General features: G+C 48.0%; 6 protein-coding genes across 10 annotated transcripts; 1 reads left to right on the top strand and 5 right to left on the bottom strand.

The window, feature by feature from the left end:
* Positions 1-641: 641 nt before the first annotated feature.
* On the bottom strand, positions 642-3864 carry NGRN (neugrin, neurite outgrowth associated). The gene is made up of 3 exons (XM_075575464.1): positions 3683-3864; positions 2947-3057; positions 642-1597 (listed from the first exon to the last, which is right to left on the bottom strand). Exons 1-3 carry the CDS (start codon positions 3829-3831, stop codon positions 802-804), a joined length of 1056 nt encoding a protein of 351 aa, XP_075431579.1. The 5' UTR covers positions 3832-3864; the 3' UTR covers positions 642-801.
* Positions 3865-4474: 610 nt separating this feature from the next.
* Positions 4475-24321, bottom strand: TTLL13 (tubulin tyrosine ligase like 13). Of its 2 annotated transcripts, XM_075575463.1 has the most exons (17): positions 24273-24295; positions 22336-22470; positions 20981-21316; positions 19814-19854; positions 19162-19280; positions 18863-18993; positions 17490-17646; positions 16406-16549; positions 15494-15579; positions 13534-13759; positions 12234-12415; positions 11442-11630; positions 10610-10796; positions 8954-9166; positions 6758-7115; positions 5088-5331; positions 4475-4968 (listed from the first exon to the last, which is right to left on the bottom strand). In XM_075575463.1, the coding sequence occupies exons 3-17, from the start codon at positions 21292-21294 to the stop codon at positions 4956-4958; spliced, it is 2604 nt and encodes an 867-aa protein (XP_075431578.1). In that variant the 5' UTR covers positions 21295-21316; positions 22336-22470; positions 24273-24295; the 3' UTR covers positions 4475-4955. The 2 variants fall into 2 exon arrangements, with proteins under 2 accessions (XP_075431578.1, XP_075431577.1); XM_075575462.1 differs by lacking the exon at positions 22336-22470 and having other exon boundaries at positions 24273-24321.
* A 3382-nt stretch (positions 24322-27703) lies between these two features.
* FAH (fumarylacetoacetate hydrolase) lies at positions 27704-62890 on the bottom strand. Its single transcript, XM_075575441.1, has 14 exons — positions 62695-62890; positions 58874-58984; positions 57422-57543; positions 39733-39782; positions 36066-36156; positions 35418-35515; positions 35284-35336; positions 33658-33757; positions 32677-32807; positions 31639-31714; positions 30620-30666; positions 30351-30452; positions 28832-28949; positions 27704-28208 (listed from the first exon to the last, which is right to left on the bottom strand). Exons 1-14 carry the CDS (start codon positions 62773-62775, stop codon positions 28129-28131), a joined length of 1260 nt encoding a protein of 419 aa, XP_075431556.1. The 5' UTR covers positions 62776-62890; the 3' UTR covers positions 27704-28128.
* Positions 62891-68972: 6082 nt separating this feature from the next.
* On the bottom strand, positions 68973-77192 carry ZFAND6 (zinc finger AN1-type containing 6). 3 transcript variants are annotated; one of them, XM_075575452.1, is made up of 8 exons: positions 76919-77189; positions 74919-75044; positions 74586-74756; positions 74245-74350; positions 74055-74137; positions 73328-73477; positions 73099-73215; positions 68973-72678 (listed from the first exon to the last, which is right to left on the bottom strand). In XM_075575452.1, the coding sequence occupies exons 3-8, from the start codon at positions 74743-74745 to the stop codon at positions 72530-72532; spliced, it is 765 nt and encodes a 254-aa protein (XP_075431567.1). In that variant the 5' UTR covers positions 74746-74756; positions 74919-75044; positions 76919-77189; the 3' UTR covers positions 68973-72529. The 3 variants fall into 3 exon arrangements, with proteins under 3 accessions (XP_075431567.1, XP_075431568.1, XP_075431569.1); XM_075575453.1 differs by lacking the exon at positions 74919-75044 and having other exon boundaries at positions 76919-77192; XM_075575454.1 differs by lacking the exon at positions 73328-73477 and having other exon boundaries at positions 76919-77132.
* A 926-nt stretch (positions 77193-78118) lies between these two features.
* MTHFS (methenyltetrahydrofolate synthetase) lies at positions 78119-80189 on the top strand. 2 transcript variants are annotated; one of them, XM_075575455.1, is made up of 3 exons: positions 78119-78473; positions 79413-79674; positions 79833-80189. In XM_075575455.1, the coding sequence occupies exons 1-3, from the start codon at positions 78282-78284 to the stop codon at positions 80072-80074; spliced, it is 696 nt and encodes a 231-aa protein (XP_075431570.1). In that variant the 5' UTR covers positions 78119-78281; the 3' UTR covers positions 80075-80189. The 2 variants fall into 2 exon arrangements, with proteins under 2 accessions (XP_075431570.1, XP_075431571.1); XM_075575456.1 differs by lacking the exon at positions 78119-78473 and adding an exon at positions 78493-78714.
* A 3116-nt stretch (positions 80190-83305) lies between these two features.
* On the bottom strand, positions 83306-103155 carry MINAR1 (membrane integral NOTCH2 associated receptor 1). The gene is made up of 4 exons (XM_075575403.1): positions 102036-103155; positions 93073-95229; positions 90576-90830; positions 83306-87127 (listed from the first exon to the last, which is right to left on the bottom strand). Exons 2-4 carry the CDS (start codon positions 95206-95208, stop codon positions 86930-86932), a joined length of 2589 nt encoding a protein of 862 aa, XP_075431518.1. The 5' UTR covers positions 95209-95229; positions 102036-103155; the 3' UTR covers positions 83306-86929.
* Positions 103156-121896: the final 18741 nt, after the last annotated feature.

The raw sequence follows: 121896 nt of genomic DNA, 5'->3' as shown, positions 1-121896 counted from the left end.
CCGACCAACGATGAGACAATATAAGCTGGGTAATACTGAAAGACAATCTCCCACATTCCCACACTAATGGGGGAACCCAGCAAAATGGGAGAAAGGGGACACAGCCACAAAGGAAACACAAGAACTGATCTAAAGCCAGGGCTACACAATTAACCAAAGCAGCTAAAGATAGCGACTGAGAAACAGCGTCCAAGTATAAGGGATCAGTTAGATCAGTGCTTGTGTTTTCTTTGTGGCTGTGTCCCCCCTCTCTCCCATGTTGCTGGGTTCCCCCATTAGTGTGGGAATGTGGGCCAGTGTCTTTTAGCATTACCCTGTATACATCGTCTCATCGTCGGTTGGCGAGTGCTTCCCATTAAAATGAGAGGATTCTCTTTGTACATCACTTATGTGAATATCAGTTCTTTGAGTGCTGTGGGTATTACCTCCATGTGTGTACTTTGTGAGGATTTGGGAAATGCTCTTACCCGCGTGCACCATTTCAAAACATTTCAGGCTTCAGGTGGTGCAGACTGACTTCCTATTTTTGTATTTATCGATGCAGTGTAACCACGTAGATCAAAGCATTTTGTGTATACAAAGCACAATACATTAATAACCCTGTCACAGCTGTGTAGGAGTACATAAATAAAAGTGTCTGCTTTTTGATATTTATACTTGTTGCCAAGTGGACAGATTTTCTTTTATTATATACATCATCCAAAAATGAATTGCTAAAAAAATACACGTACCATATTGTTTACATAGTCAATGTTAGTGGAGGAGACGGATTTACCTGCATTCAAAAGTCCAATATTATGGTCAAATCCTATAAAGAAAATCACCATCAGTGTCAAAAAATTCCCTCCCTTTTTGAACTACTTTCATGCTATTTTTACTCCCACTTGTTGAGAATTCCTCCAGTTCACTGTCACTAATGACTTCTCCATCCCATTCCTCCGGGTCACTGTCACCAACGACTTCTCCATCCCATTCTTCATCAGGTATAATCTGCTCCTCTTTAACAGAGGACGTGTGGTCTTCATCCGTGGTCAGAGTCACGGCAGGGACAATACCGTTCTTTTTTTGGTGTGACAGTTGGGTGGAGAGTTTTAGGTTTTCCTTATTTCGATGTGCAAGTGCCTTCTCTGCTCTCACTACTAAAGATGCAGGGTTTCCTGTAAGGTGCTGTTTTTCAGAAGGCTGCATGAGATGGGCTGTTTGGGTCCTTTGAAGCTTCTTCTCATTTCTCCCTGGTGGCAGAAGCAGATGTGCTGGGTCATTGGCAACAACAGGGTTTCCTGTAAGGTGTAGTTTTTCGGGAGGCTGCATGAGATGGGCGGTTTGAGTCCTTTGAAGCTTCTTCTCATTTCTCCCTGGTGGCAAAAGCTGATGTGCTGGGTCATTGGCAGAGGGTGTGAGCTGTAATAAATCCCTTGTGGAGCCTTGCGGAATTTTTACTAACTGCTGGGAAACTTTAGCATCCTGTTTAATCCTCCGTTTCTCAGGTGGAGAAAATGTCGTCCTCAAAACTCTGCTAATGACATTGGTGCTGACACTAAACCCTTCAGCCAATCGAGGCACTGTCCACTCTTCAGGTAACTCCTGGTTTAAATATCTGCATACAAAAAAAACAGAGGAACCAATATCAACCCAAGAACATACTGAATGTCTTTAGATTGGGATGTTACTTTGTAAAACATACTTTCAACAATAAAGCAAAGAAGGGCGGGTCGCCGAGTTGGTCCTTTCTTCCATGTCAGGGGGGCGCAAACTTTTTTCCCTGCGCCCCCCTGCCAACAGTCTCCTCACTCCCCCTCACCCCCACTTACCTCCGCTCCGGCGTCATGACGTCACGTTGCCATAACATGACCTTGCGGCGTCATTTGACGCCGCGTTGCTATGGCGATGTGGGAAGAAAGCCGCCGGAGCCAAGGTAAGTAAAGGCTTACTGAGGCCCTGCAGCTCCCCCGGCACTTAATTTAAGTGCCTTCGGGAAGCGCGCGAGGCCTCTGTAAACCCCGCGCCCCTCCGCAGGCAGTCGCGCTCCCCAGTTTGCGCACCGCTGTTCCATGTAGTAACAAAACGAGGGAGAGGGAGTAGGGGGTATGATGCCTTTTATTGGACCAACAAGTAATTGATATGTTACATGCTTTCCAACCTCTCAGGGTCATTCACTGATACCCGATGGACCGTGAGAGGTTGGAAAGCTTGTAACAAATCAACTACTTGTTGGTCCAATAAAAAATATCATACCCCCTACTCCCTCTCTTGTTACTATACTTTCAATATTAAATGCAGATTTAAAGCTGCAGTTCAATCTGCCGTTTAAAAAAAAAATCCATTCAATATGTGCATCAATACAATCTGCACACTGATTAGCCAAGTTGCAAATCGATCCGTTCTCCTGTAATCGATTGCTTTGCTCGGGGTTATTTAATTCAGTTAATCCTGCAAAGTTGTGTGTGGAAGATCATGTGACAAGACAGTTACTAGATACAATTGGTGCACTGCTAGAGAGAGGGCGGGGCTCAAGAGCCAGAGCCAGTTTCAGAAGAGGAAGGGGGTGTGACTTTGTAAATGATTTCTATAGAAACAAAAAATGCTTGCTACATTAGAATACATTAAAAAAAGTCTTTAAAAATTGTTTTAAAAAAACAAAAATAATACAAGTATTTTCTCATAGTACAGAACTGATTTATTAAAAAAAAACATGTAGGATATTGCTTGAACTGCAGCTTTAAAGCACATTAATGCATACAGAACCACTGACAACGTTTAACATACATAGGGTTGTAGTTGAGTTTTCTTCTTCAGATGTGAAAATATTGTCATGTTCTAGAAGCCCAAGTAAACTTTCATGTACATCCCATACAGAAGGAATTGCAACTTGTCAAAACTTGTTTTCAAGACACACAATTATGGGATGCTGCAAAAGACCCATCTTAAGAAAGGGGTTCCTTTTACCTGATCTGTTCCATCGCCGCCCAAGTCAGGCTTCTCTCCGGGGGCCCACGAGGTTCCATTTGTCTTTTAATTTGTTGGAATAGAATTGCTTTCTTCTGTCGTTTCAGTGCACTGAGTAAAATCAAGGCAAACCGGAAGAAGCACAGATTATGCCGTTCACCAGGATTTACATGTACAATAGATTACTTCTACTTTGTGATAAAATGCAACATCTCACAGATCTATTGCATGATTGGGACTTCACATAACCCAATGGAATTGTACATTTAGGCCCATATTTACTCAACTGTGCTAAGTCTTAGCACACCCTCCAACTTCACCTATTTGGCCATATTCGTGCCCTATACTTGTTGGTTGTCAGGTATATCTATTTCTGCTAGTGTGTAAGAATGTGCCTCAACCAGGTTGCCGGAAAACCCTCTGCCAGGGGGCGCCGCAGATGATACTCTGCTGTCTGGAAACCTTCATGGGAGGTGGCCACTTGCTTGGAAAGTCTGGTATTAACGGAGGAACTAAAATGTACCCAAATGTCATTGCTCAAGGTTGGAGGGTCTGCTAAAGCCCCATTCAAAAAAAAAAAACACACACACACTCCCCCCTGCACTGTTATGTACACACACCTGCACACATACATATATATATACACACATATATATATATACACACACACACCTGCACAGTATGCACACACACACTGATATATATATATATATTTATATACACACACACTTCATACCTCTTTATATCCCGCAGTTCATCGTCCTCCGATTCTATGTCCGTCTCATACCCCGGGCCCGTCACCCTTATTCCCCGGGACCGGAGAAGCGAGGCCGGGGAGCTGCAGAAAGCGCGGAGCCGACACAGGGACACCCACATGGCGGCCATCACTGACAGCAACTCATCTGAACAGCGACTGATCGGGTCTAGACCTAGTGTTCGATATGCTCTGCGATCTGCTAATAGCCCTGAGTGATCATGTGTACTAAAGCTAGTCGCTAGTCACTCTCTCACTCTCTCACTCTCTCACTCTCTCACTCTCTCACTCTCTCACTCTCTCACTCTCTCACTCTCTCACTCTCTCACTCTCTCACTCTCTCACTCTCTCACTCTCTCACTCTCTCACTCTCTCACTCTCTCACTCTCTCACTCTCTCACTCTCTCACCTATTGCCTTGTTAAGAAAATGTACGTTTATATAAAGAGGGCAAACATTAAACATGGTGACGTCTCTGGGGCTGCGGCTAAGGCTGCTTTAACTGTATTCATTTTTCTCACGCTTTAAAAAATAATCCAACGTTACAGCCTAAAAGACGCACATAGAATCACCTCTGTATGAGAAGTGTATTGCTGTTATATTCTGGTATTTTATGTCACTTTCATGGTGTTCACTAAAGAGACATTTCTTGAAGAAACAACACAGAAAAATGACCACTTCATTATATTTTCACTTTCCCATTGCAGCTAATTTCTGGCAGTATAGGAGTCAAACTAATCAGTAGGCGAACATTACACATAAGTAAACATCCACGTAGCTAGTAAATATTAAACCTTTTATTTAAGACTCTCCCGGTGCAACAATGCTTTATAAACTATTCACAGTGTAAGAAATAATTAGCCACCCAACCCTGTCAAACCCAGCAGTAGTAGTTGTTTGTAATGTCATATTGCGTGGGGTGACCCCATTAGTGCTTGCAGCACGCAGAAGGGGTTAAGAAATCTCATTAGTGAGAGTGGATATAAAACCTTAGTTCATTTTGGCCGCGTATCAAATGTGTAGTACACTAAATCATTGAAATCTCTCCGTGAGATCCCATTCCTTCCCCTCTGTGGCAGAGGTTGGGTGTCAGTGCTCAGATACACGAGTTGTTCTTCTTCTCCTTGCTCTTTGTTTCACCTATTGTTACATTTACACAGTTTTTGACACGTGCTTCTGGTCTCTTCTGTAAATACGTAGAACCATCCCAAATCAGGCTTCTCTAAGGCCTCTGTATAATGGTTGTTGGCACATGCTCAGGTCCATCTCCTAAAGTAGAAACAGAATCTGTGGCACTCTGCATGAAATATATGTGTCGTTTTTAAACTGCTACAATGTAGGCAGTCATACATTAGTTAATTAGTTGGCCAGAAGTAGCCGCATCTTACCAGTTGATATTCAAGTTAAAGTTGCCAAGAGGGTTTAGTCTTTGTAAGTGATCCGTGCGCTGAGCACTGGGAGAAGAGGATGAGGCCATGGATAAAGGTTGCTCCCTAGGTGAGGTCCCACTGACAGCAGGTAGAGTGCAGCCTGTAGAGGGTGCATATGGAACTCTCCCCACGGGAGGTAAATTGTTCAAAGATCCAGAGACAACGCCATTAAAGCGGATTGGCTTCTTGTTGGTTGAGCCCCCTGGGAAGAAGAACAGATTTTATAAGGGATGCAATAAGACCGGGGTTGGCCAACTCCAGTCCTGAACGGCCACCAACAGATCAGGATTTCAGGATATCCCTGCTTCAGCACAGGTGGCTGAGCCATGAGCCATTTGTGGTGCAGCTGGAACTGATTGAGCCACCTGTGCTGAAGCAGGGATAGCCTTAAAACCTGACCTGTTGGTGGCCCTTCAGGCCTGTTGTTAGCCCCCCCCCCCCCCAACCCCCACTCTCCCCTGGATTAAGATAATGAATTAAAGTGACGCAACGACTTGTTGAGAATGAATTCTGGAATTTGTTAGAATTGTTTATCTACAATGGAGATGTAGGTATAACCACTCCTGGTTTATTCTGTGTGAAGATGGATAAGCAAACCTATATCTGGAAAGAGTTAATGCTCTTCAACTCTTGCACCAATCAAACAAATGCTTAGCCAAGGTTTCAATAGTGTGCATCGCTGGGGGAGAGAAACATCACCATTTCAATCAATACAAAAGCCAATTATGTCCCTTGTTTACTAAATGGTGCTAAGTTTTAGTGCAGCTTATAGCCAATTTACTTAAATAAGTGTTAACCAAGGGGCATTTAAAAAAACATTTTTTTTCTTTGTTTTAATATATGCTGCCTTTGATTACCTTTATTGAAAATAAATTATCTAAGATACTGATCGATTTGTTCTCACGCGATCTATCAGCAAAGATTTAGGGTTCACTAAATGGCTGCCTATCAGTTTCAATCAATCCTTCAGTTAGTGTAACTCAGCAGCTACAAGGTATCCTTATATTACTAAGGTAACATTATCTATTTTTACAGTTTGCAGCTCAAACTGCTGGGAATATTGGCAACAAATGATCACAAACAGGAAAGCGTTACAAAGATCTTGCACTGCTGGGGAGATGGGCTAAACCTGCTATAGAAATCACAGGATGCTCGGTATATCGCATTAAAAATGGCATTAAGTGTGGTGAAATCCCTCTCCCCCCTCTCCTCTCCCCCCTATCCCCCCTCTCCTCTCCCCCCTATCCCCCCTCTCCCCCCTCTCTCCCCCCTCTCCTCTCTGTTTGTTTTTTGTTTTCATGGTGTTTCCACCTATCGTAATTTTGACTGTCAATTTTATTAGTCTGTGTTAAAAGTTATTTAAAGCTGAAAATGTATTCTGTTAAAATGGAAAAACATATGAAAATACAAATAAAGGGATATTTAAAAAATGGCACTACGAGCTAAATAATAAAAACAAAAATGCAGAATTATCTAATACTACAGAACTGATTTATTTGAAGAAAAAAAAACACGTAGGATATTGCTTGGATTGCCTCTTTAAAATGTGTGTAGGATTAGCACCATGTTTCACTGCATGTTAGTGCATTGGGTACTAAAACCAGACCCGATGGAAAATATTTGCTTACTTGGCTCGATCTTGCTTTTGGCACTGGAGTACCTAATCTGGGTCCCACCTTTCATGGGCTTGGAAAATGGCATGGGCTCGTTGACCGTTGCAGTTGTCCGTACGTTTTGGACCTCGCTCCAGGTGAGAGTTTTTCGGTGCGGGTATCTCTTCCCTGCGCACTGTGTTGAAGGAGGGATTCGTCCTGCGCACATGTAACCAGGAATGTATCCTGGGTTCCCGAAAGGTTGGCTGCTTGTGACATGTGCAGTTGCCTGCAAGCCTGCATGGGTGGTTGGTCTTCCCAAGTAGGACATGGGAACGAGGGACATGATACCTTCTGAGTCCGGGTACATGAACAATGCTTGGGTAAGCCGAGTCTGTAGCAGGGAAGAAAGATACAATTGCCACTCATACTGCATCAATGTGTCTTTTCTGTCTTACAATAATTCAATGAGTAACTAAAAGCAAGGGGCTAACCAAATTGATCGGCAACATTGAAAACCCCCGAAATTCTGTCACTCCGGCATCTTAATTCAAATCTTTCATTATTTTACATATGGAATTATAAACACTGATTCGCAATGATCAAATTCAAACAGTTTTACAAATCTACATCCATATCTCACTTCAATCTATCCCCAGGCGGTATATGTAGATTGAATAATAAACTGAAACAATTGAAGTATAATTCATAATATGAAATGTCAAATAAAATCCTGAATCTTAAGTAAAATCAAGACTTCCTAATATTGCATATTACGTTATTAAGTAAAGTTTTCTAGCCCTGTACAGCTTTGATTCCCAACCTTTCATACACTGGACGCCCCCGCCCCCTGCTAGAAAATATTTATTCTGCGAACCCCTAATTAATCTCATTGCCAATTTATCAGACATCATTTGTATTACTAACAGAACTGTGTGCCCGATCCCAAGCAGTATAGTGTCCCGAGCTTGTGGGGGGAATAGATGCTTAATAAGGCACCAAACTGCCCCTCAGTGTGTGCAGACAGCATGGGTGGTAAAGCTGTCACTCACTGCGGAGCTTCCAAAGTCACGTCCCACCATGCCTTGCCGCTGTGGATGCAAAGCATTGTGGGTAGCAAACTTTGAAAGCTGCTGCTATAATTGACAGATATATCACCCATTCTAAGGTGCAGTTTGGGGCCTTACTAAGTGTGCAGTCCACACACGGGCTCAGGAACCCCGCTATACTTCCTGGGATCTGCCATAGCATCTTTTTTTGGCGAACCCCAGAGACACATCACGAACAGGGCCACAAACAGGGGGGGAACGGGGAGCCGAGCCCGGTGGAGGAGGGGGGCCCAGCCAGCTGGCCGACTGAACACGGAAGTCAGGGCCCCCTTCCTTCTCTTGGCACCCCAATAGCTGCTGTCGACAAGCCCACTACTCCAATCCTCAGGTCAGCCTACAGAAGTCTCCCCCCCTCATTGGTTAAGACCGCGGCAGATAGGGAGGAGCATGTGACATCAGCACGCGCCGGAATTTCCATCATTGAGCGTCAAATGAATGCAGAGAAGGACAGAAGGTAGTGTTGGGGGCAGCAGATGAGGTACTGGCTCTGCTCCCGCTCAAGGCAAGCCCTTCAGCCCCCCCCCCCCCCAACTGTCTCACTAGCCACCCCCTCCCTGCAACAAATAGCATCTTCCGCTCCCTCTCCATATAGACCTCCACAAAGTCCTGCTCTTAGGGCTCTGCACCATCTCCCTGCTGCTCCCTCAGGCAGGTCACCAGCTGTCTTCCCAGCACCAGGCAACATCCACACCCCAGCTGGCCATGGGGCCCAGTTTCTCAATTGCTCAGGCCCCTATTCCCTTAAACCACCTTATAAGCCTTCTCCCATGCTCATCAACCGCCTGGTACGACCTTTCCCTGTTCCTTAACCGCCGGCTCCGACCTTCACCCCCACCCCCCCCCCCTTGCCCTCGGAATCTCAGCCGCCCAAGGAACTAGTATGAGATTAGCAGGAGCAAAATGCAATTTTTCACACTAAAACTCACTTGTAAGTTAATGTAAATATATATGGTGCAGATGTTATACATGCTGGCAAAATGTTAAAATATTATCATTTTCAAAAAAAATGTTTTACTGATCTAAAATTAGCTGATAATAAGCTCTTGGCCATTCTACCCTTAAATTTATCTTCTTCTTTTTATTCCCATGTGAAAACATTATTACGTCAGTATTTATTGCATACTTGTTTTTTTGTTTGGGCTTCAAAGGGGTAGTATTGAGATCCCCGGATTTCAGAAGCTCTGTGCTCCACCGTGCGTAGCAGCTGGTAAAGCTGCTCCACGACCCCAAGCCCGCGGATGAGTTTCTCACGCTGCTGGAGTCCGTGCAATCTCTCCACTTCCTCCTTCTCGTCAATGTCCAACGGTTTCATCGAATCAATTTTCACTTCCTGCAACTTTCAAGGCGAACCAACAAAAATGAAGGACAGATCGGGATCTAAGAGGAGTCACGGTTTATTTTAGGACTAATCTAATAAAAACGGGGGGAATAGTTGGGCGTTCAAAACATAATAAAGCTTTATACTGTGTCGATCAGTATCACTTCCCGTAACGATACCTTTTACTATGACCTACGTGAGGTCTTCATAAATGTAACATGTACATGAGCTTTCAAGATCTCACAAGAAAATGAAATGGGTGGGGTATTAAAAGGATATTACCACCTGCGAGAGAGTCCCGTTTTCCTGAGGATCAGTAAAGGCGCTACACATCAGTCCTAAATATGTATATCAACACATTATAGAAAAAATAGGCTAAAGCGCTCCAATGCAGGTATATAAGAATAAGGTAAGCCAAACCACTAATCCAAAGTCTAAGGAATGAGTAATGATATTAGTACTTAATATCCAATAGTATGGGTACTATCCTCCTGAACACAGGTGGTAGATGGTACATGCCCACCCACCATCAGTCTCATTGGCAGGTTCCCCTGAACATAAATAATAATAACAGATCCTTGGAGTGGTAGGCAGGCTGTGCAGCTTCCAATGTATAGCAGAACAGGAGTAAATAGAGGATAAAGCGCACAAGCAAAAACGGAGCAGGAAGGACCTAAAATCAATTTTGCTTGTGCGCTTTATCCTCTATTTACTCCTATCAACACATTATAAATACATTTCTTTAGAGCAGTAAAGTCAGAAACCCATCAGGAAAATGCCGCATCCCCCTGTTTGTTATTTCCTCGCACCGCTTCATCCTTGCAGAATTCTGGAATGAATGAATCTCCCTGGAAGCCGGTTAGACCAGATCGGTGAAGTTCGGCCAAATCCAACATATGTAATGGGAGAACTCCAAGTGAATTGCAATACCTAAACTTCATAACACCCTTTTAATTGAGCCGATTTAATTGGTGCATCTGTTCAAAGATCGAACCCCTTCACTGGCAGCAGGGTAAGCAAAGCACACTTTAAAAAACAACGTGACAAATACTCGTTGCCCTGTATATATAGGGTGATCATACTTTTCCAGAGACAAACCAGGACAAATTTTTCACATGCGCGACTAGTAAGCACCCATTGCACATGCACACGAGTGGCTGCTCATGCGGGATTGGTGCTTGCCAGCCGTGCATGTGTGCGATCGCCGCTTGCCAGCTGCGCATGCGCGGCTGGCAAGTAATTCAAATCCGGAACATTTACAAAAAAATACAGGATGTCTAGCCATCCTATGTATAAGTGTCAGATGATTTCACTGGGTTTTGTGTTCGCCTTCCTCAAAATACTGTAAATACAAATATAGGATAAGGATCTGTCGTCTAAATTTAGCATAGGTCGAACTCGATGGACATACAGTATGTATTTTTCCAACCCCATGTAACTATGTAACTATGATCCTGGTACCTTCTGCTCTGGATTCCTGTCTCTGCTGGAAGCGGCATGAGCTGAAGGTCTCTTTGTCACCTTGTGCTTCACAACCTTTTCACCCGCTGACTCTCCTTGCCCATCATCCTTTCTGTCCTTCTTCTTCTTTCCACTGGGTATAATATCCCTTAGTTCTTGCTTCAGACGCAGCTCCTCCAACTGCTGCCTGTCAGGATAACAAATATATTATTTCAATCCCCCGAATCACATGCAGTTATTACCGCTCACTGCACCAAAACGTCTTTTTTTTTTTTTTTTTACAGTGAAAGTTTATATCGAAGAGAAAAGTGCAACTTTTTCCAAAAAGGGCACAAAAAGTTCTCAAGGCATTAAAAGCCGGGGTGCAAACTTCAGCACAGACGCCAATTACATCAGGTCATATACTTTTATATACTGCCATTTCTGCGGTAATCTGGTGAAAATGTTGTCTTGAATTTTCCTGCATTCCCAAGTAAAATGTTGTGAACATTTTGCAACAACGTAAAATGTCAGAGAAAACCACCACAAATCTTTGCAGCAGTGCCTTCTTAACGCACGCGCACGCTGGGCAGCTGCCCGGGGGCCCCACGAGCATAGGGGCCCCATGCTAATCTATGCACAGACCAGAATTTAACACTAATTTTTCCATCACCCGCCTCAACATTCAAATCTCCCGCTAACTCGGTAGAAGGAGAAAAATGACGACTTGTAGCGGCGAGTTGGCGGGGCCCAGTGCACGGCTTTGCCCGGGGGCCTGTAACGCTGTTAAGACGGCCCTGCTTTGCAGAGCTCATTTTGAACACATTGCGCACGGCTCTGATACGGGACATACTTGGCGCACTCCTCTCTGGCTCTCGAAGCCGCCGTCTCCTGGAACAGAGAGCCGCTGTGTTTGAAGAACTTTTCGTACTTCTCTGCGTTGGCTCGTGGGTAGATACGGCGATAACCTCCCAGGTGGCTGTCTTCATATTTTTCTACATGTTCCAGCCACGCGGCCTGGCTGCTTTCCAACTGCTCGCGCCTGCGTTCAGAAAACAATGTGTCAGGATGTGACATAGCGGAGGCGCTTTGTTTCCCAACTTCCACGTGGATAACTGATACATATTTAGCAGAAACAAAAATTGCACCGTGATATTATGAAACTTCATAAAAAGTATCATTTTGGCGCTGTCTTTAACACTAACAGCGCTGATGTGTATATTTGCACAATTTCTATACGTTTCTCACTTATTCAAATAGTAGCTGAAAACACCCAGCGTTGACTGGAAATTCTAAGAAACCAACCTCATTCCTCCCCACCTCCGCTCACCCCCCTTACCCCTTCTTCCTCTCACCCCCCCCCCCCATTCCCCCTTCTCTGTCCCCCTCTTCTCTATCTCCTTCCCCTCATCTCTCTCCCTCCCTCCCTCCTGCAAAATGTGGTTACGATATCTTATGAGGTGTCCAAATGCACATATGTCGCTTTTTCGCTTGTCTTTAGTAAGTACAGTGACATTTTTAATTGTGGGCCCAGCTAATTTTCTTTGTGACATGCAGCAGTATCATCATACAGTTGCCATTTCCGGGTGTTTTGTTTGGTGCTTTTTGTGATCCGTATACTTTGTCGGGGGAGACATTTGGTCACCTAGCTTCCCGGGGCGGGTGTCTCTGGAACAGGCGCTCTTTCACTCGTCGTTTATCTTCCTCGAGTACCTTCCTTTTGTCACAAGCCCGGAGGTTGATCAAGTTAAGGGTGTCGTACAGAAGCGCGTCCTTGACTTCTCGGTCCAAGCAAGAGTCTGTGGTAAAACTTGGGGAATGATTCACCTACCCAAGCAGAGAAACAAACGAAAAGCCTGAAAGAGAGCAGGGAGTCTGTTCTTATCAGAGGAGTCTAGCATAGGAGAGGAATCCCCCAACAAAGAATGAACCAACATCACCAGTTTAAAGGGGCAGTCCCTCCTACAACCAAAGTGTTATGACATGTCTAATTTGTCTCATCTGGGTGATTAATACCTCTTTTTTTAACCTAAATCTGATGCCTATAACTATATTTCATTTATTGTTTAAAAGGAGACTTGGGAGGGGTTTGATTCCCTCTGGCTGCTCCCTTTTGTGTGATGTCACTGTGTGATGTCACTGTGTGATCAGCCAGTGCTTGTACAGCCAGAGTCCCCCCCCCCCCCCTTATCTTTATTGGGTCTCTGATAGGAACAGGGTGAAAAAGGTTGGCATTAACAAACACTTCCCTATTCAGAGACCCCTAAGAAATTCAACTGGATGACCATGTGGAATTGCACATTCTATAGTAGTACTGCTCTGTACATATTCCCATCATTTCTAAGGCTATGGCCCCAGTCACTGCATGCACGCGTACGTCAGGGCGCCTGGTGGCGCGTGCACCAGTTTCAGCCGCGATCTGTGGTCGCGATGGGACGCGTGTCCAGGGAAGAGCAGGGGGAGCAAAGACAAGATTTTTGGCAGGGGCCAGAAGTCAACTTCTTGACTTCTCAAAATGCTGTCGCGCATCGCGCTTTCTGCAGGCGCGCGCAGGTAGTGACTGGGGCCGGCCCCATAGAGGGCCGTATCTTTTTCGCGCCATGCACGCAGTAGCGCGTCCAGCCGCGAGCACTGGGACTGAGGCCTAAGATACCAAACCATTACGCAAACTACCAACAGCAAAACAGACCGCTGTCAATGTATTCCTTGGACCCCTTATTGTCCTAGTGCAGTGGTGGCCAACTCCAGTCTATAAGGGCCACCAACAGGTCCGTTTTTAAGGATATCCATGTCGTTGACTGAGCCACGGATTGAGTCACCTATGCTGAAGCAGGGATATCCTTAAAACCTGACCTGCTGGTGGCCCTTGAGGATGGACGTTGGCCACCCATTGTCCTAGAGCCTTATTCTTTGTATCTACAGTAGCTGGAAACATTGAATGTTACCTCAAGTATCCACGGCTTTAATTTTTTGTCCAGGAGAATGTCAAACCCTAGAATCTCGAAGCAGGCACTGCCGGCAATGTGGTTTGGGAAACACGTGCGGTAGTTATGCTTCAGGATAGGGTGGGCTGAAATGAGAGTCTTGATGATAACATCTTCAATATCTTCCCACAGTTTCAATGCATCATACTTGTTGTTTTCCATCCAAGTGTTTAGTGTTGACAGCTTCCTGTTTGAGAAACAAAATAACAAACAATGTGTCATACCCACCCCATAAATATATTAACTCCTTCATCGGGGGGAAGAGTTAAACTCCCCCCTGCTATATTTTCATGCGTTGGTAAAATGTGTGCTTGTAAATGTAATGTGATCTATACACTGATCATTAGTTGGGAACTTCTGCGATAAGTATACAGCAGGGCCCCGCTTCTCGGCACTTCACTTTTCGGCGATCCGCCGATACGGCGACACCGAGAAGGGGGCCGCCATCTTTGATTTTCAGTCATGCGTGCGCAGAACGGGCGGTTGCGCCCGGCGCGCATGTGCAGACCGGTGTCTGCGCGCGCATACCGTAGTTTGCGCACGCAGACCATAGGCCGCGCATGCGCAGAACGGCGAAAACGCCGTTCTGTGCATGCACAGAACTGAAAAATCGCTGGATCCGCTTTCCGGCGATTTTCACTATACGGCGGGCCCCTGGAACGGAACCCGCCGTATACCCAGGGCCCCTGGAACGGAACCCGCCGTATACCCGGGGCCCTGCTGTATATATTTTGAATAAAACTACAATGTAATAGTTATAGAAAAAAGTGTAAATCAATTTTTTTTTTTACTAACTACAGCTTTTTTTTGTCTGGTTTCCATCATGTTTAGTTTAGAGCTCAACAATAAAAAGGGCTGATATCAGTGACTACTAAGGAGCCCTTGTTGATGACATCTAGAGTGGAGGACAACATTAATCAGCCCAGTACCTGCTGTGACTGCCGTGGAGCGGATGCTGTTGCTGTGAATATCTTGTCTGACCCTATGACCCAGAGTGGTCTAAATGCTCACAAACAAAGGCACTTATGTAAGTGAAATACCTTGTGTTTTTAACATTAAAAACAGTACTACACTATTTTGCTTTCCCCTTTTTTTATATGGATTTCCCCCCCCCCCCCCTTTGTATGGATCTGGAGTACCTGTCTGGAGATATAAGTTGGTAACTTTGAACAACCACAACGCTTTCATTTAACGTTAAACACGTGAGTGCAAATTTTATAGAAGTTCCATCACTAAAGTTAACTGTTGGAATAGACAATATTGCACTATTTTGTGTTTTTACTTTCTTTACATGTCCTGATGTGATTTGCGCACCTGTTTCTCCTTCGTTTGATTAACATGAAGATGTTATTCTCTGCGGATGAAAAAGTACAAGTCCCCGAGGCTGGGACTTAGCGAAGACTCCCTTCTTTCCACCGGTTTGCTGTATTTGGAGTTTCTTTTTTTACATAGCTACTATACAGGTGTAGCAAAATGCAACCGCTCCGAAAAAGATCAAAGCCTCAGCGCCCTGGGGGGGGGGGGGGGGTGGTCCCTACTTCAATATCGGACCTCCCATTGTGTTAATCCTTACTGCCTCCCTACTGCAGGGGGATGCCGCTGTTGCATTCCCGTGGCTGTGATCGGCAGTGCGGACGGTATGCCTGGCTACATCTACATGTGAGGGCTTGCCATTTCCTTCTCGTCGATGACATTCAGGTTTGTTTGATTGTCCTTCCTGTTGCAGCCCTGCACCAAACATTGCTTATTGCACTAATCTTTAGTCCTGTTTGTTACAGGCACAGATCCCTGCCCTGTAGAGCTTATAATCTATGTTTTTGGTGCCTGAGGCACAGGGAGATAAAGTGACTTGCCCAAGGTCACAAGGAGCCGACACCGGGAATTGAACCAGGTTCCCCCTGCTTCAATTCAAACTACATACCTTTTACTTCCAGTCGTCTCATCTCGGATAAAGTTTTCGTTGTGTTTGTTGATAGCGTAGTTGGTTAGGTGCATACAGACATCATCCTGGCAAAATGGTAGGAAATTATTACGTTTTCATTTCTCATAACAATGCCAGCTTTCATTCAAAGCCTATACGCATAAATTGCCTGTTACATAGTTACATAGTTACATAGTAGATGAGGTTGAAAAAAGACATACGTCCATCAAGTTCAACCTACTGTATGCTAAATTTAGACGACAGATACTTATCCTATATTTGTATTTACAGTTTTTTGATCCAGAAGAAGGCAAACAAAAACCCCAGTGTAATATCATCCAATGATATCTCATAAGGGGAAAATAAATTCCTTCCCGACTCCAAGAATTGGCAATCAGATTACTCCCTGGATCAACATCCTTCTCATGTTTTTTATTTGGTATATCCCTGTGTACCTTCCTTTCTACAAATATATACAACCTTTTTTTCTGAACATATCTATTGTATCTGCCATCACAGTCTCCATGGGTAATGAATTCCACACTGTAACTGCCCTTACTGTAAAGAACCCTTTCCTTTGTTGCTGGTGAAATCTCCTTTCCTCCAACCTTAATGGGTGACCCCATGTCATTTGTACTGCCCTTGGGATGACTAGTTCTTTTGAATTTGTTATGTAATGACACTTGTAATTAAAATACTCCTCAGATAGTTACAACAAAGAATGCAGGTGACTAAATTGAAATGGAGTAGGCACTTCATAACAAAACACAAGCTTGTCATGATAATAAGAGTGATATTACAAACTCTGCCTGGGGTGCAAGCTTCCCCTGAAATACTCATTTCTGCTAAAAGTTGATTTCTAGACAATTATTTAGTAGCATTTATTTTGGGATTCCAACTATGGTTCTTTACCAGGTTATTGTGGCTGGGCTCAATGTAATTCATGGTCGCAAAACGCGCCAGTCCTTCCCTGTAGATAAAAATGCGTAGGGGTTCGCAAGATGTGACGAGGACGTATATCCGCAGATCGAATTTAAATCCGTCGATGAGGAATGGCTGTGTAATGAAACCAAATATAAAATGAGTGCAACGTAACCAATACACCCGAAAAGCACATGTTCCCCGCCAGCATGGGATAGCGGTCAAGCTGCGAGCCTCATTCGGCAGCAAAGATGACAAAGGGAATATTTATGGCACATTCAAAATCTCAATGTATGCTAGTTCTGAACTTAATAATACACGTTAGCTTCACTCTTCAAATGTATCAAAGCCAGTCAGACACCCCCATAGTTCTTGAATAATGCTCCGTGACTTCCAATTCCCAGGGACGAGGGCGCCTTGCTTTTAAGCACTCCATGCGACTTCAGGTAAGTCATTTTAATCTTTCTGGGTATCCGTGCCAGCAAAAATAAACCTTGCAATTGGTAGGGGAGAGGTTTATTGGGCTTACTATGTGAATTAAGAGAGTAGTGGACTATTGCATTTTTTTTATATAGCCTAATAAAATGATATGACTGATTTTCTTAGAGGCTTATAACCCGTCGTGAACAGATGCCAATTTACATATGATAGTCACAGACATCGCTGAACTCTTTACTGTAGGACGGCACTTCAGGTGATCATGCTTTAGGAGGATGTGTACTGTTAAGCCAGGGGTGCTCAACTCCAGTCCTCCAGGGCCCCCCAACAGGTCAGATGTTAAGGATATCCCAGCTTCAGCACAGGTGGCTCAATCAGTGGCTCAGTCGTAGACTGAGCCACTGATTGAGCCACCTGTGCTGAAGCAGGGAGCCACTGATTGAGCCACCTGTGCTGAAGCTGGGATATCCTGAAAACCTAGCCCGTTGGGGTGTCTTGAGGACTGGAGTTGAGAACCCCTGTGTTAAGCCACCGTGGATGTTGCAATTCTACTGTTAAATGAGTTCAAATATCTTGAATGCCAGCGGTGCCTCTGTGGACAATGATTAAACCAAACGTTCTCCCCACACTCTGCTACCTTAGAAACATATTGCTGGCAGATCATGTGATCACCGTGCTTTATATCCTTCAGGCTCCGGGACAGAAAGATGCCTCTGCCTTGGCAGCCGCTGTCAGGCTTGCAGATGTACGTTTTGTTTTTCTTGGTGCGACAGTAGGCCTGGAAGTCGCCATAGCTGTGGAAAGAGCAGCGTCATGGATGTTAGTGGGGGGGGAATAGAGGGGCAACGCAGAAACAGCGGCAGAAGTGGGACGTGGGCATTCTGTAGCAGGAGAAGCTGGTCAGTTCTTGTGACCTCGGGGGAAGTCACTTTATTCCCCTGTGTCCCAAGCATGAAAGTTATAGTACGTTTTAAGCTTTTTGGGACAGGGATGTATTGTGCCTGAAAAATTCTGCAGTATGTACAGTGCTGCTTACACTGTGAGCACTATATAAATATATATATATTATGCATGTGTGACATTTTTACATTATTTTGTATTGTATTGTATGTCTTTATTTATATAGCGCCATTAATGTACATAGCGCTTCACATTAGTAATACATGGGGTAATCAAATAAATAACAGATAATATAAATAACAGATCATGGGAATAAGTGCTTTAGACATAAAAGTAACATTTCGGAAGAGGAGTCCCTGCCCCGAGGAGCTTACAGTCTAATTTTTAAAATAATAAATTATTTTACAAATCCTTTCCCTTCTATTTTGCGGCAGCAGTACCTACATAGTAAAGGGGCCTCTAATTACATCTCATACTGTAGTTTTTCTATTAAAACAAACGTTCCTTTCAACGGTATTTTACTCAATTTATTATAAAGTGATATTTCATCAATACATTGCTTTAAATGAATAGAACATGTGTTGCCTATTATTAATTGGGAGAAGGAGCGGCTCAGTGAGGAAAGACACTGACTGGCTTGATCCCCCTGTGCCTCGAGCACCAGAAACATAGATTGTAAGCTCCACGGGCAGGGACTGTGCCTGCAAAATGCCTCTGTAAAGCGCTACGTAAAACTAGCAGCGCTATACAAGAACAGGCTATTATTATTATTAATTGCTTAAAGGCTGCGTTGTATGAGATTCTAATAAATGGAATAAAACCAGGAATTTTTTTTTTGTTCTATAATAACAGATAATCAATTATATTAAATTGTTTATTGCACATGGCAGGGCTGCAGTGAATTAGGTAAATCACTGAAGTGTTTTAGCTCCGGAGTAGCTTGTCAAACATTGCAGACTGGCTGAAAAATATAAGTATTCAATAATATGCTCTAGAAAAATAAAGAAAAATAGTATACAAAAAATAATAATAATATGCTCTTAGACTCCTGAGCTGCAGGTTAAGAAAAAGTAGGTGACCACAAGGTGACCTTGTCCAGAGGGCACTCACGCCGCAGGCAGGCACCATGTCCGGGGAAAGATGTTGTACTCTTTGGGAAAGAGTTTCAGTAGGCGGTTCATATTCCTTGCAAGTAAATCCTTCCTGCATATCTCGATCATTCCTGGAAAGTGGTTGATTTTCTGTTAATGAGAATACACCGGAGTTACGGGCCATGTTAGAAGGGACCTTCCCCGGCCCTCTTGCTCGTAGGAGTCAGCAATGTTTGTTAGCTCCATGCAGATAATCCAAGTGATTACATGTACTCACTGTCCACCCAGGGGAAGTGGGGTGTTGCACAAAGGCTGTACCTGAAATCTCTTCATGTCCATGATACGTTCTAGTGAAACCGAGGAGTCGGTCCAGTAAACTGTCCACTCATCCTCATCTCCTACCTCCGTCAGCCCAGACACACGTGCAGCCCGACGCACTAGAACCGAAAGTAACAGTGACGCTTACAGATAAGCTTGTTTTTCCATCCTAGCAATGGCACCAATGATTAAAAGGACAACTTGTGCATAATAGCAACTTGGTTAATGACATTACAATATTGGGACAGACATTTGTCCTACCGCTCAACCTATTGATCAGTGGTGTAGAGAAACTGAGGTGCAAAGGGGATAAGGATAAGCATCAAACATATAAATATTTCCCTAATCAGGGAGACACAAAAGATTCCCTTCTGGATGCACTTTCAGATAAGTTACAGCTAGGTGTTGAGAACAAATGGAATCTCTGAGCTATAGCTACTGTACAGTAGGAGTTTGAGTGAAGTTAGTTTTTGATTTAGAGTGTTTTCTGTTCATATTATAGCAGTACAATTGAAGTAATATTCTCAATCAACAAAACTATTAACATTAGAGCAGATATCTCTCTCCCTCTCCTCTCTCCCCCCTCCCTCTCTCCCTCTACCTATCTATCTATCATAGGTACAATATACTGCATAGTTAGGGGTTTGCTTACCACTCTCATACTTGCAGCCGGTTAAACTTATACCAATTAACCTGAAAAAAAGGGTGAAAAGTAAGAATGTAATCTATCAGGGTTTGTTTGAAGATCACATTAGAAATATTTGTAATGTAATATTGTATTAGGATCTTGAGATCGACATCCACAAATAAGATTATCCAGAATTGTTATATGTTGCTTTCCAATAACGGAAGCGACCCAAGAGGTCTTAGTCAAAACAATACCCCTAAATTCCATTCCAGCTCATTTGGAAAAAGGCTGCAGGGGAACTAGTTATTATATCAATGTTTGTTATACTTAATATCCTATCTCTGAACAGAATAACGATTTCTGCCATTACATGTGTATCATTTCAGCGTGTTGAAATATGACGTGCTGCTGAAGTCTTTTTATTGGCTTCTGCAAAGCGGGTCATTCTCAGCAGGAAAACATCATTTTATCCAAGGGAGGGGAAGGGGGGGAGGGGAAAGGGGGAAGGGGGGGAGGGGAAAGGGGGGAGGGGAAAGGGGGGAGGGGAAAGAGGGGGGGAAGGGGGGAGCAGGGGGAAGGGGGGGGGAAGGGGGGAGCAGGGGGAAGGGGGGAGGAAGGGGGGAGCAGGGGGGAAGGAGGGGGAAGAGGGGGGGAAGGAGTGGGAAGAGGGGGGGAAGGGGGGGCAGGGGGGAAGGAGGGGGCAGGAGGGAGAAGAGGGGAGAAGAGGGGGAGAGGAGGGGGGAGAGGAGGGGGCGAGAGGGGGGAGAGGATGGGAAAAGAGGGGGGAGAGGGGAGAAGAGGGGGAGAGGGGAGAAGAGGGGGGGAGAAGAGGGGGGGGCAGGGGGGAAGGAGGGGAAGGGGGGGGGAAGAGGGGGGGAAGGAGGGGAAGGGGGGGCAGGAGGGAGAAGAGGGAGGAGAAGAGGGGGGAAGAGGGGAGAAGAGGGGAGAGGAGGGGGCGAGAGGGGGGAGAGGATGGGAAAAGAGGGGGGAGAGGGGAGAGGAGGGGGAGAGGGGAGAGGAGGGGAGAAGAGGGGGGGAGAGAGGGGGGGAGAGGAGGGGAAAAGAGGGGGGGAGAGAGGGGGGTGGAGACCCGTGCGCAGCCTGGCTTCATGACTCCAGAGTACTGCAACCAGTGTGAAGCCAGATACTTTAGCTAGTATTAAAATAGTATTACAGGAAAATGTTAAACACCTGCGTTTTTTCTTCCTTTTCTTTTTGGACATGTCTATTACTGTTGTGCTACAACAACTCTGCATTGTTTTTTCCAGCTGATGGTCTGATGTGTCCACCTGTGAGCTAAATTGACTGTTGCTTTTCCCATGAGGACTTCCCTCGCTGAGCTCTTTGCTCTCTGTTTGTGCCCGAGGAGCCTCCAGCGGAAACCTGGAACATTTTCTTTCTACACTTTCATTCTCAGAGTCTTTTGTCTCAGCTTCTTCCTCTTCATCTTCCTCCTCCCCAGAATCCTCATCTGATTCACTACAAACGTCCGATTCAACCTTCATTTTGCCAGGTCACACCCAAGGGCTGAAAGTTCAGAATAAAGAATTAGAACTTTCAAAATTATGTAGGGGTGTTCTGGTTTCCCCTCTGTACCTCCGCTGCAGGGCGCAATCACGGGGGGTGCTGTGTAGGGAGCGTCCGGAGGTTCCGCGGCGGCCCGATAGCACAGGGCACCGCCATGTTGTAATTGGCATTGCGCAATACTCATGCGCGACCGGAGGCACGGAGAGAGTTCGCGCATGCGCAGTGTAAGCGCACGAACGGCTGGCCAATAACCAGGAGGCTCTGAAGTAAAACTACAATGCCCATGAGCCTCAGCAGAGCCACATGATGTCAGGGAGCGAATAGGAGTGAAGGATTGGCTGGCAGGCAGGAAAGGGAAGCGTGGGGGAGAGACCACGCTAGGAGAGGGTGACGGAGGAGCAAGGGGAGAGGTTGTGTGTGTGCAGGGGGTCAGTGACCCACCTGCGTAGGCCAGATTTCCCCTCAGGCCCCAGTGCAGACCCTGAGTCACCATTAGCTTGTGGTACTGCAGGGAACAGCCCTAGAGAGAGACATCCTATTCCCTTACTGTATTAGCAGACAGGGACACAGTATTCTTCCTGAGCTGCTGTGTACGAACAGTGGTTTGGGCTCAAGCTGCTGGACATTACCAAACTCGTGAGAGACTACGCTGGATCGGCGGATCCTTTTCGAAGTCTGTTACCGGCTGCTGGAGTGGCCAGAAGGTATTTAATAAGTGCACCAACACCGGTACCTTCAGGCGCTGATCCCGCCTTGGGGGAGGGTTCTTTGGGGACACTGGGTTGAGTGACCAAGGGACTGAGTCTATACATTGGACACGGTGTGGGGTACACGCAGTGGTGGGAAGTGACATTACTCAACGTGGAGAGTGGCCAGGCCACTGGTGTATAATTACTGAGTGTGAGCTATTCATGTACTGTGATTATATGTGTTTTATCCCTAATAGGTGTAAGCTAAGGTTTTGCAGTCACTTATTAGTAAAAGGTTACAACGTTGTGGCTTGTTATCATTATTCTTACCTAGGGGAATCTTACTTATTGGGGATCCTGGGTAAGTGGAGGCGCTGCCAAGAACATATTGTTACCCCAGGCTCCCAGTTAGCGGAGGCCCAGATCTCGCTGAGCCAGCAGGTACACACAGCACTAGTAGTCTCTCTATATCAGCAGGAAAGAGGGCTACAATTAAATTGCCTTTCATGCAAGAAAAAAGAGAGGGTAGGTGCACTCACAATTGCGGCGAAGAGCAGCCGCGGGCGCTAATGTATACCCTGTTCATTTATGTAACTGTACTTGTAACCATGTATTATTTGTTTTACTCTGTGCCCAGGACATACTTGAAAACGAGAGGTAACTCTCAATGTATTACCTCCTGGTAAAATATTTTATAAATAAATAGTGAGTTGGGGCATAGCAGATACTGGGAAGAAAGAAGACAGCACGCCATTGGTCTTGGCAAAAAATGTTTTAATAGTGCAAAAGTAAAAGTATCAACGTTCTGGTCATAGCGTGGACATTTGTCACTAGGACGGAAATGTTGATCCTTGTACTTTAGCATTACTAAAACATTTTTTTACCAATTCCATTTGAGTGCTGTCTTTTTTTCTTCCCGGGATATTCTTAATGCAAGAAACCAGACCAGACCAGAGCAGACCCAGGAACTCAGCACATTATCATGATAAATTTGGAAGACTTTTTAATAACCAGCTCAGTAGCAGGTCATGTAGATTAAGTCATTTTGATAGTTTTTAAGGGCTTTATTTACTAAAGTCTACCGGCTAAAAAACAGGGGCAAACCAGTGCAAAAAAAAAAAAAAAGCACCAAAGCGATCCTTTCCCCCTGTTTTTTGTGCCAGTTTTGCAGCAGGGAGACCTTCTTAAGAAGACCCCTAGTAATTTTATCTATTGGTTCCTTAGGTTCCCAACAAGCAATGGTAGAAGGCAGACTCCGGGTTGGAATACACCTTAAGCTTTAATAATACTATGTAACAACCTCATGTATAGCACACAAGTATAGCAATTAGATAGCAAGCTCTTGAGGGTAGGGGCTCCCTTTGCCTTATGTTGTAATTTACCTGTTGCACTTATCCCAATTGTTTGTACTTTATTTCCCTTGCATTGTAATTTTGCGGTGCGCTGCGCACAATGTTGGCGCTATATAAATAAAATGATACATTTCCACGCAAGCCTCCTTCCACTGGCACGGCTGTGCAAAAAGACGTGTATAACAATTGACTCAATATGGTCACTTTTTTCATAAAATGTGCGCAAATGCACCCACATTTCTGTCCCCCAGACCTAGAAAGTATTTAACTGCGCATGCTACGCACATAATGCGCAGACCACCTTGCATTTGAGACATTTTTTTTCCCCAGTGGAAAGAGAGACCACACATTAATTTAATTATCACGGGGGGGTGAATTATCAGGGGGGATTTAATTAATTATATGGGGGAATTAATTAATTATCAGGGGGGTTTAATTAATTATCAGGGGGGTTTAATTAATTATCAGGTTTTTTTTATTAATTATATGGGGGGATTTAATTAATTATCAGGGGGAATTAATTAGCAGGGGGTTTAATTAATTATCAGGGGGGATTTAATTAATTATGTGGGGGGATTTTATTAATTATCAGGGGGGGGGTGGCTCATCATTTCCCCCCAAACATCCCTAAAGCAGTGCTACATCCTCAGGTCACGTGACACTGGTCCCATCCCCAGACCTGTATCACTTCATGCTATTGCAGCTGTTGCTAGTGGGTGGGGCGTTGCTAAGGACGCGTAACCCCGGTTCCGGGTCCCCAGGCTGCTGCTCTCTGGCCCCACAGCTGTATAATTACCCTCCTTCTTGTCCTATTTGGGGGGCTAACAGACTTCCCGCCCCTTTCCTCACCCCCTATTGCCCGGCTGGTAGCCCCGGGACCTCCCCTCCACCCCTCACTCCCGGGTCCGTACTCACCGGCTCTCCAGCCACACCACAACTGAGCCGTCACCATGGAAACCAGGGTGGGTCCAGCGCAGCGCGGCCGTGACGTCATCGCCCTCTTAACCCTGATTGGGCAGGTGAGGGCAAGGCGGGATGTCCATCAGCTGTTCTTGCACTGATACATGTTGCGGCTGCAGTCCCACTGCGGTTACTTTGTATCCTCCCTCCCTAGCCAGGGCGGTGATAACGCCAGACAGGGTCATAATGTGAACTATAGTGCATACATGATAAATCCAGTATACTGTACGCCTGAAGTCATATACAATGATGTATAATGTATTATATATATATATATATATATATATATATTATAATGTATAATATATGTTTATTAGTACACCTTTATATAGATAGTTCTCAAGCTATTACCGAGGGAGATTTTAGGTGAACCAGTGTACTTTAGAGCTGCCAAATGATGTGTGCAAGAGGTAGTTCCTGAATTTTACACGCACACACACACACTATTTTTCTCTCTGTCACTTCATAGACTGTATTAAATGTAATGTGACTTATTACCTTATTACACCCACAGTCACTCCTACCAACCATTGTGACCAACAGTGGTGGATTTTTCATTAGGTCCCATAGGCCTAATTTGGGGACGGAAATTTGGCCGCGCAATCCGGCCTGATGGGAAGTTCCTTAGCTGCTGCTGCCTCTGCCTTCTTTCTGCTGCATCAAATGATGCTGCAACGTCGCACGTCTCGCTGCCATGGCAACGAGACGCCATGTGACGTCGCGCTGGTGACGTCCGCAGCGTCATTTGACACTGCGATTTCGAAGACCGAGGGCGGCAGCACGGGGGAGGCACCATCAGGTTAGTGCCTATGGGCGGTGGATCTGGAAATCCGCAGCTGATGGCCAAGCACTGCACTTATTCCCTCACCTGCTGTCTCTGTAACTCTCCCAAAATACCACTTAGATTGTAAGCTCTCCGGGGCAGGGATTTCCTTTCCTATTGTCTGACTTGCTGCGCTAGTTGTATTATAATAATTCCCTGAACTGTATTGTCTTTGTGAAGCACTGAGTACACTGTCGGCACTATAGAAATAAAGACAGACAAATACATACATACATACAGCAGTTATAACATTTAGTGCTTACGGTTTTATTATAGTGCACGCCACCTGCAGGTAAAATGCATGTATTGCAGGCACAATGTCATATACAGTTGGTGCTGGGTATCCGACACTGTTTTCGATCGAATGGCTTATCCGACGTCGCATAATAGAGTCCGCTGGACGCATTATCCAACGCTCAGCGCCGCGGATTAACATGGACCCCGCAATGAATATTATACTATAAGGCGCGCCATCTGGTGGTAGATGCAGACACTGCATATAACCCATGAAATATTAAATTAATATATTCTCATTTACTTTTTTGTCTTTTAAATGTACTTATTCTTTACTTTCTTTTAATACCCAATAGTATTTAATACCCTATAATACTCTACCCCTTTAATACCAATTAAGTTAAATTGATATTCCACTATAATACTCTTACTTTTCTAAAAATGCTCTGCATTCTTGCTTAATTACCTATTTTTCCATGTTTACGGCTCAGATTCTGCACGTTAAGTACAGACAGCTGCGTTTCTATAGTGGCTGGCAAGTCCCATTGTACATATAATATTACTGACTAATATCTTTCGCATAGTGCTATGAAACTGCTTATTTCTATCCTAAACCCACTGTATGATGACATTCACCATAGATTTTATTTTGTTATTGCACATATAAATATACATTAACGCAGTCGTGGAACAAGTCCAGTCATCAAAGGCCACCAACTGTTCATTTAATGTAACCATGTATTGTTATCATAACTGTGCCCAGGGCATACTTGAAAACGAAAGGTAACTCTCAATGTATTATTTCCTGGTAAAAAAAAATTTGATAAATAATTATATCCCTGCAAATCGATAATGCCGGAGTGGCCAACGCCAGTCCTCAAAGGCCACCAACAGGTCAGGTTTTAAGAATATCCCTGCTTCAGCACAGGTGGATATCATTGATGGAGCCACCAGTGCTGAAGCAGGGATATCCTTAAAACCTGACCTGTTGGTGGCCCTTGAGAACTAGCCACTCCTGCATTAAAGCAGCAGTTCAAGCAATATCCTACATGTTTTTTTTTGTTGTTTTTTTTAATAAATCAGTTCTATAATATGTGAGAATACTTGTAGCATTTAAAAAAAAATGTTTTAAAGACATTTTTAATGTTTCTAATGTAGGAAGCATTTCCAAAGTCACATCCCCTTCCCCTTCAAACAGGCTCTGGCTCAAGAGCCCCGCCCTCTCTCTAGCAGCGCACCAATTGTATCTACTAACTGCCCAGTCAATCATATTCCAGGACTACATTGCCCACAATGCTGTGTAAGAACTGAATTAAATAACCCTGAGCAAGCGATCGATTACAGGAGAACGGATCGATCTGCAGCTTAGCTAATCATTTGTCAGTGTGCAGATTGTATTGATGCATATATTGAACGGGAAAAAAAATATATTGAAAGGGAAAAAAAAAATATATATATTTTTTAAAACGGCAGCTCGGACTGCAGCTTTTAATCAATTTGCTGTATCAGTTCAGATCAGTATACAGGTGTGTACAGGCATACCCCTCATTAACGTACGCAATGGGACCGGAGCATGTATGTAAAGCGAAAATGTACTTAAAGTGAAGCACCACCTTTTCCCCACTTATCGATGCATGTACTGTACTGCAATCGTTATGTACGTGCATAACTGATGTAAATAACGAATTTGTAACAGGCTCTATAGTCTCCCCGCTTGCGCACAGCTTCGGTACAGGTAGGGAGCCGGTATTGCTGTTCAGGACGTGCTGACAGGCGCATGCGCGAGCTGCCGTTTGCCTATTGGGCGATATGTACTTACTCGCGAGTGTACTTAAAGTGAGTGTACTTAAAGCGGGGTATGCCTGTATAGACTTCTGTATTTCGATACATAGATGCATACACGTGTCTCTGAATGTATAGCACTGTATATACAAATAGGAGGTGAGGGTATTATTTATATATCATTGTGACGGCCATGTCACGTGATCTCTCTCAGCAGCAGCTCTGCCGATGGAACCTAGAAGCGGCTCCAAAATCGGACACATGGGAATTTGTGACCGGAGCTCCAAACAGCCACTTCTGGGTTTGCAGAAGATACGCCGTCGTGCCCACTTAAAGCAGCCTCTAGATATGAACGCACAGTATCAAGGAATGACTTCCAAGCAGTTAATACGTTATGGAGTGGCCATATTTGGGGTGAAGGTATGATTAGGGTTTGCCTACAGAGAGATTTATTCTCACGCCCAATGCCAAAATCGGGGGGACGTGGCAGACTTATTTTGGAGACCTTTCCGAGTCTGTTTTAGGGAACACAATGAGGGGACAAAGATATCTTTATTTTAATTTTATTTTTTTAAAGGATAGCACTAGACAAGGGGTGGCCAACTCGAGTCCTCAAGGGCCACCAACAGGTCCTGTTTTCAGGATATCCCTGCTTCAGCACAGGTGGCTCAATCGGTCCCAGCTTCATGACAGATGGCTCAATCAGTCCCAGCTTTAGCACAGGCGTCTCAGTCTTCGATGTGTCTTGACTGGGCCATTGCTTGAGCCACCTGTGCTGAAGCAGGGATATCATTCAAATCTGACCTGTTGGTGGTCCTTGAGGACTGGAGTTGGCCACCCCATCACTAGACCATTCCATTCACCGTCGTAAGAACAATAGTAGGGCTGGCAGTCCAGGATTCATTTCTCCGTTCTCTGTATATTCTTCCGTCAGACCCTTGCGCACACAATCCCCGCGTGCTGTAGGGTCGTCTATTCAGCGGGAAGAGCAGGGAGAGCCGTCCCCGAGCAATTTCCAAATCCAACGCGGTAACCTTCTCCCTGACAGTAACCTGTAACGACAGAGCAAACAGGTATCACAGGAAGGCTGAGACAGGAGACTGGAGCTTTGCAGGAAGGGAATAGGGAAATATGAGGAGAGGGGGACACACAACTGAGCAAATACTGGGGGAAAATGGTGCTGATATCGGCTGTGTTAAAGGGGCAATCCAAGCTGGCCATTTTTTTTCCATATACTGTAGGATTGAAGCAGGGGGTCTCGGGATCTGAACCCCATTCATTTCAGCCCCAGGGACCCCCTGCTTTCAGAGATATTTACCTCTGTAGGGGGGGGGTAGCAGCTCAGGCTCGCTACCGGGGGTTTACGTAATGGCTGCTTTTCAAAGCGCCCGCGTCCTATGGGCCAATAGAAAGCTGTGATGTCATCCAGTGTGGCTTCCTATTGGCCCATGTCACATGGCAGCTTTAAGCTTGCAGGAGGTACCGGCGCCCCCTCCGGAGGTCTGTATCTCGGGAAGCAGGGGGTCCCTGGAGCTGTAATTAATGGGGTTCAGCTCCAGAGACCCCCCTGCTGCAATCCTGTAATAAAAATAAATAAAACCGCGTGTGATGTGAAAGTGCAGTGCTTCTGATAACGGTTTGTCACAGGGCCAAAGGTAAAGGAATAGGCCTGTACCTGTTATAGTCACATTGTCCCCATCCTTCAAGAACCTTCGCACCTGACCATTTCCAAGGTCTATCGGCTTCGTTCCTTTCCAGGAAAGCTCCAGCATTGATCCAAAGCTTCCTGGGTCCTGCCAGGCATTAAAGTTGTGTGAGATCCGGGAAGTGGAACTACGACTTGATACTTTTCTACCCCTCGAAGTTACATAGTAGACGAGGTTGAAAAGGGGACATGTTCATCAAGTTACAGCTACAGTATGTTCAGTTTAGATTAACCGATACTTATCCAAGATTTCTCTTCCCTACAATTAGAATCCATTCAGACAACACATTTGCCTTCAAACTAATGTTCTCTCGCTAATCCTCCCACGTGATTCTGTGTCAAATGACGCCGCGGGGTCAAACGGCAACGCATTGCCATGCCGACGTGACGTCATGACGTCGCGAAGCTCCGAGCCGGTAAGGGAAGGGGGCCGTGACCAGAGGGGAGAGGTGACAGGGGGGCGCAAACAGAAAAGTTTGCGCACCCCTGTCCTAGCGCTTCCACTGCAGACAGGGATTCTGGGTAATGACATGCACATGAGCACGCAGTGTCACCTTTTGCTTCATGTCTATTTTAACATGGGACCCCTGTAAGCTTATGCCTGCCGCATTACACCGCTTTTCAGCACAGCATGGGTTAAAGAAATGCAGAGCCAGGCAAGTATACTGTAGTACTGCACGTTACTTTAAGAAAAGGTTGCACATCTTATTAGAAATGAAAGATATACAGAAATATGCCAAAGAAGTTAACTGATACATATATATATACAACGTGTGACATTGTTCCCACACGTAACAATATATTCTATTATAACTCAGAATATCACAGCGTTTCCATAAGGTTTAATGGCAATGTTGGCTCAGTATCTGACATTATATTCCAACATACATCAGAAAGAACAATAAAGCCTGCTCCATCTGCCTTATAGATTCAGATCTGATTGCCCCTTACTGTAATGAGAAGGACATTTCTCCCTCGTTGGGAGACATCATTAGCACATGTTCTACGGTTTTGTCTTTAAGACTTTATTTTGAATTTTCCAAATTTTTTACAAAAAGATGTGGAATTATAAGATCATAGGCAAATAATTCTGGGAGGAGGGGGGCGCGATACAACAAAAGAGAGAGAAGCTACAACACTATAGGATGGGAAAGGAAGATATACAGGGGTAGCTTCTCTGGATCACCAAAATAATGGTCACCGTATGAGAATCGCACCTACTCGGCAACCGTTAAACTCAACATAAATATGTATTTTTCCAACCAACCATGTCCCAAACATGTCCTTTTTTCCACCTTATCTATCCAATACTGCACCAACCTTTTCAGGTAATTCACCCACTGTCTTCTAGATTCCCCAAGCCTTTTCCGCCTCCGTGTCCCATATCCAGATCTCCGAAAAACCCTGCCTTTAATTAGCCTGTGCAGTGCCATGCAGGACGAATAAATCAATGACTGTAAGAGGAAAAGATAAATGTGCTTATTCTTACCGGTCCGCTTATAGTTCCAGAGGCGAGGAGGTCTCCAGGCCGGACGTTGCATCCATTAACTGTGTGATGAGCAAGTTGCTGCTTCATGGTCCAGTACATGTACTGGAAGAAAACAAGCGTATGAATATAGCAATGGGAGGGCCCATGGGCGTACAAAGGAAGAAAGGGGTAAGGGTTAAATTAAAGGGGAAAGTACACAATGTAGATACCAGGTTGATACAGTACAAGGAGAACAAAAAGGTGAGACTGCTAATGAATGCAAGGTATACCTTGAAGTTAGATCTGCAGATTGGAGCAGGTTCCTTCATTCCGTCTCCTGTTCAACAATGATTAAATTAGCAACGAGAAATAATTATAAAACATCAAACACATGACACAGCGATACCTGTGCAGGTAACATGCTTATTTATGTGGATCCCCAGAGCCAGCTACCAGATCTAAATGGGTTTCCAAGTAAGCGGGCACGTTGGGGAGCAATGTACATGTAACAATGTAACAATGTAACAATGTAACAATGTACCAATGTAACATCTATAATAAACAAAATGATTTCTTTTTACATTAATATGTTTGTCAATAGAGAGAGTGGGGATTGATCCCCCTCGCCCCCCAAAAAATAGTTACATAATAGATGAGGTTGAAAAGACATACCGTATGCCCATCAAGTTCAATTAAATGTAGACAAATACTTATACTGTATTTGTATTTACAAATATACAGTTGAGTTTCATTGTGCCAGTTTTGACTCTCAATTTACCTTTGAACTCTCTAAGGCTACGTCCATAGCAGGGAAAGCCGCGCTGAGCCACGCGGAATCTCCGCGCTGAGCCGTGCGGACGCTCCGCGCTGAGCCCCTGCATCCTCAATGAGGATGTCTTTAGAGGGGGCTCACGAGAGCGTCCGCAGGCGTCCTGAGGCGTTGGAATTTTCAGCCGACAGCAGAGCCTGTTTCTCGGCGCGCTGTCGGCTGAAACCTCCAATCACAGCAAAGCAGCGTCAACGTCACGGCGCCGTGACGTTGACGTCGGTGCATCGCGGACTATTGGCCCAGCGACGTCACTGCCCCGCCTCCCCCCGCCCCCCCGATCGCGCACGCTGGCTCGCCTGCCAGTCCATGGGATCGCTCCTGACCGAGCAGGCGAGCCTCAGCGTCGGCGCGGAGGAGCGCGGGCTGAGGCTCTATGGACGTAGCCTTACTTCTCAGCCACCCTCCCTGTCTAAACCGCAGCATGTTATCCTTGCAGCACCACTCTTAATAACAACCGCTAATAAATGTCATTTACTGTACCTTGAATGCAGACACACAAGTTTATGTCAAATGTGTAATTATCTTTGTCACACAGGTACGGCAGCGGTGCGGGATCCTGCAAGCAAATCACGTCCAATAGTGTTAAGATCAATAAAGCAGAGATAAGTTTTATTCCACATGTGCTTCAGGAGTTACATCAGGGGCGGGCAACTCCAGTCCTCAAGGGCCACCAGCAGGTCAGGACTCCCTGCTTCAACACAGAATTAGTGGCTCAGTCAAAGACTGCACCACCTGTGCTGAAGGAAGGATATCCTGAAAACCTGACCTGTTGGTGGCCCTTGAGGACTGGAGTTGCCCACCCCCGAGTTAAATAGCAGATGAGTCCAACCTATGTTTAAATGTAGACAACACATACTTATCCTATATTTGTTTTTCCAGTATTTCGATCCAGAGGAAGACAAAAAAAAAAAAAAACACCCCGGTGACATTATCAATGAGAGAAAAAATTCCTTCCTGACACGAAGTTGCTGAATAACCTGCCCTCCCTCCTTGTAGGTTTTTGAGTCTGTGTTAGGTGTGGTTTGTGCTATAGATCAGGTGTATCGGCGGTGATAAGGAAGATAGAACAAACGTAAAACTTTTTTTTACTGCACACTTATGTAATTGTGAAGCGCTTTGGCCATATTACGATGAAATGACAGCATCACTGAAATGCTACATTTGTTTTCATTTAATTCTATTTGAATGTTATCCGTTATTTGCATATATAATAAACCAATACATTGACACTTATTTAATGCTTTACAAATATAGAAGTAGAGATTCCCAGATCCGTGTACAAATGCCTACTGAAAAAGTTCTATCTGGATTCAATGTCAGGATATGTACATGATTAAATGTACATGATTAAATGTGCATATTAGGGTTAGGCTCAATGTGAATGTGTCAGGAAGCCGTTTGGAATATAATACACAATATGACCAGAACGGTGATTACCAGAATGTATTATTTCACTTCCCTAGAGGAATCTGTGCAGCATTTTACAAACAGATCATTCTTTCATGTGCTTATTCTCACCTGAACTGGATTTGGTAGAACAAATGGCATCAGAGCTTCCATCGGCACCACCCACGGGGATATGGTGGTACCAAAGCTTTTACCCAGAAAGGGTCCAAGAGGAACATATTCCCACTTCTGAATGTCTCTGGCTAAAAAGAACGTGAGGGATTAATGAACTTGATACAGAATTTTTCAAACCACACAGTGGTGCATCTTGAGCTATAATCACCTGGCTATTAGGTCCCGCTCACACAGCGCGCGTTCGTGACAGACTCCTGGCGGCCAATGGTAGTGTTCCGTATTGAAACTACCATTGGCTGCAAAGTGCGGCGTCGACGCTGCTGCAGTCGCGGGTGTCTTTTGAAACTGATCTCCGGCTGCAGCAGCGCGACGTCAGTTTCAGCAGCCAATCAATGTCCAGACGTTTACATTGATTGGCTGCTGAAATTGACCAGAGACTCGGCAGTGGGGACGGGGGGGGGGGGGGAAATCACACAGCCACAGGTCATGCAAAGCAGATCATCCACTGCAGCAAAATGATAGTCTGGAGTAGGGGGGTCAAGCAGAATTACTCTGGATTTAGGGAATTTTTAAACAGAGATGCCTTTCAATGTTTTAATAGCCCATTGGCTCCTGAAGAATTGCATAATTGTGACGGGGGGGTTGGGGGTCCCCCCCTCTCAGCACGCACACATGCCACTCTGTGCCCCCGCTTGCCACCCCCGCCCGCTCGCGTCTGCTGGGGATGATCACAGATCGTTGCGCTGCAGGAGTGCACGGCGGAGGCGCGCATGGAAGCAGGTAGCAGGTTGCAAGCCGTGTGAGCTTGGCTAAGGTGTTGACACAATTACAGTGGTAAAGTAGTAGAGTGGGAGAGGAGATTCAAGTAAAAAAGTAAGACATTCAGAGTCTGATGTAGTCTTCACACCCCCTTTCTAGGGAACTGTTGCGTTGTTCCTACGCTTGCTGCATGACACAAATGAACGCTAACATTCTTACCACTCCAGTCATTCATCAATACCATCCCAAAGATGTGTTCATGAGCCTTATGGATGGGAATGGGGTTTCCTAAAGCGTTTCCTGCCCCTACGAAGAAAGCCTGTCACGGATAAAGAAAATGATACAATAAAGGGGACGAGATAAAAGTGGTGTTCTGTGATCAAATAAAAAAAAATGGAACCAACTCAATCGAAAATAATAACACATCGAATTTAACCCCCACCCCCCTCCCCCAGGACTACAGATTACTGAGACAGTTGAGAAAATGACATTAGGGAGGGGGTCTGGAGTAAACAGCACTGAGATCTCAGCAGCCATTTTGGCAGACTATTCTTGTCAGCCATTTTGTCTTGTTTGCTATAAGTTTTGTCTGTGATTCATTTTGTTATAGGCTGTGTTTGTCTTCCATTTTGTAAGGTGCTGTTTTCTTGTATGTTTGAACGTGTGAAGCGGGGACTGGAATGTTGCGCTCCCAGCTAATTCTCTTGATCCTTGAAATCTAACGCCAGCTGCAAACGAAGGGAGTGTGATAAAACAGGCCAGAAAATAATGAGAGGCCTCATTAGGAGTCTGAGATAAGCACAGCTTCTCACAATTTTAACTGTTTCTCACACATTTTAACTACTATTGTCAGGTGTGAGGACAGATAAAACATCAATTCTCATGATTCACCCCCTGAAGAATGCATAAATCAATGAACCCCAGCGTATGTAGAGGAAAGATTACTGATCTGGTATAATGATTTTTGGCTGACGAACACATGTTCATTTTGTTTTTGATTATGCATATATGTTATTTTTTTAGTGACGCGCAAGCTACCCCATAAAGGGGCGTGAGCTTTAGTTTTTAGGGTATAAATGTATCTCATACCGCATTACCTATCAGAGAACTTTTGTTTAGAAGCTTTCTCCTGTGTGCACCTGTTACACAAATAAACTCACGTGTCATTCTGTAAAATCTAACCCTCAGATGTGTATTTTTTATTTACGCTTTTTACATTGCTAACCAACATTAGTTGTTTTGTATGAAGAAAACTACACTACAACAGACATCATGTAAGAAATATAAGATATAGATGAAACGTGTTAATGAAATGGAGATAGTCAGAGGAGTTTATTATTGGGGGGAAATTATCTTACTCGATACATGATCCAATCCATTATAATACATACATCCTCTCTAATGCCTCCTAATGCTACTCCCCAAATCCACACACCGATACTCAGGAGGGTAACGTAATCAAAACCAATACGGGTCATTTGTAAATGTTATAGTTAAATGAGCGGCTCGATTCTTTTCGTGCTAATTGTTTTGCTGGTTTTAGACGGCTTCTTTTGCCTTCCTGGTCATGAATGAAGCCATTGGAATAGTTTGTGCTGCCTTGTAGACCAATTAATACCTGGCTGTAAAAAGTAGCAAAATCCATCCCATATTTATTATCAATTACTCTTAAAATGTGGCAATTGGGGAAGATCACCAAATCTATAATAATAATAATAATAATATATAATACCCCTTTTTGGTTGATTTGCGTGTAAGTAAAAAGCTTCTGGTGCAGAGCACAAAGGAGACCGTGAGCAGGACCCCTCGGCTAACACCTTCTCTGTGCCCAGGAAACGTTCTTACCATCTCTAGCTCAATGTCCAGAAGTTTGCTGGCCCCAAACACGGGAGGCTTGTCTGGAATTAGAGACGAGAGATACAGGCATCAGCTGGTGAAGAATAATTTATGAATCTGACCGGGGCCTGATCCCAACTCACCTTCATCTGGTCTAATCTGCCCGACAGGTCTTCGAATGGGAGTTCCTGATACCACTACAGATGAGGCGCGGCCATGGTACCCAACTGGAAGATGCAGCCTATGCAAACACAACCCGGTCCTGCGGTCAAAATAGCAATAACCAAACCTTTCTGGAGAGAGGAGGCAAGCCAGATACTGCATGGCACCTCCAAATCCAGAGAGGTGTGAAGCATCCCCAGATCTGCAGCATTGAAAGATTTATTTATCCAGATACATCCTCTACATCAGGGGCGCTCAACTCCAGTCCCCCAACAGGTTAGGTTTTCAGGATATCCTTGCTTCAGCACAGGTAACGCAATCAGTGGCCCAGTGGAAGACAGCCATTGATTGTGCTGAAGCAGGGATATCCTGAAAACCTGACCTCTTGGGAGGGAGGGAGGTCTTGAGGACTGGAGTTGAGCACCCCTGCCCTATATAAACTGTTATAAGAAAGGACAATAAACTCTGCAGGCACTCGCAGTGTTAGAGCAGATGCATGAATAGTGCAAAGTACAAAAGTATCGCACAAACCGGCGCGCCAGAGGAAAAAGCACAGGCTACAAGGCGAAGAGCGCACACTCTCTCTCTCATGCACACATCTGCACACTCATACTGCAGCTTCCACTCACCAGTTAGGCATCAGGGCATTGTCCTTCCCCCGGAACATGATTCCCACGTTGACAGCATGGTTCCGGGAGGAATAGAAGTCGGTATAATCCCCTGAAAAGGAAATACAGGAACAATAGTACAAGCATGTCGGCTGCTTAGTTACAGTTTGAAAAAAAGAGGCATTCATCAGCTTCACTCTATGGCACATTTAGTCAACTTAGATACTAATTCTATTTGTGTATTTATATTGACCCAGAGAAAGGCAAGCAAAAGACCCCAATGAAACATGATGCAAGTATGTCTAATAGGGGGAAAGATATATTATTTCCTGGATCAACATCCTTCCCATGTTTCCCTGTATAGAGTTGCTTTCTATAAAGAGGTCTACCTTTTCTTAAACATATCTATTGTATCTGCCATCACAGTCTCAATCGCTAGTAAATCCCACATTGTAACTGCCCTTACTGTAAAGAACCCTTTCCTTTTGTTGCTGGTGAAATCTCCTTTTCTCCCATCTCGAGGGATGGCCCCGTGTCATTTCCACTGTCTTTGGGATAAATAGTTCCCTTGAAAGTTCTTTGTATTGATCCAGAATATATTTATAAATACAGTTATCATATCCCCTTGTAACAGGGACGTATCCCGGTTTTAGAAACTGCCTCTAAATCCAGCAGGGACAGCCAGGCAATTAACCAGACTCCACCTGGCTAATGGAGGACTCCGAGGCAGGTTTAAAACTCCTGCTGAAAACACACCCAGAGAGATTTTCCTCAGCACACAACAGTGTTGATATGAGGAGAGGGTCTTGAAGATACAGGAGGACTGTGTATTGACAGCAAGACGCAAGGGGACCAGACCTCCTTTCCTGGACACACAGGACCCAGGAACCTGCCAGAGGCTGGACCCGCAAGTACACACATACTGCCTTGAGCACCAAGGCTGTGCTGAGATCAAGACACCCAGAGACCTATATTCCTGGACACAGGGGGCCCAGGTACCTGCCAGAGACTGACATGAAGGTCCACCTGCTTTAAGGTATCTCTTGAGACTTTGGGGTGATAGGCTGGTCATGGGATTATCCCCCCCAGCCCTGTAGAAAGGGACTGGGGAAGTAAGTTAGCCCTTAAACAGGGATAGGCGTTTGTTGTTTTTGTATATTTTTGTTTGCTGTGCTGTTTAAAGGGACAGGCTCAATAAAACCATATGCTAATTTCACCCTAAACGGTCTCCTTTTGCAGACCTCGGCACACATATCTTACACACCTCGTTTCTAAAATAAACAAACCTACTTTAGCAAGCCATCATACACAGCCAGGCTACATACACAGCTTCTGTGGTCACATACAACCCCGCCCTAGAGGGAATGGAAAAAAAGAATGAACCCTATAAGCAACCCATGCAGGCAGAGGATTGCACATTAAAATAAATCTTCACCAAACGTCCCATCCTAGCATGACGGCAACCGCCAAATCTCAGGCAGAAGTTAGTCAGCAAAAAACTTCAAGGACGCTGAGAATGGCACAAGACCGTGCAAACATATACTGTATGCCAAGATCACACAGCCAGTGACAAACATTCAATGTTAACGGATCATTCTGCCGTATATCCAGGAATGTGGTACACGTGATTTAATGCAGCAAAAGTGACCAAGGATGCTACATTGGTGAAACCAGCCAAAAACTGCAAACCAGAATGAACCGTCATAGACACACAATAACACACCGTGCAGGAGGAAGGTACTGTACTGCAGTGGGACGCCGCTTCTCACAGCCAGATCATCCCATACATTATTTAAACATCCAGATAATTAAAAGGAATGTTTAATAGCACGCAATAACGGAAAACATTTGAACTGATAATGATAATGTGCTTTCACAGAAAGAGACAACTTAATACCCATCGGGGGATTCTTACACACATCAGAAGGTGATGCCATTTCTCTCCCGGCCTCTCTGTTAATCTTGCACTTCACCCCCCACCTTGCAGCCCGCTCCCGCTGCCGCTGGATGCTGGGTTCTCCATGCACTCCTCATTTGTCACTGTCTCTTCCATCCACTTATTGCCTGTTGATTTATTATGCCTATACCCCACTGCCATCCTCTCTGATTCTACCGCATCTGGTCTTAGAGAGTGTTATCTTGGTTTCTACATCTGTGTTAAAACTACAATTGGTATCGCTTGAGCAGAGAATGAGTAAGAGTCTCAAAAGTGCGTCCTAAAATATGCAAAGAAGGGTGAGGAGCCGTGTTGCTCCTTTCATCCATGTAGTAACGAAGGGGGGAGAGGGAGTAGGGGGTGTGATATCTTTTATTGGACCAACAAGTAGCTGATATGTCACAATATTTCTTCCAAGGAAGGACCCTGAGAGGTTGGAAAGCTTGTCATATCAACTACTTGTTGGGCCAATAAAAGGCATCATACCCCTACTCCCTCCTCTGTTACTACATGTCCTAAAATATAAATGATTAGTCCAAATAAAGATAGGTATCACCCAATACTGAAGTACTAACTTGTTGTAATTCTGTCTGTAGTCTGACACCATCCTGCCCATATCATTGTCGCTCTCTATTTAAATGTTAATTAACTCCCCACTTCCATTTTCCTTTGCTGCAAACACCAGTTGTCTCCACTAAAAGCATCAGCATCTTCTAGAGATAATTCACTCCTAACCGAATCCACAGAGTCAGACACAGACGATTCCTTCCTGTATTACAGTGACCTCGGGTTACAAATATCACAGAGCTAATCACTGGGACAGTAGGAATTTCTTGTCCCATAACACTATGGCAAGACTCCCGCTCATTATTATGGCAGATCTCACGTTGTGACAGCACTTTATGGGACAGAGTTTAAGCATCATATCTGGTGTCATAGGGTTGCCAGGTGTACAGCATTGACCCTGGACTGTCCTGTATTTAGACACTGTGCCTAGTAAAACATTCAAGGTTGTACAGGCATACCCCGGTTTAAGGACACTCACTTTAGGTACACTCGCGGGTAAGGACATATCACCCAATAGGCAAACGGCAGCTCGCGCATGCGCCTGTCAGCACGTCCTGAACAGCAATACTGGCTCCCTATATGTACCGAAGCTGTGCGCAAGCGGGGAGACTATAGAGCCTGTTACACATGCGTTATTTCAGTCAGTTATACACGTATATGAAGATTGCAGTACAGTACATGCATCTATAAGTGGGGGGGAAAGGGAGTGCTTCACTTTAAGTACATTTTCACTTTACATACATGCTCCTGTCCCATTGCGTACGTTAATGCGGGGTATGCCTGTACTGGACATGTATGTGTCCAGTATTACCTCTGTGGGCAACGTATGTGCCCGTTATTACCTGTCTGGGCGTGTATGTGTCCGCTATTACCTCTCTGGACATAGTGACCTGACCGGCTTGGGGGGCCGCAGGATTTCCCTGAGCAGGGAGAGAGCAGGGCTGTTGCAAGGGGGCTGGGCAGCTTCCTCCATCCTGATTGCTTGCTGCTGGGTAATGCAGCCGATCAGGAGGAGGTGTCAGGAGCCTGGGGGTGGGGCCAAGGTGAGGAGGAAACAGCATGGAGCAGAGAGAAATGACGTGTGTGCATCTCAAGCGCGTCGCACCTTTCACCGTTGTGTCCAGTATTTTTGGAGAAGCCGCCTGGCAACCCTAGGTTTTCAGGCACTCGGTGAATAAAACATACCAATATTTGCTGGCAGATGAAGACTTGCTGTGGCACGCTGCACAAGTGCCCTGAAAGCAGAGAAGGAAATAATTAGAAATCATAGTGGCCAACTCCCGTCCTCAACAGGGCCACCAACAGGTCAGGTTTTAGCATAGGTGGTTCATTAAAACCTGACCTGTTGGTGGCCCTAGAGGACTGGAGTTGGCCAGCCCTCCCCTAAACCAGGTCATTGTAATACATTGCAATAAAAATAATTAAACCTATATAAAAATACCAAAGCACTAAATATGAAAACGGTTTTCTATCCAGCTGCACCTTTGTGTGATTGTTGCACTGTTGACTGCGCGACACCCGCACCAGAGACGGAGTATGAACTGACGTCGCTGGCAGCAGGTCACCACCTCGGGTTGCGTTGCCATGGCAACTAGTCATCTGGTCGCCATGACAACGTGACGCAGCAGGAGCAGGGGTGATGCTGCTGCTCCGGAGAAGGTAAGCCTACCCCCTCCCCCAGACACAAGATGCACGCAAAGCGCACCCCTACCTTGGGGTGAGCGGCGGCCCCGCGTAGGCTCAGTGACTCCGCAGCTCTCCTGTCTCCTGGAGGAGGGAGCGCGGGGTCCCCGAAGGCAAGTGGCTTGCCCGACTTGCGCTAAGCCCGGCCCATGCTACGGATGTGCTGCAGTCCAGCATAAAAAAGGGGGAATGCTTAATGCAGTGTGAGGCTAGCCATGGGGTCCTCCCCAGCCCTCAAGGGCCACCAACAGGCAAGGTATTAGGGATATCCCTGCTTCAGCACAGGTGGCTCAATCAGTGGCTCAGTCAACAACTTAATCCGGGTGGTGGCACTGTAATTGGGGTTGTTAAAGTTGTAAAAATGTTCCAACAAAAAATGTAGTTATCAAATGAGTTTATTCAGTGTACACAGGAGAGAGCTTCTAAGGGCTGGGACCCGCTGCGGCCGGTGGCGCGGGCGGCCACACGAGAGTTCCCCACCAGCAGGGGAATCCTCCCGAGCCGGTCCCGGTACCCCCTGGCTGCACAGCTCACTACACACTGTGACGCGTCAGCCGCTAGCGGATACAAGAGAATTGTAATCCCTAGCTTCGACGCGTCACGTGGTGTGGCTGTGAGCCAATGAGGGGAGGCTTCGGAGAGCGGGGAGGAGTGTGGAGGGAAAGCAGCGTGAGTGCCTGTCTGTATGTGTGAGTGCCTGTCTGTGTTTGTGTGTGTGCCTGAGTGCGTGAGTGCCTGCCTCTGTGTGTGTGCGTGCGTGTGTATGAGTGCCTGTGTGTGTGTTGCTTTATTTACCTTCAGCCCTCCAGCCCGAGCCCGTGGAGAGTAGCGGGTCCCTCCGCTCAAGCCTCCCCTCCCGCTCAAGCCTCCAACTCCCGCCCCCCTCCCGCTCCCTACAGACCGCATATCGCGGTCTGTGTATGTCAGCGCCCCGCCTGTCTGCAGTGCGGGAGCGCTGACGGAGGGAGCGGGGCCTTAGCCTAAAGGAGAAGCTCGAGCTTCTAAATCAGGGTTTCCCAAACTTTTTTTTCCGTGACCCGGTTATTTTTGAACTTCTCCTTCATGACCCACTAAAAATGTTATCGCCTATACTGGCCTATAGGGCCTGCCCAGACACACACACAGCCACTGATGCACACACACACACACACACAGCCACTGATACACACACACAGCCTCTGATACACACACAGCCACTGATACACACACACACACACACGCAGCCACTGACACACACACACAGCCACTGATACACACACATACAAAGCCACTGATACACACACACACACACAGCCACTAACACACACTGATACACACACACAGCCACTGATACACACAGACACACACAGCCACTGATACACACACACACACACAGCCTCTGATACACACACTTAGGGGGCCAGGGACACTTGGGTGGGTGGGTGGGTGGGTGGGAGGGGGCCAGGGACACTTGGGTGGATGGGTGGGGGCCAGGGACACTTAGGGGGCCAGAGACACTTGGGTGGGAGGGAGGGGGGGGGGGGCAGGGACACTTGGGTGGGAGGGAGGGGGGGAGCAGGGACACTCGGGGGGGGGGGCCAGGGACACTTGGGTCTGGGCCAGGGACACTTGGGTGGGGTGACTTACCTTGCCGCCGGACGCTTTCCCCTGCTGCCCCTGATATCCCCTGTTCCCGGGACGGGAGGTGGGCTCGGGAGGGGGTGTCACAGGAGGTGAGCTCGGGAAGCTGGCCGCGGGGGGAAGCGGGCCGCAGTAGGAGCTTCCCCCTCCGTCCCACGTAACGTGCGGGCCGCAGAGGAGCTGGTACTTCCTCCTCTGTCCCACGTTGGGAGCGGGGGGGGAGGAAGGGAGCGGGGGGGGGGAGGAAGGGAGCGGGGGGGGGAGGAAGGGAGCGGGCCCTGCTTGCCCTGCGCAAGCGCGTGGGACCGCGGGGGGAATCGCCGGCATTTTTTTAAACTTGAGCTGGGGGGACGGGAGACACCGCGCGGCCAGCCTCGCTGCGACCCGGCAATTTTGGTGCCGTGGCCCGGTGCCGGGTCGCGACCCACCATTTGGGAAACGCTGTTCTAAAGGAAAAGCTCTCTCCTGTGTACACTGAATAAACTCATTTGATAACTACATTTTTTGTTGTAACATTTTTACAGCTTTAACAGATGGTAGCAGAGGATGGTTTCCAATATCTCGGATGCAGAGCACCTGGACAGGCCACTCCTCGGTCACTCAAACCTGAGCGCTCATAAGAATCAAGGTAAAAGGCACCTTTTTGAGGAAAGCCTGAGTTTAAAATTGTTTTGAGTGACGTGTAGAGAGCTGGCCCTTTAAGGGTGTCTTCCCTGAGTGACGGAAAACCTGTATCAAGTGAGTTTATTATTCTCGGTTCCTGTATTCATTTTAAAGTGTAAGAGATGTTAAGAGTTGTTAGGGGCTAAGGTGAGAGTCCCGTTAAAAGCTTTGGTGTTTTAGTGATGAAGGGAAGTATTTTTATGCTTTAGGCCTGGGACATAGTGAGTTTAAGCGTCGCTGAGCGGGCCAGAGCCGCACTGAGCAGATGCACAAAGCCCCTGCATCTGTCATCTGTCATCATATAGTTTCCCCCTCCGCATGCGTGCTGATGCGTGCGGAGGCTGAGAAACTTTGCCGAGACAGGTAGGTTTGAAATTTGCCGCTCTGGGAAGCGGAGGAGCGGTCACGTGACCGCTCCCATTGGATGGGAGCGGGGGACTAGTCCCGCCTCCCGCTCCGCCTCCTGGCACGCCTCCGCTACGCCCCCTGAGCGCGCTCACTGCCTCGCCTGCAAGGACAGGAAAAAACTCAATTTTCAGCAGGCGAGGCAGAGCAGGAGTGCGCCTCAGCGAGCTTCAAGTCCACTATGTCCCAGGCCTAAGAGATTGTCTTCAGACCGTATCTGGCTTGTGATACATCATTTGTTTTTTGAGCAGGACAGATCATTGACTGAATATTTGCTTTAGCAATAACATACCAAAAGAATTGTACATGATCAATTAAATTTGATTATTGTAACGCTGAATTGTACATAATCAATTACATTTGATTATTGTATCAGGAGAGTTATACATTGTCAATTAAATTTGATTATTGTATCAGGAGAATTGTAAATGGTCAATTAAATTTGATCATTGGGGAGTCATGGGAAACTAGACTTCTCCGACTGTTATGTGCACAATTTATGGAGTTTCTACAGGGATATAAAATAAAGAATGGATACAGAGAAAGAGACAATGTAAATATATTTTGTTGGCCAATGAAAAAACACATGCAAGTCCCAGTGAAAAAACACATGCAAGTCCCAGTGAAAAACACGCCACCCCAAGGTGTAAAAAAAAAAAGTTTGTTTGCAATAAATTACTATGGAAAGAGGCGTGAACCTATGGGCAGCCGCACCGGTTTTCTTATTCGTAAGAATGCGAACGCAAGGGCTCATAGTGGAACCTTCGAACTTTCAGTAATCCCTGTGTGTGTCTGTGGCAGTATAAATCTTCGGATTTGATGAGGTTTTTGTGGCTAAAGTTAGGCATGGCATGACCGGCTGACTCAAGCGGCAGAAAATCAGGTGTGCAAGCATAAGCTTATCCTCGATGTCCATTTCCCCAATAAATCATTTCCTGATATAAACTCAAGTTTCGGTGCCGGCAAGTAAAATTGTTGTGCCCTTAATGGAGAGTTGTCAGATGGATTTGATACCCTAATGAATTTTTCCTGAATGATTACCTGTGTGAAAGATAAACCATGCTAAGTATCACGTGTACACAAATCACAACCCAAGAACTTGCAAGTACTTACAAAAACTCTGAATAAACTCATTTGATAACTACATTTTTTGTTGTAACATTTTTACAGCTTTAACAGGATGCAGTGTGACTGCTTCAGGGGTGGGAGGGCAAGTTATACTGCCCAGCAGAGAGGTAATGGACAACTGGGGGGCTAGTTGCTGTTGCTGTTACACACACACACACCCTTGCCCATTTTACTCATCTTGTTACCAATAGGATAAACATGTATTGTCTCCCCATTGTGTTGGCGTGGGTGTGGTGAAATGGGGAATATACTGCATATATTTTGGTCGTGCCCCAAGATCCAACCAATATGGGGGGGGAGGTGTCCGCCCTAATACATAGGATCCTAGGCATCACTGTGCCACAGGATCCAATATATATATTGCTAGGAAAACCAATGGCCAACCAAAACAAAAAAGAAGCCAAAATTATCTCTCAAATCTTGAACGCCACAAGGTGCACAATTGCCAAGAATTGGAAACAACCTAACACTCCATCTCTGAACCAAATAAAACAAAAAAAATGTGGCATATAGTTAATATGGAAAAACTTTCCGCTTATCGGAATGGCTCCACCGCACAATGTTTGGAGACTTGGGCCCCTTGGTTTCGACACGCAGGTATACCCCCATATTTAGACTAAAAGAATCTCTGAACAGTGCGTTGCCCAATATACTATATATGTACAAATGCTGCCCCCTTCCCTCCTTCCCAACCCTGTTACTACCAGATTGATACATACAATGTAACCCCCCCCCCTTTTTTTCTTCTTTTTTTATGTATCCCTTCTCTTTAAAAAGATCAATAAAAAATTCAAGTAAAAAAAAAAAAAAAAACATGTATAATGCGATTATTTTCATATTACTCTCGTACATGAAATGGTGCAATATTACTATTAGTATCAATAAAAAGGATTAAAAAATTAAATGTTAGGGGGGCGGGAGGAGCTAGGGCAGGGAGGGGGAGGAGCTAGGGCAGGGAGGGGGAGGAGCTATGTCAGGGAGGGGCGCAATGGGGAGGAGCTATGGCAGGGAGGAGCTAGGGCAGGGAGGAGTTAGAGGAGGAGTTAGGGCAGGGAGGGGGAGGAGCTAGGGCAGGGAGGGGGGGGAGCTATGGCAGGGAGGGGATAGGGCAGGGAGGGGCGGAATGGGAGGAGCCAGGGCAGGGAGGAGTTAGAGGAGGGGGAGGAGGTAGGGGCGGGGCTGGAAGTTTAAATCCCAGCCGCGGGAGCGGCGCGCGCTCATTCTGCTCCAGACGCGCCCGGGTCCCGCTGCATCGCGATCAGGTAATTGTTGGATTTCATGTGTACCTAATCCCGGGCGGCCCGGTCCCCGGTGTGCCCGGTCCCCGGTGTGCCCGGTCCCCGGTGTGCCCGGTCCCCGGTGTGCCCGGTCCCCGGTGTGCCCGGTCCCCGGTGTGCCCGGTCCCCGGTGTGCCCGCCCGCCCCAGGTTTGTCCCACGCCCTGGTTCCCGCAGCTGTCCGCAGGGAGGGAGCCGGGGCGACCGGTTTGCTGTGAGTACAGGGGAGATATGACTGGGCTGGGGTCTCTCTCGGCGGGCGGGGGTCTCTCTCGGCGGATTCCTCCGGGGAGGTGAGGGGGAACCAACGGTCCCTCCCCCCCAGGCGGACACGTGCAGGGTTAGCGGAGCCTGCCCGGCTGCGGTACAGTGCCGCACATCTCCCGGGACCGCAAGGTGCCGCCTGTGTATGGGATGATGCAGCCAGGTAGCGGAGCAATGGCCTCGTGGCGCCCCCCCCCCCCATCCATCCGAGTTTCTCTCCCCCCCCATCCATCCGAGTTTCTCCCCCCCCTATCCATACGAGTTTCTCTCCCCCCTATCCATACGAGTTTCTCTCCCCCCCATCCATCCGAGTTTCTCCCCCCCCTATCCATACGAGTTTCTCTCTCCCCCCTATCCATACGAGTTTCTCTCTCCCCCCTATCCATACGAGTTTGTCTCCCCGCCATCCATCCGAGTTTCTCCCCCCCATACATCCGAGTTTCTCCCCCCCCCCCATCCATCCGAGTTTCTCCCCCCCATCCGTACGAGTTTCTCCCCCTCATCCATCCGAGTTTCTCCCCCCCATCCATCCGAGTTTCTCCCCCCATCCATCCGAGTTTCTCCCCCCCATCCATCCGAGTTTCTCCCCCCCATCCATCCGAGTTTCTCCCCCCCATCCATCCGAGTTTCTCCCCCCCATCCATCCGAGTTTCTCCCCCCCATCCATCCGAGTTTCTCCCCCCCATCCATCCGAGTTAATCCCCCCCATCCTTCCCAGTTTCTCCCCCCCATCCATCCCAGTTTCTCCCCCCCATCCATCCCAGTTTCTCCCCCCATCCATCCCAGTTTCTCCCCCCCATCCATCCCAGTTTCTCCCCCCATCCATCCCAGTTTCTCCCCCCCATCCATCCCAGTTTCTCCCCCCCATCCATCCCAGTTTCTCCCCCCCATCCATCCCAGTTTCTCCCCCCCATCCATCCCAGTTTCTCCCCCCCATCCATCCCAGTTTCTCCCCCCCATCCATCCCAGTTTCTCCCCCCCATCCATCCCAGTTTCTCCCCCCCATCCATCCCAGTTTCTCCCCCCCATCCATCCCAGTTTCTCCCCCCCATCCATCCCAGTTTCTCCCCCCCATCCATCCCAGTTTCTCCCCCCATCCATCCCAGTTTCTCCCCCCATCCATCCCAGTTTCTCCCCCCATCCATCCCAGTTTCTCCCCCCCATCCATCCCAGTTTCTCCCCCCCAGTTTCCCCCCCATTCGTACGAGTGTTTCTCCCCCCCCATTCGTACGAGTGTTTCTCCCCCCCCATTCGTACGAGTGTTTCTCCCCCCCCATTCGTACGAGTGTTTCTCCCCCCCCATTCGTACGATTGTTTCTCCCCCCCCCATTCGTACGAGTGTTTCTCCCCCCCCCATTCGTACGAGTGTTTCTCCCCCCCCCATTCGTACGAGTGTTTCTCCCCCCCCATTCGTACGAGTGTTTCTCCCCCCCCATTCGTACGAGTGTTTCTCCCCCCCCATTCGTACGAGTGTTTCTCCCCCCCCATTCGTACGAGTGTTTCTCCCCCCCCATTCGTACGAGTGTTTCTCCCCCCCCATTCGTACGAGTGTTTCTCTCCCCCCCATTCGTACGAGTGTTTCTCTCCCCCCCATCCGTACGAGTTTCTCTCCCCCCCATCCATAAGAGATTCTCTCCCCCCCATCCATACGCCTTTTCTCCCCCTCCCATCCATCCGTACGCCTTTTCTCCCATCCATCCGTACGCCTTTTCTCCCCCCTCCCATCCATCCGTACGCCTTTTCTCCCCCCTCCCATCCATCCGTACACCTTTTCTCCCCCCTCCCATCCACCCGTACGCCTTTTCTCCCCCCTCCCATCCATCCGTACGCCTTTTCTCCCCCCTCCCAACCATCCGTACGCCTTTTCTCCCATCCATCCGTACGCCTTTTCTCCCCCCCTCCCATCCATCCGTACGCCTTTTCTCCCCCCCTCCCATCCATCCGTACGCCTTTTCTCCCCCCTCCCATCCATCCGTACGCCTTTTCTCCCCCCCCCCTCCCATCCATCCGTACGCCTTTTCTCCCCCCTCCCATCCACCCGTACGCCTTTTCTCCCCCCTCCCATCCATCCGTACGCCTTTTCTCCCCCCTCCCAACCATCCGTACGCCTTTTCTCCCCCCCTCCCATCCATCCGTACGCCTTTTCTCCCCCCCTCCCATCCATCCGTACGCCTTTTCTCCCCCCCTCCCATCCATCCGTACGCCTTTTCTCCCCCCTCCCATCCATCCGTACGCCTTTTCTCCCCCCCCCTCCCATCCATCCGTACGCCTTTTCTCCCCCCTCCCAACCATCCGTACGCCTTTTCTCCCCCCCTCCCATCCATCCGTACGCCTTTTCTCCCATCCATCCGTACGCCTTTTCTCCCCCCCTCCCATCCATCCTTACGCCTTTTCTCCCCCCCTCCCATCCATCCTTACGCCTTTTCTCCCCCCCTCCCATCCATCCTTACGCCTTTTCTCCCCCCCTCCCATCCATCCGTACGCCTTTTCTCCCCCCTCCCAACCATCCGTACGCCTTTTCTCCCCCCCTCCCATCCATCCGTACGCCTTTTCTCCCCCCCTCCCATCCATCCGTACGCCTTTTCTCCCCCCCTCCCATCCATCCGTACGCCTTTCCCCCCCCCCCTCCCATCCATCCTTACGCCTTTTCTCCCCCCCTCCCATCCATCCGTACGCCTTTTCTCCCCCCTCCCAACCATCCGTACGCCTTTTCTCCCCCCCTCCCATCCATCCGTACGCCTTTTCTCCCCCCTCCCATCCATCCGTACGCCTTTTCTCCCATCCATCCGTACGCCTTTTTTCCCCCCTCCCATCCATCCGTATGCCTTTTCTCCCATCCATCCGTACGCCTTTTCTCCCCCCCTCCCATCCATCCTTACGCCTTTTCTCCCCCCCTCCCATCCATCCGTACGCCTTTTCTCCCCCCTCCCAACCATCCGTACGCCTTTTCTCCCCCCCTCCCATCCATCCGTATGCCTTTTCTCCCCCCCTCCCATCCATCCGTACGCCTTTTCTCCCCCCCTCCCATCCATCCGTACGCCTTTTCTCCCCCCCCTCCCATCCATCCGTACGCCTTTTCTCCCCCCTCCCAACCATCCGTACGCCTTTTCTCCCCCCCTCCCATCCATCCGTACGCCTCCCCCCTCCCATCCATGCGTACGCCTTTTCTCCCCCCTCCCATCCATGCGTACGCCTTTTCTCCCCCCCTCCCATCCATGCGTACGCCTTTTCTCCCCCCCATCCATCCGTACGCCTTTTCTCCCTCCCTCCCATCCACCCGTACGCCTTTTCGCCCCCCCATCCATCCGTACGCCTTTTCTCCCCCCCTCCCTTCCATCCGTACGCCTTTTCTCCCCCCTCCCTTCCATCCGTACGCCTTTTCTCCCCCCTCCCTTCCATCCGTACGCCTTTTCTCCCCCCTCCCTTCCATCCGTACGCCTTTTCTCCCCCCTCCCTTCCATCCGTACGCCTTTTCTCCCCCCCACCCATCCATACGCCTTTTCTCCCTCCCACCCATCCGTACGCCTTTTCGCCCCCCCATCCATCCGTACGCCTTTTCGCCCCCCCATCCATCCGTGCGCCTTTTCTCCCCCCCTCCCATCCATCTGTACGCCTTTTCTCCCACCCATCCATCCGTACGCCTTTTCTCCCCCCTCCCATCCATCCGTACGCCTTTTCTCCCCCCCTCCCATCCATCCGTACGCCTTTTCTCCCCCCCTCCCAACCATCCGTACGCCTTTTCTCCCCCCCTCCCAACCATCCGTACGCCTTTTCTCCCCCCCTCCCATCCATCCGTACGCCTTTTCTCCCCCCCCATCCATCCGTACGCCTTTTCTCCCCCCTCCTATCCATCCGTACGCCTTTTCTCCCCCCCTCCCATCCATCCGTACGCCTTTTTTCCCCCTCCCATCCATCCGTACGCCTCTTCTCCCATCCATCCGTACGCCTTTTCTCCCCCCTCCCATCCATCCGTACGCCTTTTCTCCCCCCCATCCATCCGTACGCCTTTTCTCCCCCTCCCATCCATCCGTACGCCTTTTCTCCCCCTCCCATCCATCCGTACGCCTTTTCTCTCCCCCTCCCATCCATCCGTACGCCTTTTCTCCCCCCTCCCATCCATCCGTACGCCTTTTCTCCCCCTCCCATCCATCCGTACGCCTTTTCTCTCCCCCTCCCATCCATCCGTACGCCTTTTCTCCCCCCTCCCATCCATCCGTACGCCTTTTCTCCCCCCCTCCCATCCATCCGTACGCCTTTTCTCCCCCCTCCCATCCATCCGTACGCCTTTTCTCCCCCCCATCCATCCGTACGCCTTTTCTCCCCCTCCCATCCATCCGTACGCCTTTTCGCCCCCCCTCCCTTCCATCCGTACGCCTTTTCTCCCCCCCTCCCACCCATCCGTACGCCTTTTCTCCCCCACGCCTTTTCTCCCATCCATCCATCCGTACGCCTTTTCGCCCCCACGCCTTTTCTCCCCCCTCCCATCCATCCGTACGCCTTTTCACCCCCACGCCTTTTCTCCCCCCCTCCTATTCGCCCCCCCATCCATCCGTACGCCTATTCGCCCCCCCATCCATCCGTACGCCTATTCGCCCTCCCATCCATCCGTACGCCTTTTCGCCCCCCCATCCATCCGTACGCCTATTCGCCCCCCCATCCATCCGTACGCCTTTTCTCCCACCCATCCGTATGCCTTTTCGCCCCCCATCCACCCGTACGCCTATTCGCCCCCCCATCCATCCGTACACCTTTTCGCCCCCCCATCCATCCGTACGCCTTTTCGCCCCCATCCATCCGTACGCCTTTTCGCCCCCCCTCCCTTCCATCCGTACGCCTATTCGCCCCCCCATCCATCCGTACGCCTATTCGCCCTCCCATCCATCCGTACGCCTTTTCGCCCCCCCATCCATCCGTACGCCTATTCGCCCCCCCATCCATCCGTACGCCTTTTCTCCCACCCATCCGTACGCCTATTCGCCCTCCCATCCATCCGTACGCCTATTCGCCCTCCCATCCATCCGTACGCCTATTCGCCCCCCCATCCATCCGTACGCCTTTTCTCCCCCCCTTCCACCCATCCGTACGCCTTTTCGCCCCCCATCCATCCGTACGCCTATTCGCCCCCCATCCATCCGTACGCCTTTTTGCCCCCCCTCCCATCCATCCGTACGCCTTTTCGCCCCCCATCCATCCGTGCGCCTTTTCTCCCCCCCTCCCATCCATCCGTACGCCTTTTCGCCCCCACGCCTTTTCTCCCCCCCTCCCATCCATCCGTACGCCTTTTCACCCCCACGCCTTTTCTCCCCCCCTCCCATCCATCCGTACGCCTTTTCGCCCCCCCATCCATCCGTGCGCCTTTTCTCCCCCCCTCCCATCCATCCGTACGCCTATTCGCCCCCCCATCCATCCGTACGCCTATTCGCCCCCCCATCCATCCGTACGCCTATTCGCCCCCCCATCCATCCGTACGCCTTTTCGCCCCCCCATCCATCCGTACGCCTATTCGCCCTCCCATCCATCCGTACGCCTATACGCCCCCCCATCCATCCGTACGCCTATTCGCCCCCCCATCCATCCGTACGCCTATTCGCCCTCCCATCCATCCGTACGCCTTTTCGCCCCCCCATCCATCCGTACGCCTATTCGCCCCCCCATCCATCCGTACGCCTTTTCTCCCACCCATCCGTACGCCTTTTCGCCCCCCATCCATCCGTACGCCTATTCGCCCCCCATCCATCCGTACGCCTTTTTGCCCCCCCCTCCCATCCATCCGTACGCCTTTTCGCCCCCCATCCATCCGTGCGCCTTTTCTCCCCCCCTCCCATCCATCCGTACGCCTTTTCGCCCCCACGCCTTTTCTCCCCCCCTCCCATCCATCCGTACGCCTTTTCACCCCCACGCCTTTTCTCCCCCCCTCCCATCCATCCGTACGCCTTTTCGCCCCCCCATCCATCCGTGCGCCTTTTCTCCCCCCCTCCCATCCATCCGTACGCCTTTTCTCCCCCCCCCCCATCCATCCGTACGCCTATTCGCCCCCCCATCCATCCGTACGCCTATTCGCCCTCCCATCCATCCGTACGCCTTTTCGCCCCCCATCCATCCGTACGCCTATTCGCCCCCCCCATCCATCCGTACGCCTTTTCTCCCCCCCTTCCACCCATCCGTACGCCTATTCGCCCCCCCATCCATCCGTACGCCTATTCGCCCCCCCATCCATCCGTACGCCTTTTTGCCCCCCCCTCCCATCCATCCGTACGCCTTTTCGCCCCCCCATCCATCCGTGTGCCTTTTCTCCCCCCCTCCCATCCATCCGTACGCCTTTTCGCCCCCCCATCCATCCGTGCGCCTTTTCTCCCCCCCTCCCATCCATCCGTACGCCTTTTCTCCCCCCCACCCATCCATCCGTACGCCTTTTCGCCCCCATCCATCCGTACGCCTTTTCGCCCCCCCTCCCTTCCATCCGTACGCCTTTTCTCCCCCCCACCCATCCGTACGCCTTTTCTCCCCCCCTCCTACCCATCCGTACGCCTTTTCTCCCCCCCTCCCATCCATCCGTACGCCTTTTCGCCCCCACGCCTTTTCTCCCCCCTCCCATCCATCCGTACGCCTTTTCGCCCCCACGCCTTTTCGCCCCCCCTCCCATCCATCCGTACGCCTATTCGCCCCCCCATCCACCCGTACACCTTTTCTCCCCCCCTCCCATCCATCCGTACGCCTTTTCGCCCCCCCATCCACCCGTGCGCCTTTTCTCCCCCCCTCCCATCCATCCGTACGCCTTTTCTCCCCCCCACCCATCCATCCGTACGCCTTTTCTCCCCCCCTCCCATCCATCCATACGCCTTTTCTCGCCAAATCAAATGGAAGTATACAAAGTTTGAATGATATCACGAACGTCAATGTCTTATATAAGAGGCCTGTATGTATGTGTTTTATGTCGGGCCTAATACATCCGTTATATTGGGGACACAGAAAATAGGGGTAACGTATCTAGCATTTAATGTGCAAACCGATGCATGAAATAAATGATCTGTCCCCTGCTGACATAGCATTAATATGCAATGTTTACATCCTCCTTAATAACGGCAATCAATATACGCGCTGTTCAGCCTTCCTCTGCCAATGATACAAATATGGTTGTGTATAAAGTGATCATTGACGTGGGCTTGGAAACGTGACTGAGTTTGTCAACAAATCACTACTGATTTATCGCGTTAAAGGCTTATTTGATAACGGAGAATATTTCCTATTTTTTATTTCAGTTGGATTTGTCTGATCAAGCAGCGGTTCTTTCCTCGTCTGGATTCGTGGTCATCCGTCGTCAAAACGCGCCAAATTACGGTATCTGGCGGCATAAACCAATACGTGACAGTTGCGTCATTCATCCCGCAGCTAGCAATAGCAAGTTCACAAACATGGCTTCGGTAACAATGTCGTTAGCCAATCAGGTAATTCGGCTCCGGGCGGAGGCTCTGAGCCAGGAGGAAGGCTGGTTTGAGCAGCAGCTGTTGGACATGCTACGCGAGGTGGCTAACGGACAAGGCCATTATGACTCCCCCGGTACGGTCGCTTGGCCGTCGTCAAGCGACGAAGGTGACCCCAGTCAAGAATGGTGGCCGCCGATCGGGCAGGTAGGCAGTGGGGACACGCCACAAGTGCAGACTGCACCCGTTGCAGTCTGTGGTAAGAGTCCGCCAGCGGGGCAGCAGCCCCCTGCAACGGTGGCAGTGGTCAGGGCGTCGCGGAGATACTTGAGACCTTCGGCGGTTGCGGACGAGTTGGTGGCGAGACTGCCGCCTTCCGCGGTTGCAGGACGGCCGCATGTGACTGTTGCAGGCGGCAGTTCAGTGTCCCCAGCTTTGCGGCGCTCTGGGCGCCTGGTAAGGCCACCCACAAGAGTGCATGGCGAGGAGACGATGGTAGTAGAGCTGGACACGCAGTCCGCAGCACCGCGGGCGACGTCTGCGGGTAAGCGGCAATCGGTGGCCGATAAGAGATTGGCAGACGGCAACATGGCACCCAAAAGACTGGCAGGCCCCCTGTCTCACCCTATTGCCTCCTTGTTTCTGGGATCAGGGGTTCGTAGTCACAGGAAAGGGGACCAATCAGCAGGCGGTATGCCTACCCCTCAGCAGCAAGAGGCGGTGTCTCCCAGTGACGCAAGGACGGCGCAGTTCTCAGCAATTCTGATGGATGTGATCCAGGCGTTGGCCCCACGAGCGGGCCTTTCAGGAACCGGAGAGAGTACAGGACGCGCAACTCCGCAGGCTGCGACGGCAGGGGGTGACAGGCGTGCCCCTTGTGGAGCCGAAGGCACGGTGGCAGGGCAGGCCGCCTGGTGGGAAACAAGTCCTTTATTCACAACGCCTGCGGCACCCTGCCCAGCCCTGGGTACCATACCGGCAGTAATAGTCGGAAGCACGGGGCTGCCCACGGAGGCGAGTAGGTTGTCGGGCGAGGCGGTCCAGGGCGCGTACACGTGCAGCGCCACTCCATTGGGCATGCATTTGCAAAGTGAGGTCAAAGAAAAGATTTGGGCGGGGGAATACGTGGAGCTACTACCGTTGCTCCAAGGTTATAGGAAAGGGTTTGCAAGGTCAACCAAGAGAGGGGGAGCCAGGAAGAAGAACGTGAAAAGACGCCTCTTTCCACGTACGTTTTACAATTGGCTGCGGGCCTTTTCAATCCTGGCGGGGGTGATTGGCGAGCGGGCACCCTACCTATGTTCGGCACTCTTTAAATACCAGGATACGATTGCCAAGGCGTACGACTGGAGCATTGGCATGGGCTGGTGGTATTATGATGAGGCATTCAGGCAAAAAATGGCATCAGAGAAGGGGCAGTTATCCTGGGACATTAAGGATGTGGATCTCTGGATGGAGTGGATATGGGTAGATGGGCCGGTCCCCTTTGCTGGTGGGGCAAATGGGGGAGGCGGTACATGGCGAGCGGGTAAGCCGGGCCCGAGTCAGTCTAACGTCTGCTGGGCATTCAACGATGCCTGTTGTAAGTACAACAGCTGCCGTTTCTGGCACGCGTGCTCCGTCTGTGGCGGCCATCACTCACGGGCCGAGTGTTTTCATGCCGGGCAGGTTTAAGGGGACAGGGCAGAAGTTTGGCGAGGAAGGCGGCGTCCCCTGGTAATCGTCGCAAGTATGGCGCCATGGCTGGGGAGGTACCCCAACAGGGACAAAAGACAAAAAAACAAGCGCAAAATGCAAATAGTGAAGTATATCAAAACTTGTTTAGTGTTAAAAAAAGGGTAAGTGTTCTGCGTACATCAGAAAAATAGAACATAAGCATTTTGTGTAACATTACACGAGTTACCACACAGTTGTCGACAGGACACACGATGGAAGGGAATGCCTCAGGTAGGTGGACCTCCGCACTCTCCGAGGCATTCCCTTCCATTGTCGACAACTGTGTGGTAACTCGTGTAATGTTACACAAAATGCTTATGTTCTATTTTTCTGATGAACGCAGAACACCTACCCTTTTTTTTAACACTAAACAAGTTTTGATATACTTCACTATTTGCGTTTTGCGCTTGTTTTTTTGTCTAGCTCTTTGGAGTGTTGAGCCACTCCGTAACTCGAGCAGCATACGCAACGAACCAACGGTTATGTATGGTTATTTTTTATCACTTCCACAGTAGGGTTGTGCTTGAAATATTATTTTTAATATCAAGGAGGGTTTAGTCAATTTAGAGGTTTCACTATATAGACATTGTTCTCTTAACACAATTTGGTGTCTTTTGGGTTGCGCACTTTTGTTTCTTTACCCCAATAGGGAAGCAGCCTTTCAGCTGGGCATACGGAGGGGTTCAGGATCCTGTTTTGGGTAGGGTCACATGTGCCCGGCTAGAGTTACGGGGTTGGCGGTTCAGGGACCGTCCCATGCGAGCACTCTGGCTGGGACTGGCATGTACTTTAATTATTTTAATAAACAGAGCTTTTGCCTTTTCTGACTCCAGATCCAGTCTCTGTCATTATTTGTATGTGTGTGGGGGTACTGGGTACTGAGGGGAGCTCCCTGGTCATGCACCTTCACTGACCAACTTCTCTCTTGCTGGTTTTTTTTTCCTCCCTCTCTTTCCCATAGAAAACCTTCCCCTCCCTCCCCCCCTCCCTGATTTCTCATCTGCGCTCTTACTCCAGGTTCTCCTGCACATTCCCTTAAATCATTAGAACCCTCCCTTGTACAAGTGGAAAAAGCACCCGGATACCTCGCTTCGATTGTAAGCTTCAGGGAAGGGATTCCCTTTCCCTAATGTTACTTTTATGTCTCAAGCACTTATTCCCATTGTGTTCTCAGCGGTGCGCAAAGTGGGGGGGTGCTAGATTTTCGGGGGGTGTGGCAGTTAAAGGTTCCGCGCTCCCTCCATCACCAGGCATTTAAATTAAATGCTGGGGGGCTGCGTGAGGCCTCTAATAAATACTCCTTACCTTCCAGCGACGCGTCATCCTGGTGCCTGTGAAATTACGCCGCAGGGTCACGTGATGCCACCTGATCCCGCACGTTTTGACGCAGGAGGGGGTGCGCAAACCTTTCCCGTGTTATATTACGGCCCGTGTATTACTGCTGGGAATCGCTGTGCATATTTGGTGCTATATACAGACATATACACACACTTAGTGATGCCGTCAAAATAACACGTATTATTGTTTATGAAATGTTCAAGTTTGCTTAATACAAATGGGACCAGTCAATGTATCAATCGCTCTCTTAAAGCAGCCATTCCACCCCAAAATGTTTTTTTAAAACTTGCCTAAACCCAGGGATTTCCAAGGAGCATCTGTGGTACCACCTGTAGCCCCCTGTCTTTCCCCATTATCTCTTAGCAAACAGCGCTTCCACGGCAGCCAGGGGTTCTGAGTAATGACATGCAAATGAGTCCCTCTTTACTTATCTATTTTAACATGGGACCCCTATAAGCGTATGCCTGCCGTATTACACAATGTTTCCAGCACCGCCTGGGTTAAAGAAGTGCAGAGCCAGTAACCCTACTCACAGGCAGCTTGTTTTTGTCCTTTTGGGTCTTATCCCTGTAAGGCTAAGGCCCCGCTCCCAGAGTCAGCGCACCCGCACTGCAGACAGGCGGTGCGCTGACATACACAGACCGCGATATGCAGTGGGCGGGAGTGGGAGGTGTGAGCGGGAGGGGGGGTGTGGCTTGAGCGGAGGGACCCGCTACTCCCCCCCCCCCCCCCCCCCCCCCTCTCCCTCTCCTCCCTCCACGGACTCGGGCTGGAGCTGCTGAGGGTAAGTATTAAACACACACACGCAGGCACTCATACACACACTCATATACACAGGCAGGCACTCACGCACTCATACAAACACACACACAGACAGGCACTCACGCTTTCACTCCACACTCCTCCCCGAAGCGTCTCCTCCTCCCGAAGCCTCCCCTCCCCATTGGCTCACAGCCACACCACGTGACGCGTCAACGCTAGACATCACCATTTTCTTGTGTCCCCTAGCGGCTGACGCGCCACAGCGTGTAGTGCTCTGTACCGCCAGGGGGGACCGGCTCGCGAGGATTCCCCTGCTGGTGGGGAACTCGCGACATGGCCGCCCGCGCCAACGAGCGCAGCGGGACCGAGGCCTTAGGCTGGTTGCTGGCTATAAAATGTAAAGCTGGGTAGTGGATATAACCAGTCATTTAAGTTATAGGTGGGGGGGGGGGGAAGAGAATGACCAAAACCCTCCACCGGTGAAACTTTGGAGAGAAAATGAGATCCGCACCATATTTTCTTTATAGGATACGATGCTACTTTCCACAGCTTGAGAGAGACTACTTTCTCCCTGCCCATTTGTGGATTGCCCCCTCACCTGGCTCGCAGATCCTTGTTGTCCCGTATTGAGGGCTCCGATGCTGCCAGCAGCTTCTGAAGAACCTGACGGGCTTCTCTCCACGCGTGGTGGCCAAGAGCCATGAAACGGTTGAGTGTTGGCTGCAGTAAAAGAATAGACCTTATCAATGCCCAGCGATACCGAGCAGCTGATGAATCCCAACATCCACAGCTAAAAATAATCAACAGCCACCGCAAATACTATATACAGGGGAACATGCACTGTGTGGTTCCCCACCCATCCCAATCACACAGCAAGTTATGCCAAAGTCCATATTCTCAGTCCCATCCTTGTTTTCCAACTCCCCTCCCAATGCACATTAGTGCTTTTCTGTTGATGATGGATATTGGGTCAATAAGTGACTTTAGATGCGCGTGACTTCCCCAACTTGCACTCTTAATGACACACAGTGCCCGTTCTTCCTGTGCCTGTATGTTTCCCATTATACCACTTATATTGTAATTTCCTTTGGTCAGGGTCTCACTTTGTACCCTATATAAATACAATCAAGTGATTAAAAATGGCAGCATGCGTGTATCATTGTATTTACATACCCCCACCAATCTATGCAGTGCTTTACAAGATGACAATATAAGGTAAATACATTATAGACAGTAGGGACAAGGGCAGCAGGTAAATGAGGAAAAGGGAGATCCTCCCCCGAAGAGCTTACAATTTAAGTGGTATGTTGGGAGGCTTGCAGACAGTAGCTGGTGGAGATGAGCAAAACCCAAGAAGGATTTACCACAACCCTATCAATATGGTAGTAGATATTTATGGGGGTGCAAACGGTAAGTCAAATCTCTTGCTGTGGATTTTTTTAATTCTCCAGGTGTCCGGACGAGTATTCTTTCACGCGCCTGTTTAAGAACCAGTGTGGGGGCCTTCCATCCAAAAGTATTCTCAAAAAGGTCATGTAGGGCTTCCAACATGCTGGTGTAGATGGGTGGTACAGGAGTATAACAACCTGCAGGTGTTGGCACTACGTTGCTTCACAGTGTTCCGCTGCAGTGGGGGAGGGGGAGGATGTTGAAGATGCAGCTTTTGGCTTCTCGGGGTCAGAGGTTTGTGTAGAGGAATTTTACACCAAGCTTATGGCGGTTATAGATCTTATTGATGCACCTTCCTCTGGTCGCCTGAGCAGTTTATTACTGGCAAACAAGCCTATAAGGGAATCCCAACTTGATCTCTTATCTTTCAGGACTTTTGGGATCATTTTAAAAGTTCTCTTTTAGTGATCGTTGACCGCGTGAGATTTGGAGTGGAAAGCCCCACATACAAACGACCTCAAACTAAAATGCCCCCAACACATATACATAGAGGGTGTGGTGCTATAATGCTCCCCCAAAGACACATAAGGACAGGCACTATAAAAAAAATATACTGTATATATTTTTTTTTTATATAGGGAGTGCCCTACATAAAACTCACCTCATTGAAAACATCCTGATTCCCAGACAGAAAAGGTCCAGTGAACAAATGTCTGATGACACTCAGATCCAGGATGTGGTTGCCGATTGCCACTCCTATCCTATGCCTGGGCTGCAAGAAAGGAAGGAAGGGTTCAGTTTCTAGGTTGGTCTTTCCCTACTGAACTCTGTCATTAAAGCTAGAAAGATCCCCACAGTGTCGGACGTTAAAACATCACTTTCCGGAATCCTGTAATAAGGAAAATAAATCAGATGTAGTTTTTGTGTTGAATACATTTGTGAAGGTTTTGTGTGGTGTGTTGTTTTTTTCTTTTTTTAATTTTATTTAAAACAGTTTCCGTATAATATACCTCCTTCCCTTCATCTCACTGTTAACTTGTTTGGGGGCCATGTGTTAAAAGAACAGTCCAAGCTGCCGGTTTTTTCTTCCCCTTTAATATGTGCATCAACACAAGCCACACAATGATAAGTAATTAGCTAAGTTGCCGATCGAAGATTCGGCTCTGGGGTTCATTAAATGGGGTCAGTGCAGCAGAAGAAGACCAAAGTTCTGTGGGGAAGATCATGTGACCAGGCAGTCACTAGATACCATTGGCGCAGTGCTAGAGAGGGTAGTGCTCAAAAAGGGGTGTGCCAGAGCCTGTTTCAGAAGAGGAAGGGGATTACCACGTGTATTACTACTGTGAAGCGCTATGTACATTAATGGCGCTATATAAATAAAGACATACAATACAATGTGACTTTGTAAATGGTTGCTATAGAAACAAAATGCTTGTTACATTATAATACATTAAAAATGTAATGCACAGTTTAAAAAAAAATGCTATAAGTACTTTCTCATAATACAGAACTGATATTTAAAAAAAAAAAAAAAACAGGATATTGCTTGGTCTGCAACTTTAAGCATCGCAAACCGCCCTCGTGCTGCCAAATTGGCGCACCGAATGTTGTGCGCGCCTGTGTGCCAACCTGAAATATCTCAAGGTGCGCCAGTGCCAAAAATGGGTTCCTTTTTTTTTTTTTTTTTGCACGCCAAAATGGACTGTGCTAGCCATGCAGAGGTTAATGGTCAAGGAGTGCTTCCGTGAGCAATAAAAAAAAAAGTGCATCACAACCGTCTGCCACGCGCAACTTGGTGTAATCCCATAAATATCTACTTGTAAATTGCCAGCCAAAAATTATTTGCTGCAGCATGATTGTTTCATTATATAGATTAACATGTATTATAAATATTGCAATCATTGATATTTACTAATAAAGGTTCTAAATAAAAAATATATACGATATAAAACAACGATGGTATGGACATACGTGTCACATGTAAGAAGCCTTCACACATACAACGCACATTTTATGGAGTGGGACCCTCAGAGTTGTTTTTTTAAAGCACGTGTATTGGTGTCACAATGTATGTCCAGATATTCCACCTAACTGCCACAGCCACGCCTTATTTAGTTCCCTGCCGTGGCCGCACCTCCTGTGGACGTTCCCCAGTGGCCTGGCTTTGATGCCCCTTTCTGCACCACATGGGGTTCCCCTTGTTGTCTCCAGCTGCAGGCCGTTTCTCACACTTTGAAGTCCACGCACACACACGCGCTAACCGGCCCTAGTCTCTCGCTCTGTGTAATCCCACGTGGTCGGCCAGTTGAATTTCTGGGGGTCTCTGGATGGGGCAGTGTTTGTCAATCAAGTGTTTTATTTCCCCTTATCCCACCCTGTCCTTATCAGATAACCAATAGAGATAAGGGGAGGGGGGACCCTGGCTGTACAAGCGCTCGCTCATCACACAGTGACATCACACAGAAGGGAATCAAACTTCTCCCTCCTAGTCTAACTTAAAAAAATACATTACAAGAAGGTAGCATGACCCGGAACAGGACCCGTCAGACGTCACTGGAATCAGTTCATTTTGGTCCTAAGAGCGATTGCCCCTTTAATAAGGTTTTTTTGTCCTCATTTAGGAGTTTAATCAAAACAAAATGTTGTGACTCGGTGTCTGTGGCACGTGTGCCACTTCTCCGCTAAAGGGCTGTTCCAACTGCCACTGTGCTGCCCCCCTGGGCTTGTAGCAGCCTCTGCCAGGGGTATTGAACGCTCTCCCGGCATGCCGCCATGCCCTATCCCTGGCACAGTGTTCCGGGGATTGTACACTCTCGTGCTTTGCTGTTACCAGAGGAAGGTCCATGCAGCAGCCACGACTTCTTCCTATAGTGCCGATTCAAGAAGCACCAGTATAGGCAAACACACACGATCTGGCGTTGACGCCCATTCAAATTAATAGGCGTTAAGGATGGAGCGGGCGCATTTACCCACACCGGCATTACCGAGGAATTAGTTGGTGTGAGCTGGAGGCAATAACAATCTCTCAGGACCTTTAGGCCGAGTCCACTGTGCCACTGGCCGTGCTTAGCGCGGTCAGCACAGTGAATTTTAATCTGTCCGGGTGACGTGCCGGTATGCTCACCAAGACAGATACAATTGTCTTTCAGGCGTGCTGAAGGGTCACATGACTTCCTCAGCCAATTAGCGCCCGTCACTGCTCGGCCACGGCCCCCCCGCTCGCGCTTACAAAGAAATTTGCCGGACAGCCGAACGCTCATGCTTGGAGAGTTGGTGATGTCCCCACTAATGCACGAGCGCGGTCAGCGGCACGGGGGACGCAGACTTATAGATGTAGGTCTTCCTAGTATTATAGTGGGTAAAAGAGAGGTCAAATCTATGCAATTCAATAAACATTCCTGTCACACATAATCCCATACCGTAAAAAAAGATGGCGGCACACACGGAGTAGTTGCAAAATAATTGCTCGAGTTTACTGCATCACGAGGGCAGAACAAGTAACATTTTGGGGACACAGCGCCTTCCTCAGATAAAGGCACCCAAGGAATGGGATCAGACATTTGGTCATGGACATCTCACCGCCGGCGTCTGGCCGCCGCCCTCGATGCCACCGTCCATTTCATTGGTAAGTTAATTTAAAGGGGTTTTAGCGGTTAGGGTACAGGGGGGTTAAGGATTTTAGGGTAAGGGTAAAGGGCTAAAGTTTGTAGGGTAGGGGGTACAGTTGGTATTTGGGGTTTTTAGGGTAAGGGGTAAAGTTAGGGGCTTACCATGGCGGCAGAACGTCCGGCGGTGAGATGAGTGGCGGCGACTTGGTCGTGACCAAATGTCCTAAACCGCCTGAGGAAGGCGCTGCGTCCCCAAAACGTTACCTGTTCTGCCCTCCTGATGCAGTAAACGCTAGCAATTATTTTGCAACTACTCTGTGTGTATTCCCAGCATTATTTTACAGTATTACTTTACATATATAGCTTTATTTGGAATTTAAGGCTCCCTAGAGGGACTAGCTAGCACCAGGATTTTACCTACATTATACATTTCCTTGGCTCAGGGAGGGTCTGGATATTATATGTTATATTGATCCTTTTGAACATACAATGTGGATTTCATGACAACAGTTTACCAGACTCAAGTATTCCCTGGAACTAACGCTGATGTGTCTTACAATGAGCACAGAGCTTGGTCTTCTAAAAACAGACACAAATCACACATGCATACATCACACACAGTTACACAAACAATAGACATGAAACACAAGTTTATACAAATACACACACACATACACACACACACACAAGACACTTTTTCTTTTGCAAAGTTACATTATATTATATGAATGCATTCTTTGTACATTCCAAGATACACATTGCATTAATACATTCACACATACATACACTGCTGCATAAATAACACAAATACACATTGTACACACAGATCAGCATCTATAGCAAACAATCGCACATACAGATATACATCACCAACCTCATCCTGGGTAGAAAATATCCCATATGGGAGATTCTGAATGGGAAAGTCAGCATTTTCTTCCACCTGAATAAAAGACATTCTCAGAGACAAAAAATATAAAAGCTTCCCCAAGTTCAGCAGATCACAGAGCCACTAAATCCTTGTGCAACCCCAGGGCTCTTCCTGTGCCTCCTCCTTATCAGCCAATCCCTGAGTCCTGAGCCTCTCCACCCCCAGGATAACACTAATCAAATCCAGGGGCAGCATGAGTTGGCCAATCTGCAGCAGCAGCAGGGGAACGTCCAATGTTCAAAAAGCTACTCCCCCCCCCCCCCCCCAACCCCCACATACTGGGGAGGGGAGAGGTGGTAGGGAGGGGATTGTCATATATTTGTAGTAGGGGTGTTTAACAGCTAAGATCCTTATTGTGTAAAAGCTACTAATCTTATTCTGTTATTCTTCCCATGCAGCCTTTTTACAGGTTTGTTACAGTAACCTATATATATATATATGTTCCCTCCCACTTTTAGTTAATTATTGCAATTTGTCTCTTGTCAATACAGGCGGTCCTCGGTTATCCAGCGGAACCCGTTCTGGAAGTAGCGTTGGATAGTGAAACCGTTGTAAAGTGCGTCCCGTGTTAATCGGTGGCGGTGAGCGTTGGATAACGCATTCCAGCGTAAAAAAACGGCCCATAGGGAGGCATTGTAAAGCGTTGGATATGCCATGTGTTGTAAAGTGAGACGTTGGATAGCGAGGACTACATGTACTCAGCTTGTTGTATCTTTGCTTCTGTCTCTCCCACCCCCCCCCCCAATATCCTGAAGTTTGAGAAGCCCCCAAACTTCTCATGCAGAGTTAGGCTGCGTCCAGTGTCAGCGCTTAGGCGCTGACCCGTGCTGAGGCGCGCTGACGCTTCTCAGTGAGCCCCTGCAGCCGCAATGAGAGCGGCTTTGGCAGGGGCGTGCGGAAGCGTGTGTCTTATTACATTTTTAGATTTGGCGCTCACGGGAGCGCAGGGACGGTCACGTGAGCGGTTCGCCCAATGAGGGCGAACCAGCTCCTTGACGTCACAGCTCCCCCCCCCCGACACGCCCCCAGACGGCGCGCGGACCAAGGCCAGGGAAAGCACCCGCTTTCCCTCAGCCTCCGCGCGCCTCAGCACGGCTGCAGTCACTATGGACGCAGACTTATTGGTATCTGCTATGTTTCTCTGCTCATAGGCGTCGGATATAGTGGGCGCGCCTGTTGGCCGAGCGATCTGTGGCTTGAGCTTCACAGCGACGGGAAAGCGTGGCTGTGACATCACGAGGCTGGTTCACCCTCATTGGCTGATCTGCTCACGTCACCTGGCCGGCGCGCGACAAAAACAAAAATGTTGGTCTCGCAAAAAATCTGCTTTGCGGTCGCGTGCTCTATGGCCGGCCCCATTGTGGTGCGGCCTTTTCTCCGCGCCACACGCAGTATACAGCAGCCGTACGGAGGCGCGCTGAGGCTGAGGGAAAGCAGGTGCTTTCCCTGGCCTTGGTTAGCGCGCCGTCCGTGGGCGTGTCGGGGGGCGGGCCAGTGACGTCACGGAGCTGGTTCGCCCTCATTGGGCGAACCGTTCACGTGACCGGCCCTGCGCTCCCTTGAGCGGTTGAATCTAACATTCTCCTAAGACCCACGCTTGCGGAAGCGTGCGCGAGCCCCTGCTAAAGCCGCTCTCATTGCGGCTGCAGGGGCTCACTGGTAAGCCTCAGCACGGGTCAGCGCCTAAGCGCTGACCATGCCCGAGGCCTAAGGCAGCAGACTGCCAGAGAGGTACCAGAAAAAAATGATGAGCTTCTGAGGTCTGCGTTTAATTCCTTAGGAGAGGAAGAAGATTATAGTTATTAATAAGGGGTGTAGGTCTCTTTTGAGACCCTCGTGAAGGAATAGGCACCTCTTCCCCCCAGTGGCCATGGCTTGCAGAGAACTATACAACGCAGAATAATGTAATATGGTTTTGTCTCAGAGATAGATAAGATACAGGAGGATGCATTTCTTCCAGCATCACCTGGCACACACCTACTGCCAGTGAGCATGCTGTGTCCAATACTCACCGTGAAGTCACGTCTCAGCGTATACACTCCTCATGTTATCCTACCTGGTGTGACATCCTTGTGGCTGATTAGAGCCTTAAAGGAGCAATTCCTGCAATATTCCTACGTGTTTTTGTTGTTTTTTAAATAAATCTGTTCTGTAGTATTAGAGAATATGAAAAAAATGTTTTTTTTTTTTTTAAATTAAACTCTTAATGCCATTTTTAATTAATTTTAATATACTGAGCATCCTTTGCAGTGGCATAGCTAGACATACATGGGTCCCCGGGCACATTTATTTTCAGGGCCCCATTATAAGTGAACGTATTCCGTAGATTCAGGAGAAATATTTGCCTCGGTTTAAATTGGAGGATATCTCTCCTCATCATCCCTCCTCAGCTCTCTCCCACCATACATACCTGTGGGACAGGGTGGTGATGCAGGCAGGCAGGCAGGCAGGCAGGGGGAGATGATGGTATGAGGAGTGGCACGGAGGCAGGGCAGGAAGGCTGGGGGGGGAGCGCGCTGCCGCAGCATAGACACCGGAAGTGAGAAAGGCTTCCGGGTCGGACCGCTGGGGCGCGCTCCTCCCCGGCCTTCCTGCTCTGTCTCCGCAACTCCTAACTCCTCTGCCGGCTGCTCCTCTGCTTCATTCTGGCGGATCTCCCCCCACCTGCCTCTATTTGGGGGAGAAGAGAGATGATCAGCAGAAACTGACAGGGGGGGGCTATAGCTACACCCCCGATCCTTTGATTTCTATAGGAGTATTTTGCCCACCTCCCCAGCAGTGCAAGATATTTGCAACACTTTCCTGTTTGTGATCATTTGCTGCCAATGTTACCAGCATTGGGGTATGTGAACCAGTCCCATATCCGGTGCTCTAGGAATCCGAAAGGAAAGAAGAGGTTTACAAATTGAAATGTCTTGGCTTGAGATCCCAGGACTGTGTAGATGCTGCAGAAAATGAGTATAGGGCCAATGAATTGTTGACAAAAAACACAGGTGAGGGCGGAGGGGTAACCCCACACCGGGGGACCCACTGTCAGGTGAGTCGCACAATGCAGATCGGACCCACGCCCCCAAAGTTCCTGCTGGGCTTAATCCAACACGCAAAATATATGAAAAAACTCACTGCTGAAGTGTCCGGCTTGGTCCATGATGCAGCTAAAGCCAGTCCCGTTCTGAGCGTGCTCCGTCCGATGCGTACGTAAAACAAAAATAGCAGGAGTGGGGGTGCACTGCAAACCCGGTAATGAAAATATGCAGGATGTGAACCGTTAGGCCTCGGGCATGGTCAGCGCTTAGGCGCTGACCCGTGCTGAGGCGCGCTTACGCTCGGCAGTGAGCTCCTGCAGCCGCAATGAGAGCGGCTTTAGCAGGGCCTCGCGCACGCTTCTGCAGGCGTGCGGAAGCGTAGCCGACAATTCAATTTTAGTTTTGGCGCGCAGGGCCGGTCACTGCCCCCCCCCCCCCCCCGACACGCCAACAGACAGCGTGCGAACTAAGGCCAGGGAAAGCACCCGCTTTCCCTCAGCCTCAGCGCGCCTCTGCACGGCTACAGTCACTATGGACTCAGCCTTATAAACGATCTATTGATGCATACAAAAATCACACATCTCCGGAAAAATACTGTGTTTTCTGGAGATGTGATTTTTCTATGCATCAATAGATTGTTTTTAGCGGTTCACATCCAGCATCTTTTCATTACCGGGTTTGCAGTGCACCCCCATTCCTGCTATTTTTATTTCAATATTCCCAGTAGTTTCAGCTGCCAGCTGGAACAATAGTTAACTTGGTAATATAAGGATACATTGTAGTTGATGAGTTACACTGACTGAAGGATTCATTTGAAACTGAAAGGCGGCCATTAAGTGAACCCTGGGAAGCAGGAACTTTGCTGATCAATCATGGGATAACAAATCAATTGTCAACTTAGGTAATTAGTTTTCAATAAAGGTAATTAAAGGCTGCATATTTTTCTTCTTTTAAAGATCTGCGTGGTCTGCCTCTTTAAGCCAGACTACCGTTCTGTTTACGGGAGAAATAATGTAAGCGTAGACACTAAACATCTTAAAGCTGCAATTCAAACAATATCCTACGTGTTTTAAAAAATAAAAAAATAAATCAGTTCTGTACTGAGAAAATACTTGTAGCATTCAAAAAAATTAAATACATTGTAAAGAAATGTTTCATGTATTATAATGTAACAAGCATTTTTATTTATATAGCAACCATTTACAGAGTCACATCCCCTTCCTCTTCTGAAACAGGCCCTGCCCTCTCTCTAGCAGTGCACCAATTGTATCTAGTGACTGCCTGGTCTTGCCCACAGAACTTTGCATCTTGGGTCCTCTTCTGCTGCACCGACAAACATTAAGTGAACCCTTGAGCCGAATCTTCGCCGATCAATCGGCAACTTAATCACTTGTCATTGTGTAGTAGATTGTATTGATACACATATTGAATGGAATTTTTTTTTTAAACAGCAGTTTGAACGGCTGCTTTATGAAATGTATTTTACTGTATCAAGACCATTACATTCTAGTTCCTCTAATAATGTTGAGATATTAACTGTTGGTTTAACACACTGCACATACATACAAAGCTTCATTCAGTCTCATCATAAACTGTACATTATTTATTTTGCAAACATTTTGTTCTTTCATTTTATTTGGAATTGTTTCAAAATAACAGACTATTTTAGAAAACATTTTATTTTGCTAGTTAATATTTTTTTTTTGTCGATCAAAAAAAATGCTCTACAGGTTATTAGATTAATATTTAAGATCACAGATAAATTATTCACAAATACTACAGCCAGCGCATCACCCGCAGTCAGCTTTCCCAGTCTTAATATTTTTAGATGCTTCATTTGTTTTTTCTTCCTTTTGATAAAAATATGGTGTCGTCGGCATAAAATGGGTATTTGGAAATCATGGACAGAGGCAAAGTTGTCGCGTGCTTTCGTATGACACAAATAATGTTTCTTTACCTGGCCTTGTCTCTATAACGGACTTTATTATACTAGGCAGAAGTAGTTACTTTTGCTGTCCACGCATACATTATCACAATTGGAGCATGATGGACCTTGCCTTTTCACCACAAATGATTTACTGGGAGTGACTGGTAACTATGTAGTGCATTGCAAAGCTACCCAGTGCAGGCCCTGCCACAAACCAGGGTAGCACATTCCCTGCACCAGAGAAATGGAGGGGGGGGGGGGGGAAGGAATTCCCCTGCAAGAATACAAAGCCATACAAATTCATTTTAGGCCAATGCTGGTGGGTCCTGATCTTAGATCTCCCCTTACTACCTCAGGGTTAAACAAAACACGTATATACACCAAGAGTGTGGGCATGCAACACGAGATTATGGTTAAGTAATAATCCCCAAAGGACAGGGCATTAGCTGGCCGTTAATGCCCAGTGTGAAGGCGTTCAACCCACCTGTGCATTCATGGCCTGGTAATGCCATATCCAGAGGGGATAACTATAGGTTACATGTTTAATACATTTGAAGAGACACAACCACTCTCCCACCCTCAACCAGTATCCAATCTAAGGACGGATTACCCTCTGACCCTGGCCCGAGGCAGGCACACATCCTTCCTTACCTACCTACCCCCACTCCACTGCCCAGGATCACCCCGGCCTTCTCCTGTATTACTTAAAGTAGTTGCTGGGCCCGCCTCTGGAACAGACCCCTCCCCTTCAGCTCAGAAAGACAAATTTATTGAGTTGCCAAGATTTTCAGGCATTACTGGTAGAATAATGTCTGAACATCTGCCAATCAGCTTTGAGAGCTGAAGGGATAATCAGGTCTTCGTGTCCAGCACAGAGGAGCAGGCACCCCCATACTGCCAAATCTGTTCAGCCCTTTTGCGCTATTGTTTAATGCAGGGATGACCAACTCCAGTCCTCAAGGGCCACCCGCAATCCAGGTAAACAAGATATCCCTGCTTCAGCACAGGTAGCTCAATCAGTGGCTTGGTCTTTGACGTAGGCAACTGTGCTGAAGCAGGGAAAGCCTTAAAACCTGACTTGTTGGTGGCACTTGAGTAATTGGAGTTACACTACTGCAGGGGGGGGGGGGGGGGGTTGCACAAGTTTGTCATCTGTTGTGATACCTTTTAGATTGGGGCAGTCCAATCTAGGACCAAAATGAATTTTAAAAAAGTAACAAGTTAAATATAGCCGCTTGACACATTTTAAAAATAAAATAGACAAGTACAAGTATTTTAAAATCATTTTTACAATTTCCAAGTTAAAACAACCGGTTTTGCAAATTTTCTTAATTACTAAAAGATAACGTCATTAATATTGTTAGCATAGCATTGTTCTTCTCTTTGCCCGGTAATTATGGTGCAATCACTCACAGACTTTGGTTGCAGTGTTCCCAATGAAAAACAAATGATATCCTGTTGCTCCAAGATAGAAATAAAGACCGTTACTGTAAAGGTGATTGAATCTTTCTGAAGACGCTAATTACACCAAGTTATTTTTTTTTTTTGACCAGCTAAATTGAACTGTCCCATTTAATGAACCAAGGATTATTCCCAAGTGTCTGTATGTAGAAGTTTCCCAAATCGCACAGGTCCATGTGTGCTGAAGCTACCGTTTATATATTTTTTTTTAAATTCTCCGATAGCCACTAACAAAATCAATTAAAATATTTCATAACCTACCCCAGCATCAATTTGCTAAGCTGGTATAACCAGCCTCACACTGAAAAGACCCAGAAGGTAAAAAACAAACAAAAAAAAAAACCTGTCTGTGAATAGGTTACTGGCTTTGCACTTTTGTAACCAGGCTGTGCAATATTACAAGCATCAACTTATACGGGTTCCATGTTAAAAATGAGCAAGCAAAAAGGCGACACTGTGTGCTCATTTGCATGTAATTTCCCAGCATCCCTGGCTGTAGTGGAAGCGCTGTATGCCAAAAGATAATGGCGAGAAGCAGAGTGGCAGACCTGTGAAAGTGCTCACAAGTGATAACCTACACGGAATCTGCACATACCTTCCAGAAAATGGGAATAATGCTCGATGTCGGATTCAAAAGGAGAACACCCAGATCCAGTACAATACAAAGATTCTCTCTGAAACTTACCATTTATTCAGTGACTTATTAAATAGAAATGTTTTATAAAACCAACAATTGATCACTAATGGAGACAGTGCACTATACCCAAGTAGTGGCTGTAATTTAAAAAATAAAAATAAAAAAAAAGGTTTGTAGATGGGAAGCCAGCCGAGGAAGGATAATGGGAGCAGGCTCGGAGTGGGGACAGGAGTAAGGCAAACGTTGGGCTACAGATGTGGGAAGATAGAGATACAGTAAGTGGGTGTTAAAGATAGAATGGCAGCTACAAAAGTAGCGCTAAAACGTTGCTGCCAGCGCCTAACTGAAAAATAATTCGCAATTCATGATGGGAACAGGGCGAGATTGAGGGAAAAAAAAAAACCCACCCGAAAGAGGGTTGCACGTGTTCGTTATACAGTTGAGCGTGTGGGGGGGGGGGGGGGGGGGGGGAAGCACAGATAGGTCGGGAGGCAAGTATGTGTACATATACGCCCTCGTTCACAGCAAAACATCTCGGCTGTAGTTGTTTACACGTGACATCTTGGGATTCTTAACCCAGCAATCCCACCCATTTGAACCCCCCTTTCCTGGTTCACTTGTCCACCCCAATGCGCATCGATGACATAATGCACATAGCCTGGTGGCAGATATGGAGTCAGATCGCTATAAAAACCTAGACAGAAAGCAGACGAAGAAACAGCAAGTCAGTTGACATGAGGAAAGCAAGAATGCTGCAGAGGCGGAAAGAGTTGATGACATCATAAAGGTATTAAATGAAAGATTTGTTGGTGGGAGAGAAGAGGAGGGGTGGGGGGGGGGGGGAAAGAGAAAATGGGCGAGAAAAAGGAAGGAAAAAAAAAAATCAAAAAAAATCAAGTCCATCATTATGTTGCGTAGGGTTGGCGTGCATGGGCTGAGTCGTAGTAAATAAAAAAAATTATCTGTATACACACGAGCAACCAGGATAACGGTTGAAACCAGGCCAATATGTTTTTGTTAACTATATTCCCAATATGCAGGTTATGTCGCTATGATTAATATATGCAAAATAACTTACCGAGCACGCTCCAAGATGCAATTGTTTGGAGCCATAAGTATATTGTACATTCCCACTCCGGCATATTGTGTCGTGTTAAAAACGCTACTGCACATTTTGGTTGTTACAGCAGAAAAAAAAGAATACACCAGATCTTTCTAAGCACCTCCGTAGTTGTCTCTGCTTCAGGCCGTGACTCAAGAGCTTCACAAAAGAAAGACTCGTGCCATCAGGAATTAAGGAGTTAAGACACTTTAGGTACCAGCAATGTATCATTAACCCTTTAACTGCTCTTAGGGAGCAGAGGGCATCCCAGGAGAGCCAAGCGAAGCAATAACACAGCCTGTACCAGTACGGTGCTGCACCCAAAGGCCCTCACATTTTAAACAAAAGCTGCAGGGAGGGAGATGAACATAAAAACTGCCCTATGGACCCACACACTGCCAGCAATCACACACACCTGAGCAATGTCTAAATACATTTCTATAAGAAAAATAAGAAGGGAAGCTTTTAATCTCTAATGTTCGTAGAGCAGAGGCAAATAAAAAGGTCTTAAAAATAAAAGAAAATGCAAATAAATAGCCCCGAGCTCCCAGGCTTTGCAAAATAAACAGCAAATAGAGTCACCTCCAAGTCTACAGCCAGACAACCTGCAGAGAGACACACACACACACGCACGCACACACAGCCAACTCCAGTCCTCAAGGGCCACCAACAGGACAGGTTTCTAGGATATCCCTGCTTCAGCACAGGTGGTAGTCATAATGACTGAGCCATTGATTAAGCCACCTGTGCTGAAGCAGGGATATCCTGGAAACCTGCCCGGTCAGTGGCCCTGGAGGACTGGAGTTGGCCACTCCTGCGCTGGAGAGCGGGGCTGCGCATACACAGGCACACGTTAGGATGATACGAGCTGGCGACAGTAACACACATCAGCCCCTGTTATAATGAGCGAATCCCATCATTTTACCGAGTATCAGAAACTGCTGCAGCACAGGAATTCCCTCAGAGAGAAGGGAGCCGGGAGAGGTCACTCCCACATGCCCGATTCTCATCATTTGTAAGCAAAAAAAATAATAATATTAAAATAATAGAATCCAATTACTTCAGGATAAATACAATGGGTTTAATCAGGGGCGGCCAACTCCAGTACTCAAGGGCCAACAGGCCAGGTTTTCAGGATATCCCAGCTTCAGCACAGGTGGTTCAGTCTAAGACTGAACCACCTGTGCTGAAGCAGGGATATCCTTAACACCTGACCTTGGTGGCCCTTGAGGACTAAAGTTGGCCGTCCCTGGATTAAGGAGTGAGGAGTTCACACACACACTATAAAAAACGAAGCCATTCCAGGCAGCAGAATATACTTTCGCCATCCTCTGTTCCTCTACGAGATCCAAAAGGGTCTCAAAAGGATGGAAAAACCTGTAGAGATGTTAAAGATTTTACTCAAGTCTCTGTTTTTGTGTTTTCCCACTTTTTCCAATCATAGGAATTCAGAGAAACCTGCAGTAAAAAAAGAAAATTAAAAGAACCAAATTTTTTTTTTTTTTTTTAAACCAGAGCTGTACCCCGGAGCCAGAGTGAAAAACCCAGGGTGAGGCTGAAAGACGTTGTCCTATTCTGTCCCATCCCCTACAGCATCAGGCTGATGTCCCCAGGGAGCGAGACCCCCTTCAAATCTTCTGGACCTTCTCCCCAACCACAACAGGATTTTCTTTCCTGATCTTTTCCGCTGCGTCGGCTTTGTAGTCGTAGGAGCAGCTGTGTATGTCCGAGTAACGGTGTGTCCCGCAGAATACGTTCCCGCATCGGCATTCAAACCCTGGCAGGAGAGAGGCGCAAGAGTTACCATTATGGTCTTCAGCGTGTAGGAAACAGCTTGCATGGGCGCTAGGAATTGGGAGGGGGCGGTCTGTTAGTGAACAATGATCACAGAAAAGCTGGGAGGATAGAGCAGTGAAACAAACGAGGGCAGGGGAGCAGCATATTGGCTTTAGGATTAGATGCTTTAGAGCAGGGGTGGGCAACTCCAGCCCTCAACGGCCACCACCAGGTCAGGTTTCCAGGCTATCCCAGCTTCAGCACAGATGGCTCAATCAGTCCCAGCACAGGTGGCTCAGTCTTTGATATGCCTTCAACTGAGCCACCTGTCCTGAAGCAGGGATATACTGAAAGCCTGACCTGTTGGTGGCCCTTGAGGACTGAAGTGGACCACCCCTGCTTTGGACTGCTTGATACCAACCAGAGAGTCCAATCTTTTTACGGCACATGAAGCATCGGTTCTTCTTCTTGAGTTTGGCTTTGTCCGGAGAGAGCTCTTGTTCCTCAGAGGAGTTGTGGGCGCTGTCTGATCCTGCAGCTGGGTAAAGGCACCAGAGAGAGGTGAGAAATGGTATAAGTGGCTCCCCGTTCTGTGCCGGTCACAGGAGAGGTTTCAAATTCCCCACATAGAAGTAAGACGGGTCACTTACCCATAGCACTGTCTAACTTCAAATCTGTTTCATTAAGTTTTCTCTTTCCCCTTCTTGATCCTTCTTCCAAAACACTGGGCTGTGCTCCCCCCTTTTCTATGCTTGAATAACTGAACCCCTTGCCTGAGAACCTGCCAGTGTCTGAGCAATCTGAAACATCCAACAGCAACACCTTCCACAGCTTGTTCCGAGTATAAGCCCCCAGCTCCAGCAACGACTGAAGTGCGCCCCATCTACCCATGTCCCTCTAATGATTCTATGGATCACCACCCCCACCCCCTCCTTAAACCATTCGCCCCGCTGCTTCTACAAGTTTCTCCCCAAAAACTTGTTTCCTCCTCTCCCAGACCCGAATCCTGCGGGTCATTTCCAACTTCAGATATTACCCTGGATGGGTCTGTCCTCTGACCACGCCGGATCTGAACCACGAGCTCTGCATCAGGTTTCAGACACTCAGATTCTTTATTTGATAATCATTTTGGTCCTGACACCAGAATCAAATAAATAACCCCCCCAACCCCCTCCCCCCCTTTTTTTATACTGATACTATACTAGGAGGAAAGGGGGGCACACCAGGTCTTGTACAAAATAAAAAAAATTTAAAAAAAAAGAACACATTTTTAAATATTTTAGGAAGATGTACATTTTTGGATCCCCATCACTTATGACCCAGGTGGCTCGGGCACACGCCCGATGTGAGGCGCAGTTACCACACACGTCTCCTCACCTGGTATTTCTTTCGCTTCTTCATCTTTGCTCTCTGTATTTTCAGCTTGTGAAGAGGGGACAGATTCCGGGTGGGGTGATGAGCTGAGCACAGAGAGAAATCAGAGACAGCGCTGAGAGAAGCATTTGAGAGCCATGATAAAGATGCCCCAAGGCGCCACACATATGCGACAGACAGACAGAGACATTACCTGGATTGTGTGGTCTGTGGGGGGACAGACTCGGCTACATCTGCTGCCAGCGAACCGATTGCATACTGTGTGGGCGATACCTCCACCCCATTTCCCACGGACACAACTACAAAGAGAGAGGGGGGGGGGGGGGAAGAAAATGAACGAGAAGAAACTACACACACTCACAGCACTGTGCACTAATCAAAACATCAATCGAAACGTGTGCAAACAGCGCTGAATTAGTCACCATATTAAGACACCCCACACGGTCACATACAGGCTCCAAGTTACATTATTCTCAACATTCAGAAGTGGCCACGCCTATTCACACTCCATTATCGCAGGCACAGATCCCTTACCTGGAGGACTATTCCTCCCACTGCTGCTGTTCTGCTTCTGCAGGTTCTCCTTGTAGCACACAGAACAGAGTCCGTTGGTTCGGGGATTGCCATAGAAGCCACAGCCAGTAGAACAGAGCAGAGGCGCCTGGCTGTGGTTGGTCTCCTGCGCCATAGTCATTCACCACCCAACTGTAAACAAACATCACACAGCGAATCACGTACAGCTGCACGGGGGCCAGGCGCAACTCAGTTTGTATGCCCTTCCCTGCTGGTAGTGTAAAACTGCAGAGCATTGCGTGTGTGGTATGGGCTCATCTTACCCATGGCCAGGCTCAGATGCTGGCTACTCACTTGGGGGCAGATGCGATGTACCGCTGGCTCCTGACATTAGATTTCTGCCTTTCCTAACTTCCTTCTTCTGAGCTACCTGTCAGTCCCTGCACCTCCAGATCTCGCCTGCAGATCTGCTGCTCATCCCTGTAAATACATATAGCTGGCATCACCCTGCCCACAGCAGACCCCAGGAACTCTGCTTGCCACACTGCACCCACAACAGAGACCTTTCCCAGGATATGGGAGCAAACGGACACTACAGCCTTTTAAATTTAGGGATAGGGTGTCCCTGCAAACATGAAGGTGCTAAGCAAGCAAAAATTCCAAGAATATATCGCCTGGATGCAATAAATCAACCCCCCCCCAAAAAAAACCCCCATTCAACTGTAGATTAGCGTTTTACAGAGGGCCAGTTACAAAATGTGCTCTCAGGCTGTCAGTTCCATTTAGCAACACACACTGGTGATATATATGGGCATGTTCTTACCCTGTGCAGCAACGCCATCTTTCACTAAGATTGTTAATGTTAATTGCGCTACACATGTAAGACCCGCACCCACCGTATATAAGCGCGGGTTTGGGTTTTAAAAGGTAAATTGGTAACAAATGCAAGGAGGTCTGTGACCCCTCCTTCTTGGTTTTAAGCTCACCCAGAGCACTTAATAGCGGGTCCAATTATACAGCTGTGAATGATCAGTCTGTTGAGACATTTCTTCCCCCATCAGAGAGGTGAAGAGAACATTTGCAGGTAGAATAGCACCTGCAGAAAAGTGATCACCGTGACCTGGTCACAGGCTTATAACGCTTTGGCCAAAGTAACTAAATGACCCTTACTTATGAGCAGAAAAACAGATGGCATTTAACTAGAAAATGTGTCAGATTGGGGCTTTTTTTTTTCTTTTTTGTGGTTCACAAACTAAAGCCTAAAATCTTAAGTACAAACATTTTATTTTTTTACAATGAATCTCTGAATAGTTCATATTTCTTTTATTTTTAACTAAATTATGGGCTCATGAGGAGCTGAAGAAAATAAGTCCCAACACAGAACCAGGGGGGGGGGGGGGGGTTGGGTCAGTCTGTGACATTCAGGTGGTTATGGAGGGGGGTCAGTCTGTGACATTCAGGTGGTTATGGGGGGGGGGGGTCAGTCTGTGACATTCAGGTGGTTATGGGGGGGGGGGGTCAGTCTGTGACATTCAGGTGGTTATGGGGGGGGGGGGGGGGTCAGTCTGTGACATTCAGGTGGTTATGGGGGGGGGGGGTCAGTCTGTGACATTCAGGTGTTTATGGGGGGGGTCAGTCTGTGACATTCAGGTGTTTATGGGGGGGGGGGTCAGTCTGTGACATTCAGGTGTTTATGGGGGGGGGGGTCAGTCTGTGACATTCAGGTGTTTATGGGGGGGGGGGTCAGTCTGTGACATTCAGGTGTTTATGGGGGGGGGGGTCAGTCTGTGACATTCAGGTGTTTATGGGGGGGGTCAGTCTGTGACATTCAGGTGTTTATGGGGGGGGTCAGTCTGTGACATTCAGGTGGTTATGGGGGGGGTCAGTCTGTGACATTCAGGTGGTTATGGGGGGGGGGTCAGTCTGACATTCAGGTGGTTATGGGGGGGGGTCAGTCTGACATTCAGGTGGTTATGGGGGGGGGGTCAGTCTGACATTCAGGTGGTTATGGGGGGGGGTCAGTCTGACATTCAGGTGGTTATGGGGGGGTCAGTCTGACATTCAGGTGGTTATGGGGGGGAGTCAGTCTGTGACATTCAGGTGGTTATGGGGGGTGGGGTCAGTCTGACATTCAGGTGGTTATGGGGGGGAGTCAGTCTGTGACATTCAGGTGGTTATGGGGGGGGAGTCAGTCTGTGACATTCAGTTGGTTATGGGAGGGGGAGTCAGTCTGACATTCAGGTGGTTATGGGGGGGGAGTCAGTCTGTGACATTCAGGTGGTTATGGGGGGGTCAGTCTGTGACATTCAGGTGGTTATGGGGGGGGGGGGGTTACTGACGGGAGAATGACTCACCTGCGGCCTCCAGGAAGCGGAGACCTCCCCCTCACCAGGCCTCGCAGGTCTCCTCCCCCCTCTGCCCTCTCCTCACCACCCGGCTTCTCCCCCCCTCTCTCTCCGGGTCTCTCCCTCCCCCCCGGTCCCGCTAAGTGAAGCTGCCGGGGAGTCACTTCCCTCTTCTTCGCTTCCGGTTTCCTGGCCTGACTTCCGCTCTTGAGAAGTTTTTCCCCCCTCAACTTCCGGGTGCGCCTGCCTGATTCTCGCTGGGGATTGGTTGCTGCGTTGTGACGTTTCGCTGTTTAATGATGACTCCATGACGTCACCCAGGCGTTTAGCTACAGCTGAGCATTCAGGAAGGGCAGCACTGGTCACGTGACAGGCTCTCACCCAGTCTCTCTCATGTATTTATTTATCAGTGGTCACTAATGGTGCTGAAACGTCTGATAACGAGACCAAGAAAGACAAGTGAAATCCTACAGAGGGCAGACATCAGAACTCAGAGCAATGGCAATTCCTATAATGTATCCCATATTCATGTTACACTGAACTGAAGGCCTGGGGGCAGTACCTGGGAAGGTTAGGGGAAGGCCTGGGGGGGCAGTACATGGGAAGGTTAGGGGAAGGCCTGGGGGGCAGTATCTGGGAAGGTTAGGGGAACGCCTGGGGGGCAGTACCTGGGAAGGTTAGGGGAAGGCCTGGGGGGCATTATCTGGGAAGGTTAGGGGAAGGCCTGGGGGGCATTATCTGGGAAGGTTAGGGGAAGGCCTGGGGGGCATTATCTGGGAAGGTTAGGGGAAGGCCTGGGGGGCATTATCTGGGAAGGTCTGGGGGGCAGTATCTGGGAAGGTTAGGGCAAGGCCAGGGGGCAGTATCTGGGAAGGTTAGGGGAAGGCCTAGGGGGCAGTATCTGGGAAGGCCTAGGGGGGCACTATCTGGGAAGGTTAGGGGAAGGCCTAGGGGGCAGTATCTGGGAAAGTTAGGGGAAGGCCTGTGGGGCAGTATCTGGGAAGGTTAGGGGAAGGCCTGGGGGGCAGTATCTGGGAAGGTTAGGGGAAGATCTGGGGGGCAGTATCTGGGAAGGTTAGGGGGCAGTATCTGGGAGATTTGGGTTGTGTCTGTGGGTATCTAGCACAGTGTTTCCCAACTCCAGTCCTCATGAAACCCCAACAGGTCAGGTCTTAAGGATATCCCTGCTCCAGCACAGGTGGGTCAATCAGCAGCTCATTCATTTTGACTGAGTCCTCTGTGCTGGAGCAGTGATATCCGTAAGACCTGACCTGTTGGGGTTTCCTGAGGACTGGAGTTGGGAAACACTGATAATTCTAGCAGGTGTTTGGGATGGGACCACGTGAGCAGACATGGCTGGCTCACTCCCCCAATGGTCGAGTGCGTTAAGTGTTTAGTATCTTGGAGGTGTGTACAAGTCGTGGGCGGAGTCACGTGGCAGGCGTGCGCGGACATGGCGTCTCTCCGAGCAGTGAAGCAGGCGCTCAGATTGGAGCTGAAGCAGCGGGTCTCAGCCCTGGGCTCTTCAGAGAAGCTGCGGCAATCCCAGGTCGTGACCCGAAAGGTGCGTGCGATCCCCGCGCCCCTATCACAATGATCTAATCTAGCTGGCGGAAGTTAGTAGAAACACTGCGGCGTCCATCTTAAGTGAGGGCAAAGCAGCGGCGTCCATCTTAAGTGAGGGTGAAGCAGCGGCGTCCATCTTAAATGAGGGCGAGCCCTTGGTTATTGATGGAGTGCTTTTGTAACCTCTGAGGGCTACCTGCTGGCTGCTCCTATAATTACTGACACAATTTTACTCTCTGGTACAAGGTCTATGTGCACGGGGATGGCTTTAGCACTCCAAGTTATATACTTAAGTCTCTTTGAAGTATCACTCCTATAAAGTAAAACAAATATATTATTTTCACTAATACTACATATTGCTTTTGAGAGGGCTGCGAGTATCAGATACGTATATACTCTAGTCCAGGGCCGGGCAAACTTTTCCCTCTGCGGCTAGCCCCAACCCCCTCTCCCCCCTTATCTTGTCTCCGGTATCAAATGACGCAATGTGTCGTCATGTGACCAAATGACGCTGCGTTGCCAGAAGCCGCCGGAGACAAGGTAATGGAATTTACAGATGCCTCGCGTTGTCCCCTGGCATTTAATTTAAATGCTTTTGGGAAGAGCGCAGGGCCTCTAAGCCCCCACCTCCACACTGACCCCCCCCCAGCCACCCATTTTGTGCACCCCTGCTCTAGTCCATAAAAATGGATGAGCAAATCTGTAGTCGTAGTAAAACCCATATATACCGGGAGGTAACTCAATATATTACTTCCTGGTAATATATATTTTTGTATTTATAAAAATATTTTAAGTCCATGAACCAAGAGACGCGAGAGACTGAACCTTGAGCTTGTCACTTGTGCTGTGATGCCACGGAAGGTGTGTGTAGTGAGTGGTTCTGTGGTATCTCCATGTAGCTTGGTTTTCCTCTCGTGCCGATGAAATGTTCTTGCAGGTGCTCACTCACAGCAGATATGTGACGGCGAAACGCGTTGCCCTTTTTCTGAGCATGCCGGATGAGGTGCAGACTGCAGGCATCATACATGATATTTTTCAACAAGGCAAAGAATGTTTCATTCCACGTTACCGGCCTCGCAGTAACCACATGGATATGGTGAGACTCAATTCAGTGGAAGAGATCAGTCAGCTACCGGTGACCACATGGAACATCTCCCAGCCTGCCGAGGGTGACTGCAGAGAAGAGGCTCTGTCCACTGGTGAGAAAATGATGAATATTGTCTGTATCTACCCATGTTTAGGATGTCCATGTTTGTACTGGTATTAAATCAACAAAGCAGTAATTACAGTGTATCCGTGTCTCATCAGAACACAGGCATTACATAACATTCTGTTCCCCATTCACCAATCCTTACAGGGGGACTGGATCTCATTCTGGTACCTGGACTGGGATTCGACAAGGAAGGTCGCCGTTTGGGAAGGGGGAAAGGTTATTACGATACTTTTCTGGAGCGCTGCAGCCAGCAGCTTGCTGAGAAACCGTACACTATGGCGTTGGCATTTCAGGAGCAGATGTGTGAATCCGTCCCTGTAGCTCAAAATGACATTGAAATAGATGAGATCCTCTGTGCAGGAGACTTGGAAATACTGCGCGGCTGACTCTGTAGGATGTATCAGACAGACAGAGGGGAAAAGTAGGAGCTGCAATAAGTTGTCTGACACTGGTGTTTGATTTATAACTCTGTCAATGTAAAATAAATCCTCCCACACGTCACCACGCATTTCTCCTATCATGTTTATAGTAACATGTGTAGGACATATATTGTGTATGTGTGTTGCTGGACTTTGGACTGTAAGAACCCGACAAGAGAGTAATGTTTGGACTCTGCAATCATGAACCAGAAAGGAATGAGTTAATGTTTTAATGCAGAATAGGGTGAGTTTGAAGAAGATAAGATGTCGAATACAGGTAACATCTGGGTTGCCACCTTCAACTGAAGGTCTACCCCGAGGGGAAAAAAATCCCTTGGCAGCGTGCTGCGGCGGCGTCTCCCAGCATCCTGCTGCAATCCCCCCTCCAATGCAGTGAACATGGCTGCCGCCGCGTTTCCATGGTAATGAGACTGCAGTTGGAGGGGGAATTGCAGAAGAATGCCGGAGTCTCGGAGACGCCGCTGCCACCTGGAGATTGACGGGCTAAACCCGTAGGCCGGAGGTAAGTGCCCCGAAACCCGGAGTCTCCGGGTCAAACCCGGAGAGCTGGCAACCCTGACCACACCCTACATACTAAACCACAGACACAAAATAACCCAGCCTCTACATACCCACAGACAAGACCACCCAGCCCCTATATACTAACCCACAGAAACCTGACCACCCAGCCACTACATACTAAACCACATAAACAAATGAGACTTCACATGTTTGGTCCAAAAAACACGTCTGTGGAAATCTGATTTACATAATACATTGCTATGTCTTATGTACACATTTTTTCCCATTAAAACAACATAAGCCCACCCCTGTCGTAAATCAGCTGTGAGATTGCCTTTTTTTACGATAGATTAAAAAAATCTTCTACTAAACGACGTTTACGGTTTGCCTCAATATATAAACGCACTCATAACATCCCTTCTCTAATACTCAGACACACGAGTCACATCAATAGATTCAGGTGCTCATGACGGGCGTAACGAGACTTAGTATGAACTCCTTGCCCCTAAATTTGAGTGACAAATGGATATCTGTTCCTTATTACCTGCTAGACCTCATGTGCCTGGCCTCATTGCATGCCACTCTGTGCCACGATTACACACATGTAACTCTTAGTATGTACAGTAGATGACGTCACATGATATTCTGTTTTTTAATGAAGTCCTTCAACGAAAGCATACCCTGTGTGTCACCTCTCTCTGGAATGCACCAGTAATTATTCACACAGGTTTAGTTTTATTTGAGGCTGACAGAGTCGTCTCTGGTTAGCGTTTATGACCTTCGAAACAACCCATGTGTCACTTTTAGTGGGCCATCTGTTACAGCCCCCTCCCGCCCCACCTCCCAATTAAGTCTTTTGTGAAGACCAGCACAGACCCAGGAAAAGTCTTGACCTGTCATAAACCCAATATATTGTATTTTTAAACTCAAACTATAGCTACATTTATCCCTGAAGCACCAGTTTGGTTAAAATACATAGTATCTCGTGATATTATCATGACAGCCCCAAGCCTCTTACCTCCTATGATGGAGCATCATGCCGATGCTGCAGGAGGAGATGCCGCTCCGGAGAAGGTAAGAGGCACTTAGGAAAATGCCAACCCCGCCCCCCCAATTGTGTAATTAATGATGTGTTATTTAGGGAGTTTATAAGCTCAACAGCAAAACAGCAAGTGTCTAACTCCCGATGCACAGAAAAAGATAATCACCCTCTGCAAAGTAGTGAGGCATATAAAGCAGCGGTCTAAGATGCCATTACCCCCCACATCCCTTTAGTATCTGCATCAATACAATCCACACAATGATAAGTAATTAGCTAAGTTGCCGATCGATCCGTTCTCCTGTGATCGATCGGCGAAGATTCTGCTTGTGGGTTCACTAAATGGCTGTAGAGTGCAGCAGAAGAGGACCAAAGATGCAAAGTTCTGTGGGGAAGATCATGTGACAAGGCAGTCAATAGATAGAATAGGTGTACTGCTAGAGAGAGGGTAGGGCTCAAAAAGGGGTGTGCCAGGGCCTGTCTCAGAAGAGGAAGGGGATGTGACTTTGTAAATGGTTGCTATAGAAACAAAAAATGCTTTTTACATTATAATACATAAAACATGTCATTCAGAATTGTATAAAAAAAATGCTACTAGTATTTTCTCATAGTACAGAACTGACTTATTAAAAAAAAAAAAAAAACGCTTTAGGATTTTGCTTGGTCTGCAGCTTTAATATGCTCCTCCATTTCGGCTGCTTTTTCTCGGGGTTGAGTACAAGGTGTCAACTGAGATGTGCGCGTTTTATGTGTATTTTTTCCGGCTTATGTAACCTTAAAGAGAGACACTTCCATGATTAACATTACACAGACATCCTTTTGTGTTTCTGGTAAGCAGAAGTTTAATGTGGGAGGCAGCAATTAAGGGCTAACGAGGCAATTTCCGTACGAGATTGAAAACGATGCCGTATATTTTCCAGATCTCTACATCTGCAGATAAACTGCATCATTTGTTGGTTTGGTAACTTAAGTGTAGCGAGAACGGCCTCATAACTCTAGCGCGTGTAGCACTTATGAGGCTGTTTGCACTTACTGTGTCTGTGACAATAAGGGAAAGCTAAAACACAATCTGCCAAGTCCTTTTTTTTATATACCTGTTCAATATGTCATCTAAAAACCAAAAAATGGTGCTGTGCATGGCTTCTGTCGGAATTCTCTATAGTAACCTCAGTTAGATTGCAAGCTCTGCGGACAGGGACTCCTTTTCCTAATATCTACTTTAATGTTGAAGCGCTTATTCCTATTATGTCATGTGTGTTACCGCTGTAAAGCGCTATTTAATAATGACTTTATTTCATGTAGCACTCTTCTCCCAACGGGACACAAAGCGCGTCACAATTACAATAGCGTGTGTGGTACGCAGCACATAGGAATGTTACAGGCACAGTCCCTGCCCAGGATGAGTTTACAATCTATGTTTGTGGTTCCTGAGGCACAGGGAGATAAAGTAACTTGCTCAAGGTCAGAAGGAGCCGACACCGGGAATTGCACCAGGTTCCCCTTATTCACACTCGGTGTCATCATCTACAGAGTTGGTGCCTACTCACTGAGCTGCTCCTGCAGCCCATGTACATGAATGGCAGCTATATACATAAACACATACATACATAACAAAGTACAAAATGCAAAGCCCATGTTAAATATATTTAATGAAATCATATTATCTGGTTCCTATGCATTTATGAGTGAAATATCACTCATTCATCTTTATAAAGAAGTTCCAGGAACTGTCGAGTTTACTGCGGGTTGTAGGTATAAATTTCGCTTGTTTGGTCTTCCAAACTCACTAAAAGTCCGCAGGATCACATCCTGTCATCTTGCAAAGCTAAAAGCCAAACCTGGCCAGGAGACTCTTCCATGTGTCCAAGCCCAGCCTACACTAGTGAAACCTGGCTAGGAGACTCTTCCATGTATCCAAGCCCAGCCTACACTAGTGAAACCTGGCTAGGAGACTCTTCCATGTATCCAAGCCCAGCCTACACTAGTGAAACCTGGCTAGGAGACTCTTCCATGTGTCCAAGCCCAGCCTACACTAGTGAAACCTGTCCAGGAGACTCTTCAATGTATCCAAGCCCAGCCTACACTAGTGAAACCTGTCCAGGAGACTCTTCCATGTGTCCAAGCCCAGCCTACACTAGTGAAACCTGGCTAGGAGACTCTTCCATGTATCCAAGCCCAGCCTACACTAGTGGAACCTGTCCAGGAGACTCTTCCATGTATCCAAGCCCAGCCTACACTAGTGAAACCTGTCCAGGAGACTCTTCCATGTATCCAAGCCCAGCCTACACTAGTGAAACCTGGCTAGGAGACTCTTCCATGTATCCAAGCCCAGCCTACACTAGTGAAACCTGGCTAGGAGACTCTTCCATGTGTCCAAGCTCAGCCTACAGTAGTGAAACCTGTCCAGGAGACTCTTCCATGTGTCCAAGCCCAGCCTACACTAGTGAAACCTGTCCAGGAGACTCTTCCCTGTATCCAAGCCCAGCCTACACTAGTGAAACCTGGCTAGGAGACTCTTCCATGTATACAAGCCCAGCCTACACTAGGGAAACCTGGCCAGGGGACTCTTCTATGTGTCCAAGCCCAGCCTACACTAGTGAAACCTGGCCAGGAGACTCATCCATGTGTCCAAGCCCAGCCTACACTAGTGAAACATGTCCAGGAGACTCTTCCATGTATCCAAGCCCAGCCTACACTAGTGAAACCTGGCATTGGGACTCTTCCATGTATCCAAGCCCAGCCTACACTAGTGAAACCTGACCAGGAGACTTCCATTTGTCCAAGCCCAGCCTACACTAGTGAAACCTGGCTAGGGGACTCTTCCATGTGTCCAAGCCCAGCCGACACTAGTGAAACCTGACCAGGAGACCCTCTTCCATGTGTCCAAGCCCAGCTTACACTAGTGAAACGTGACCAGGAGACCCTCTTCCATGTGTTCAAGCTCAGCCTACACTAGTGAAACCTGGCCAGGGGACTCTTCCATGTAACCAAGCCCAGTCTACACTAGTGAAACCTGGCTAGGAGACTCTTCCATGTATCCAAGCCCAGCCTACACTAGGGAAACCTGGCCAGGGGACTCTTCTATGTGTCCAAGCCCAGCCTACACTAGTGAAACCTGGCCAGGAGACTCATCCATGTGTCCAAGCCCAGCCTACACTAGTGAAACATGTCCAGGAGACTCTTCCATGTATCCAAGCCCAGCCTACACTAGTGAAACCTGGCATTGGGACTCTTCCATGTATCCAAGCCCAGCCTACACTAGTGAAACCTGACCAGGAGACTTCCATTTGTCCAAGCCCAGCCTACACTAGTGAAACCTGGCTAGGGGACTCTTCCATGTGTCCAAGCCCAGCCGACACTAGTGAAACCTGACCAGGAGACCCTCTTCCATGTGTCCAAGCCCAGCTTACACTAGTGAAACGTGACCAGGAGACCCTCTTCCATGTGTTCAAGCTCAGCCTACACTAGTGAAACCTGGCCAGGGGACTCTTCCATGTAACCAAGCCCAGTCTACACTAGTGAAACCTGTCCAGGGGACTCTTCCATGTATCCAAGCCCAGCCTACACTAGTGAAACCTGGCCAGGAGACTCTTCCATGTGTCCAAGCCCAGCCTACACTAGTGAAACCTGGTTGAGAGGGTGTATGGACTCTGGCATGGTTCAGGTATAACTATAGAGTACATATATAATACATGCTAATATTGTTATAGAATACAATGCATAATCCGTATACATTCACATTATATGGATGAATATACTCCAGGCTCTTTTACTCTTAGAAAAGCCTACATACAACGCTTTGCAGGTTATTTGTCAGCATCAAAGTTAAAAAAAATATAATAGTTTGCCCTTTCCTTTGGGAGAAAGTATATGTAAAAAGTGCCTTGAAAGATATGTATAAACAGCACACATGACCCATATAACTAGCCCTCAACAGCATTTCTTACTTTTCCCCCTTCAGTTTGACACTAATGACTGTTACATATGCAGCTGTGATGTTAAACACAGATTCCATCCGTCAGGCTGCGCTTATAGTGCCAGCGACGTCAGGCCGCGCTTATAGTGCCGGCGACGTCAGGCTGCGCTTATAGTGCCGGTAACAGCGACGTCAGGCTGCGCTTATAGTGCCGGCGACGTCAGGCTGCGCTTATAGTGCCAGCGACGTCAGGCTGCGCTTATAGTGCCGGTAACAGCGACGTCAGGCTGCGCTTATAGTGCCGGCGACGTCAGGCTGCGCTTATAGTTCCGGTGACAGCGACGTCAGGCTGCGCTTATAGTTCTGGTGACAGCGACGTCAGGCTGCGCTTATAGTTCTGGTGACAGCGACGTCAGGCTGCGCTTATAGTTCTGGTGACAGCGACGTCAGGCTGCGCTTATAGTTCCGGTGACAGCGACGTCAGGCTGCGCTTATAGTGCCGGTAACAGCGACGTCAGGCTGCGCTTAGTGCCGGCGATGGAAGGCAGCGCTTATAGTGCCGGCGACGTGAGGCTGCGCTTATAGTGCCGGTAACAGCGACGTCAGGCTGCGCTTATAGTGCCAGTAACAGCGACATCAGGCTGCGCTTAGTGCCGGCGATGGAAGGCAGCGGTTGCTGGAAAAATCATTGCGGTGAGTTCCTGTGATCGCGACCAAGCCGGCGCGCTTAGTATAAGCGCACGCGATGGCGGCAATACATTTGTTTTGACGCGACATCGCTGTCGCCGGCATAAGCGCACGCGACGGCGGCAATGCATTTGTTTTGACGCGGCGTCGCTGTCACCGGCACTATAAGCGCAGCCTTATCAACAAAACCTGGCCTGTTGGTGGCCCTTGATGACTGGAGTTGGCCGCCCCGGATGGAACCATTGCTTTGCATCCCCGCGTCATGTTTTAGTTGTGCTACGGTATTGTGGTGTTGAGGTCATATTTTGTGCAGTTCTAGCTGCTGTGACATTGTATCATTGTTTGTTGTCGTTACTGCACAGTATTGTGTTCATTCCTTGTGTGGTGACTGGTTACAGAGAGGTGTATCACTGCATTGCGTTTTGGGCTTTGCAATATCATTTTGTAATTGCATTGTTATAGTTTTTGTTTCTAGTATTGTGTTGTGTTACTTTGTGTTGTGTTACTTTGTGTTGTGTGCAGCGGTCTCGGATCACTGCACCCCGATATATCCTTGTTGGGCTCTTGACTGGCACATGATCACCACGTATGACCGGGTGCAGCGCCGGAGGGGGGCGGAGGAGGCGTGTGGGCTGATCTGTCCATTTGAGTTGGTCGATCAGGACTTCATGGTACAAATCGGGACGACAATCACCAGGATAACGGTGCACGCGGCTGCGGTGATGAGTGCGGCGATCTTGCACACCTTGGCTCGACGGAACTCCGCCTCCTTCCTCTTCAGCAGAGAGTCGTACCCTGGGGTGTAAATGTCTTCCATCCAGAATTCCAGATTATTGGGGTTCAGAGACTCCTGAGTCTGTGGGGGGGATAGAGACAGGGGGATTCCTGCAGCTATCAACATATGGGGGGGGGGGGGGTTGTCTATGTATAAACAAGTCAGCCTGGGCTGATCCTATGGCCCCCCCCCAAAATAGCATTTTGTTAGTGGGAATCACGCCATGTGAATTTTATTTATAACAACATTTTTATAGCGCCCTTCTTCCAGGGCACTGGTCATTGGTTAGTAAAACAATGGTGCGGTTACATATGGAACATTAAGAGTATTAAGAGTATTTATACTATTGTACAAGTTGGTGCATATTCTGCACATTGTTGCAGTACTGTCATACTACCACTTCTGCCACCTTTAAGGAGACACAGCAAAATGCAGCAACCAGGCAAGAAAATGAACGCAATGTTGGCGCAGATGTAAATCAGGCCTAAGCTCCTCCCACTTGCTCCATAAATCCTTCATCGCGAACCAACGCTTACATACCAGAGACCGGTGCTACTAAGATTAATACACAGACGTTGCCTGTGATGGGTACATTTTAACACCAGTGGTCACAATGTCAGCATTGATACATAGAGCCCACAAAGAGAAGACCTATATATATATATATATACTGATTTGTATCCTATATATTCCACTGCTATAGGAGGAGGTGAGAGGTATGTGTCCCTAATATCTCTGTTATGAGGAGGTGAGGAGTATGTGTCCCTAATATCTCTGTATTAGGAGGAGGTAAGGAGTATGTGTCCCTAATATTTCTATTAGGAGGAGGTGAGAGGTATGTGTCCCTAATGTCTCTGTATTAGGAGGAGGTGAGAAGTATGTGTCCCTAATATCTCTGTATTAGGAGGAGGTGAGGAGTATGTGTCCCTAATATCTCTGTATTAGGAGGAGGTGAGGAGTATGTGTCCCTAATATCTCTGTATTAAGAGAAGGTGAGAGGTATGTGTCCCTAATGTCTCTGTATTAGGAGGAGGTGAGGAGTATGTGTCCCTAATATCTCTGTATTAAGAGAAGGTGAGAGGTATGTGTCCCTAATGTCTGTATTAGGAGGAGGTGAGGAGTATGTGTCCCTAATACCTCTGTATTAAGAGAAGGTGAGAGGTATGTGTCCCTAATATCTCTGTATTAGGAGGAGGTGAGGAGTATGTGCTTCTGATGTCCTAGGCCTTGGGGAGGAAGGAGTCCAGCCAACCGCGGCAGTCAGGGCCCAAATTGCGCTCGATCTTTTGGTGTCCCCGCATCCCTATTGGCCAGTGACACATGGAATAAGTGCCTGCAGGCAGCATCCCACCCCTAACATGTTGCCAATGTATCTGTACGGGGCAGCTGGACATGGGTGTACGGGCCACTGTGTGTAAATGAAAGGGTTTCATAGGACATGTAGACATTTAAGGCCATATTTGCTTAGCAGTACAATGCCATTAAACACCTTCCTGTTGCTGGAACAAACCTTATAACCCTGGATGGGTTGTAAAGTGTCTTCTGGTGTGTAAAGTTGCGTTCTGGAATAAGTACTTGGTAAATATTGGCCTGTATCTGTACGCGAGCATTAATACATGCATATAAACATTGTATCTGTAAGGTAGGGTTATGATTGGGGAGTAGTATGTGTACACACAGCACCTGTAAGTGAATGAGAGGTATACGTAGATGTATCTGTATGTAAGTGAATGAGAGGTATACGTAGATGTGTCTGTATGTAAGTGAATGAGAGGTATACGTAGATGTATCTGTATGTATGTGTCTATGTATGTGAATGAGGTATACGTAGATGCGTCTGTATGTATGTGAATGAGAGGTATACGTAGATGCGTACAGTATGTATGTATGTATGTGTCTGTATGTATGTGAATGAGAGGTATACGTAGATGCGTAGGTATGTATGTGAATGAGAGGTATATGTAGATGTGTCTGTATGTATGTGAATGTGAGGTATACGTAGATGTGTCTGTATGTATGTGAATGAGAGGTATATGTAGATGTGTCTGTATGTATGTGAATGAGAGGTTTACGTAGATGCCTGTGTGGGGGGTTGAGGGGTACATATACACATTGTGTCTGTGTGGGGGTTGAGGGGTACATATACACATTGTGTCTGTATGGGGGGTTGAGGGGTACATATACACATTGTGTCTGTGTGGGGGTTGAGGGGTACATATACACATTGTGTCTGTGTGTGGGGTTGAGTGGTACATATAGCATTGTGTCTGTATGGGGGGATGAGGGGTACATATACACATTGTGTCTGTATGGGGGGTTGAGGGGTACATATACACATTGTGTCTGGGGGGTTGAGGGGTACATATACACATTGTGTCTGTATGGGGGGTTGAGGGGTACATATACACATTGTGTCTGTATGGCGGGTTGAGGGGTACATATACACATTGTGTCTGTGTGGGGGGTACATATACACATTGTGTCTGTGTGGGGGGATTGAGGGGTACATATACACATTGTGTGTGTGGGGGGTTGAGGGGTACATATACACATTGTCTGTGTGGGGGTTGAGGGGTACATATACATATTGTGTCTGTGTGGGGGGTTGAGTGGTACATATACACATTGTGTCTGTGGGGGGATTGATGGGTACATATACACATTTGTGTCTGTATGGGGGGATTGAGGGGTACATATACACATTTTGTCTGTGTGGGGGGTTGAGTGGTACATATAGTATTGTGTCTGTATGGGGGGATTGAGGGGTACATATACACATTGTGTCTGTATGGGGGGATTGAAGGGTACATATACACATTGTGTCTGTGTGGGGGATTGAGTGGTATATATACACATTGTATATCTGTATGGGGGGGTTGAGGGGTACATATGCATATTGTGTCTGTGGGGGGTCGAGTGGTACATATACACATTGTGTCTGTGTGGGGGGATTGATGGGTACATATACACATTGTGTCTGTATGGGGGGATTGGGGGGTACATATAGACATTGTGTCTGTGTGGGGGGTTGAGTGGTACATATAGCATTGTGTCTGTATGGGGGGATTGAGGGGTACATATACACATTGTGTCTGTATGGGGGGATTGAGGGGTACATATACACATTGTGTCTGTGGGGGGATTGAGGGGTACATATACACATTTTGTCTGTGTGAGGGGTACATATACACATTGTGTCTGTATGGGGGGATTGAGGGGTACATATACACATTGTGTCTGTATGGGGGGATTGAGGGGTACATATACTGAACACGTGGTGTCTGTGTGGGGGGTACATATACACATTGTGTCTGTGTAGGGGGATTGAGGGGTACATATACACATTGTGTCTGTGTGGGGGGATTGAGGGGTACATATACACATTGTGTCTGTGTGGGGGGATTGAGTGGTACATATACACATTGTGTCTGTGTGGGGGGATTGACTGGTACATATACACATTGTGTCTGTGTGGGGGATTGACTGGTACATATACACATTGTGTCTGTGTGCTTTTGTTATCCCTTACCTGCAGGTCCAGTGCGGTCAGCCTCCCTTTCTCTCCTGAGTTGTGTGTATATTCCTCTATGGTCCACGATGGTTGGTTCGGTTTCAGCTCTGCCACGTCGGTCAGGCGCATATCCGTGTAGATGGGGTTACTCTTCATGTGCGACTTGAGGGACGCTTGGTACGGGTGGGAACTGAAGACCTGCTCCACCATGAAGGAGTCTTTGTGTGGTTTGGGCGTCCTGTGCGGAAGGGGCATTTCATGCTGGCGATCTACCTGCAGGTGGTGAACAAGCAGAAAAACACACAGATCCATTGTCCCCTGGACATGTCAAAGGCCGAGGACAGGTCTCAACCCACGACCATAGCCTGACCCAGACCGTGGGGTCGGGGAGAACAGGAAGTGTCTGTTTTAAAGAGGCAATTCAAGCATGCTATTTAATTTTCTCTTAACATAGGTTTGAAGCTGGGGGTCTCTGGAGCTGAACCCCACTAATTTCAGCCCAGGGGTCCCCCTGCTTCTAGAGATAGGGGGTGCCGGTAGCCACTGTGCTCGGCTAACGGGGGTCACGGAATGGCGGAGTTTCTAAGCTCCCACACCCTGCGGGCCAATAGGAAGCTGTGATGTCATCAGATTCAGCTTCCTATTGGCCCGCGTGACGTGTAAGCTTTAAACTGTAAACCCCAGTTAGCCAAGCGACCGGCACCCCCTACGGAGGCCTGTATCTCCGGAAGCAGAGGGTCACTGAATTCCCTTGGATTGCCCCTTCTAAGTGTACGTTTTAAACAAGACTGTGGTAGAGTTAGGCTAATTACAAACTGCCCTCGTCTGATTGATCTGTCCTTGTTTGGCTCTGATTGGTGTATGTTCTCTATATAAACCAGTATTTCAAGCTCGCTCTGTTAGGCCGCGCCCACGCTTATCGCTCGCGGCTTGACCAAACACCTTAGTCTCTAGTCGGTTTGCCCAATAGGGGCGAACCAGCTCCGTGATGTCATCGGCCACGCCTCCGTCACGCCTCCCCCGTCGCGAGGATCTGTAGTCCACAGATTGCTCGGTTGATAGACGTGCGCGACGCCATGCACTCCGTTGGGCGCGCGCACGCCTGCGCCATGCACTCCGTTGGGCGCGCGCACGCCTGCGCCATGCACTCTGTTGGGCGCGCGCACGCCTGCGCCATGCACTCCGTTGGGCGCGCGCACGCCTGCACCATGCACTCCGTTGGGCACACGCACGCCTGCGCCATGCACTCTGTTGGGCGCGCGCACGCCTGCGCCATGCACTCCGTTGGGCGCGCGCACGCCTGCACCATGGAATCGGCCTTAGTTGGCATCGGTTTTGTAAGTGTAAGCTTTAAACAAGAAAGAGTTTGGACACAGAAGCAGCTGAACACGTTGTTACTCGGTATACAAGGTTGGGTGTTGTATGGTGGATGTAAGTCAGCATTTTTCCATGAGATATTCTGGAGGTTCGGGTACTGTCCCATCTGTAGGCACTTCTCTCTGTCGCAGGAGGAGATTGCCAGGCTGGGGGCTGGGGTAGGCAGGTTTTGTGTATCCCCCTCCACCACCTGAGGGGCCACCGCTTACTCGGAAGCCTCCCAGGGGGAGGACAGTCTGGACCACTGTGGGCTCTGGGAGGATGTGAGTTGTATATCACATGCCCGGCGCACAAGGTGTGCCGCTGCACCAACAGGGCAGAACTGCACCCAGGAGGCACCAACTGCTGGGGGTTTCTGGAATTCATAGGAAAGTAAATGAGATCCCAAAAAAGGAGGCAAGCTAGGGCAGACTGGGCACAATGCTTTGGTACATAGATGCAGGATGAAAATGCCCTTATACGGCTCCAAAATTTGCCCCAATACATAGTCCCTTATGTACGGAGCCCTATTTCAAAACGATAGCTAAGCAAAAAATGCATCGTGAGAATTTCAATGAACAAAAAAATGCTTTAAACCCAATGGGCCGACTGAGAGGAGAAAGTGGTTCCGATCTGCCGTCAAATTCTGTTTCTACGTTTTCCAGACACCGTAAACGCTGCACTTTAGTGGGGGAAATGTCAGTGTGTCTTTCCTCTCTACATCGGCAGTATGGGTTATGCTAAGGCAGGGGAGCGCAAATTCTCCCCACTGCGCTCCCCCTGCCTGCGCTCCCCCCCCTGCTCGTGGCCCCCTCCTTACCTTGTCTTCAGTGTCAAATGACGCCGCGTAGTCACGGCGCCATGGCAACGTGGTGTCAAGTGACCCCGCGGCATCATTTGACACCGCGCCGAAGACAAGGTAAGGGACGTTGCGGAGGCCTCACGCGATCCCCCGGCATTTCATTTTAATGCCTTGGGGAAGGGTGCAGGGCCTCTGCAACCGCCGAGCCCCCCCTTAAAAAAATCTTACGCCCCCCAGTTTGCGCGCCCCTGTGCTAAGGAAGTAATGATTAACAAGTCTCTAGAAGAGGTTAATAAAGCAACGCTTGGCCGGTCTCGGGTATAATGTTAGCGTGGGAATGGTCCGCTATAAAGTTACCTCTTTAGACTTGCGGTGCCAGTCTCTGCCTCCTTTATCTTTCTTTTCTTCGGTGACGGTGAGCTGTTTGGGGTAGCCCCACGCTCTGCAGTCTCGGGGGGAATTGCATATTTTAAGTTCATTGACAGAAATGTCCTCAGTCAAAGAGCGGACTGACCGCTGAGCGAAGAGATTTCTCTTCAAAGCCTTAACTCGAAGGCTCTCACTGATCCCACTAGTGACGTCAGAACAACAGCACTCAGACTTACTCTCCAGATTCCCATTGTGGGGGGGAGTGTTTCGGCCTTGGAATGAGTTTGGAGAGACCCTTGTTTTGGACACAGCCTCTTGGCTGTGAGGCAGACCATCAACCTCTTCTTCCCCTTTATGTGGTGGTTGTTGCATTCTCTCGTCTAGTTTATTGAGCTTGGTCAACACCTGAGATACCTCCTCCCGCACACCAGACAATGACTCTAGTTTCTTCTCAATCTCCCCAATCCTCATGACCAGCTTTCTGACACTGCTCTTTAGCTCCTCATCCCCCCCAATCTCAGCCCGGGGCCCCTTGGTGGGTTTTCTATTTGTTTTGTTCCCCCCGTGCTCTGGAGAACTTTCAGGGTCTGCACGTGAAGCTTGGACCAAGGAACCACTGCTGTTGTAGCAAGAAGACGGAGGGATTCCAGAAGAACCACAAAGGCTCATGTCATCTAGGAAACGGAATATGTCACTTATGTCATCACTAACGATCTCAGAGTCTGCCTCAGATTGGTTACGAGCTCTGCCTTCTCCATACCGGCTGCAGCTAGAGAGGATATTTGGCTCCATTCCCTTTGCCACGGTTTGTTCTGTCTGAGTGCCAACACTTTCTGTCTTGTCAGTGCTGAACTGGCTGGATGGAAGTTTTGTGCTTTTTTCTCGGAACCTCCTCAGGGCCTCCTGCTTCTCCACGGGTTGAGGCTCACAAAATGTCTGTCCATTACCCTTCAATCCAAGATCAGGTGAGTAAGGGTGATGCTGGTCTGGGACAGATGCAAAGCTTCCAGTCTGTACCAGTCCCGTGCTGGTGTAACCCAGATTTTTCTCCTTTCGGTTAAAAAATGAGCGCTCAAAATCAGGCACCTCCTCGGTGTTCAGGCTCCAGCTCTTCACTGGCTTAGCCATGGGTTGCCTTGACCTGCTTGAAAGTCTTTTGTGGTCCTGTGATCCAAGCACTGTTGTGGGACCAAAGTAAGTGGACGCCTGAAGATCATCTAAGCTCTCATGCTTCACCCTTCGGCTGGCCTCCGAGGAAGAGTAAGCCGTGCTCAGATAGTGAGAGCTGTAGGGCATCTCAAAACTATGATTAAAGAAAACTGGCTTGGGGCTGATCTTTCCCTCACTCTTCTGCATAGTATCATTTGGAGAAACACTCAGCAGATTGTGGAAGTCATCCTTGAAAACATTCCTCCTCTGGCCACTGGAAGTTGAGAGTCGAAATGGCTCCTCGTTGGGTGTGGGTGGCAGTGATTCTGGCTCTGATAGTGGCTGGCTGGGGAAGTAGGTGCTCTGCATCTCACAGGGCTGAGGAGCTACCAGGGGATAGGAATCCAAAGCTTGCAGCCTGTCCAGGGAAGCTGATCGGTTATTGCCCTCTTGTTTAACTCCGAGGAGGAAGTTTGGCTCGGGAAGGAATGTGTGGCGCCCTTCGCACTCTTCCTTGTGGCAGCTGGAGGACCTGGTCATGGAATAGCTCCGATTGGCATCTCTTTTCTGGGTTTCCTTGTGGGGGCCTCCCTCTGTCCCGCTGTAAACCTCTGTGTCTGACTCTGTTGACTCTTTCTGCTTAGTTTGTTGGGTGACAGGAAGTTTTTCTTTGGCCACACCATCGTTCATCTGTATCAGGTTAAAGATAGTAACGATATCTGCTGCGGCGATGATTTTCTTGGACTGCTGGTTCTCGGCAGCATTTCTCATCTTGTCTTGGAAGAGGCTTGCTGGAAAGCTGGAGTCCTGGCAGGCTGTGTAATACAGGAGGCTGCGCAGCTTGACCAGCTCCGGTAGGTTGTAGCGGGAGCACAAAGACTTGCAGAGATCTTGGTAAGAGACAGAGCTTTGCTTAGAGTCTAAATCTTCCAGAATCTTCACAAGAAGAAAGGAGGTGTCCTGAGCTTCACCCATGATGGCAATCTGTCCAAAGTCCTAAGAAGAGGAACAGACACAAAATAAATGTTGGTAACATTGAGGCATCTCCATTTGGCCTCCCCACAGACAACAATGTGTGCAAGGGAAGTGTGACCCAAGCATTATTTATTCTTCATGCACAACTATTTAGCACACATTCCTCATGGAACTCCAGCCAGGCCAAGATGAATGGATCGATGAGTCAATCCAATACTCCGTTAATATGTAAACTAAATGCATGTGTGTTGCTAATCTAATTCCCTTGATCTATAATTATGCTTTTTTTTGAAGAGTGGCAGGTAAACACAGACTTGGTGTATTACTTGACCCCCTACTTCACACTTATATAAATAATATTATTATTATTATTATTAACGCGTTTCTCCGAAAGGGACTCAAAGCGCTTCACAGTTACAAAAAGGGAAAAAAGTAGGAAAACATTTAAGGACATAAAAGAGACCAAACACGAGGAAAGATTCAGGATGGGATGGGGCGGTAGCTATTAAATGAACACTTTGGGACCTTTCATTGGCTCAATTAAAGCCAGGTAGACTGTTCAACGTTCTCTGTGCTATTTGAAGGAATCTTGTGTAAGTTAGATATGTTTGATGTAAGTTATACGACTGCTCATTTTTGGAGATATTTATTAACACACAGAAAATGCAAAGTACCTTGAAGTTTTGCTGCTGAGACATACAGTATATGTTCTAAATAACCCTCTTACCATCCATTTAATGCTAACACTGCCATTGTTAGATTATGTCAAGTTTCCATAATGTTACACTAGTATCCAGACTCGAGGCTAAATTGGGTCTTTAACATTCTCAGTGGACACCAAACATCTATCTAGGGAAAGAACAAAGGATCCTGCATAGAATCCCATTTTAATGAAACGTAAAAAGCCTATCAGGCAATTAGCATCCTCTCCGGTCTGCATGAACATGCTTCTATAACCGTTCTTGCTCAGCCAAAAAACAAACGATATTGTCGAAAAGAGGATCAAAGCAATCTGGAAAAATGTAGACTGCCCGGTGATTGTACGCCCACCCCCAGGAGGAGCGTGCGCAAGCGAGAGGTCTGTCTGCTGACGTGTGATGTGTGCGACAGTGCAACATCAGTGTAGGTTGGCCCAGGAAGGGAGAGCGCAATTCCGGACGCACTGCAGGGTTTGCGCAAAGCCCCTCCTTCCCTTTACCACAAATACCCATTCTAGCATTTAGTCACGAGGAATTGTTCCTAAGAGGGGGGCTTTGTTCTCTTTTGTAGATCTGTTTACTTTCTTTTTTGAGAGCTGGGCTCTATTTTGCTTATATAGTCCAAGGAGAGAACGCTGTTCTGGCGGAACTGGAGAGCGCCATGACGCCTCTCGCTCACCTTTCCTCTAAGGCGGGGGCCATGGTACCGCAGACCGTGTGGAGGCGTCCGCACGATGAGTGATCAGGCAGTGATCGCATCCTTGCGGCGGGCAGGCGGGTGCGTGCGGAAGCGGGAGGGGGCGCGCGTTGCGCAAGAAATCAGTTGAAACTGATTTCTTGGCGCGACAGGCCAGTCACGTGAGCGGTTCGCCCAATGAGGGCGGACCAACTCTGTGATGCCCCTAGGAACGTCCCCCATGGCCCGTCCACCATGGCCAGGGAAAGCACCCGCTTCACGCGGGTCACTTCCCAGCCTCCGCACGCCTCAGCGCAGGCGAAGGAACCTTGGTCCCAGCCTAACTCAGGGGAGCTCAACTCCAGTCCTCAAGCCTCTCCATGTCAGGTTTCCAGGATATCTCAGCTAGGTGGTTCAATCAGTCCCTGCTTCAGCCCAGGTGGCTCAGTCTGCGATTGAGCCACCTGTTCTGACGCTGGGATATCCTTAAAACCTGACCTGTGGGGGGGGGGGGGAGGGGTGAGAGTCTTGAGGACTGGAGTTGAGCCCCCCTACCCTAAGTGACTATCCTTCCTTTTGTGCAATGAGGCACTTCATTTAAAATATGTGGATGCTTTTGGAATGATTACAACTAAGTAGGGAGATTACAGCCCACTTATTAAGGGGGGAGGGTGGGTACTACCTTAGACCCCCGACAGAATAAGAACACTGGGGTCCGAAAACACAAACTAAAAGGTTTACCTGAGGACAACATCAATTAGAGTGTGAGCTCTTCGGAGCAGGGACTCCTTTTCCTGAATGTTACTTTGTTGTCTGAAGCGCTTCTCCCCATGATGTGTCGTGTGTACTATTTGTTATGTATATGATTGATCGTGTATTACTGCTGTGACGCGCTGTGTACATTAATGGCGCTATATAAATAAAGACACACATAGCTTGGCCCGCTCCTGTCGGCTCAATATACTTACAATGAATTGTATGCTGCAGGCTTTTATAGGCTCATTTTATTTGGTGTATGAAACATGGGTGGTGCAGCTATTAATTATATAATAAAACTTAACGTTGAACTTGTTTTTGGAGAATACAACGCGCAGTCCGTATGTGAGAGCTTTCTTTTAGCGTTTTGGTTTTGTGTATGTCGGGGCAAGGACTGAACATGATATTTAATACATGGGTAGATGCTACTTCAATTGGGGGGTAAACTGAAGATGTTAGGACTTCGGACTGTTTATAGCACCCCGACGGGTGGTTGATCTTATATCCGTGGCACAGTAGCGACATCACCATGCATGGAAGCCTGCTTCAGCGTGGCTTTACCCACGTGTAAATTGGATATTCTGTGAACTATTTATTTATTTATAAAAATGTTTTCCCAGGAAGTAATATATTGAGAGTTACTTCTCGTTTTCAAGTATGTCCTGGGCATAGAGTTATGATGACAAATACATGGTTACATTAAATGAGCAGGGTTATACATTATATATATTGCATGCACAGTAAGAGATAATATATGTTATAGGCGTAGGTAACAGTTACAGACCAGATTAAAATGTGAGACGGCTTTAGTTTTGAAAGAACGTAGACTGGTGGCGCCTGTGAGAGTCTCCGGTAGATTGTTCCAGTTTTGGGGTGCACGGTAGTAAGAGGAGGAGCAGCAGGATACTTTGTTGAGCCTTGGGACCATGAACAGTCAACTATTCCTTACCATCTACAATTATCCTCCATAAAATCTACTGTTGCAAGTTCAAATATGTTTATTTATTTTCATACCAGGACACCTACATCCGGAATGTCTTATCTCACACCCTCATAAAATGCAGGTTCCCCATAGTAAGGGGCTGCCTAACTAGAACCACAAAACCACATCATCTGAAACCACCAATCAGGAAGTATTTTTTTTTTATGCCTCTACAAAATTATTTAGTAAATATAGATTCATGCTATAATGGTGCTGCACTAATATGTATTGATTATTTATGGAATAGAATCCTGCCACTGATTATTGCACTGCATGGACCAAATACACAACACAGGATTGAAATGTCAAAGGAATGGTTTATATACATTTTTCTTATACGGTTCATAACGGGTAAACTTTTTAGTGACCAATATGCAATGCGTTTATTTTGAAATCTAACATTTATTTTTGACCAGCAGGTATGGCCAAGGCTTAGATCAAAGGTGGGCAACTTCAGTCCCCAAGGGCCACCAACAGGTCAGGTTTTCAGGATATCCCTGCTTCAGCACAGGTGGCTCAATCAGTGGCTCAGTCAAAGACTGAGCGACCGATTGAGACACTTGTGCTGAAGCTGAGACTGATTGAGCCACCTGTGCTGAAGCAGGGACTGATTGAGCCACCTGTGCTGAAGCTGGGACTGATTGAGCCACCTGTGCTGAAGCTGGGACTGATTGAGCCACCTGTGCTGAAGCTGGGACTGATTGAGCCACCTGTGCTGAAGCAGGTGATATCCTGAAAACCTGGCCTGTTGGTAGCCCTTGAGGACTGGAGTTGCCCACCCCTGGCTTAGCTTGATACTGACAAATAACAGTTCCAGAAATCCAGTTGGCGGGCAATTAGTTTTAAGTTGATTAACACAAAGGTATGTATTTAATGAGACACGTTCTCCGTTGTGCCATTGACTGCATCACTACTTCAGCCTTATTTTGATGGTTTTAGTTGATCAGTGTATCTTCTCGCCTCCCTTGTGGCTTGGACACTATATAATGTGGGCGAGGGAGTCCTTTCTTTTACTCATAGCGTAAGATGAGGCATTATAAGAATATACATAATGAGACATTGTAACACGTGTGTTATCTGCCGAAGGAAGTCAATGAAATTGATTTAATGAATACATGCACATGTATGACGGGAGGGTCACAATGTGTCAATGCCGAAACAACAAGTGTGTGTGTCTGACTTCTGGTGAGGGAGATGCTGATTTGTCCTTATACACATCATAGGAACCTTCATATTGGTCCATTAATAGGCGTCATACTGTATAAATAATAGATACTTCTTCAGGACAGATATGACCCGCTAGGAATGTGCACTACAGAAAATGAAATGAACCCTAATTTGTGCTGTGGATTTAAATGCCTGAAACACAAACTAGTATCAGTAATTAATTAGCCTCCGTGAAGGTTAACATTGTATCGGTATGTTATGTGCCTCATGACATTGTTTAACCATCTTCAGGCCATCTGATATAACAGGGGTGCTCAACCCCCCCATCACAACAGGTTTTCAGGATATCCCTACTTCAGCACAGATGTGTCAATCAGTCCCTGCTTCAGCACAGGTGGCTCAATTAGAGGCCTAGTCTCCGACTGAGTCTCTGATTGAGCCACCTGTGCTGAAGCTGGGATATCCTTAAAACTTGACCTGTTGAGGGGGGCAGGGGGGTTGAGAACTGGAGTCAAGCACCACTGGGATTTTACACGCAAAGGTCTCTGAGTAGTTCTTAGCACACAGCCCTCCATCTAACTTTCTCCTTCTATGCCCATTAACTCCTGGAGCTCCATCCATCTCGATGTGGACTCAGGTCTTTGTGGCACATCTTTAGAGATATGTCTGTAGACCAGTGGTGGCCAACTCCAGCCCCCAAAACCCCCCAACAAGCCAGGTTTTCAGGATATCCCAGCTTGAGCACAGGTGGTTCTATCAGTTCCTGCTTCAGCACAGGTGGCTCAGAGGATTGATTTCAGCACTGATTGAGCCACCTGTGCTGAAGCAAGGATATCCTGAAAACCTGACCTGTTGGGGGGGGGGAGGGGAGTTGAGAACTGGAGTCAAGCACCACTGGGATATAACACGCAAAGGTCTCTGAGTAGTTCTTAGCACACACCCCTCCATCTAACTTTCTCCTTCTATGCCCATTAACTCCTGGAGCTCCATCCATCTCGATGTGGACTCAGGTCTTTGTGGCACATCTTTAGAGATATGTCTGTAGACCAGTGGTGGCCAACTCCAGCCCCCAAGACCCCCCAACAAGCCAGGTTTTCAGGATATCCCAGCTTGAGCACAGGTGGTTCTATCAGTTCCTGCTTCAGCACAGGTGGCTCAGAGGATTGATTTCTGCACTGATTGAGCCACCTGTGCTGAAGCAAGGATATCCTGAAAACCTGACCTGTTGGGGGGTGGAAGGGGGGGGGGGTCTTGATGACTGGTGTTGGGAACCCCTGCTGTAGACAGTGGTGATCTGGACTCTGCGACATTCGACAGGTCTCCCTCTATATTCCGAGGGAATTTAATTTGGTCTGGTTTTTTTCCCCCCATTGTGATACAACTAAAAAAAAAATATATGAGTGAAATAGAGATGATGTATAGTTGTATAGTATTCCAAGGCTGAGCCGTGCGGGGATGCAATGTAGCTTTAAATCCAGAAGCAAAGCAGGTGAGCCAAAAGGAAACCACCACGCCAAATAAACCACTGCAGTGAGGCCACAGTACCGATGGCAGGGAATCGGCTCAAGAATGCTTACATGATAACTAGTAGGGATTATAAGACACGTTATGTGAGATAATCAAGGTCATCCATGGAGGCTTGAACTAAAACAGGGCTGGCCAACTCCTCTCCTCAAGGGCCGCCAACACCCCAGGTTTTCAGGATATCCCTGCTTCAGCACAGGTGGCTCAATCAGTGGCTCAGCCTTCGACTGAGCCACCTGTGCTGACGCAGGGATATCCTGAAAACCTGCCCCGTTGGTGGCCCTTTGAGCACTGGAGATGGCCTCCCCTGAAATAGGAGTTGGGGGGGGGGGGGCTGTAGCCCCCCCTCTGGGTTTATACATTTTTACATGATGGTTATGTATGTTACTGATTTCGTATGTTCAGCACCTCACCCAAAGAACAGTTCCTGCACTCCTGGGGGTCATGTGTACAAGCCTTATGTACAATCACATAAAGATATTCAACCACTAGTGTTATATACATGTAATCACAGCATCATTTATACCACCAGCCCTTTATATACCTACATACCGCAACATATACAGTACCAGCACTATTTACACACTGACACTGCCATGTACTCACACATATAACACCATATACACTGCCTTTGGTATAAACACCATATATACAGCACCATATACACCGCCAGAGCCTTGTATACATACATGCGGTACAGCACTATGTACACATACAGCACCATATAAACCACCAGTGCTTTATAAACATACAGTATACAGCACCATATATACACCACCAGGGCTTTATACACATATACAGCACCATATACATTGCCATCGCTTTGTACACATACAGTACATACTGCACAATATGCACTTCAAAATCCACTCACGTATACACTCTGTGCTCCTTGTTTTCCTGTCCCCACTTCCCCCCTTCTTCTCTGCTACCCCTCCCCCCCCCCCTTTTTTTCTTGTCTCCCCTGCCCCCTCACATCGGTCTCTTTGCACATAGGACGCAGCCCTCTCTGTCCTCTTCTTACCTGTAGCTCAGGGCTGGGGGGCAGATTCAGGCTGGGAAGTGGAACACCGTTTGCTTGGATGGAGATGAAGGGTTTTGTGTCTGTGTCGGTGAGAGGTTGTACAATGTGTATGTTGTGTAGTGTGTAAGATGTGTTGTGGAGTGTGGATGTGAGGGTTATACTAGTGTATATGTGGGATATGGAGTGATAGTGTATGTGCCTCTGTGATATGTTACTCTGTGCTCGGGTTGTAATGTCATCCTCTTGGCAATATGTGTGTATTTGTCATGTGTCCTGCAGTGCTATGTGTGTTTTGGGTTAGTTATATGTCATTTGTGTTAATGTCTCTGTATATCAGCAATAATAATAGCAATAATAATTGTTTGTTCTTGTATAGGTTGTCAGTGTGTATTTGTGTAATTGTGTGTCAGTGTGTAAATCAGTAACAATATTTGTCAGTGTATAACTGTGTGTATGAGAGGTGGTGTGTAGGTCTGTTATACATACAATGTGTGTGTATGTATATATATATGTTTGTATACATCTGCATTCAGATGTGCTTTGTGCTTACAGTAGGTGACTTAGGGTGAATATGTGTGTGTCAGTGTATTTGTCACTGTGTGTATTATACTGTGTATTATTTGTTCTGGAATACGTCTCCCTTTTAGTAACACAAACTCTCTTGGATGTGTCAATGGCTCTGTTGTGTTCTGTGACTGTGGTGTGTGTGTGTGTGTATCAATATGTTATGCCCCTCTGATTAATGGGTGCATCTCTGTGTGTTTCCCTCACAAAGTATTATGTTGTCTAGCCGTTTGTGTCTGGCAGCGCTGTATACTGCTGGCAGTGTTGTGTGTTAGTGTTGTGCTGCCCTTGTTGTCATACTCCAGCTCCCTGCTCTCCTCCTCTCTGGTCCTGCTCTCACATACAGACATCCTCAGTGCCAGGTGCTGGGAACAGCGTCTTCTCTCATGTCCTCAGCTGCAGAAAGGGGAGTCCTGTCATCAGCTGCAGACACTGCTCGGCAAAGCTGAGCCCTGCACTAGCCTGCATATTGCAGCCCAGTGCTGCACAAGTCACCTCTGCAAAGCACCCTCCTGCTCATTCTCCCAGGCACACAGCAGCTCCAGGCTGCATTGCTCTTCTCCGTCTCCCCCCCCCCCCCCTCTTTCTCCCATTCCCTCTTTGCACTAGTCTCTGTCTTGCTCTCCTGCAATCTGATTTGTTGCTCCCTTCTCCCTATCCCTCCACCTCCCGCAATCTCCTATCCCTCCTTTTTATTTATCTGTATGGATTTTATTTCTAGGAAAGCCCATTTGGTATTGCAGACACAGAATGAGGGGGTGTCTGGTGTTCCCTCCCTTCTCCTGTGATGTTTGGGGGGGGGGGGGGTAGGAGAATTATCAGGGTTCGTTTCAATCTCATGGATTGGTCACGCCATGCACCTGTGTCGTGGGTACCTGATAGGATCACACAGGGACAGTGTCCATTACAAGCTGCCGGTTTCTGCTGCTACTGCAGTGAAAGATGGGATGCAGAGCAGCCCCCTACCCTGCAATTCATAGAGATATGGAGAATATGTCCTTCTGTGCACAAGGCTGGGGACAGTGTCCGAGTTTAAGCCAGGAGTGGCCAACTCCAGTCCTCAAGGGCCACCAACAGGTCAGGTTTTAATAAGGATATTCCGACCTGAGCCACCTGTGCTGAAGCAGGAATATCCCTAATACCTGGCCTGTTTGTGGCCCTTGAGGATTGGAGGTGGTCACCCCTGGCTTAAGCTCTCACAAAACCACACTACCGCGAGGGATTTGGTGGACCATAGGGCTGAGGTAGCTTGGTTCACATATTTGACTTACTAACAGATTTGGGATTTATCGGGTGTCTAATTTGTGATCATCTGGGTGAACATTGGGGGCCAGTAAAGTGCTGTTCTCATGGGTCACTTCTCTGACTTGCTCACAATAAATGTCAAGATTGAAAAACGTGTTTTTTTAAGCAGGTTTGGGGCCACCCTGCAACAGTTAACCAGTCTGGTGATACAATAGTATTGAAATTCTTTGGTGTATGTATTTATTTATTTATAAAATGTTTTACCAGGAAGTGATACAGTGAGAGTTACCGCTCGTTTTCAAGTATGTCCTGGGCACAGAGTTATGATGACAGATACATGGTTACATTAAGTGAGCAGGGTGATACATTATATACATTGCATGCACAGTTAAAGATAATACATGTTATAGGCGTAGGTAACAGTTACAGACCAGATTAAAATGTGAGACAGCTTTAGTTTTGAAAGAACTGGTGGCGGCTGTGAGAGTCTCCGGTGATGTAGTCAGCTAGCAAGGGGAGAATTCAATATGGCAGCCAGCAGCATTGTGCTTTCGGCCAGAGGTATGTGGAGTTCTTTAAACATTGACTTAGCTGTTGTAAAAAAAAAAGGTATTGATAGTGGATTGTACATGAATATGTTGCTTCTTTCACAATGATAGAGTAAGGATGTGACGTGTCATTGAATATAATTGTAGGGTTCACAACTTGTGGAACCAGAAATTATGGGGACAAGCAGCCACCACATGTATGTATTGTTTGGGGCAACTGTGGTGCAAAAAATGGCATCTGCACATGCACCTGGCACGAGGACGACCTGTGTGGCAATGGCACACTCTGAAATAGTTCTGGCTTTCTCGGTAACTTGGGCTATGGTGATCCCGCGAAGAATACAACGCAGCAAATGACACAGGAAATAATATGGGAGGATTCTGAGTCTACACATGATATCCAAATGGATGGAAGAAAAAGACACAACGGGGCAAAGTTTTAATGGTTCTGTGTGGTGACAGGTGGTGTCTAAGTGGGTGACAGGGAGGATACAGTGAGCAGGTAGCTGGAGGTTTGGGGGTGTACTCTGGAGCCTCCACAGCGTACTTTTTGTTTTGTAACTCTGGGGGATTGCGTGTTCCACGCAGAGCATTCAGGGCAGCGCTGTCTGAGTAGGAAATAAGTGTAAAAATCATACACATCATAAAACAAGGAGGTATCTTATACACAGGGGAGGCTTTTGAGGGGTTTTCAGGCCTGGGATAATAGATCTCCATTGGGAAATCTCCCAAAGGATCTCATTAGCCCTTTACTCTTGTTATTCACCGTGCACAGCGGATGGGAGGGGAGCCATACGTGGACTTAGCTTCAAGGAACAGGGGACGCTTCTGAGAGGTGCATTGCAGGAGGAGGCGGCCAACACATACAAAGCTCCAAAAATCTTTGTGGCCAAGAATCTTATTGAGGTTTTGCTCCCCAGCTGCAAAATTGATGCGGGTGTGGTGACCTTTGAGATATTTATAGAGGTGACCTTCTCCCTATGGTGCAGGTAGTGATGTGCTTTTAGTTTCAGCTTTGCGCCAGCAGTGTAGTAACATCCTCCGTCTCATCTGCAAAGTGATCAGTTTATAGACATTAACTATAGGAAATAATTTATCTCCATACACGGCCCAAAACACATTTGCTTCGACGCGGTGTAAAGGTCGCTGGCAATTTCCATAGCGGCAACATTAATCTCCCGAGAACAATATTGTAACACATTGGAACGTGTATACTAAACAGAGGGTTTAGCTGGAACTTCGGGAATTTGTATTAAGATGTCACCATTTGCTAGGAACGTTCTCTTGCGTACGCTTGCCCCTGAGATCCGTGTCCAAGGAAAGAAGCTCACATAAGTTTCATACATCTGACCCATACATAGACGTTAATATCTCAGTTCTGCCAGATGTAAAGGGACAGTCCCATCTAGGAGCAGAGTGAACCAATGGCAGTGACATATTTAATAGGTTAGATGTTGATGATTCCCACCTAAAGATAAAAAATACTTGTGTTTTTTATTACTTATGACAATGGGGGGAAGCATCGCTCTGTAATAATATTAATAAAATAGGACTCAACGCGCTTCACAGTTACAAAAAAGGAATAAAAGGAAAAAAAAGAAAACATTTAAGTTTATAAAAGAGACCAAACACCAGGAAAGATACAATACAGGATGGGACGGTGCTGTAGCTATTAAATGCAGAACAGATTGTAGTTAATTAATTAAATGCCTGGTAAACAGGTCGGTCTTGAGCCTGTTTTTATAGATTCCCAAAGAGGTGTGTCTCGAACTGTACAAAGCAGATTGTTCCAGAGAGTGGGAGCAGCGCGGCTAGAAGCTCGGGCGCTAAAGGAAGTCACGGGGATTCTGGGAACTGTTAGGAGTCCTTCACCTGCAGATGGAAGTGAGCGGATGGGAGTGCGGGGAACTAGAAGCTCAGTCAGATAGCCGGGACCCTGGGCATGTAGGGCTTTAAATGTCAACAAACCAATCTTGACATAAATCCGCCATTTTATAGGCAGCCAGTGCAGAGAACGGAGAACAGGCGTCATGTGGCAAGAACTGGTCTGGTTGATTAACAACCTGGCCGCAGCGTTCTCCACCAACTGCAGGCAGCGCAGCTCTTTTTCCAGAAGATGCAGGTAGAGGACATTGCAGTAGTCCAGGTGTGAGGACAGAAAGGCATGGACAAACGTAGTAACATCCTCTGGGAGATCAAGTGCTTAATCCTGGCTATGTTCTTTAGGTGGAAGAATGAAGATTTGATGACGACTGACACCTGATGTTTAAGGGTCAAATCACAAAATCACAGTCAAGGACAACACCAAGGATCCACACATGGACAGTTTAGCAGCTGGGAGCCCCCCAGCTTAAAGCCATTTGGTTGACCTAGCTGCAGTCTTGTTGTCTTCCGATGGTGAGAATCCACCACGAACACTTCTGTCTTTTCAGGGATCAACCTCAACCAACTGGAACTCATCCACTCTAGAAGCTCAGATAAACATCTATTGATACGGATATAGTGTTCTTTATATCTTAGGCTAGGAATGTAAATGATCCCTTTTCAAGCTCTCCCCTACAGATACGCATCTTCCTACTTTGACATCTAGGGGTGCGTGTGCCACTTCAACAACCTCCTTTGTCAGTTTTTAACATAAACCGTGACACCTGGGCAGTTCATGAACAAACATAATGCATTTCTTTAAGTGTTTGATAAAGGGCTGTTTTTTTGCCCGAAACATTGTGTCTTTTTGTCTAGGTGTCAGCCTGGTATCGCTTTTTATATTGTAACTCAATTTTTTTGCATATAATTTCTATGTACCGTTTTGCTAACTTTTGAAATCTATTGATGCATTGTTTGAGTTTTTTTGTATTGTTAGATTATTGGCTTATTTTTGTCCAATTTATATCCAATAATTTAATTGTTTATTTTTTTTTCTTTTGACGTGTCCTTTTCAAATCTCTGTAGCGTGTAGTAATGTAGTTACCGTGAAATACATAGTGAGAAACTGCAAGATACCAACCAAAGGTAAGCTCCAGCCCCCAGAAGTGCCGACAAGAGTCACTGCACAACTCCTGTGCTGCAATAGCAAGGCAGAACTGCGACACAGAAGCACCTACTGCAGTGGAGGAGGAGAAGGTGGGGGTTTCTGAAATTAAACCTCCTGTCCTTGCATTCTGGCAACAGCCAAACCTCAGGCAGAAGTTAGTCAACAGAAAACTTCATAACGAACCGCAGGACGCTGTTAATGGCACAAGACCGTGCAACAACACATGCTGCAAACATATATGTCAAGATCCCACAGCCAGTCACAAACACAGGACATTCAATGTCAATTCTGCTGCATATCCAGGAATGTCGTGTATATGGTTCAATGAGGCAAATGTGAGCAAGGATGCTGCATTGGTGAAACCAACCAAAAACTTCAAACTAGAACGAACCTACACAGACACCCCAATAACACAGCATGAAGACGGAAGATATTGCACTCCAGTGGGACGCCACTTCTCACAGCCAGATCATCCCATAAATGGGAAGCACTCAAGAACGGAAAACATCTGAACTCAAAATGATAATACACTGACACTAAAACAAGAGGACTTAATACTGATATAGGGTTTTTAACCCACTGCCATCATTTTTTGTAATGTTTCTCCCTGCCTCTCTGTGAATTTTACAATGAACCCCCTTGTCCCACCTGCATCCCTACACCCCTGCAGACTGACACAGGATCATCCATCCATCAGCACTGTCCCTTTCATCCATGTATTGCCCTGTCTGTTTATTCCTTCTCTGCATCATCTGCCTTAGATGGGTGTCTTGTTTTCTTTTTTTACATCTCTGTGACACCCCTGGAATCTCTGTAAATCTGTATCGCTGACCTGAGGAAGAGAGGGGAACTCTCGGAAGCTCGTCTTATAATATCTAGTGTTAGTCCAAATAAAAATAGGTATCACCTAATACTGAAGTCCTCATTTACTCTGGAATTAGTAGGAAAGAAACAGAAGAATGGGATTCCAGAAAAGGAGGCCACCTCTTTTTGGGGATTCCATTGTAAGGGGAATAGATTTAGGAGCAGGTAGGTAGGGGAAGTGGGAGGTAAGGGGCCTACCTGGTGCTACAGCTCAGAGCAGTAAGGCCGCAATTATACTGGTGTCATGTGACCGCGTGACGTCACGCGTGGCGCGCATGTGAAACATACACTGCAGGCATCGGGAGGCATGGCAGAGGCGTGGCCATGATGTCACGTGAGTGGTTCGCCCTCATTGGCTGAACTGCTCACGTGACGTGGCCGGCACGCTCCAAAAACAATTTAATTTGTCTCCTCACCAGTCTGTCGCTCCGTAGCTCTTGGTCTCGCGCCGTAGCGTGCACTATGTGTGCCATCATTGGCCACCACCGTTCCAACACTTATATTAGCAGGCCCCCTCTCTCCACACACCCTCCCCGGGCGCCCTACCCATGGCACAGGGTGGCAGCAGAAGGAGCACAGCCATGTGGTCCTAACACAAAAGTTAGACTCCACCAGAAGTCAGGGCCCACCTTCTGCAGTCACCACCTCTGTGTGCTCCCTCCATTACTGCTACGTAAGGCTTCCTCCACGGGGGGCAGGGGGAGAGGGTAGGCAAAGAGAAGTTGGGTGGGGAGGGCGAACGGGGGAACATTGTACTTAATACCAATGGGTACAGAGTATCAGGTGTATTTGTGAGCGAGTTCTTGGGTTCCCGTCATCCTCAATAATTCTTGTTGAGTATAAAGACACAGGCAAGTCATACCACAAAAAGTAGGCGGTAGATTTTAGGAGGGCTGACTATTTAGAATAAACTATTTAAGGGGTTCTCCGGTAGAGTGGAGGTATTTGGGTGGAGTGCAGGAGCAGTGGCAAAAACTGAAAGAGGCCGTACTAAAAGCAACAGGCGCTTGTGTCAGGCGGGTTAGGAAAAGTACCAGGAAAAGAGGAATGCCGCTAGGGTTCCCTAAGGAGGTGGCGGGTATTGCAAAAGCGTTCAGGAAATATAAGCAGACTCGGAGGGAGGAGGATAGAGAACTATATCGGGCACAGGGGGCTAAGCAAATGATCAGATGTGCAAAGGCCCAAGCAGAAGAAGTAATAGCTGTCAGCAAAGGGGGGACACGAGTATTTTTTAGGTGTATATGTGAAAGGAGGAATAGTGAGACCTAAAGACAGAAGGGAACGGTCTTGTTGAGGAAGACTGAGATAGAGCCTCTGATTGAGCCACCTGTGCTGAAGCTGGGACTGATTGAGCCACCTGTGCTGAAGCTGGGACTGATTGAGCCACCTGTGCTGAAGCCGGAACTTATTGAGCCACCTGTGCCTAATCCAAGACTGATTGAGCCACCTGTGCTGAAGCCGGGACTGATTGAGCCACCTGTGCTGAAGCCGGGACTGATTGAGCCATCTGTGCTGAAGCTGGGACATCCTGAAGACCTGACCTGTTGAAGGAGGGGCTTGAGGACTGGAGTTGAGCCCCCCTGCTCTACAGCATAAGGCGTATCAGGAAAGATTGCTGAACAATAATATGCAAGGCTTAAAGCCGGGGTGGGCAAAGTGTGGCCAGCGGCCCAGATCCGGCCCGTGGTGCATTCAGAGGCAGCGGTGCGGCGGGAGCCCACCCCGGTGGTCCTAACACGAACGTTAGGACTGACCGGGGGGTCGGCTTGGTCAAAGTGGCAAAACGTCCGTGACCAGATCTCCTAGATGACCTGTGCATCTTCCGGCCAGACGGTCATCTCCACGTACACATGGTCTTACCTTCATTGTTTTATTGGCCAATAAAGTAATGGACCCCATGACCATTCTCTGGTACCAATCAGAAACAGGAACATTGGGCTGTTATAAAGAAAGTTAACCCCCTGGTTGCTGGACTACACCCATTCTTTAACCCTTGCATGGCTTGATCGTGACAGGGGATATGATTGAATTGTTGATATGCGTAAAGGGTTTCAATCAAGTACAGGAAGGGAAGTGTTTAATGTTTCATTTAATTGCAAAAAGTCTCCGGGTTAGCCTTCAATAGAAGGTGGCAACCCTGTGTGTGTGCTTTATATAGTGTTGCCAGGTGTCCAGTATTGAACCGGACTGTCCTGTATTTGGACACTCAGTCCAGTAAAAAATTAGAGGTAATACTGGATATGTTTGTATCCGATATTATATCTCTGGGCGTGTATGTGTATATCGGTATTACCTCTCTGGGCGTGTATGTGTATACCGGTATTCCCTCTCTGGGCGTGTATGTGTATACCGGTATTACCTCTCTGGGCGTGTATGTGTGTACTGGTATTACCTCTCTGGGCGTGTATGTGTGTACTGGTATTACCTCTCTGGGCGTGTACAGTATGTGTATATCTGTATTACCTCTCTGGACATGTATGTGTATACCGGTATTACCTCTCTGGGCGTGTATGTGTATACCGGTATTACCTCTCTGGGCGTGTATGTGTATACCGGTATTACCTCTCTGGGTGTGTATGTGTATACCGGTATTACCTCTCTGGGCGTGTATGTGTGTACCGGTATTACCTCTCTGGGCGTGTGTGTATACCGGTATTACCTCTCTGGGCGTGTATGTGTATACCGGTATTACCTCTCTGGGAGTGTATGTGTATACCGGTATTACCTCTCTGGGCGTGTATGTGTATACCGGTATTACCTCTCTGGGCGTGTATGTGTATACCGGTATTACCTCCCAGGGAGTGTATGTGTACACCGGTATTACCTCTCTGGGCGTGTATGTGTATACCGGTATTACCTCTCTGGGTGTGTATGTGTATACCGGTATTACCTCTCTGGGCGTGTATGTGTGTACCGGTATTACCTCTCTGGGCGTGTGTGTATACCGGTATTACCTCTCTGGGCGTGTATGTGTATACCGGTATTACCTCTCTGGGAGTGTATGTGTATACCGGTATTACCTCTCTGGGCGTGTATGTGTATACCGGTATTACCTCTCTGGGCGTGTATGTGTATACCGGTATTACCTCTCTGGGCGTGTATGTGTATACCGGTATTACCTCTCTGGGCGTGTATGTATATACCGGTATTACCTCTCTGGGCGTGTATGTGTATACCGGTATTACCTCTCTGGGTGTGTATGTGTATACCGGTATTACCTCTCTGGGCATGTATGTGTATACCGGTATTACCTCTCTGGACATGTATGTGTAACGGGTATTCCACCCCACCCAATCTCATATATAGTGTGGGTGAGTAGAACATGCGGTGTTACCGGTGTGGTGCGTATACCTGCAGGCTCACAGGAGGTCTGAGCCTCCGCTAATGAGAGCCTGGGGTGAATCCTCTGGAACGTTTCTTGTATCAGCGCCTCCACCTATGTAAGATTCTAGGGAAATGTAGAATGACCCTAACATAGGAACCCACCCAGAAACCACATACACCAGTATTATGGATAACAGGTTTACTGAATGAATAACACTAGCAAAGGATAACTATTACATCATCATAACATCCCCACACGGTGCCCACAGCCCAACCCCTTTGTCCTGTGGCTGCCACTTATGTGAAAGAGAATGTTATGGTCTGTTGGTGCACTTGTAGAGTACCTGCCGAGTGCTCCTGCACTCGGGCCTGCAAGAAGCTTCACAAAGGCTCTGCCGTTCTGGGATCCCGTCTGATCCGGTCCGGTGAATCCTTGCTTGGGTCCGCCAGGGGCGGTCCCACCCGGGAGATAGTCTTTATCTTTGAACACCGACTTGAGCCCAAGTCGCCTTATGGGAACTGCAGCATCCGCTGATCCCTATCTAACCTTGGCACTACATGACAGGGTCCCTAACCTAGGGCCTGTCCCTGATGTACCGCAACCTGAGGTGACTTGGGGAAAACTCCTAGGGCCTGCGGGGTTAATAACCTACCCCCCTCCCCTACTACCCCAAGTCCCTAATCCTCCCTAACATCTGGGCTCCTAACTCACCAATCCTAACGCGCCTGCAGCCAACACACAGCTCTCAGTCAGCCTGCAGACAGTAACACACGCTGCACACACACTGCACTCAGTACACGCAGCGTCAACATGCAACATTCATACACAGCAACCTGGAACCCGCAGCAAACACACTGCTCGCACGCTGTGCCTATTTGCCAATGCACACAGCACTACCCGCTGTGGCACTGCCAAACCTGCACCTTACATACACTAAGGGTGACCTCCCTATCTAGGGCCGTCCCTTATCAGTTACCCACTAACCTGGTGGGGAGTTGGGGCCTACCTGGAGGTGTGGGTACCTATCTGGATGCAGGAGCTACACTCACTCCCTGCATCCTTCCTTCCCCTTCAGCTCCGCTGCTCCAACTGACTCACACAGCTCTCTGCCCGCGAAATGTATCCAATTCCCCTCAGACTCTTGGCCCTCATTGACCACACTGTCCCACCTGGTGTGCCTGGCCCTAAGCCTCATGGGAATTGTAGTCCCGAGGCCCTTACTATAACATTGGGGCCGCGTGCGCTCCTCCCCTCTGCCTACACTAACTCCTAATGGCCTCCGCAACCCTTCCTGAGCTGTCCATACTCTCGCGCGACTCTCCTGCGCTTTCCCTGCCCTCACGCAACTGTTCCCTGGCTCTAGGGTTCTCCCTGCGCATGCGCGAGCTAACTGGGCCGCCGGGGACCTACTGCGCATGCGCGAACTGAAGCGCAATGGCGGCGCCCTGCTCTGCGGCCGCCGGGACCTTAGAGATGCGATCACGGCCTTAGCAACGGCCCGATCGCGTCCCCGGCAACCGCCGCAGGCAGGAGAAGCCGCGCTGCTCCCTGCTCCAGCCCCCACCCTTGGAAACAGCCGTCGGGTTTTTCAATACCCGCGATCGAGCTGCGCCAGGGAAGGGGGGTCTCAAGGAGCTGCTGGAGATCAGGGTTACATATGTGTATACCGGTATTACCTCTCTGGGCGTGTATGTGTATACCGGTATTACCTCTCTGGGTGTGTATGTGTATACCGGTATTACCTCTCTGGGCGTGTGTGTGTATACCGGTATTACCTCTCTGGGCGTGTATGTGTATACCGGTATTACCTCTCTGGGCGTGTATGTGTATACCGGTTTTACCTCTCTGGGCATGTATGTGCATACCGGTATTACCTCTCTGGGCGTGTATGTGTATACCGGTATTACCTCTCTGGGCGTGTATGTGTATGCCGGTATTACCTCTCTGGGCGTGTATGTGTATACCGGTATTACCTCTCTGGGTATGTATGTGTATACCGGTATTACCTCTCTGGGTGTGTATGTGTATGCCGGTATTACCTCTCTGGGCGTGTATATGTATATACCGGTATTACCTCTCTGGGCGTGTATGTGTATACCGGTATTACCTCTCTGGGCGTGTATGTATGTGCCTGTATTACCTCTCCGGGCGTGTATGTGTATGCCTGTATTACCTCTCTGGGCGTGTATGTGTATGCCGGTATTACCTCTCTGGGCGTGTATGTGTATACCGGTATTACCTCTCTGGGCGTGTATGTATATACCGGTATTACCTCTCTGGGCGTGTATGTGTATACCGGTATTACCTCTCTGGGCGTGTATGTGTATACCGGTATTACCTCTCTGGGCGTGTATGTGTATACCGGTATTACCTCTCTGGGCGTGTATGTGTATACCGGTATTACCTCTCTGGGCGTGTATGTGCCTGTATTACCTCTCTGGGCGTGTATGTGTATACCGGTATTACCTCTCTGGGCGTGTATGTGTATACCGGTATGACCTCTCTGGGCGTGTATGTATATACCGGTATTACCTCTCTGGGCGTGTATGTGTATACCGGTATTACCTCTCTGGGCGTGTATGTGTATACCGCTATTACCTCTCTGGGCGTGTATGTGTATACCGGTATTACCTCTCTGGGCGTGTATGTGTATACCGGTATTACCTCTCTGGGCGTGTATGTGTATACTGGTATTACCTCTCTGGGCGTGTATGTGTATACCGGTATTACCTCTCTGGGTGTGTATGTGCCTGTATTACCTCTCTGGGTGTGTATGTGTATACTGGTATTACCTCTCTGGGTGTGTATGTGTATACTGGTATTTCCTCTCTGGGCGTGTATGTGTATACCTGTATTACCTCTCTGGGCGTGTATGTGTATACCGCTATTACCTCTCTGGGCGTGTATGTGTATACCGGTATTACCTCTCTGGGTGTGTATGTGTATACCGGTATTACCTCTCTGGGCGTGTATGTGTATACTGGTATTACCTCTCTGGGTGTGTATGTGTATACTGGTATTTCCTCTCTGGGCGTGTATGTGTATACCTGTATTACCTCTCTGGGCGTGTATGTGTATACCGCTATTACCTCTCTGGGCGTGTATGTGTATACCGGTATTACCTCTCTGGGTATGTATGTGCATACCGGTATTACCTCTCTGGGTGTGTATGTGTATGCCGGTATTACCTCTCTGGGCGTGTATGTATATACCGGTATTACCTCTCTGGGCGTGTATGTGTATACCGGTATTACCTCTCTGGGCGTGTATGTGTATACCGGTATTACCTCTCTGGGCGTGTATGTGTATACCGGTATTACCTCTCTGGGCGTGTATGTGTATACCGGTATTACCTCTCTGGGCGTGTATGTGCCTGTATTACCTCTCTGGGCGTGTATGTGTATACCGGTATTACCTCTCTGGGCGTGTATGTGTATACCGGTATTACCTCTCTGGGCGTGTATGTATATACCGGTATTACCTCTCTGGGCGTGTATGTGTATACCGGTATTACCTCTCTGGGCGTGTATGTGTATACCGCTATTACCTCTCTGGGCGTGTATGTGTATACCGGTATTACCTCTCTGGGCGTGTATGTGTATACCGGTATTACCTCTCTGGGCGTGTATGTGTATACTGGTATTACCTCTCTGGGCGTGTATGTGTATACCGGTATTACCTCTCTGGGTGTGTATGTGCCTGTATTACCTCTCTGGGTGTGTATGTGTATACTGGTATTACCTCTCTGGGTGTGTATGTGTATACTGGTATTTCCTCTCTGGGCGTGTATGTGTATACCTGTATTACCTCTCTGGGCGTGTATGTGTATACCGCTATTACCTCTCTGGGCGTGTATGTGTATACCGGTATTACCTCTCTGGGCGTGTATGTGTATACCGGTATTACCTCTCTGGGCGTGTATGTGTATACCGGTATTACCTCTCTGGGCGTGTATGTGTGTACTGGTATTACCTCTCTGGGCGTGTATGTGTGTACTGGTATTACCTCTCTGGGCGTGTACAGTATGTGTATATCTGTATTACCTCTCTGGACATGTATGTGTATACCGGTATTACCTCTCTGGGCGTGTATGTGTATACCGGTATTACCTCTCTGGGCGTGTATGTGTATACCGGTATTACCTCTCTGGGTGTGTATGTGTATACCGGTATTACCTCTCTGGGCGTGTATGTGTGTACCGGTATTACCTCTCTGGGCGTGTGTGTATACCGGTATTACCTCTCTGGGCGTGTATGTGTATACCGGTATTACCTCTCTGGGAGTGTATGTGTATACCGGTATTACCTCTCTGGGCGTGTATGTGTATACCGGTATTACCTCTCTGGGCGTGTATGTGTATACCGGTATTACCTCCCAGGGAGTGTATGTGTACACCGGTATTACCTCTCTGGGCGTGTATGTGTATACCGGTATTACCTCTCTGGGTGTGTATGTGTATACCGGTATTACCTCTCTGGGCGTGTATGTGTGTACCGGTATTACCTCTCTGGGCGTGTGTGTATACCGGTATTACCTCTCTGGGCGTGTATGTGTATACCGGTATTACCTCTCTGGGAGTGTATGTGTATACCGGTATTACCTCTCTGGGCGTGTATGTGTATACCGGTATTACCTCTCTGGGCGTGTATGTGTATACCGGTATTACCTCTCTGGGCGTGTATGTGTATACCGGTATTACCTCTCTGGGCGTGTATGTATATACCGGTATTACCTCTCTGGGCGTGTATGTGTATACCGGTATTACCTCTCTGGGTGTGTATGTGTATACCGGTATTACCTCTCTGGGCATGTATGTGTATACCGGTATTACCTCTCTGGACATGTATGTGTAACGGGTATTCCACCCCACCCAATCTCATATATAGTGTGGGTGAGTAGAACATGCGGTGTTACCGGTGTGGTGCGTATACCTGCAGGCTCACAGGAGGTCTGAGCCTCCGCTAATGAGAGCCTGGGGTGAATCCTCTGGAACGTTTCTTGTATCAGCGCCTCCACCTATGTAAGATTCTAGGGAAATGTAGAATGACCCTAACATAGGAACCCACCCAGAAACCACATACACCAGTATTATGGATAACAGGTTTACTGAATGAATAACACTAGCAAAGGATAACTATTACATCATCATAACATCCCCACACGGTGCCCACAGCCCAACCCCTTTGTCCCGTGGCTGCCACTTATGTGAAAGAGAATGTTATGGTCTGTTGGTGCACTTGTAGAGTACCTGCCGAGTGCTCCTGCACTCGGGCCTGCAAGAAGCTTCACAAAGGCTCTGCCGTTCTGGGATCCCGTCTGATCCGGTCCGGTGAATCCTTGCTTGGGTCCGCCAGGGGCGGTCCCACCCGGGAGATAGTCTTTATCTTTGAACACCGACTTGAGCCCAAGTCGCCTTATGGGAACTGCAGCATCCGCTGATCCCTATCTAACCTTGGCACTACATGACAGGGTCCCTAACCTAGGGCCTGTCCCTGATGTACCGCAACCTGAGGTGACTTGGGGAAAACTCCTAGGGCCTGCGGGGTTAATAACCTACCCCCCTCCCCTACTACCCCAAGTCCCTAATCCTCCCTAACATCTGGGCTCCTAACTCACCAATCCTAACGCGCCTGCAGCCAACACACAGCTCTCAGTCAGCCTGCAGACAGTAACACACGCTGCACACACACTGCACTCAGTACACGCAGCGTCAACATGCAACATTCATACACAGCAACCTGGAACCCGCAGCAAACACACTGCTCGCACGCTGTGCCTATTTGCCAATGCACACAGCACTACCCGCTGTGGCACTGCCAAACCTGCACCTTACATACACTAAGGGTGACCTCCCTATCTAGGGCCGTCCCTTATCAGTTACCCACTAACCTGGTGGGGAGTTGGGGCCTACCTGGAGGTGTGGGTACCTATCTGGATGCAGGAGCTACACTCACTCCCTGCATCCTTCCTTCCCCTTCAGCTCCGCTGCTCCAACTGACTCACACAGCTCTCTGCCCGCGAAATGTATCCAATTCCCCTCAGACTCTTGGCCCTCATTGACCACACTGTCCCACCTGGTGTGCCTGGCCCTAAGCCTCATGGGAATTGTAGTCCCGAGGCCCTTACTATAACATTGGGGCCGCGTGCGCTCCTCCCCTCTGCCTACACTAACTCCTAATGGCCTCCGCAACCCTTCCTGAGCTGTCCATACTCTCGCGCGACTCTCCTGCGCTTTCCCTGCCCTCACGCAACTGTTCCCTGGCTCTAGGGTTCTCCCTGCGCATGCGCGAGCTAACTGGGCCGCCGGGGACCTACTGCGCATGCGCGAACTGAAGCGCAATGGCGGCGCCCTGCTCTGCGGCCGCCGGGACCTTAGAGATGCGATCACGGCCTTAGCAACGGCCCGATCGCGTCCCCGGCAACCGCCGCAGGCAGGAGAAGCCGCGCTGCTCCCTGCTCCAGCCCCCACCCTTGGAAGCAGCCGTCGGGTTTTTCAATACCCGCGATCGAGCTGCGCCAGGGAAGGGGGGTCTCAAGGAGCTGCTGGAGATCAGGGTTACATATGTGTATACCGGTATTACCTCTCTGGGCGTGTATGTGTATACCGGTATTACCTCTCTGGGTGTGTATGTGTATACCGGTATTACCTCTCTGGGCGTGTGTGTGTATACCGGTATTACCTCTCTGGGCGTGTATGTGTATACCGGTATTACCTCTCTGGGCGTGTATGTGTATACCGGTTTTACCTCTCTGGGCATGTATGTGCATACCGGTATTACCTCTCTGGGCGTGTATGTGTATACCGGTATTACCTCTCTGGGCGTGTATGTGTATGCCGGTATTACCTCTCTGGGCGTGTATGTGTATACCGGTATTACCTCTCTGGGTATGTATGTGTATACCGGTATTACCTCTCTGGGTGTGTATGTGTATGCCGGTATTACCTCTCTGGGCGTGTATATGTATATACCGGTATTACCTCTCTGGGCGTGTATGTGTATACCGGTATTACCTCTCTGGGCGTGTATGTATGTGCCTGTATTACCTCTCCGGGCGTGTATGTGTATGCCTGTATTACCTCTCTGGGCGTGTATGTGTATGCCGGTATTACCTCTCTGGGCGTGTATGTGTATACCGGTATTACCTCTCTGGGTGTGTATGTGCCTGTATTACCTCTCTGGGTGTGTATGTGTATACTGGTATTACCTCTCTGGGTGTGTATGTGTATACTGGTATTTCCTCTCTGGGCGTGTATGTGTATACCTGTATTACCTCTCTGGGCGTGTATGTGTATACCGCTATTACCTCTCTGGGCGTGTATGTGTATACCGGTATTACCTCTCTGGGCGTGTATGTGTATACCGGTATTACCTCTCTGGGCGTGTATGTGTATACCGGTATGACCTCTCTGGGCGTGTATGTATATACCGGTATTACCTCTCTGGGCGTGTATGTGTATACCGGTATTACCTCTCTGGGCGTGTATGTGTATACCGCTATTACCTCTCTGGGCGTGTATGTGTATACCGGTATTACCTCTCTGGGCGTGTATGTGTATACCGGTATTACCTCTCTGGGCGTGTATGTGTATACTGGTATTACCTCTCTGGGCGTGTATGTGTATACCGGTATTACCTCTCTGGGTGTGTATGTGCCTGTATTACCTCTCTGGGTGTGTATGTGTATACTGGTATTACCTCTCTGGGTGTGTATGTGTATACTGGTATTTCCTCTCTGGGCGTGTATGTGTATACCTGTATTACCTCTCTGGGCGTGTATGTGTATACCGCTATTACCTCTCTGGGCGTGTATGTGTATACCGGTATTACCTCTCTGGGTGTGTATGTGTATACCGGTATTACCTCTCTGGGCGTGTATGTGTATACTGGTATTACCTCTCTGGGTGTGTATGTGTATACTGGTATTTCCTCTCTGGGCGTGTATGTGTATACCTGTATTACCTCTCTGGGCGTGTATGTGTATACCGCTATTACCTCTCTGGGCGTGTATGTGTATACCGGTATTACCTCTCTGGGTATGTATGTGCATACCGGTATTACCTCTCTGGGTGTGTATGTGTATGCCGGTATTACCTCTCTGGGCGTGTATGTATATACCGGTATTACCTCTCTGGGCGTGTATGTGTATACCGGTATTACCTCTCTGGGCGTGTATGTGTATACCGGTATTACCTCTCTGGGCGTGTATGTGTATACCGGTATTACCTCTCTGGGCGTGTATGTGTATACCGGTATTACCTCTCTGGGCGTGTATGTGCCTGTATTACCTCTCTGGGCGTGTATGTGTATACCGGTATTACCTCTCTGGGCGTGTATGTGTATACCGGTATTACCTCTCTGGGCGTGTATGTATATACCGGTATTACCTCTCTGGGCGTGTATGTGTATACCGGTATTACCTCTCTGGGCGTGTATGTGTATACCGCTATTACCTCTCTGGGCGTGTATGTGTATACCGGTATTACCTCTCTGGGCGTGTATGTGTATACCGGTATTACCTCTCTGGGCGTGTATGTGTATACTGGTATTACCTCTCTGGGCGTGTATGTGTATACCGGTATTACCTCTCTGGGTGTGTATGTGCCTGTATTACCTCTCTGGGTGTGTATGTGTATACTGGTATTACCTCTCTGGGTGTGTATGTGTATACTGGTATTTCCTCTCTGGGCGTGTATGTGTATACCTGTATTACCTCTCTGGGCGTGTATGTGTATACCGCTATTACCTCTCTGGGCGTGTATGTGTATACCGGTATTACCTCTCTGGGCGTGTATGTGTATACCGGTATTACCTCTCTGGGCGTGTATGTGTATACTGGTATTACCTCTCTGGGTGTGTATGTGTATACTGGTATTTCCTCTCTGGGCGTGTATGTGTATACCTGTATTACCTCTCTGGGCGTGTATGTGTATACCGCTATTACCTCTCTGGGCGTGTATGTGTATACCGGTATTACCTCTCTGGGCGTGTATGTGTATACCGGTATTACCTCTCTGGGCGTGTATGTGTATACTGGTATTACCTCTCTGGGCGTGTATGTGTATACCGGTATTACCTCTCTGGGTGTGTATGTGCCTGTATTACCTCTCTGGGTGTGTATGTGTATACCGGTATTACCTCTCTGGGCGTGTATGTGTATACCGGTATTACCTCTCTGGGCGTGTATGTGTATACCGGTATTACCTCTCTGGGCGTGTATGTGTATACTGGTATTACCTCTCTGGGTGTGTATGTGTATACTGGTATTTCCTCTCTGGGCGTGTATGTGTATACCTGTATTACCTCTCTGGGCGTGTATGTGTATACCGGTATTACCTCTCTGGGCGTGTATGTGTATACCGCTATTACCTCTCTGGGCGTGTATGTGTATACCGGTATTACCGCTCTGGGCGTGTATGTGTATACCGGTATTACCTCTCTGGGCGTGTATGTGTATACCGGTATTACCTCTCTGGGCGTGTATGTGTATACCGGTATTACCTCTCTGGGCGTGTATGTGTATACCGGTATTACCTCTCTGGGCGTGTATGTGTATACCGGTATTACCTCTCTGGGCGTGTATGTGTATACCGGTATTACCTCTCTGGGCGTGTATGTGTATACCGGTATTACCTCTCTGGGCGTGTATGTGTATACCGGCATTACCTCTCTGGGCATGTGTGTGTATACCGGTATTACCTCTCTGGTCGTGTATGTGTATACCGGTATTACCTCTCTGGGCGTGTATGTGTATACCGGCATTACCTCTCTGGGCATGTGTGTGTATACCGGTATTACCTCTCTGGACGTGTATGTATTTCCCTGAGCAGGACTGTTTTTTGGGGGACTGGATAATGCAGCCAATCCAGAGGAGTGTCAGGAGATTGAGGGTGGGACCAAGGAGAAGAGAACCCCGCATGGAGCTGTGAGAGGGGTGTATGTGTGTGTCTCTCGAGCGCGTCACACCTTTCACCATTGCATCCAGTATGTTTGGAGAAGCCACCTGGCATCGCTAGCTCTACAGTGCCACCTAAGGTCCCGAATCTTGCTCCTCTCCCAGCCTGAATTTGTTCAAATCCGACATGCCCGGGGGAAAGGGGCGGGGGGCACAATGGCCCTACCGCACCCCAATGCCCCCCCCCCTCCCTGTCCCACTGCCCTCTGATGATCCCATTCATGGTGTGGAACACAATTTGAGTGAGGGTGGACGGATGCTGAGATTGAGTGAGATGAGGCCCAATTCTCGGACTCACTTTATCAAGTTATTTCTTAAAGAATGTTACTC

The sequence above is a fragment of the Ascaphus truei genome, chromosome 18, assembly GCF_040206685.1.
Source record: "Ascaphus truei isolate aAscTru1 chromosome 18, aAscTru1.hap1, whole genome shotgun sequence".
Lineage (NCBI taxonomy): Eukaryota > Metazoa > Chordata > Amphibia > Anura > Ascaphidae > Ascaphus > Ascaphus truei.
Note: the sequence above shows the minus strand (reverse complement) of the source record. Positions and strands in the feature narration are given on the sequence as shown.

Excerpts from the sequence above, each read along its gene's own strand:
- NGRN (XM_075575464.1), bottom strand. The coding sequence starts at position 3,831 with ATGGCCGCCATGTGGGTGTCCCTGTGTCGGCTCCGCGCTTTCTGCAGC. Across the intron at positions 3,058-3,682 it reads GAACTGCGGGATATAAAGAG|TGCACTGAAACGACAGAAGA; the intron begins GTATGAAGTGTG and ends GATTTTACTCAG. Across the intron at positions 1,598-2,946 it reads GCGGCGATGGAACAGATCAG|ATATTTAAACCAGGAGTTAC; the intron begins GTAAAAGGAACC and ends TTTTGTATGCAG.
- TTLL13 (XM_075575462.1), bottom strand. The coding sequence starts at position 21,294 with ATGAAGGTTGAATCGGACGTTTGTAGTGAATCAGATGAGGATTCTGGG. Across the intron at positions 17,647-18,862 it reads ACATGGTGCCTGCCTGCGGC|CTATGGCGACTTCCAGGCCT; the intron begins GTGAGTGCCCTC and ends CTCTTTCCACAG. Across the intron at positions 16,550-17,489 it reads GCCAGCAATATGTTTCTAAG|CCATTCCTCATCGACGGATT; the intron begins GTAGCAGAGTGT and ends TTCATTACACAG.
- FAH (XM_075575441.1), bottom strand. The coding sequence starts at position 62,775 with ATGTCTTTTATTCAGGTGGAAGAAAATGCTGACTTTCCCATTCAGAAT. Across the intron at positions 35,337-35,417 it reads GCAGATTAGACCAGATGAAG|ACAAGCCTCCCGTGTTTGGG; the intron begins GTGAGTTGGGAT and ends CTCTAATTCCAG. Across the intron at positions 30,667-31,638 it reads CTTGTGTGTCTGCATTCAAG|GAGACGGAATGAAGGAACCT; the intron begins GTACAGTAAATG and ends ATTGTTGAACAG.
- ZFAND6 (XM_075575453.1), bottom strand. The coding sequence starts at position 74,745 with ATGACTATGGCGCAGGAGACCAACCACAGCCAGGCGCCTCTGCTCTGT. Across the intron at positions 74,351-74,585 it reads TGGGAGGAATAGTCCTCCAG|TTGTGTCCGTGGGAAATGGG; the intron begins GTAAGGGATCTG and ends CTCTCTTTGTAG. Across the intron at positions 74,138-74,244 it reads CCACAGACCACACAATCCAG|CTCATCACCCCACCCGGAAT; the intron begins GTAATGTCTCTG and ends CTCTGTGCTCAG.
- MTHFS (XM_075575455.1), top strand. The coding sequence starts at position 78,282 with ATGGTCGAGTGCGTTAAGTGTTTAGTATCTTGGAGGTGTGTACAAGTC. Across the intron at positions 78,474-79,412 it reads CCCAGGTCGTGACCCGAAAG|GTGCTCACTCACAGCAGATA; the intron begins GTGCGTGCGATC and ends ATGTTCTTGCAG. Across the intron at positions 79,675-79,832 it reads AGAAGAGGCTCTGTCCACTG|GGGGACTGGATCTCATTCTG; the intron begins GTGAGAAAATGA and ends CAATCCTTACAG.
- MINAR1 (XM_075575403.1), bottom strand. The coding sequence starts at position 95,208 with ATGGGTGAAGCTCAGGACACCTCCTTTCTTCTTGTGAAGATTCTGGAA. Across the intron at positions 90,831-93,072 it reads GGCACCGCAAGTCTAAAGAG|GTAGATCGCCAGCATGAAAT; the intron begins GTAACTTTATAG and ends CACCACCTGCAG. Across the intron at positions 87,128-90,575 it reads TGACCGCACTGGACCTGCAG|ACTCAGGAGTCTCTGAACCC; the intron begins GTAAGGGATAAC and ends TCCCCCCCACAG.